At 41.0% G+C, this 115,923-nt stretch overlaps 1 protein-coding gene and 1 long non-coding RNA gene across 3 annotated transcripts; both read right to left on the bottom strand.

Annotated features, from left to right (window-relative positions):
- Nucleotides 1-12,413: 12,413 nt before the first annotated feature.
- On the bottom strand, nucleotides 12,414-12,767 carry LOC128744087 (uncharacterized). Its single transcript, XR_008412355.1, has 3 exons — nucleotides 12,742-12,767; nucleotides 12,598-12,680; nucleotides 12,414-12,522 (listed from the first exon to the last, which is right to left on the bottom strand). It is a non-coding gene; the product is annotated as an uncharacterized LOC128744087 (long non-coding RNA).
- A 10,422-nt stretch (nucleotides 12,768-23,189) lies between these two features.
- LOC128742416 (anaphase-promoting complex subunit 7) lies at nucleotides 23,190-114,807 on the bottom strand. Of its 2 annotated transcripts, XM_053838771.1 has the most exons (5): nucleotides 114,699-114,807; nucleotides 114,609-114,645; nucleotides 113,491-114,527; nucleotides 25,645-25,919; nucleotides 23,190-25,580 (listed from the first exon to the last, which is right to left on the bottom strand). In XM_053838771.1, exons 1-5 carry the CDS (start codon nucleotides 114,765-114,767, stop codon nucleotides 25,343-25,345), a joined length of 1,656 nt encoding a protein of 551 aa, XP_053694746.1. In that variant the 5' UTR covers nucleotides 114,768-114,807; the 3' UTR covers nucleotides 23,190-25,342. The 2 variants fall into 2 exon arrangements, with proteins under 2 accessions (XP_053694746.1, XP_053694745.1); XM_053838770.1 differs by having other exon boundaries at nucleotides 113,491-114,645.
- Between the last annotated feature and the right edge of the window lie 1,116 nt (nucleotides 114,808-115,923).

The raw sequence follows: 115,923 nt of genomic DNA on the forward strand, positions 1-115,923 counted from the left end.
AAAATTCCTTTCAATTTCGGGGTCATATATTGTCATTGCCAAACTTAATTGGCTCAGTCTCTATTTACAGCACTCTGTTCATTACAAACCGAGCCTGCCACTGACCCTCAACGACCAAAGTCTCCGGTCTCCAGCGAAAATTTACTCGAGATTATTTTAAGAATTGACTGTGAACCCAACGTTTCTGTCTAAATTGCCCGGAAAATCAAATAATCCTACAAAAGCGTTCAAAACAGTTGACTGTTAACGTCTGAAGAACCTCTTTCATTCATCCAGGCATTCATTCCATTCATACTAACATTCAGCATGTACAATAACTGAGCTTCCACTCAAAGCTGTCGACAAGCTTCGAGCAAGCTCAAAAAAAAACATTAGACTGAAGACTATCTTCTACACCTGGACGAACCGATAAATGAAGACAGTCTCACTAAATAATCGCCTACGCGAAAACATACTAGCAGGTCCAGCATACAATCCTTCCCCAGCACGAAGCGAGATTGCAGGATGCAGCTCTCCCCACCAAAAGCCACTGTTCCTATTCGTAATTCGCTACCGCAGAGAAAAATTCCTACGATTTAGGCTTATTACGAACTCGGAACGAAAATGCTCCTAAAGAGAATTTTTAAACACCAGAAAAAACTGATAACAAAACTCTCTTAGAAAAATAGTTACATAAAAAAAACAACACGTTCAAACACCCTTTCGTGAGTATCAGAATCCCACTCCAGAAATGTACACGGAAAACCAAAAGTACCCAACAACTATGTTTAAGTAACCTAAAATTGGGTACTATTGATTCATCTTCAGTGTTGGGTAGTTTTCAAATATATACATTGAGTCATATTTACTTAATAAAACGGTAATGTGCGCATATGCAATGTTGGGTACTATTCTCCAACTTAACGTTGAGTAGTTTGTACCTAACGTTGGATGAAAATAATTGAACCCTATAGCGAGCTTTGTTGATGGTGGTTTTGCTCGTTTTATTTACTTCGTGATTAGTTTTTTCCGCGGTGGCATTTCGTTCGCGGTTTCGTTTATGAACCGTTCGATGTCGAATGTTCGAAATTGGTAAGTAAGTAATTTGTGTCTAAAGCAGTCGATTTTGAAATTTTATTTTTGAAGGACTGCAGTGTTACGTATAAACAGCAGAAAATGGAACAACAGCATCAATCTTTCTATGACTTAGATGGATCATCGAGACTACCAGACATTTTCGTACCGACCCGTGATAGCTAATCAGGAAGCTCAATAGTATGCCAAACTGTGGGACTACTGCGGATCGAATCCCGAGGTAAGCTATAGTTTCAAAATACTGTAGTTTAATTAGGCTATTTTTATGGAAATAAGCGTGAGTTCTTAAAAACAAAGCATTTTCGGATAAATGTTTATAATAGTAACACGAAGTACACCCAACAAACATTTTTGTTTAAGAGTAGCTTGTCTAACAATTGTGTAACTAAAACCAATGAAACAAGCCCTTGATAAGCTACTATACAACAAAAATGTTCCTTGGGCATAAAGTAGTTATGTTGGAAATTCTTTTAAAACAAAACATGTCTCTTTATATGATTTTACCGCTTCCCAGGCTGGAATGCAGCCGCAGCCGGGTTCGAATCTAATGGCATCCGCATCCACTATATTTTTGATATAGGACTACGTGCTAGTTTACTACACTGGGTTTCACGCCAACTCAACCAGAAGATAGCTTTTTTGACGTAGGACTACGTCTTTGTTTACTATACTGGGACTGGGTAGCACTTTGTTAAAACGAAAATAGAAGTGTAACGTTTGAATAAAAGGTTTCAAATGGTAATAGGGATCACTCAATAATAACGTCCACTGTGGGGGAAAGTGTCAATTTTGGGACAGGTTGTGACAAAGGAGGGGAGGCAAATGGACTTTCATCAAAAGGCTGCAAAAATATGTTTCTCAGTCATTCATCACTCAGCGATTTATTTTGATTTTCGAATTTATCTTACTTCAGAAGATCGCTGCAGAGCCCGACATCGTCAAAACAAATAAATAAAACTGATTCTCTGCTACCTTTGCTTCACTCTAGAATCGACTTGTTTCATCTGCAGAATCTTTCAAGCAAGCACTTGGTTGAGTTTTGCGACGCAATCGGACAGAGGAGGGAGAGGAGCAGAAATTTGGTGGACGTCATAATTCAATCGTCCCATAACTACTCAACTACTGAACGAAATTGAACAATTTGTATGTCGTTGGATAGATAACATGACCAGTAATTTTATGGAGGGGATAAGAGAGCAATTTTAAGGAGGGCGTAAGAGGGAGGGCTCCTATACAAATGAAACACAAATTTTCTCAAAACTCGAGAACTAATCACAGAGAACAGATTAACAGGCTCGAAGGAAGTAATCTATTTTTTGTGAGTAAAATCTGTCGGTAGCGCCCTCCAGAAATAGTTTGCTAAACGCATCAAAAAATATCCATGTACCTTTATCAATATTTCTTTGTGTTGGAGTTACATAGCAGCGACGGCAGCGACATCAAGATTTAGTTTGCCACTTACTGCTCGAGGGGTGCTCTATTGAAGGATTTCTCGTAGATCACATAAAAACCTTTTACACACTTTTTGTCAATTACCTGGTAGTCTGTTCTCTGTGAACTAATCATGCAAATGGAACCAAATTTGCCATGATGGGGGTATAGAAGACAGAATTGTTTTCTATGGTGTACTGAGACCCCTTCCACTTCTAAGAGAGGGGGCTCCCATACAAAAGAAATACAAATTTCCAAACTCTACTGTTTTACCTGACTCACTGCGAATATGCGTGTTATTGAAATAAAACGTCACCATGCGTTTTATTCGTTTATAACGCATATGCAGCTAATATCGATAACAACCGATTTTTTATAAGTTGTGCTTTTGTTATTGCATTTAACTTGTAAAAAGTTGCATAAATAACAATTCAGTTTCACAATACAATTATTGCGTACTACTAGCACTTGCAATATAACGTTTAAGTACGTTATTTTTAGTGATCAAAATCAACGATATTTTCGATACAAGGGCGATATTTTTCGAAACCTTTCGAACCAACACGATACCGCGAATACAACGCTATCCAGCTTTCCACGAGCGATAATGGCGGATATTGAGCACAATTGGGCACAATCTTTTGACATGCATTGGAGGAGCGTCGAGTTCGCCCAGACGGAGTTACTATGGATACATTCATGATTGTTTGTTGTTCGAATGTAAAAATGTAAACATTGTTCAATTTTGCAGATCAGCTAAAGAGGAACATAATTGAACGGACCAGAAGTTTTATGAATTGTGGCTTTGCAGTTTTCGCAAATTTCAGGGAGAATGTCCAAATACGCAACGGAAAGTTTCTTATCAAGTCGAGATGCTGTTCGAGAGCAAACTTGATAACGGCTCGACCAACATGAAGTTAATGTTTGCGTTAATGTGTAATGTTCCGAATGTTTAATTCGCACGATTGTGAAAAAGTATTCTGAGCCAGTACCTTCAGCAAATTATGGCCGCAAAACATTATAAAAGTTTGAATCCGTTTAGTTATGTTTAGTCAGCTGATCTGCAAAATTAAACAATGTTTACATTTTTACATTCGAACAACAAACAATCATGAATGTATCCATAGTAACTCCGTTAGGGCGAACTCGACGCTCCTCCAATGCATGTCAAAAGATTGTGCCCATTTGTGCTCAATATCCGCCATTATCGCTCGTGGAAAGCTGGATACGCAGTGAGTCAGGTAACACAGTAGTGCTCATCAAGCAAATGGAACCAAATTTGGCATGTGGGGGTTTTTGGAGGCATGAATTTATTTTATAATGGTTTGAGACCCCTCACCCTTATGGTAAGAGAATAAGGACTATTATACAAATAAAAGAGAATTTTTTGCGTATATACCATATTTTCTGTTTATATTTATGTTTATGTAACATTTATGTAACATTTATGTAACAAGCGGTAAGCTGTGAAAGTAAACTAGTAAAACCTTCTCGCGGCAAGAGACAGTGAATCGACGTCGCTTACGTGCCTGTTGCCAATCATGTCAAAAGAAGACATTCGAATAACGTCATATTTGCGATGAACGTGCTTTGGCTTTCATGTTATTTGTAACCTATGGCTCTTTTAAAGGCCACAAGCGAGTTAAAGTAAGATTATTGAAACATGGCAAGCTACGCTACGCTAATTTCAACCTTTATGATGCACACAAGGTAAAAGAAATCTCTATGTCTTAATGGCCACCTTGAGAAAACTTTGAGCTCAAAGAAGTACTATTTTTCACCGAAAAAGCTCAACAACAGAAAATTTAGAAAATAACGTATATAACAATGTTCCACTAAAACGTGGATTATAGTAAGATAAATAGCTTTCTAGAATACTATGAACACGTAAAAATTGACCAGAATAAGGCCATTGCAAAACTATACCTATAAAAATGGATTTCTGTCTGTCTGTCGGGATGTTCCTTATAGAATCGAAAACTACTGATCCAATCGGGGTGAAAATTTGCAGGTAGAGGTTTTTGGGCCAGGGAAGTTTCTTATGATGGTTAGAGACCCCTCCCCCCAGTAAGAGGGGCCAAATTTGGCATGTGAACATTTTTGGAGGCAAGATTTTTTTCTATGGTGAATTAGGACCCCTCCCCACTTTAGGAGGGGGCGCTCCTATATAAATGAAACACAAAGTTCCTCTTAGTTCGAGAACTAATCAATCAAATGGAACCATATTTGGCATGTGGGTGTTTTTGGAGGAAAGAATTTGCTCTATGCTGAATTAGGACCCCTTAGCTTTTTAGGAGGGGGGGCTCCCATACAAATGAAATATAAATTTCCTCATAACTCCAGAACTAATCAAGCGAATGGAACCAAATTTAGCATGTGGGAACCAAATTTAGCACCTTCCCCTTCAATAGTGGGGTGGGGGCTCTTATACAAATGAAATACAAATATCCTCATAACTAGAGAACTAATCAAGCAAATGGAACCAAATATGGCATGTGGCGAGTTTTAGAGGCAGGAATTTTTTTTATGATGGTTCAAGACCCCTCACCCCTATGGTAGGGGGACACCCCATCGACATCTCTATATCGAGCTGCAGTGAACTTCAGCAACAGCATGTCCTGGGCTCAAAATTTGACAGCGGGCCCAAATCAGACTGCTGGCAGTTGAGCGAAACCCAGTGCTGACATGCTATCTCATTTTCGCACACACGAGATTTTGGCGTCGAAAACATAGTTGCCTGCCGATGGCGTGTAGGGGGATAAGGACTCTCATGCAAATAAAACAGAAATTTTTGCGTAACCCAAAAACTAATTAAACTCGAGAAATTTTAGACTTTTATAAAACATTAGTCAATAATAAGACCACCAAAAACTCCGGGGGTCAGCCCGGAGCCATACTGTAGTAGAACGGTTGAATGTTAGATATTGGGGAACCATACTGTAGTAGAATTTAATTGGAATAGTTTTCTTTTTATTTAATTTCAGATGCTAGATCAGTAAAAACAAATCAGGTTTATGTGCATTGTTTTCATAAGCAAATAATGTCATGTTCATTATGACATTTGAACCATTTTCAATTTGCACGTCGTGTAAACTAACGGGATTCAAATTAAAGTGTTCAGAATAAGAGTGGGGATCCACGGCACGTATTTCTCTAGGGAACGAGCCAAGTTTGATGAATCAGCGTCAAATAAATCTAATAAAACTGAATTATTTACTTGAGTGTAACAGAAAACACTTGCATAAGAAGAATATCCCAAGTAACCAGTAAGCACTAAACATTAGTCCTCTGACAACATTGTATAAGCATGCAGAACCATGATTTAAAGTTTATTATTCTTTATATACTTCTATAGAACTCTGATAATGCCAAAAAGGCGAAATAGCGGGTTAATTGAATGATTCTGGCGTAGCGAGATCGTAGGCGCGAACCTGCATTTTGCCCAACACTAGGAAGCCCTTTCTTAGCTCGTTGGTCGCTCCACCGCTCTGGAAAAATTGGGCTTTATCGCCACGGATCCTCCACACTATCTCGCCTGTGCGACAGATCTCCTGCAGTGCCACGATGCCAAAGTTTCGGGGCTCTAACTGATAGAGCAGCACCCTATCGCCACCAGCGAAATTTAGCGATCTGCAGTTCCAGGTACCAAGTTTCCATTCTATGTCTTTATTTCATCGCCTTAGTCCATGCCAAGGCCCATGCTGAATGTTCCGAGTAAGATTTCCTTGATTCTTTTTACCTTTAGGGTTTAGATAGGTAGCCGTACCAAGGCCTACGCTACCGAGTCTCGGGATGGGGCTATCATCTTGTACTGTCGAGACACACTGTGTCTCCTTCCCTGTTGGTATACGATCTTAGTTTCCATCGGGGTTGGTTACCCGATCTCCGCTAAGGTTGCTCATTTTCCGATTGGTACCACGAGGAGGTAGGGGTAGGAGTTGCTGGATAAGAGGCTAAGCACCACTATGGGGTCTGTTTTACGCATTACTCAACCATTTACCAACCACCATCTCTTGCAATTTAGCTTCCGTTATTACTTGGGATACAAAATTAATTCGCTTAGAACACTCTTATTCATGCAATTTTTTTCAGTGTGCCTTATTGTGCCGATAAAGTGCTAATCACGTCAAACTTGTAATGCTTATCTGTTCAGTTTGACAAGTTTGAAAGTGCGACTGCTCAGAACCGCGATCAAACTGCGATATGCTGAAATCACTGTGGTAAGAAAGAAAAAGGGCAACAACGACAATGTTGCTGTTTCGTTCTGTTATATACATGAGCATTAGGAACAATAATCCATATTTAACTACCACGCATTAAAAAGATTTTGATAACTGTTTGAAAAATCAGTTAACTGAATTCTAGATATTCATATAGGGATACCTCGATATAAGACAACCTCGTCATAAAACAACTTCGATATATTGCGGAGTTTCCACCTGTTTAGAGTCCTACTCGAAAATTATTAGCGTGGTTATTTTCTGCGTTTACCACACATGTTTGCAATTTAGCAATTTGAACCATCAATGTTTCGTTATTGCCTCCTCACTGCACCCCTCCTTGCTAGACAAGCATATTTTCAATGTATTTAGTAAGTACAAGATAGTTATTATTAAAAAACGAATTTGCGTAGGACTCGTAAAATTGCTGCCAGGTGCAATAAGACAATTCGATATAAGATAATTGTCACATTGATATAAGACAAAACTCTTTAATATAGCTGGTAACGCAACCAGAGCTAATTTTCCATTCCAAAATCGGCGCCATGATGTTCATTATTTCAAAATAACCCTAAAAGTTGTAAAAAACTAATAGCTCCAGCAATAATAAATAGTTCAAAAAACGTAAACACACAAGACAGAGCAAAATTGGAGACCGCTAATGCATTTTTTTTTTGAAAAAATCATATTTCGATATAAGATAATTTCGATATAAGAAAACTTTTTGAAATTATAAATTGTCTTATATCGAGGTATTCCTGTATACTGGGAAATTATAAAACAATTATTGTAATACAAAGGCCAGGTAACACCGCTGGGTGGATTAATTTAGGTTTTATCAGTAGAATCTAAAAGGAAAAAAATACATGACGACTAATCTACTGATTTTTCTTTTCACTTCCAGAAGTCCGATGCCTTCCAGCATCACTTGCTTGTGTACAACGCTTCCGATCGTCACTAGGTCACTCCCTGTTTGCTAGATCAGCTGGACGATCGATAACATGATAGATACCCAACAAACATTTTTGTTTAAGAATAGCTTATACATTTATTTTACAGCTAATACCCATGGAACAAGTGCTTGATAGGCTATTATACAACAGAAATATTCCTTGGGTATTCAGAACAGAACTATTCCGATGCAATCAAGCTTGTCACAGCCGGTTGCATCTGTTTCGGGTTTACAACCACTCCAATGTAGTGCAGGTGATGGTGAACAATGTTTAATAGCATCTTAGATCAGATTACCTTGGATTAACTCGAACATAAACGATTCGCTTGTACAGCGTTGATCAGCATCAAATTTCACTGTCGAAATTTATCGTTCAAAAGATCACTCGTTACTCAAAACTATATATACCGTGGACCCCCGTTCGTTTGACCATTTTTAATCTGAACACTTTTTAATTTGAACCCCGTTGGTTTGCACGACGTGCAAATTAAAAATGGTTCAAATGTCATTCTCAACATGACATCATTTGTTTATGCAGACAATGCACATAAACACGATTCGTTTGTACTGATCTAGCGTGTTTAAACGGTTTCACATTTCGTTTTCCTAACGATTAAGAGAGAAATCCGATCGGAAAATGCAATATTCGCACTTGCAACTGCCAACTAAAACAATAACAAAGAGCAGGGCGGCCAGTTTACACAGGTTTCAGCATATTTCGGGTTACCAGTTGTTCAAATTAAAAAGTAACCTCGTTAGTTTGCATGAGGAATCGTTCAAACGAACGGGGGTCCACTGTAGTCACATTTACAAAATAAATTTAACTATCTTACGATTGTTGCTTTTCGGATAAGTTCGACCTTTTTGTTATCTTTATCATCAGTTCTTCAACATTGGTTCATTCCATCTACTCAAACATGAGTTCTTGCGTATCAGTATAATTAAAAATAATGTAATAGCGAATAACCAGAATTCATCCTATTTTATCTAATAGAAGAAAATGAACAAAAAAACGTTTAAATACGGCTTAAAGTTTAAACACGAGTAATTGATTTCTGAGATTTTTAATGCAGTTATTATGCTTAAAACAAAAGACATCCACGAAAAAAAAAATTTTTTTGTTAGATTATAGTCACTTTAACAGCTTATGTCATTCGTGACTTCTGCGGGGTTGGGATTTGAACCCGGGTCTTCGGCGTGAGAGGCGTGAATGCTGACCACTCCGCCGAGACTGACCCCTTCATGAAAATTTATCATTGTGCTCTGACAGACGTAAAGAACACAATGATAAATTTTCGTGAACTTATCTTTTGTTTTAAGTATAAAAACTGCTTTTAAAATCGCAGAAATCAATAAGACCTTAAATAGACGAAATCGGGCCCATTTTACGTATTTTTGAGTAATTTTTTACTCATTATATAGTTTTAAGCATAAACTTAATGTTGGGTACTTTTAATCGAGCATTAAGTAGATTTTACGCAATGGCGGGTTCAAAAGCATTACATTATTTTGGGTAATTTTAACCGGACAGTAAGTAAATTTAACCTAATGAATGGTTTATAAGCATTAACTCAATGGTAAGTATTTTTAACCTAACATGAAGTAAATTTTACTCAATAGATAGTTCAGATGAACAAACTCAACATTAAGTAATTTTAACCGAAAATTGTGTTTAATACCTTTTACCTAATATTAGGTTTATTGAAAATACTCAAAATTGGCTTCCTGCACGCATGTTACGGATTGGGTAGAAGGAACTTAATACTGGGTACTTTCAGTTTTCCGTGTACCACTTGCTATAGTCTATTTCACAATCGCTCTTCAGTACGTTCAACAACTGTCAACCAAATGTAAACAACCTTGAACTTGACCGCGTATGCAACGGTAAAAGTGAAATCGGGAAGTGTTTTGAATTTCTGGGGGTTTTATCCGGAAAATACCCGGTATTTCCCCAAAAACAAAGTGAAGAATTGTTCCAGTAAAGTGATCGAGAAGTCCGAAATAGTGATCAAGGAGAGTATAAGTGCAGTTATCGTAATCTATCGGGTGTAAGTTGTACTTTTTTTTAGGTGCGACGATTGCAACAAGTGCAACGGTCGGCTGCTGGTGTATGGTGCCGTGGCTCGTAAAGCTGCTTCTCTAACGGTATGGGACCAAAAAGAGGATTAATTAAAACAAAATCTACTTATACCGGTAAGCAAAATTTAACTGCACGAAATATTGAACTAATTTTTGACTGTTTATCAGCGAAATTATGGAAACCTACAAACTAGGGAGCCGATCAACCCAAAAAAATTAATATCGACGATCTACTATAACTATAGAAAGACTACATTTCTAAAACGGTAAGCAAATTATATTTAACAAAACCAAAAAAAAACTAATTATTCCTTAATTATGATTCTAGAAACAACCACGGAAACTAAAGAAAGAAGTAGGGGAAAATGGACCTAAAGCTAATATATGTGCAAAGGCAAAAAATTCCTTCACCAGGGAGGAAGTATGCTGAATAAACTCGACCACCGAGGGAGAAATTGTGAGACACTATTAAGAAGATTTAAGACTAAACTAATATAGAATAACTACTAATCCTAGTTTAAGATTTAGGGACGTAGGCCCTTAACAAATTAACCTAATATTTACAGTGATATACAAGATCCGTTGCGAGTGGATCAAAATATCGCACTTTGGTGGTCTTTTCCGTTCTTTGCCGTTCTCCTTCCGAATTTCCGGTCTTAGTCACTTCCGCGAAGTATCTTCATAGCCAGTTGAGCTATACGTAGCTATTTGGCCAACTTTGGTACCCTCAGTGCCAGTAATTTTCACCACTGACACGAGTCCGTCAAAGCGGCAAGATGCTTGAACCCTTTCGGTATTTTCTCATCGTAATCTGTGGTCACTCCTTACGGAGGTTCATAGCTAAAAAAGCTTATTGTTGGCTTAGATGAGAATGCATCTTTTTTTTAGTTTGTTCGCGAAGTAGACCCCTAATCTTTTCCCTGCATCGTCTGCTCTGAACAAACTTCTTAGAACTCTTTGCTTTCCGACCAAGTCCAACAAGAATGTTTCCTGAGGTTGATTCCGAATCATCAATTCATAATCAACCTCCTCTTGATTCAGGTCCTCCGCTCGCGGAAATAAACGATTCATGTTGTGGATCGTAATTGTTACTTTAAGCAAGAAATGATATAATGCAACAAAAATTATTCACACCCAACAGGCCCAGAATATATATTGAGCACCAATAATTAAAATAAAATGATTATATAAGAAACTATGTAAATGAAATACTGTATATTATAAGTAAATATTATATATTGGTTCATGCAAATATACAAATTCAGAGTATAATGTACTTAGTAAGAGAAAAATATACTAGAGAAGCAAAAAAATGAGTTCCCAAGGGAAAAAAAATTATGAAAGAAGAATTAACGTCGCTTACAGAGAAAAATTACTTGGAGAAAATTTTTATATACAATTACCACTAGTCTTAATCTAATTAAAAAAAGAAAAAAGAACTAACGGCTGGCGATTTTGCAAATAGATGTAATTATTATTTACAAAACCAAAAAAATGTAGAAAAGAAAAATTAACGCCAAAAGATTGAAGAGAAAAAAAAATTAAACTAAGCCCTTTTGTATATCACCAGGCCAAATCTGCAAAAGCCTTGTTTTGTTGGGCGCCAAATGTAACAGGTCCGCCTTTTCGCTACCCGATTAATAAGCGGGTGGCTTAAGCGCCACTCTCCGAAGGAGAGACCACCCACCGAGATTAACGGTTGCCCAGCCTGAGACCCTCGCAGGGAGAGGTTCACTTTTATCCCGAGTTCGGGAAGGGAAGCGGGTTGGCAGACTTAAACACGTGACGCTATACTCCGTATCGCCACACGTCAGAAAACTCTACCTACAATACAGACCTACCACTTAAGAACAGCAGCTTAGGAACTTACGACAGCAGACAAAAGTGACGGGTGATTTCATCACTGGCCGAGTCCAGTCTCCACCTAAAAATGACCGCAAAATGATTCGAGAGTGTCCTTGGCTGATTTCGGAGTCAGCCGCCCCAGTAGAAAAATACTCAAAAAACTAACAAGAAACGCAAACCGAACACATGAAAAAATCCCTTTCAACCCGACTGCATGGAGGTTTGTTTCATTGACTTAAAACGCTTCTATCTTCCTACTGCAAAATAGCATTTTTTTCAACAATTCGCATTGACACTGTGCAGTTTATTCATTCGAGATTTACAATACGTTTTCCCTAGGCCTATTCCAATCTATCCTTTCCCATCTTTCTTCTGTTCTAGCTAGCGGTGTGTGCAAGATAACGTACGTTCACTGTGCGGTGCGGTGGGTTGCTACCAACCGGCTGCTGTTGGTTTGGTTAGGGTCACGGCCCGTATAATAGTCACATGCGCATGGACAACAACTCAAAAAAAAATGTACTCACTCAATACCCGGGGTTTACTTGAGGTTTACCGTCGCTGCTTGGTGGTCCATGTGGTTTTAACAAAATGGCGGGGTCGCCATCGCTATCCTGGGCAATACGCGATCTATCTGATCCGCGCCACGCGGATCCCGAAATTCACTCCTGCTGCTAACGACGCACGGCGTGCGAAATTGGCTGCTTTTTACTCGACGCTAGTAGTCTCACTCGATGCTAGCTGCTTGCTGTTGTTGGATGCTGCCGATTGCTGTTCGGCCAGCCTATCCCGTACAGGGCGCAAATTGACGACGCTACCCTCGTCCGGCGTTGTAGCGGGCCGGGAAACCTTGAAGCTGACGGTGGGGTCAGAAGAAGTCGCTGACAATGTAGCAGGATGTCGATGACGTGTTCCGTGGCGAATCTATCATCCAAAATTTAAAAGAAAACCACACGCAATTTTACGCACACCGCCTTTTGGCAAAAATAGGTGCCCTACCTCTCGCAGCACACTTGCAGGCACGAACTGCGGTCGCACACGGGTAGCACTTTCAAAAAGCGAAATGTTCTATCACTGCCTATCTATGGGAAAGGGGAAAACTGCTTAGCTGGCTAGAAAAAGAATCTTCATGTGTTTCACTACCTTTACTTCCAATCACGTCGCGAGTCAAAATTACGGACAACTCCTGCCTCTTCCACGGGTCAGATTAAAGTGAAAGATCAGGACAAGGTGATCCTCAGATAACCGTCCTTGATCGAAACCTGCCTAACGAAATTCTTTATCGCTGTGTTCGAAAGTACGAAGTTGCATTTTCGGTTAAAGCAATCTTCTTCCAGCGCACGGCTTGCATCTTGTCAACCCGACCAACCCCCCAAGGTTAGAGAGCAAAGTGAAACACTCTCCCGATTGCGGGCGGGTCATCAGCCTTTATCGACAGGTCAACCTCCTCGATCGAGTTAGCGATGATAGGCAAAATTAGGCAACGTAAGCGAGCGTCTGGGATATCATTCTGATAGCAGCACGTATGCCAATTTGATTTGATTTTGTGAGTCGGCGCGCGGTATTGCCGACCACAGATTTTTATTGAAAATCTATTTGGAGTAGCGATTTGAAAATGAAGATGAACTAATATTTAAATTTACCAATTATGCTGATAATATTGATAATGGAATCTTGGCCAATATTAAATTAATTCTACTACTATCTACATGTGAGTTCGTTACAGCGTTCAAATGCGATGACTTCCTCACACAAGCAGAGTTAGATCTGCTTTACAAAGGGCTAAATTACGCTGTTTCCCCCCAGTGCGCGCCGTTACCTGAGATAGTGATCAACATCGAAAATCATATCCAGTATAAAGACGTACCACTAAAAGCGGCGGTGCGTCATGATGTGAAAAAATGTCTCCTACACACTGCTAACAAACGAAGCAATCAAAAACAAGCAGCGTTCGATGAGTAGTATGCGATTCGGCAATTGAAAACGCGCGACGTTACATACGTTCGGGCAGACAAAGGTAATGCTGTGGTAGTCATGGATAAGGAAGAATACGATTCACAAGTCCGTGAAATGATTAACTCAGGCCCGTATGCAGAATGCGCTTATAAAAACGGAAATCCTAAAGACCCTCTCAATGCGATGATTAATGGGGCAAATAGTACCCGTCAAAAAGTTGCTCACTTAATGGGAGAAGTAAAGTTGGAAAAACGGTTACTTATATCTAATTCAAAAGTTGCATCGCTATATTGTCTTCCCAAGATACATAAAACCCCTATGGCAATGAGACCGATCTCGTCCAATGTTTCTACCCCTACAGAAAAAATGGCTGCATGGTTGGTAGAAGAAATGAAAAATTATCCTGTTACGCATGGGGCAAACGTGAAAAACTCAATAGAATTAGCTGAGCAGCTCAAAAATACAGTGATACGGAGGGGAGAAATTATGGTTTCGTTCGATGTCAGTGCTTTATTTCCGAGCGTGCCAGTCCCAGAAGATGTACGAAGCCTTCGTGACCACTTGGAAAGAAGCCGAGCTCCACCGTTCCACATTGAAGCGTATATATCAATAGTAGAACAGTGTATGAGCCAAAAAATTTTCACTTTCAGGGTAAAATCTCACCACTCCTGGCAGAAGTCTTCATGAGTGACTTCGAAGTTGCACTACAAAAAGAAAAGTTTTTTCCCAGAGTATGGAAACGCTATGTGGACGATGTTTTTGCCATTGTAAAAGAAAGACACCTCCCAAAAACACTCGATTTATTAAACTCTAGACATCCCACTATAAAGTTCACTGTCGAACGAGAAGTGGATGGAAAAATACCCTTCTTAGACTTGATGATTTCTAAGAAAAATGATAATACTCTTAAACTTGGTATCTACCGTAAACCAACATCCACTGATCGCTACATTACATCGGACTCTAATCATTACGGTGCTCAGAAACAAGCAGCGTTCCATTCAATGGTACATCGTCTTATCTCTATACCTATGGAAAAAGAAGAATTCTTAGAGGAGAGGGAAAAAATCTATGAATCTGCCCGAATCAATGGATATGACAAAAAGTTCGTTGACAAAATAGTTAGTATCCATAAGCGTAAAAAACATAAAGAGAATGTTACCACCCTACAACCCCAGAAAGACGACATTGAAAGGATCAGTATGCCATTCTATCCTAAAGCCACAAACCCGATAAAGAAATGTCTTAGGAAACACGGATAGCACGTTGTCTTTAAAAGCAACAACACGCTGCGTGATATGCTCTGCAATGTAAAAGACAGGATTCCAGCCGAAGATAAGTCGGGAATCTATCAAATCGATTGTAATGGTTGCCCGGCAATTTACATCGGACAAACCCGCCGCAAATTTAAACAACGTGTGAAAGAGCATAAGGATGCAACTGAGAACGAACGAGTGAACGAATCTAGTGTCGCGATGCATGCTGCCAATCACCAGCATAAAATAAACTGGAACAGTGCTAAACTAATAAAACCAGTGAAGAAGTCATCGCATTTGAACGCTTGGGAGTCGCTGCATATCACCACAGCTGAGCAATGTTTGATGAATGAAGACGATGCTCCGATAGTATCGCCGCTCTTTCATCTAACAAAGCTTAAGTTGTAACTACTCGCTTATCAAAATCAGTTGGACCTAGCCCCGATGATGGGTAACATCTACCCGAAACCGGTTGGCGAATAAGGTAAATGCTTATTTTATTTTGTAAGAACAATAAGTGATAGTGTCCAGTATATACGTTACATTATTAGTTCAATAGTTCTTACGTTGTACGAAGATACGAAAGTGAAAGTTGATGACTTTAAATATCTGGGTATTTACCTTGACTCAACGTTATCTCGGGATCGGCAAATCAAACATCTACCTCGTTCCAAGAAAAACACTGTTATTGTTTTACTACGGTTGCATTCATTCCCAAATCCAATATCTAGCATTAGCATGGATTCACGCCAGCAAATCACAACTTAAAAAAAAATACAAGTCGTGCAAAATAGATACTTGAAACCCACATTTCAAATGCCGATGCTTTACTCAACTATTCAACTGTACTCGAATGATAACCATACCATCTTACCTGTCCTAGCCTTACGTGACATGCAGACGGTTATTCATATCCACAAGGTCCTACACCAATCAAATTACCATCATAATATGTCTCTAAATGTTGGCAACATACTGCAAAATACCCGACAAGCAAATTTTATACAGCGTAATAGAGCAACCATGAATCTTGGCCAGACGTGCATTTCGTTTTTTGGCCCTTCAATTTATAACACTCTACCTGATGAAATCTAACAGATCACCAACATCGATCTTTTCAAATACAAATTAAAGCAATTATTCAAGTTAAATATAAGCAACTAGTTGAGCCCGAATCTTACGGTCCGGAAAATATAAATGTCTGTTCAGAATTCCGAAGACTGCGAATACATTCCATTGGCCAGTGTTTGCGAAGATGTTTAATCTTTGTATTAGTTCTTTGAGTTCTTATATTGCATATTGCGGCGCTCATAATAAATCCTTCTGCTGCGGCGGTGGTAACGCGCTCAGGAGATAACCGCGAGACAACCGCAAAATTAAAATTTAGGTTTTCTGGTTTGTGGTTCGACAAAATATCAGTTTTGTAACGTGTTTGTGGTGGAAAATAATTGATTTGGTAAATTTTCAAATACTTAATTACTACAATAAATCATTCGGTTATCTTTTGGTGGTTTGGTTCAGCTGAGGAGTCAAGATTGTCGTGTCCGTCGGTTATTTTCAACCGAGTCCTCCGAAACACGGAACAACGTCCGTCAAAGTCTACGTTCGTCCAAAAACTGACTCTTGTTTAGAGCATGCTATATCATGCTACAGTATGCGTAAGTCTCATATTGAACGATTCATTTCTCTCCTTGTCTCTTATCGTTCGTATGACGGTATTCTTCCTATGCAAGGGGTTTCAGTTACACTCAAGTAAATAATTCAGTTTCATTAGATTTATTTTACGCTGATTCATCTAACTCGGCTCGTTCCCTACAAAGATAACCGCAATGTGAGGATTTTTCTTGCAATCTGCAATAATATAGCTCAAGAAGTTGTACCTAAAAGAGTCATAGCCGGAAACTGAAACAAATAGTTTTTATGGTCGTATTGGATTTTATTTAACTGAATAAAAACTTCTGGCTGTTTGCAACATTTATGTAGTCTGATTAGAGTAAAATGCTGCTTAGAAAATTCTTGATCCTTTGCTATCATTAAGGCCATTGCAAATCATATTTAAAGTTTTTGTCACCCCCCCCCCCTTGGAAATTGGCTTGAAAACTCGGGGGGCAAAAAAATAATATGTGGGATATGAGTCAAATTTCTTTTTATGAAATCAATTGTCTGTGGGCTCTACAGTCTGAAAAATGAGTCTCCGAGTTGAATTAACGCTTCTAGCACGAAACAGAAATGGAAATTCGAACAATGGAATTTCCGAAAATGGTCCAAAAAAATTTTCCTTCGTTTTTGTCTTTTTTCGTATATTTTTGCATAGAAAATAACATATATATTATAAGCAAGAATAGATTCGGTTTTCACGTTTAAACCTTAAATAAAAATTCTTAAAATCCAGGTTTTTTTTGGTCGATTAAAAAATTTACTTTGTTTTTTTTTCGCCCCCCCCTTCAGTGGCCGAACACCACAAGGGCAAAAACTTTATAAAATATTTGTAATGGCCTAACTCATTTTTTAAAATTTTGCGACTTGGTTCGGTCTGATTTAACACCGACCATATGATATCGAGTCAAGCAGTCGGGACGAGCAGTTGAGTCGAGTTGTCGAGTCATGCAGTCAAGTCGAGCAGTTAAATCGAGCAGTTCAGTCGAGCAGTTTAATCGAGCAATTAAGTCGAGTAGTCCAGTCGAAGAGTTGAAACGAGTAGTCTAGTCGAGCAGTAGAATCGAATGGTTTAGTCAAGCAGTCGGGTAAAGCGGTTATGTTTAACAGTTGAGTCAAGCAGTTCTTTCGAGCAGTTCATTCGAGTAGTCGAGTCGAGCAGTTCATTCGAGCAGTCGAGTCGAGTAGTCCAGTCGAACGGTTTATTCGAGCAGTTGAGTCGAGTAGTCCAGTTGAGCAGCTGAGTCGAGCAGTCGAGCGCAGTCGAGTCGAGTAGTCCAGTCGATCAGTTGAGTTGAGTAGTCCAGTCGAGCAGTTGTATCGAACATTTGAATCAAGCAGTTGAATCGAGCAGTTAAGATGAGCTGTCAAATCAAACAAGTCAAGCAGTTGAGTCGAGCAGTCAAATCAAGCTGTTCAGTCAAGCAGTTCAGCCGAGCAGTTGAGTTGAGCAGTCGAGATGGCCAGTTGAACCGAGCAGTCAAGTCGAGCAGTTTAATCGAGCAGTCCAGTCAAGCAGTTTAATCGGTGGGCCAATCAGATTGCAAGGCAGTTTGACAGTCGGTCATAGACGTTCGTTAAGAGTCACGACAGCTGTCAGCTGAAGCCGCCTCCGATAGTGGTGGTAATTTTCAAACAAAATTTATACGAGACAACGCATGTATCTAATGCTGCGCAGTATGACGAATGCAGCGTGGTGTTTCCCCTCTTTTGTTTATCGTAAAAAATAAGACTATCAAAAGTCAGAATTTTCCCTTTCTTACGTTGCCGATAACAGAAAAAACCAACATGTTTCATTATCTACATCCCACATGCAACAAATTTTCTGAAGCATAAAACCGTATGATTGCGTAATTCTTACAGCTGCTGTCAAGCCTGGCCAGCAAGCCTGGCTCAAACGGCTTCAAGAAAAATGTATGGGAATGACGTTCGTGCCAGGGATGTGGACAGAACATGTCTATGCTGGAGCCATCTGTGAAATCTTTTAGCTTTTTCAATGATCCATTGAGAGCAAATTGAAGGTACGCTATGTAACGCTAACGCTATGTAACTCTATGAGGTGCAACTACATTACTTTTGCTCGTCTTGAATGTAATTTGGTTTGAGTCTGCTTAATGTGGGCGATTATTACCACGAAAATACATATCGCACCCCTCGTTTTGGCGACAGACATAACATCTTATATAAATAGACTAGTTGAGCCCGAATCTTACGATCCGGAAAATATAAATGTCTGTTCAGAATTCCGAAGACTGCGGATACATTCCATTGGTCAGTGTTTGCGAAGATGTTTAATCTTTGTATTAGTTCTTTGAGTTCTTATTTTACATAATATAGCTCTAAGAAGTTGTACCTAAAAGAGTCATAGCCGGAAACTGAAACAAACAGTTTTTATGGTCGTATTGGATTTTATTTAACTGAATAAAAACTTCTGGCTGTTTGCAACATTAATGTAGTCTGCTACTTAGAAAATTCGTGATCGTTGGCTATCATTAACTCATTTTTTAAAATTTTGCGACTTGGTTCGGTCTAATTTAACACCGACCATATGATATCGCGACAAGCAATCGAGTCAAGCAATTGAGTCAATCAGTTGGGCCGAGCAATCGAGTCGAACAGTCAAGTCGAGTAGTCAAATCGAGTAGTCTAGTCGAGCAGTTGAATCAAGCTATTCAATCAAGCAGTCCGGACGAGCAGTTGAATCGAGTGGTCGAGTCGAGCAGTCAAGTCGAGCAGTTAAATAGAGCAGTTCAGTCGAGCAGTTTAATCGAGCAATTAAGTCGAGTAGTCCAGTCGAGCAGTTGAAACAAGTAGTCTAGTCGAGCACTTGAGTCGAGCAGTCGAATCGAATGGTTTAGTCAAGCAGTCGAGTCAAGCGGTTAAGTTGAACAGTTGAGACGAGCAGTTCATTCGAGCAGTCGAGTCGAGCAGTTCATCAGAGTAGTCGAGTTGAGCGGTTCATTCGAGCAGTCTAATCGAGTCATTCGAGCAGTGAAGTCGAGCAGTTGATTCGAGCAGTCGAGTCGAGAGTCCAGTGCATTTGAATCGAGCAGTTCAATCGAGCTGTCGAATCAAACAGAAGTCAAGCAGTTGAGTCGAGCAGTCGAGTCGAGCAGTTTAATCGAGCAGTCCAGTCAAGCAGTTTAATCGAGCAGTCAAGTCGAGTAGTCCCGTCGAGCAGTTGAATCGAGTAGTCTAGTCGAGCAGTTGAGTTGAGCAGTTGAGTCGAGCAGTTCGGTCAACCTATTCAGTCGAGCAGTTAAGTTGAACAGTCAAGTCGAAGTCAAGTAGTTGAGTCAAGCAGTCGGGTTGAGTGGCTAAGTCGAGCAGTCTAGTCGAACTGTAGAATCAAGCTGTCAGTTGAGTTGAGCAATCAAATCGTGTAGTCTAGTCGAGCAGTTTAATTGAGCAATCAGGTTGAGTAGTTGAGTCGAGCAGCCGATTCGAGTAGTCCAATCGAGTAGTTGAGTCAGGCAGCTCATTCGAGCAGTTGAGTCGAGTAGTCCAGTCGAGCAGTGGAATCAAGCAGTTGAATCGAGCAGTTGAGTCGAGCGTCGAATCGAACAGTTGAATCGAGCAGTCTAGTCGAGCAGATAAATCATGCTGTCCAGTCAAGTAGTCCCGTCGAGCAGTCGACTCGAATAGTCCAGTCGAGCAGTTCAATCGTGCAGTTAAGTAGAGCAGTCAACTCGAGTAGTAAGTCTAGCATATGTGACAAGCAGCCGAGTCGAGTAGTCCACTCGAGCAGTTAAATCGAGCTGTTCAGTCAAGCAGTCAAGTCGATCTATCCAATCAAGCAGTTGAGTCGAGAAGTTGAATCGAACAGTTCAGTCGAGCAGTTCAGTTGAGCAGTCCAGTCGAGCAATCAAATCGAGCAGTCTAATCGACCAGTCCAGTCGAGCAGTCTAGTCAACCAGTTGAGCAATCGAGCAGTCCAACGGTCGACTGAGAACACAACCCATTGCTACAAAAGCATGACGTCCTGTCAGGGACCTTGTTTTAGTTACCGATAAGCCTCTTATGACGTCCTGTCAGAGACCTGGTTTTCGGTACAGACATAAGCCTCTTATACAAATAGATAGATTATATATTGTCAATTGCAAGGAAAATTGTACCATCCAAAGTGCGATATCGCTCATAAAAGTGCTATTTTGCATTAAATCGTTTCGGTATCTTCGGCGTACTTATTGCTTGGAAGGTAACGAATAAGTGCGCCGAAGATACCGAAACGATTTAATGCAAAATAGCACTTTTATGAGCGATATCGCAATTTGGATGGTACAATTTTCCTTGCAATTGACAATAAATAAATAGATAGTTGTAACCCGCGCACGTCGCCTCGCGTCCAATGGATCATTGTAGGTAGCTTTTGCTCATGCTTTCCGCTAGATGAACACTAAAGCCCCACGTGGCATATTTAGTAAACTTTAAGGCTGATACAGATTACACGTCATAATTTCTTGCCGTTCCGTTATTGTTGACGGTTGATAACGGTTAATCTGAACCGGTCTTTTTAGTTGGGCCAATCAGATTGCAAGGCAGTTTGACAGTCGGTCATAGACGTTCGTCGAGAGTGTTTGACAGAACATGTCTATGCTGGAGCCATCTGTGAATTTTTTTAGCTTTCTCAATGATCCATTGAGGGCAAATAGGAGGTACGCTATGTAACGCTAACGCTATGTAACTCTATGAGGTGCAACTACACTACTTTTGCTCGTCTTGTATGTAATCTGGTATGATTGGTTTGAGTCTTTGCTTAATGGGGGCGATTATTACCACGAAAATACATATCACGCCCCTCGTTTTGGCGACAGACATAAGCTTCTTATATAAATAGATTATATAAATAGATTATATAATTTAAGCGCATTTAAGCGCATAGAGTAGAATTAATATCAAGATAACCGGATATAAATTTTTGTTTTTTGTTGAACCAGTAGCTTAGTTGTTTTCTGTAATTTAGAGCCCCTTAAGGGGACATAAACGACCAAAAATTGTGAAAAAATCATTATTTTTTTATTTCAGATTTTGATTCTGCAGTCTTTTCCGCTTATTTTGATACTAAATTTGTAATGATCTGACCACGGGAAGAGGCCGAAAAACGATCATACACATAAGCATTCCAGTGCGGCGTGGAACAACTTCGGCGGAATAAAACGCCGCTCCTGGAAAACCACGAAACCACGACCACGAGAAAAAGAAGACAAAATTTTATTTTTTCAGGCATCTATTTTTCTTCTTTTTCGTTTTTCTTAAGCTGAGTTTTGTTTACGAAACTCAAAAGTTATAAAAGTCTTTCCCAAGCTACTACCAACAACAATAAAAAAAGTTTGTTCCAATACGTTGTGTAGCTTCTGAGAAAAAGGTACATAAAGTTTGAAAATCGTGGTTTTCCAGGAGCGGCGTTTTATTCCGCCGAAGTTGTTCCACGTCGCACTGGAATGCTTATGGGTATGATCGTTTTTCAGCCTCTTCCCATGGTCGGATCATTACAAATTTAGTATCAAAATAAACGAAAAAGATTGCACAATCAAAGTCTGAAATAAAAAACCCGATTTAATCCACCTAGTGGTGAAAGGAACCTTTGTTATACGGTCTTACTTGCTATTTGAGATAGAAATCGACACGTCTTCGGAACATAATTCATCTATTGGTTAACGTTGCGTGGTGCGTTGGTTTTAATTAAATTTTTGGAAATTAAATAAGTTTACAAAATTTGAACAAAATAGCAGCACCTATAAATTTTGATAGATCCTTTTTTCATGAAATTACTGAGTAAAGGTAAGCTGGTTGGTAATTTGAGTAAGTGCAAGTAAAAGCTAGTTATAAGAGGAAATATTATTCTTTAACATATACATTGCGTAGTAAAAGTCTAGTTTATAGGTTTTTGAACTACGCATAAATTTCTGTAACGCCATTATTTTTGATTGACATCAATAAAGTTTTCTTGAATAAATTTCATCAATTTCTATTAACCTTCGATTACTCACGTTGTTGCATTTTGTACAACACGTGTAGGTTTTTGAATGCCATATTGTTATAAAGTTACAAATCTCTGTTTAACTTACGTATGTTCTTCAATTACCTTGTTATGAGCAAAATGTCATAATTATTCAATGCATTAATACTTTAAATTGTTGGGCAAATAGATCAGCATAAACTGACATCACAGAAACGAAGCAATCAGCATGTGAGTTGTACCGCGATTGGCCCTTGAAGTTTGTCTCGTTTCTTCATTTGTAAAAATGGTGTCTGTATGCAGCAACACAATCAGCAAATATAAAATGTTTAAAATGTATCTGTTGGTAGTCGAGTCATTCGGGGTCAAAATTAAGGCATTTTTTTAATCAAAGTTCTACAGTACCTAAACAAACAAACATAAGGTATACTATATTCATCAAAGTTGTGTATTTTTACTATTTATATAATTTTGTAATACATGAAAAAGGAATACAACAATTACAAAAAGAGCTAAAATAGAAAAAACTGATCTTACAAATTCATATACAATGAATAAGATTTTTCTCTCTTCGCTTAATAGATAGAAGGTTACTGTATTCAACAAAATTTCTTGTAATAATATGTTCTAAAATTTTGCAGAACACATCAATGTGTTATATTGAAACTGAAGAAAAATATTTTTTTTATTTCACTTTTAGGGGGATTAATCAAAATTTAAATTGCACCAGACGATAGAACTTTCAATTTCAAGAAATTCTTCCGAAGGTTCCATAAACCTAAAACCAAGTTTTCCCAGTCAAAATTCTAATGCGCATGTCTTTTTGGCTTTGGGCCATTGTGCGCGCGAGTTACCGAATTACAAAAGTCGGCGCGAGTGTTGGAGGGTTAATATCTTTTGATCGGCAAAACCGATTCTTCTGAAATTTTGCAGATATATTTGTAGCGTTAAAATCTCTAATTTGATGCCAAAATAATTCAAACTAGATAAATCATGTTTGATGAAATCGTTATAACTTATTGTAAATTTTAATGTGTTGTATTCAATTGATCATAACTTTCAAATTAAACGTCCAATCAAAAAACAAATCAATAGTGATCTATTAGGTTATGTTACCTGTCAAATGAGACTAATGGCGTCTAAATCGGTTTAGTCATTTCTAAGAAACAGGCGATAATTATTACCTTGTCAAAACAGGTTTTTTAAGCATAACTTTTAAACTGATTGTTTGTTTTCAAAAAAATTTATCCGAAAAATTTAGTGTTAACAAGAGCTTTCATTCGATACCAAGATTGTTGAAATCGGTCATTTGGGTCCGGAGAAAATCGTGTCACTTAATTTTTACTTTTTTACTTATAACTTTTAAACGAAATGTCGGACCTCGAAACAATTCAATAGTGATATACTAGGCAATAATACCTTTCAAACAAAAGTAATAGCGAACAAATCGGTTCAGCCATCTCCGAGAAACAGGCGATAGAAAAGTTGCGCCCCGCACATACATACACACATACACACACACACACACATTGCTCAGTTCGTCGAACCCTGTCGATTGGTATATGTGACTCGGCCCTCCGGGCCTCGGATCAATTTCGTGTTTTTCGACCAATTCCTAAACCTTTGTTATAGTATAACAAAGGTAAAAAAAATAATGATTTTTTCAAAAATTTTAGTTTTTCATGTCCCCTTAAAAGGAAATTAAATTCCACTGGGTGCTCATTGAGTGTTAGAATTAGTTGACTGCTCCCAACGCCCTCAGCGATTTCGAAATAGATATAAATTAAACTGTCGAGTGTTTGATAAAAGGAATTCGTTTTTTTATACGATTTACACTATTCCGCAAACACCGACACCGAACAGCTGTTTTTAGTAAACGTAGACGTAAACATCTCGTGGGCACTCTCAAGCCCCTCCAAGATGCGGCAAAGGTTAAGAGAAGGTGACGGCTTATCTTGTGTGCTTTATAACATCACTCTTAATGGTGTGATCCGAAGAGCGGGCATTGAAACGAGTGGCACGATTTTCAGCAAAGGTAGCCCACTCATTGCCTTCGCAGATAACTTTGATGACACATCCAGGAACTTTTCGACGGCGGAGACAATCTACGCCAGACTGTCAGCGGAGTTTAAAAGGATTGGGCTTAAATTAAATGCACCGAATGATGAAGGACGACAGAGCGAAGAAAAAAGTTTTCTACAACAACCCCACCGGCACCAGTAACAGAGGGACTTGCGACTTGCGACGGTAAGACTAGGTAACGAGTGACCCAGAATCGAATCGAATAAAGACGACTGCTTGAAATATCACGAACCACTTCGGGATATTGCGGACGATGACGATGACGACATTTGTTTACGGTTTTTAAAGAAGGAATTTCTATTCTATTTGGTCCTATTTTCGTCAATCTTTTCCAACAAAATGTTACACATAAATACACATTTTGTTTGCAGGGGGTACATTTTTTGTGAAATATCGCCAGGGAGTTCGCGGACAAAAAAAAGGTTGGGAACCACTGGTGTAGGGTTATAAGGATTACTGATACGCAATGGTGAACAAATCAAGGTGATGTCATCTGGCAGATACTGGCGTCCTTGTTTACAAACAGACCGCAGAATCCCAAAAAGTTTCAGCTGTTTAAACGGCAAGGTTTTTGTTTAAACCGAGTTTAAACAGCATTAGGACTAAATTTAAAGGCCATTATGCCTGTAAAATGTTAAAAAACACGCTACATTCGCTATAAACGGAAAGGAAAATTTTACAAAATGTAAACAAGGGCGCCAGTATCTGTCAATTGACGGTATGATGATTTGTTCTATTGGTAGTTTGTTGGCATCGGGAAACGATTTTCGATGAATACAAATCGTGTCTTCACGTATAGGTGGCAAAGTGTGCGTAAGATAAATGTCAGCAATCTCTATTGATTAATATCAATCTCTACATCAGACCACATAATATCGCTTTCTGATTCAACTTCGTTCTGCATGCTCTGTTGGTTTTCCATTGTTTCCAAGTGATTATCTGCAACATCGCTGCAATCGTCAATCAAAGATGAATTCAGGTAAGACGTGCTTAAGCTTCCACTAGTTCCCGCAGTGCAAGGTTGTCCCATTGCAAGCAGTCCTGTCATAGCACATCGATTTGTGGGATCCAAACTAAAATGTTTTAAATCCATTATATTAATTTGCATAAACAACTAATGTGCACATCAACATTTACTTTAGTGCAGTAGTATAATGCTCCAGCGCCGCAGAATGGTCTTTATTGTTACTGAGCAGATCGCCTAACATAACATTTAGTTTGCAGCTTTGTGTTAATATTGCATGTTTCTTTAATAATTGAACACAGCTCACAACGTCATTTTCCTGTCGATAAATCTCAGCTAAAAGATATATTGCAGGAAGATAAAGTTCGTTCAGATTTAGTGCTTTCTGTAGCAGCGGTTTGACTTTTGGTTTTGTTGCATCATCTTGTAAATAAGCACGGCAAAGAAGCTGAAATGCAAAAAAGACATATAATCTTGGATATAATGCATGTTTCCAAAAACTAAAGTAAAATACTCTTTTGAATATAAAAAAAACTACAATATATACAGCCCTAAGCGTTGTACGAAAGGGTGACGTAGGACTACATCAGATAATTGGATCAAAGACTAATGTAAACTGCATTTCTTGCATATGTATGTTTATAAGAATCTGTGAGTGCCATTGTTTAAGTGAATGTTTAAAAGAGAAGAGCGAAATACTTTGGTGCGAACCAACTACCGGTTGAAAGCCCCATTAAAAAGTAAAAATAAACCGAAATATTAAGATTCATTTCTTCATTGAATGCAAGGGAGGGATTCCACGCCAAGTGACGAAAAAATAACATATTTTTTAATTTATCATTTTTGATTTAGCTGAAACTTTGCATAGCTGTTCTCCTTAAAAAATGGTGTCATTTTATCATATCAGGTATTTGTTTAAGATGTCGACTGCAGGCCCTTTTGACCTAACCAAAAATGGTGCTAATCCATTAAATATTTTATATTGGAAAAATGGTTTATTTGATCGAAATAGCGTCTTCAGAAAAGTTGTAGATAATAAAATTACCTTTCTAAAAAAATATGTGGACTGTAAAAATTTTTTTTTGTTGAAAAAAAAAAAATAAAACTAAAAAGTTAAATATCTAAAAAAGTGCATTTTTAAAATTTTAATTTTTTGACATGATAAAGGTAACAATATGCACTAATTTTTCTGAAAGTTTCATTGCTGGCGAATGAAGGGCAAACAAGTTATAATATTTTAAAAATTTCATGTTTTTTTAATTTCACCAAAAATAATTTTTTATAGTGTATAACTTTCTCTAAAGATGAGAATTATAATACTTATTATAAGATGCATCACGCCCTTGATCTTTGCCATTACGACCCTGTAGGTATCACCCCACGGGTTCGCATTGGCACTAGCACAGAACCTTTCAAAGCAGGCTCGTTTACTAGCTTTTATCTCACTCTTAAGCGCTGCGCGTACAGCAACAAGTGCTACTCGACATTCAGCCCTGCCTTCGTCCGAACGCATTATGCAACCTCTTTGCATAATTCTCCTCGTACGAAAGCACGCTTCGCGGAGTTCCGCAATTTCAGCTGGTCACCAGTAAGCCGGTGACCTCCCATACCTAGGTCGGCTTTTCCTAGACATGGTAGCGTCACACGCTCGTGACAGTACCTCAATCAAATGATCAGCGTTTGGATCGGGCATACCGCTATCACCGCACTCTCTTCGGATCGCTTCCACAAATATTTCCGGATCGAAGTATGTCTTGCATCCACGGGTGGTTGGAGTGTCGACTCTACTCGCCGCCTGCCACCTCGTTATCTGACCGACACCATAGCAGTGTACCTGATGGTCACTGTGAGTGTAGCCATTGTCTACCCACCAGTCTCCTATCAGACCAGGACTGCCGAAAGTCACGTCGATGATAGACTCCGCACCGTTCCTACTGAAGGTACTTGTGGCACAGAGAACAGACATCCAAGCGAAAGGTCTCCACTTGGATAAAACTTATGTCAAATTAGTTGGGAAACTATAGTGTTGATGTCGCTAAAGGCGCATAAAATTCTACACTAAACTTACAACAGCTAGCTTCTGGCGCTAGCATAACGCTTATAGTCCATATATACTAGCGTCAGAGGAGCCAAAGGTTGTCAGTGTGCAAATCAAAAGAATCATTTAGTTGGGAAACTATAGTGGTGGTGACGCTAGCATATTAGGTGATTTTAATTTGAAATTTTATCCGTTAAAGTCGCCCGCCACAACCACCGACCTTAAACCAGTCAGCACAATTGATACTAAGTCTACCATCCGCGTAAACTGCTCGATAGACCAACTCGGTGGAGCATAACAGCTGCAGTAGAACACTCCACCCACTTTGGCAACCGCAAATCCTTCGTCTGCAGTTGACACAACCTCATGAACTGGGAACCTGCCGCCGTCCCGAACCTTTCCGAGACCCAGTTGCCGTTTCCGGCAGGGACGCGATATGGATCCGAGATTATGGCAATGTCCATTGCTGACTCAGAAACTGCTTGGTGTAACAGTTGCTGAGCCGTTCTGCGAGCATTTGTTCGTTTTATTTCCTGCTATGATTATGAGAATTAAAAATGTGCATTAGATTTCTAACAATCCTATAATATTCTTATTGCGGTCACTCATATCATACAGGAAATAACACACTCGTAATACAAGGCAAGAGTAACGTATTAGAGCCAAATGAAAAAAGCAAGCTGTAAACAAATGGGCATCAAGAGAATGAATTTCAGTCGTGTTGTCGCGTTAGCAAAACAAATAGTTTTGCTTTTATCATCACGCACGCGTTTAAAATTGCAAGCATCAAAGTTGCCATTAAGCCTGCCCGCCCAGTTAGCTCCGGGGTGCGATGCTGGCCTAACAAGCCTGTCGTATGTTCGAGCCTCGACTGGGCGGTACCGCTACAGAGTTGATAGGATCTTTACACTAGCCCCGTGATTTTCATGTACTCTAATAACCGGCAGTGAAGTCTATCGATAAAGAAGGGTCAAGTTCTGAAAGACGTTTTGTCTTTCTACTATATAAATATCTTATATATAAAAGAGCAGCAAAAAAGCTCGACCGCGCATTACTTGAGAACGGAGGGTCCGATTTGAATCGTCTTTCTTTATTGTGTTCGTTTCCACCACGGCTATGTTTTTACGGCGAGATAAATCGGAAAATTTACTGGAAAAAACTCGAAAACTCGAGAAATTAGTTTTCCATATAAAACCCGCAACGCATTGTATGCGCAATATCAGTGGTTACTACGATCATCAACCGATACCACGTTCGATTTACAGCACCGTTGTCGTCAAAAACAAACACGTGTTACCTTCATTGAAATTGCCACATGTAACAATGAGGGATATTCTTGCTATTAATCATTTTTGTGGTCTAGCAAGATCATAAAATAATCAAGATTATGTAATGTGTTGTAGGTATAACACAGAGAACAGACTACCAGGTAATTGACGAAAAGTGTGTAAAAGGTTTTTATGTAATCAACGAGTAATCCCACAGAGAACAGACATCCATTCAGGAACATATTTTTCGAGAATTCCCGAGAATTTTTCGAGAAGTTTCCCAACTAATTTGACATAAGTTTTATCCAAGTGGGGACCTTTCGCTTGGATGTCTGTTCTCTGTGATATAAATACTTTTAGAATAGATTTGTTAATGGATTGCTGAAAACTATGTTTATCCACAGACAACAGATTAACAGGCTCGAAGAAAGTAATCGATTTTTTGTGTGTATCTGTGGTGTGTGTAAATCTGCCGGTGGCGCCCTCCAGAAATAGTTTGCCAAACGCATACAAAAATATGCATGCACCTTTACCAACATTACTTTGTGCTGGAGTTACATAGTAGCGATGGCAGCGACATCAAGTTTTAGTTTGCCGCTTACAGCTCGCGGGGTGCTCCATTGTAGGATTACCACAGAGAACAGACATCCAAGGATCCAAGCGAAAGGTCCCCACTTGGATAAAACTTATCTCAAATTAGTTGGGAAACTATAGTGATGGTGTCGCTAAAGGCGCATAAAATTCTACACTAAACTCACAACAGCTAGCTTCTGGCGCTAGCATAACGCTTTTAGTACATATATACTAGCGCCAGTGGAGCCAAAGGTTGTCAGTGTGCAAATCAACCAAATCATTTAGTCGCTAGCATATTAGGTGATTTTAATTTGAAATTTTATCCAAGAATTCTCAAAAAATATGTTTCTGAATGGATGTCTGTTCTCTGTCACCCCCCCCCCCCTCCCCCCCCCCTTGGAAATTGGCTTGAAAAATCGGGGGACAAAAAAATAATTTGTAGGATATGAGTCAAATTTCTTTTTATAAAATCAATTGTCTGTGGACTCTACAGTCTGAAAAACTCGAAAAATGAGTCTCCGAGTTGAATTAACCGAGTTGAAATTCGAACAATGGAATTTCCGAAAATCGTCCAAAAAAATTTTCCTTCGTTTTTGTCTTTTTTCGTATATTTTTAGTAGAATCAATATATATAGAATGCCAGTGTCGCTGTTTTTCTACAGGACTCATTGTGGTAAACATGATGCTGACAATCTGTATCAAGTCTGTGCATCGGGAACTTCATTGTCAAAGTTTCTCATTGTTATTTATCTGTTCTTTATCTGTGCGCTGGTTGGTGCTGTCATCAGTGCGCTCTCCGCTGTGTTTTTATGCCAGTGAAATGGTGTTAAACGTTCTTTTTCTTTTCGTCCGGATGAATAGAATCCCAGAACTGCGCCCTTTAGCACCGATTTTTTTTTCAGAAATTTGAAGCAAGCGAAGTTTCCAATCACATTATTTGGCAGCCATAGTTGAAATTTCAAACTGGTTGTCAAAGTTTGACAATGAGATTCCCCTTTTGATGAATCTCAGGCACACACACATTTGCATATATAATGTAAATACATTATCTGAACATGTGTGATGTTTACCACGCGCACTGCAGCGACACTGGCATTCTATATATATTGATTATACTATATTTTTGCATAGAAAATAATAACGTATATATTATAAGCAAGAATAGATTTGGTTTTCACGTTTAAACCTTAAATAAAAATTCTTAAAATCCATGTTTTTTTTTGCTCGATTAAAAAATTCACTTTGTTTTTTTCGCCCCCCCCCCCCTTCAGTGGCCGAACACCGGAAGGTCAAAAACTTTATAAAATATTTGTAATGGCCTAATCATTATTTAATTTCTCAGGAACATCTAAAAGGCCATTGCAAATCATATTTAAAGTTTTTGTCTACCGACCTCCCCCCCCTTGGAAATTGCCTTGAAAAATCGGGGGACAAAAAAATAATTTGTAGGATATGAGTCACATTCTTTTAATAAAATCAATTGTCTGTGGGCTCTACAGTCTGAAAAACTCGAAAAATGAGTCTCCGAGTTGAATTAACGCTTCTAGCACGAAACAGAAATGGAAATTCGAACAATGGAATTTCCAAAAAATCATCCAAAAAAATTTTCCCTCGTTTTTGTCTTTTTTCGTATATTTTTGCAAAGACAATAATAACGTATATATTATAAGCAAAAATAGATTCGGTTTTCAAGTTTAAACCTTAAATAAAAATTCTTAGAATCCATGTTTTTTTGCTCGATTAAAAAATTCACTTTGTTTTTTTTTCGCCCTCCCCTTCAGTGGCCGAACACCGGAAGGACAAAAACTTTATAAAATATTTGTAATGGCCTAATTAACTTGACTAACTATTTTTAAATATCCGTTCCGTAATCCTCAAAATCCTTATTCGCCAGTAAAATTCACAGCGTATTGCGCAGAATAATTATATTTTCTTTCCTTGGACGCGTAAATACTTGTAAGCGTCATACTTGATGAACACCTTATTCAGTTTTATAATATTTACGTGATTTATCGAAACATAATGTAAACACAAAAGATAATTTTTACAGGCTTGAATGAATATACATACAGAAAATTAGAAATTAACCCTCTAACGGGTCTACAGACGGCCTTAACTTTCGGGCTTCAGAGCCATATACGAAACTTGTTTTGAATTGACAATATGAAATATGCGTTCATAGCAGATTTTTTGACATTTTGATATTAATACCATGCGTTCAAAAGTTTGAAAAACAACTGTACAGAAAAATTATTATTATACTTCGCTTTTGAAGAAAAAGGATATCTACAACAAAATGATTATTCTCAAAATTTTACTATTAGTTTGCTTGGCTTGCATTTTGCAATATATCCGAATTAGAAAAAATAACTGAATAGAGCATTAGATATGAAAAAGACGAATGGAACATTTTCTTAGCTGGCGCTCCTTCAGATAATTTTTTTGCATGGAAATCAAAACTTAGGCTTCTTTTGAATGTACTTTCATGAATAGATAGTCATTAGCTTAATCGCCTCGATTTTACAATGTTAGAGGGTTAGGAAAACAAGATGAGGGCGAAAAATAGTGCAAAAGCTGCGCCATAAACATGCTTGAGAATGGAAAATATGATCGATATGATGATAAAACATGATACATGACATAAGACATCGGTCCTTTAAAATGTCACTAACGAAAATAAATCTTACAAAATTACTACAGTGCAACGTTTACTTCCTATTTTTCATATAACATTTCTAAGCTCTAGTATCTATTGATTGAAAAGAGCATCTATTGATGCGCAAAATTTGTTTGAAATTTGTATAAATTTATTTGGAAAAATCAACTCACTAGTATTTTTAATCCTATGCACCACTATACCTACATGCTTAAATTAACTGCTATTCTTCGCTTTTTGCTTTTCTTGTACAATTGTGAGTAACAGCAAGTGAAGGAAATGACAATTGAATTCTGAAATCAAAGAAAAAAAAAACTTTTCGATTGAATCCCACTATTTAATATTTATTTGCAACAGATACGTAGTTCGCCTACGACGTGTAGCCTTCATCAGTGTCTTATTTCAAAGCGTATACGTATCTGTCGCGAATAAATATTAAATAGTGGAATTTAGTCGGTAAAAGTTTTTCCTTTTCTTTAATTTCAGAGCTCGTAGTCCACTAAGAGGCTTCAAAAACTTCAGACAATCGACACGTTTCTCACTTTTCTTGAATTTCAATGCAAATTTAAAAATTACAGATTGTCAACACATACACACATACATACACACATACATACATACATACATACATACATACATACATACATACATACATACATACATACATACATACATACATACATACATACATACATACATACATACATTGGATGGTAAATGGTTGAATAATGCGCTCCAGAACTATCACGAAGTTCCACAGCCTCTTATTTAGCAACTCCTATCTCTACCTCCTCGTGGTACCATCCGGGATACGCTCCTTAGTGGAAATCGGACAACCGGTGGAAACTAGGGTCGTATGCGGCAGAGAAGGGGGCACTCATGCGAAGGCTGAGTGTAAACTCTCCGCCTGCAAATGACGGATCTCGGTAGAAGCATGTTCGATGAACCTGAAAATACCGAGAACCTGAGCAGAGGGTCCAAAGCCCCCAAAGGAGGATGGTTTTAATAGCTATTATCCATGGCTAAAAGTAAAAACATGAATGGATAAACCCCTAATCCAAGGTGCCATGCGACCCGTGCCGAGGGATGAATGGTGGGGGGGGGGGGGGGTTCTATAAATACTCAGCCTCAAACGGAGCCTGTGGAGTACCAAAGCGCCCTCCACAGTAATCAGCCCTTACCGCATCATGAGGGACTCTGATGTGGCGGACTTTTCTTTCCCCTCAACTCGTGGGATTCTTATGGAAGACAAAATCAAAAATACAACAAGTGTGGATACGGTGGAAAACCCGTTCGCTAGAGGAGGCATCCAGCGTTCTCCACCAAGGGTGGAGAAGGATGCAACTAGGAGCGCTAGTGTGGGTGGCAAAGGCAGCGGTATGCCTACCACGCCGGACACAGCGATGAACGGCCCAGCGCTTATCAGGGCGATGGAGAAAAATAGACGCTGTACCTAAAGTGGTAGCAGCGTCACAGCAGCTCGAGGTAATAATAATCGAGTTTACGTCAGGTCGCGGCAATTTCTCCAAGGACCTGAAGCAGAGCTTGCTCATGCTTCGGAGAACCTTGAATGCAGCGACCAAAACGCACAACGACCTCGTGGCGCGTGCAGGAGAGGCTAAGAAGGTGACCGTGAAGGCGTCGAAGGCAGTACAAACGGACGCTTGCCCGTTGACGGAGTGTCGTAACGCGGCCCAGGAGGCTACGGAAAGCGCTACCAGCAGCGGTAAGGCATCCGCCAAGCGCCCGAGACAGTCCCCGGGGGATAGCACCCCTGGCGGACCGAAAAAACGCCTGATCGGTAAAAGCCCTCAGGCTAGCGGGTTGGCAGAGCTAACCGATGAACCAGCGGGAAGCTCCAAGACAGGTGGCCCGTGGACCGAGGTTAGGGCCAAGAGAAAAGGCGGAGGAGGCTCCAGTAAAAAAAACTGCTCCACCTAAACCGGCAAGAAAGCGAGCGAAGAAGGGCGACGCTCTTATCCTGAAAACCGACGGGTCGAAATACTCGGAGGTTCTGAAGGCCATGAGAGGAGACGCCCTACTCAAGGATCTGGGCGCGGACGTACGGAGGATCCGCCGCTCACGCACGGGCGATATGATCCTCGAGTTAAAGAAGGACGCCACAAAGAAGAGTTCCGCATACAAGCCCATAGCGGAAGGAGTGCTCGGGGACGGAGTGAAGGTACGTGCTCTCACACCAGAAGTGACTCTCCAGCTTAAGAACCTGGACGAGATCACCGAAATGCGTGAGGTCGTACAAGCTCTCAAAGAGCAAAGTGGAGTGGTGGTGGCAACCGAGGCGGTTCGCCTACGCAAGGGTCCGGCCGGGACCCAGGTAGCCACCATACGACTTCCGCTGATTGACGGAAACAAAGCCCTGAAAGCTGCTAGGCTAAAAGTGGGGTGGTCGGTATGCCCACTGAGCGTGACCAAGCAGTCGGAAGCTTGCTTCCGGTGTTTCGAGCACGGACATAAAGCCTGGAACTGCAAGGGGCCAGATAGGAGCCAGTTGTGCAGGAGATGTGGCAGTGCTGGCCATAAAGCAAAGGACTGCGCGGAGCCTCCTAAGTGCCTGATCTGTACCGGTAAACGGGACGCAAAGCACGTAACGGGAGGTCCAAGGTGCCCGGCCGGTGTGCCGGCGACTAAGCCACGTTCATAGTGCAAGTGACACAACTCAACCTGAACCACTGCAGCACAGCTCAGCAGCTGTTACACCAAGCAGTTTCTGAGTCAGCAATGGACATTGCCATAGTATCGGATCCATATCGCGTCCCTGCCGGAAACGGCAACTGGGTCTCGGATAGGTCTGCGACGGCGGCTATATGGACAACAAGGAGGTTCCCGGTTCAGGAGGTTGTGTCAACTGCAGACGAGGGATTTGCGGTTGCCAAAGTGGGTGGAGTGTTCTACTGCAGTTGTTATGCTCCGCCGAGTTGGTCTATCGAGCAGTTTACGCGGATGGTAGACCGAGTATCAGTTGTGCTGACTGGTTTAAGGCCGGTGGTTGTGGCGGACGACTTTAACGCTTGGGCGGTAGAGTGGGGAAGTCGTCGCACGAACCATAGGGGTCGGATTCTGCTTGAAGCTCTGGCAAAGCTCAACGTAGATCTGGCCAACGTCGGCAACACAAGTACCTTCAGTAGGAACGGTGCGGAGTCTATCATCGATGTGACTTTCGGCAGTCCTGGTCTGATAGGAGACTGGCGGGTAGATAATGGCTACACTCACAGTGACCACCAGGCGGTCCGCTATGGTGTCGGTCAGATAACGAGGCGGCAGGCGGCGTGTAGGGCCAACACTCCAACCACCCGTGGATGGAAGACATCATACTTCGATCCCGAAGTATTTGTGGAAGCGATCCGGAGAGAGTGCGGTGATCGCGGTATGCCCGATCCGAACGCTGATCATTTGGTTGAGGTACTGTCGCGAGCATGTGACGCTACCATGCCTAGGAAAGGTCGTCCTAGGTATGGCAGGTCACCGGCTTACTGGTGGACAGATGAAATTGCGGAACTCCGCGAAGCGTGCTTTCGTGCAAGGAGAATTATGCAAAGAGCTCGTTCGGATGAAAGCAGGGCTGAATGTCGAGTAGCACTTGTTGCTGCACGCGCAGCGCTTAAGAGCGGGATAAAAGCTAGTAAACGAGACTGCTTTGAAAGGTTATGTGCTAGTGCCAATGCGAACCCGTGGGGTGATGCCTACAGAGTCGTAATGGCAAAGACCAAGGGTGTGATGGCGCCCGCTGAGCAATCGCCAGAGATGCTGGAGCGGATCATCGAGGGCCTCTATCCGCGCCACGAGCCAAGGCCGTGGCCCCAGGCCGCTGAGTCGTCCCACGGCCGACGTTCCAGTATCTCAGACCATAGCGTAGGATGGTCGGCCTCCCAGCCGAACATACAAAGTAACGTGGGCGACGGCGGTTTGGAGGTCGGGGAGGAAGTGACGGTTACGAACGAGGAACTCATTGATATCGCTAAATCCCTAAAGGTGAGCAAGGCACCGGGGCCAGACGGTATCCCGAATATGGCCATTAAAGCGGCTATTTTAGAGGCTCCCGAATTATTCGGGGCAGTAATGAATAGATGCCTGGAAGCTGGCCACTTCCCGGACAGATGGAAGCGACAGAACCTGGTCCTATTGCCGAAGCCGGGAAAACCTCCGGGTGTCCCCTCGTCATATAGGCCGATCTGTCTACTCGATACTGCCGGCAAGGTGCTGGAGAGGGTTATCCTTAACAGACTCGTACAGTACACGGAGGGTACAAACGGTCTGTCAAGGAACCAATTCGGCTTCCGAAAAGGCAAATCTACGGTGGATGCCATCTTGTCTGTCACTAAGACAGCCGAGGTGGCAATCCAGCCCAAGAGGACAGGTATTCGTTATTGCGCAGTTGTCACGCTCGACGTGAGAAATGCGTTTAATAGCGCTAGCTGGGACTCCATAGCCAGCTCGCTTCGGAACGTCCAAGTGCCGGTGTCGCTGTACAGAATTCTGGGAAATTATTTCCAGAATCGTGTGCTATGCTACAACACGGAGGAGGGTCAGAAATGCGTTCCAATCACCTCAGGGGTTCCGCAAGGTTCCATACTGGGCCCGGTGTTGTGGAACGTCATGTATGACGAGGTGTTGAAGCTAAAGTTTCCGGTAGGGGTGGCGATTGTCGGCTTTGCGGACGATATCACCTTGGAAGTCTACGGAGAGGTTGAGTTGACGGCTGCCCACTCTATAAGCATTGTTGAAGATTGGGTGCGATCCAGGAAACTGGACCTAGCGCATCATAAAACGGAGGTTATCGTGGTTAACAACCGCAAGTCGGTGCAGCAAGCAAATATCAGTGTCGGGGACTGCACTATTTCGTCAACGCGGTTCTTAAAACTCCTTGGAGTCATGGTCGACGACAAGCTCAAATTCGGGAGCCACGTCGACTATGCCTGCAAGAAGGCTTCCACAGCTATTTCGGCATTGTCTCGTATGATGTCTAATAGCTCTGCGGTATATGGCAGCAAGCGAAGGCTTTTAGCCAACGTGGTCCAGTCCATACTCAGGTATGGCGGGCCGGTGTGGTCATCGGCGTTAGGTACCAAAAGCTATCTAGCCAAGCTGGAAAGCACCTATCGTCTCATGTGCGTACCGCACAGTTTCACATGACGCAATCTGCGTCTTAGCGGGTATGATGCCTATTGGTATCATCATCAGCGAGGACGTAGAGTGCTTCAACCAACGTGGAACTAGAGGCATACGGAGTACCACAAGATCGGCCTCGATGATCACATGGCAGCGGGCATGGTCTGATTCCACAAAAGGCCGGTGGACACATAGACTTATCCCGGAACTATCCGGATGGGTCAACAGGCGTCATGGCGAAGTCAACTTCCACCTGACACAGATTCTGTCAGGGCATGGTTGTTTTAGACAGTATCTGCACAAATTTGGGCATGCGGAGTCCCCCGAGTGTCCCGAATGCGCGGACGTTGAGGAAACTGCAGAACATGCTATCTTCATATGCCCTCGTTTCGAGGGCGTGAGAAGCAACATGATGGCAGTTAGCGGACAGGACACTACTCCGGATAACTTAGTCCAAAGGATGTGTTCTAGCTCGGACGTCTGGGGTGCGGTCAATGCGGCTGCTACCCAGATCGTACTTGAGCAACAAAACCGCTGGAGAGCCGATCAACGGCGAATAAACAGCCTAACTACCATAGTCCAGTAGTTATCTAAGAGCGTGCGTTAAGCACAATAGCCCCTCCCTGAAGTAATACCGATAAGGTGGTTCCAGGGGGGATTGAGGCTGGAGACTCGAGTAGGGTTTTAGTGGGTCTGGATCTTCACGATCTTCACGGGATACCAAACCCCACTCCCTGAGCTGTCTTCTCAGGTGTCTGATAGCAGATTTCCCTACTCGTTAAAAAAAAAAACATACATACATACATACACACACACACACACACACACACACACACACACACACACACACACACACACACACACACACACACACACACACACACACACACACACACACACACACACACACACACACACACACACACACACACACACACACACACACACACACACACACACACACACACACACACACACACACACACACACACACACACACACACACACACACACACACACACACACACACACACACACACACACACACACACACACACACACACACACACACACACACACACACACACACACACACATTCTTGATGAGGACGATACGCAAACATCACCACGGACCCCGAATCCAAGATGTGACGCGACCCGTGTCGAGGGATGCATGGTGAGGGGGGTCAAAATCAAAATTACCTCACCGCGAACGGAGCCTGGCGGACACCGGGGCGCATCCGACCAGTTCGAAGCCCTTACTGCGTTAAGGCAGGGCACTGGCGCAGCGGACTACATATTTCCCTAGCTACTCGTGGGATTCAAAATGAGTTTTCAAGAATTAAATACAAAATCAAATACAGGAGAAGATAGCGATTGCGCGATGGACACGCAGATCAGCGATGCCAACGTGTTCGATAGGAAGGAGAAGCTGTGTAGATCGCCAATATTGAAGGAGGTAGTCGCACAAATGTTTAGCGGCAACACACAGCAGCAGATAACCCCAAAAGGGCAAGGCTCGATGCTAAACTTCACTACGCCCATCCCGAAGTCAAAGGAGGACAGCCAACAGACGAACAAGCTGCGAGCTGCCAAAGAAAAACTCCTGAAGCTGATTGAGTTCATGAAGGAGAGAAGTAACATCCATGGTGAGATCAAGAAGCAAGCAGCACGGACCTTAACGGCGGTGATAGAGGCAGAAATGGAGCAGGAGGCCTTGATTAAGAGGGTTGTAGTCGCCGAGGAGGCCCTGGCAGAGAAGGAAGTGGTGCATGCGGCGTTAATAAGGAGGGCTGTAATTGCGGAGGAGGCCCTGGCAGCGACGACCCTGGATCAGGCGGTGTCCAGAGCCCCGCGCACAGAAAAGCGGGATCGGGAATCGCCAGGAGATAAGGTAAGCTCAAAAAAGCGGAAGGATGAGCTGAACGGCGACCACGAAGAGCAAAATGAAAACAGAGCGGAGGAGCAGTGCGACACGGAGCAGGGTGAGGCTAGCGGCTGGCGAACCATTCCTAAGCAGAAGGAAGAGAGTGAGAACAAGAAAAAAATGAAAGAAGATCGGCAGAAGCAGTTGCAGAGGGACATGCCGGCAGAACGCGAAGAAGCGGAAAAAAAGGCGAAGAATAGGGCGAGACCCCAACCTCGCCGGATCCGGAGCAGAGGCGATGCTCTGATTGTTGGAGTGAAGGGCGAGAAGACGACGTATGCCGATCTCCTCAAGAGAATGAGGGACGACCCGAAGCTGAAAGAGTTAGGGGAAAAGGTCGTGAAAACCCGGAGAACTCAGAGCGGCGAGTTGCTCTTCGAGCTCAAGAGAGACCCGGAGGTGAAGAGCGCGGCTTTCAAGGCGCTAGTCGAGACAGCGCTCGGTAGCGAAGCTCAAGTAAAAGCTTTGTCTCAGGAGACGATCGTTGAAGCGAAAAACCTGGACGAGGTCACAACAGAGAGTGAGGTGAAAGCCGTGCTAACAAGAGCGGAATACCTGGGCGACGTTCCAATGTCTATTCGGCTGCGGAAGGCATACGGCAGTACGCAGACGGCGTCGATTCGTCTATCTATCGAGGCGGCAAACCGGCTTCTGAAGGTGGACAGAGTCAAAATTGGATGGGCGGTGGTTAGCTTTAGAGCCATCCCACGTGAACCCAAAGAAATGGCGAGATGCTTTAAATGCACTTTGGTCACCAGGCGAGGAATTGTCCGGGACCTGACAGATCGAAGCTGTGCCGGAAATGCGGCAATGAGGGACACGTTGCGAAGGACTGCAATAAGCAACCGAGGTGTATGTTGTGCAAGGAAGACAACGACCACGTGACGGGAGGCATTAAATGCCCGGTGTACCAGAAGGCAAAGGCAGCCCTACAATAATGGAGGTGATTCAAATCAACCTCAATCACTGCGACACTGCACAGCAACTGTTATGGCAGTCGACAACAGAAACGAAGTGCGACGTTGCAATCATAGCGGAGCCGTATCGAATTTCCTCCGATAACGGTAACTGGATAGCAGACAGAGCAGGAATGGCCGCGATATTGGTGACGGGCAGATATCCCATCCAGTAGGTGGTTACAAACCGATACGAGGGTTTCGTGGTCGCCAAAATTAACGGAGTCTTCGTATGCAGCTGCTATGCTCCCCCAAGGTGGACGCTGGAACAGTTCTGCCGCATGCTGGACGAACTAACTGGTGAGCTCATTGGACGGAGACCGATCGTCATAGGAGGTGACTTCAACGCCTGGGCAACCGAATGGGGAAGTAGATGTACGAACGCCAGAGGAGCCAGCCTACTTGAAGCACTGGCAACGCTCGAAGTAGAGCTGAGCAACGTTGGAACCACCAGCACTTTCCGCTGAGATGGCCGAGAATCGATCATCGACGTCACCTTCTGCAGCCCGTCGCTGAGAACCGACATTAACTGGAGAGTGTGCGAAGAGTTCACGTACAGTGATCACCAAGCTATACGGTACACTATTGGCCAACGGAACCCCGTGGCAGCACAAACAGGAAGAATTCGAGAGCGGCAGTGGAAAATGGAGGCATTCGACAAGGACCTCTTTGTTGAAGCCCGGAATCGAAGCCCAGAATGGTGATGCTGACGAGCTGACCGAGGCGCTAACCAGAGCATGCGACACAACCATGTCAAGGAAGGTGGAGCCTAGAAACCGACGGCGTCCGGTCTACTGGTGGAACGAGCCACTCAATGCATTACGAGCTAACTGCAACAGAGCTAGAAGGTGCTTCCAGAGAGCAAGAAGTACCGAGACTAGAGAGGAAAGAAGAAGTGACCTCCGCGTTGCCAAGGCCGCACTGAAATACGCGATCAAGCAGAGCAAAACAAACGCCTTTAAGGAGCTTTGTAGAGCAGTCGATTCCAACCCCTGGGGCGATGCATACCGAATAGTGATGGCAAGGATCAGGGGCCCAGCAATGCCAGCCGAAGGATGCCCAGATAAGCTAAAAATAATAGTTAAAGGACTCTTCCCGGAACACGAGCCAACGTCCTGGCCCCCTACCCCTTACCGGGTGCTAGAGGATGAGAACGCTGACGAGAGAAGAGTCTCCAATGACGAACTTGTTTCAATCGCGAAAGACCTGCAGATGAAGAAGGCGCCGGGCCCGGATGGGATCCCCAATGCAGCTCTTAAGGACGCAATCAATGCATTTCCAGACATGTTCCGCACGGTGATGCAAAACTGCCTAAACGAGGGACACTTTCCAGACAAGTGGAAAATCCAGAAGTTGGTACTGTTGCCAAAACCAGGAAAACCGCCGGGGGATCCAGCATCATATCGACCAATTTGCCTGCTGGACACACTGGGAAAGCTGCTAGAAAGGATTATCCTGAACAGGCTATCCATATATACGGAGGGTGACTACGGACTGACACAAAGGCAGTTTGGGTTCCGGAAGGGAAGGTCCACACTAGATGCGATCCGGACTGTCGTCGAGACAGCACAGAAGGCGTCCAAGCAGAAACGTAGAGGAAACCGCTACTGTGCAGTGGTCACTATCGACGTTAAGAATGCATTCAACAGCGCCAGCTGGGAAGCCATCGCAGCAGCGCTCCATAGAATGAGAGTCCCCGACTATCTGTGTCGCGTTTTGAAGAGCTACTTCACGAATCGGGTGCTAGTATACCGGACGAACCTCGGAAAGGAAACGACCGTGATCACGGCGGGCGTTCCACAAGGGTCAATACTCGGCCCATCTATCTGGAACAGTATGTACGACGGCGTGCTAACCCTAAAGCTACCAACGGGAGTGGAAATCGTCGGCTTCGCGGACGACATCGTGATGACGGTTACATGCGAATCACTAGAGGAAGTGGAGGCGTTGGCGGCTGAGTCAATCTGCAGGGTGGAGAGTTGGATGCAGAACGCGAAACTGCAAATAGCGCACCATAAAACGGAGATACTACTGGTGAGTAATCGGAGAGCAGTCCAACACGTGGGGATTACCGTAGGCGAACATAACATAACCTCAAAACGCGAGGTGAAGCACCTGGGCGTGATGATCGACAATCGGTTAAAATTCAACAGTCATGTTGACTACGCATGCGAAAAGGCAGCGAAAGCCATCAGTGCACTGTCTAGGATTATGCCGAATAACTTTGGACCAAGCAGTAGCAAGAGGCGCCTCTTAGCCAGTGTATCATCGTCGATACTGCGGTATAGCGGACCAGCCTGGATTACAGCGCTCCAAACCCAGCGCAACAGAGCGAAGCTGAGAAGTACGGCCCGACTAATGGCCATTCGCGTTGTGAGCGCGTATAGGACTATCTCATCAGAAGCTGAGTGCGTAATCGCTGGGATGATTCCTATCGACATCACCCTGATGGAGGACTACGAGTGCTATAGGCAAAAGGAGGTCAGAGGAATCAGAAAGCTGATGAGAGCAGAATCATTGGCTAAGTGGCAACAGGAGTGGAATACGGCACAGAAAGGTAGATGGACCCACAGGCTCATATCGACTCTCGGTTTGGGTGAATAGGAAGCACGGGGAGGTAAACTTTTACCTAACGCAATTCCTGTCTGGTCATGGTTGCTTCAGGCAATACCTTTACCGGTTCGGGCACGCCAGGTCACCCTTATGCCCGGAATGTGGGAACGTGGAAGAAACAGCAGAGCACGTGGTTTTTGACTGCCTTCCGGTCTTAAGGTCGAAAATATGGTGGAGGAAATGTGTCGCAACGAGAGCATCTGGAATGCTGTCAATAGCGCAATCGCATGCATCATGTCTGATCTGCAGCGTAAGTGGAGAGCGGAGCAGCGAGCTAGCATCGTCAGTTAAGTTATTTTGGATGAAAAGTGGCCTAGGGAACAAACCTCTCTGAGCCGCATATGACGCCCCAAAGTAACGCGATTCGGGGCGCGGTTAAACCCTAGACTGGATTCATATGTGTGGGGATGGGATTTATCCCGAAATAGTCCCAATACTCAGATCGGTGCTTGTTGAAATAGGCATAGCAAAGAAACCCTGCGAGGGTGGCTGTGACGGAGTGCGCGTCATGTTGGAGGGCACTTTCTAATCGGTACACGTCTCGTCAGGTCAAGAAATCCCGCGAGGGTGGCTGTGACGGGGTGCACGTTATGACTGTCGGCACCTTCTAATCGGTACACGTCTCGATGGGTACTGCGAGCTAGCTGCGCAAATGACCAGCAACGTTAGCCTGCGTTGATAACTGCAAAGTGCATGAGCACGGCATCCCCTTGATATGCCTGTAGGAGAATCGCTAGAAAGCGTGATAATTGGAAAAGTGCAAGAGCACAGCCTCCCCCTGATGTAATACTTCATTGTGGTACCGGGGGGATGTAGGCAGAGGGCAAGGATGAGGTTTTGGTGGGTGAGAGTCCCACACAACGTCCGGGTTGGCTCCGGATAAGAACATTAGTTTTCCGAAACCTTGTAAAAAAAAAAACACACACACACACACACACATACATCACACACATTGAATACAATAAACATTTGATTGATATGTTTTGATTTCACACGTTTTAACGGTTTAATATACGGTGCTTAAGTGTTAAAGTTTGAATAACTTTTGAATGAACAGTCCGTTTTTAAATAACTTGGTTTCGTTTGATAGATCTCAGTAGTAATTTTCAAATAATAATAAAATGTGTGATGTTTTGCCTTTCTACTATAGGTATAGAAATCACTCGGAAAACCGAAAATAAAGAAGGTCCTGCGGGCCGAATGTCATATACCATTCGACTCAGTTTCGAAAACTGAGCATTTTCTGTGTGTGTGTGTGTGTGTGTGTGTGTGTGTGTGTGTGTGTGTGTGTGTGTGTGTGTGTGTGTGTGTGTGTGTGTGTGTGTGTGTGTGTGTGTGTGTGTGTGTGTGTGTGTGTGTGTGTGTGTGTGTGTGTGTGTGTGTGTGTGTGTGTGTGTGTGTGTGTGTGTGTGTGTGTGTGTGTGTGTGTGTGTGTGTGTGTGTGTGTGTGTGTGTGTATATATGTAACGCTTTTAATCTCACTCACTTTTCTCAGAGATGGCTGGACCAATTTTGTTGGTCTTAGTGTCAAATGAAAGGTCTAGTTGCCCCATAAGTCGCTATTGAATTTCATATTGATCGGACTTTTAGCTCAAAAGTTATATATAAAAATACGAGAAATTTGAGACATCATTTTCTCATAGGTCCCTTAACCGATTTGAAAAAAATTAATTGCATATGAAAGACGAGCCTTTCAAACCCTTCACTTCCAAATTTCGTGATGATTGGGCATGTGGTTTGAAAGTTACATAAAGAAATGTGGAAAAAAAAGTATTTAAAACATATTTTTGTAGCATATAATTATTGATTCAATGAGGTATATCCTATAATTTATTATTATTCGAAAATTACTGTTGAGATCTATCAAACGAAACCAAGTTATTGAAAATCGGACGATCCATTCAAAAGTTATTCAAACTTTAACACTTAAGCACCGTATATTAAACCGTTGAAACGTGTAAAATCAAAATATATCAATCAAATGTTCGATTGTATTAATGTATGTATGTATGTATGCATGTGTGTGCATGTGTGTATATATCAAGTTATGTATGTGTATGTAATTACGATTTGCAATTTTGAAATTTGCATTGAAATATAAGAAAAGTGATAAACATGTCAATTGTCTGAAGTTTTTGGAGCGTCTTAGTAGAATACAGAACATGAAATTAAACAAAAAAAACTTTTTCCGATTCAATTCCACTATTAATATTTATTGTCGACAGATACGTATTTCGCCTACGACTCGAAAATAGACACTGAATCAATAGATACTAGAGCTTAGAAATTTTATATGAAAAATAGAAAGAAAAGGTTGCTAGATTTTTTACGAATCATATCGATCATATTTTCCATTCTCAAGCATGTTTATGGCGCTTCTTTTGCACTATTTTTTTTATCTCATACCATTTTCTAAACCCTCTAACGGGCTACATCGTAAAAACGATGCGACTATTTTTTCATGAAAGTGCATTCAAAAGAAGTTCAGGTTTTGAGTTTCATGCAAAAATAATTATCTGAAGGAGCGCCAGCTAAGAAAAAGTTCAATTTCTCTTTTTCGTTTTTCATAACTAATGCTCTTGGTTATTTTTTCAAATTCAGATAAAGGGTCTAGCCGGTTTTCCATACAAAAAATGCCCCCGAACCTAATTAAATTATGCAATGGTTGGTAAACGGCTAGATAATGCGGAATATAGACCCCATAGTGGTCGTTAGCCTCTTATCCAGCAACTCCGATCCCGACCTCCTCGTGGTACCAGCCGGAATACGAGCAACCTTAGCGGAGATCGGGTAACCAACCCCGGTGGAAACTAAGGTCGTATACTAACCGGGAAGGAGGTAGTGAGTCTCGGCACTATAAGATGGCAGCCCCATCACGAGACTCGGTTGTGTTGCCCCAGTACGGCTACACACCTAAACAACACAAACTAACAACATTCAAGCATATTCGGAGCGGAATATTCGGCATCGACCTAGGCGACGAAATAAGGACGACGAATGGAGACTCGGGACTTGGAACTGCAGATCGCTAAATTTCGCAGGTTGCGAGCGGGTGCTGATTGAACAGCTGGAACCCCGCAAACTCGGCATCGTAGCTCTGCAGGAAATCTGTCGCAAAGGAGAGAAGGTATGGAAGATACGTGGCGGAAAGGCCCAGTTTTACCAGAGCGGTGGCGCTACCAACGAACTGGGAACGGGCTTTGTAGTGCTGGGCGGAATGCAGGATCGCGTGATAGATTGGAAGGCGATCAACGAGAGAATGTGTGTATTGAGGATAAAGGGCCGTTTCTTCAATTATAGCATCATTAACGTGCACTGCCCGCACGAAGGTAGACCCGACGATGAGAAAGAAGCGTTCTACGCGAGGCTGGAGGCTACGTACGACAGCTGCTCGTCACGGGACATCAAGATCGTCATCGGGGATATGAACGCCCAGGTCGGTAGGGAAGAAATGTATAGACCGGTGGTAGGACCCCATAGCCTGCACACCGACACAAACGATAACGGCCAACGATGTATAAACTTCGCAGCTTCCCGAGGCCTGGTGATCCGAAGTACCTTTTTCCCGCGCAAGGATATCCACAAAGCCACCTGGAGATCACCTGACCAACGTACAATGAACCAAATTGACCACGTTCTCATAGAGGGCCGGTTCTTCTCTAACATCACGAACGTACGCTCCCGTCGGGGTGCGGATATTGATTCTGACCATTACCTAGTAGCAGTACATGTGCGCTCAAAGCTGTCCACCGTATACCGGACACGTCAAAGCCGCCCTCCTCGGCTGAACATCAGGCAGCTAGATAACCCACAAGCTGCCGAGAACTACGCGCGAGTACTGAATGAGGCACTGCCTTCTTCCGAGGAGTTAGGTGCTTCAAACCTCGAAGACGGTTGGGGCAGAATACGCTCGGCCATCGGAGAGGCCGCTACCGCGGCACTAGGTATTGAGCCTCGGAGTACACAAAATGATTGGTTTGATGGGGAATGCCAACAAGCGGTGGAGGAGAAAAAAAACGCTTGGAAAAATTATCTAAGTATTGCCACTAGAGAGAACCTGGCCAAGTACCGACGAGCTAGGAACCAGTTGACCACGATCCTGAGGAGAAAAAAGCGCCAAAAGGAGGACAGAGATCGTGAAGAATTAGAACAACTATTCCGAGCTAATGACACGCGCAAGTTTTATGAGAAGGTGAACCAAACTCGGAAGGGCTACACACCGAAACCTGACATGTGTAGGGACGAGGGAGGGAATCTAATTACAAACGAGCGCGAGGTGGTCGACAGGTGGAAGCAGTTCTTCGATGAACACCTCAATGGCGAAGTCGCAGAAGGAGGCGGAACGGAAATTAACCTAGGAGCGCCCATGGAAGATAGTGATATCCTAGCACCTGATCTCCAAGAAGTCAAACGAGAAATCAGGTTGCTGAAGACCAATAAAGCCGCTGGGAAGGACCGCCTACCGGCAGAGCTTTATAAACATGGCGGGGAAACGCTAGCAAAGGCTCTACACTGGGTTATTTCGAGGATTTGGGAGGAGGAAAAGCTACCGGAGGAATGGATGGAAGGAGTGGTTTGTCCCATCTTCAAAAAGGGTGATCGGCTAGACTGCTGCAACTATCGTGGTATTACGTTGGTAAACGCCGCCTACAAGGTACTCTCCCAGATCCTGTTACGCCGGCTGTCACCGATAGCACAAGGTTTCGTAGGGAATTATCAGGCGGGTTTCATGGGGGCTCGCGCAACTACGGACCAAATGTTTACTATCCGACAGATCTTGCAGAAATGTCGGGAGTATAACGTGCCCACGCATCACATCTTTATCGATTTCAAAGCAGCATACGATACAGTCGATCGAGACAAGCTATGGCAGATAATGCACGAATACGGTTTTCCGGACAAACTGACGCGACTGATCAGAGCTACATTGGATCGAGTGATGTGTTTCGTACGCATCTCTGGGACACTCTCGAGTCCCTTCGAGACGCGACGAGGGTTGAGACAAGGTGACGGTCTATCCTGCATGCTGTTCAACATCGCTCTTGAGGGGGTGATCCGACGAGCGGGCATTGAAACGAGAGGCACGATTTTTACCAAGAGTAGCCAACTTCTAGGCTTTGCAGATGACTTCGATATCATAGCCAGGAACTTTGCGACGGCGGAGGCAATCTACGCCAGACTGAAAGCGGAGTCTAGGAGAATTGGGCTAAAAATAAATGCGTCGAAGACCAAATACATGAAAGGAAGAGGCTCAAAGGAAACAAATGCGCGCCTCCCACGGACGGTAACCGTTGACGGCGACGAACTAGAAGTGGTAGAAGAGTTCGTGTATTTGGGATCGCTGGTGACCGCGGACAACAACACTAGTAAGGAGATCCAGCGGCGCATCCAAGCGGGAAATCGGGCCTACTTTGCCCTTCGTAAAACGCTACGATCAGGAAGCATACGCCGCCGCACGAAGCTAACAATGTACAAAACCATTATTAGACCAGTAGTTCTTTATGGACTTGAAGCCGTGACGCTGCTTACGGAGGACATACGCGCCCTTGCCGTGTTTGAGCGGAAAGTGCTGCGGACGATATTTGGCGGAGTACAAACTGAAAGCGGAGAGTGGCGGAGGCGTATGAATCACGAGCTACAGGCACTGCTTGGGGAGACTCCCATCGTACATCTAGCGAAAGTTAGCAGGCTACGGTGGGCCGGACACGTCGTAAGGATGCCGGACGACAGTGCGACGAAAACGGTCCTCTTCAACAACCCCACCGGCACCAGGAACAGGGGGGCCCAACGTGCACGATGGCTCGACCAGGTCGAAAGCGATTTGCGACTTCTGAGACGACTAGGAAATTGGCGACGAGTGGCCCAAGACCGAGTTGAATGGAGACGAGTGCTTGAAACAGCACGAGCCACCCCGGCTCTATGCTGCTGAAGAAGAAGAAATGATTCAAACAAAGTACTTGACCTGAGGAGCATTTTGGCAAATTTTCAGATCATTAGACGCCATCTTGAATCAGTAATGGCGGCTAGAGTGAATTTCATTTTTCGCAGTTTACTTCGAAACAAATTATCATAAAAATTTGAAAAAAATCACAGATGTTATACTCACTGCAGGACACATTTCCATTGCTTTTTGGAAATTTTCCGATGCGAATATCACAGTAAAAAATCGAAAAAGTTTTCAAGAGCATTTTTTTCAGTGTTCCAAAGATGGCGCCGCTTACTTTTTTCTATCAAAAAATTGCTCAATCAAATGTATAAATAATAGGCTTTTTTTAGATTTTTAGAAAATGTGGATGGCGGTCAAATTTTCTTTTGAAAAGTTTAATATTAAAATTGCTCTTATATGTAGTTCAGGAATACGTCAATAGGTTACTATACCAACACACTGCTTACACTATTGGTAATTTATGATGGCTGGCAATGTTTTTAAAATAAGAATTGTGTTTGTATTTGAAATTTCATGTAATTTTTACAATTTCACAGTAAAAAAAATTGAAAAAATACAAATATATTAATGAACATTTCTTTGAGTGTTTCAAACATGGCGCAGCAGATTTTTCATCAATAGATTACGAAGTCGATTGTGAGAATTATATATTTTTCGATTTTTATTGTAAAATAAGGCCATTACAAATATTTTAAAAAGTTTTTGTCCTTCCGCTGTTGGACCACTGAAGGGGGGGGGGCGAAAAAAAAACAAAGTGAATGTTTTAATCGAGCAAAAAAAAAAATGGATTTTAGGCATTTTTATTTTAAGTTTAAACGTGAAAACCAAATCTATTCTTGCTTTTAATATATACGTTGTTAATTTCCATGCAAAAATCTACGAAAAAAAGACAAAAACGAAAGAAAATTTTTTGGTCGATTTTCGGAAATTCCGCTGTTCGAATTTCCATTTCTATTTCATGCTAGAAGTGTTAACTCAACTCGTATACTCATTTTTCAAGTTTTTCAGGTTGTAGAGCCCACAGACAATTGATTTTATAAAAAAAATTTAACTCATATCCTACAAATTATTTTTTTGCCCCTCGATTTTTCAAGCCAATTTTCAAGGGGGGGGTGGGGGTTGACAAAAACTTTTAAATTGATTTGCAATGGCCTAAATAATAACTTGAAAGATTACATATTCTAAACTTTTAGCGAGCATGCGAGTACTGTAGTACATCAGTGTCCATTTGCAAATTCGCAATGTTTCTTAATGCTCTAATAATCATTTGAATGTAGTGCGAATTATTTAAAATCGGACGGTTCATTCAACAGTTATTTAAACTTTAACATTTAAGCCCCGTATATTAAACCGTTAAAACGTGTGAAATCAAAACATATCAATCAAATGTTGATTGTATTCAATGTGTGTAATGTATGTATGTATGTATGTATGTATGTATGTATGTATGTATGTATGTATGTATGTATGTATGTATGTATGTATGTATGTATGTATGTATGTATGTATGTATGTATGTATGTATGTATGTATGTATGTATGTATGTATGTATGTATGTATGTATGTATGTATGTATGTATGTATGTATGTATGTATGTATGTATGTATGTATGCATGTATGTATGTATGTATGTATGTATGTATGTATGTATGTATCAGGGTGGCCACTCAGTCGGGAAAATCGGGAAAACCGGGAAAAAGTCGGGAATCACTAACAGTCGGGAAAAAACCGGGAAAAAGCCGGGAATTTCACAAATAAACCGGGAAATACCCGCACGAGAAGTTTTTTTTTCAATAGCTGCATTTTTTCAATCAAAATCTTCAGGGAGCCTTTCAGGTTTTTTTCATCTCGCCACTTCAGTTTGAGTTCAGCTCAGTTCATTCGGCTCACTTCTTCGGAATTGTGATTTGAACCCGAACCCCGCTCCACTATCCTCTTGGTTCGATTAACAGCGTCCAATTGACCGAAGTGTGTTAGTTCGGCTGGTCAATACGTACTTCGTTTACTTACGAGTTAGATCGACACCACACTAGCAAATGGCACCTTCACTAGTCGTTCACCGAGCGGAAAACAAAATATTCCAAAATCTTATGGAGACTTGTGAGGCATTATTAGGGGCAAGTCACCCATAACCGGACACTTAAGGATTTTGACATATATAAAAGCAACACTGCCTAACTTCAGTTTTTTTCACTGGAAGAGTAATATAGAAAACTATTTTCCAATAAAAAAGGATACACGTACTTGAATCACTAATGAACCATTTTAGAAGCGAAATGAGAAATCGATAAAAATCATTACTTAAAAATTGTGTCTCCCAATACCAGACACTTATCAGAAATCATAATGTAAACCAATTAAGGACTTATATTTCTGAATAAAACATGCCGAAATGTTTAAAATCTCTTATTGCTTGCATACTTGCATACTTGAATGAAACAGGCTGCTTTGCTTTTCCCGTGTAAATCTTATGGGAGAGTTTGCTCTAACTCTTTTATTCATACGGCCTAATGGCACGTGTCCCATCCCAGTGTGGGATGGAACCTTGACACCCCAGTAATTAACCTTCTAACGGGCAACATAGAAAAAATAATGTGAACAAGCTAATGAATATTTTTTCATGAAATTTAACTCAAAATTTGATATTCATGCAAAAATGCATGCATATCATACATTTTTTCACGAACTTATCCGCTAAAACAAACTTGCATCCGTTATGAACCATCCCGCGAGTAGGAGCTTTGAAAAACTTGATCCCCGATAATTGGTTGTAATCGACTTTCGCATAAATTTCTCCTCCATGATCCATTGCGCTTCCTTAGCACCTAGTCGTACAACTTACATGCCCGAATTCTGGCCTGCTCGGCACCACCTGTAGCCTTTCAAATTCGCCGTACAGTGTAGCAGCCATCTTCAGTTTTTTCACCAAATCAATCTGAGATATTGGGATTAACCTTAACTTTCCGAAAAAAAAAACTTTCCGAATGATCTTTACCCGCAGTTGACGATCAAGGGTTTCACTCCCACGTTTGGTTTGCACTTTGCGGGCAGTCGTGAGAATTTTCTAACATATTTTGTTAAAAAGTTTTTGATAACTCACGCCTCTATAACTTTGGGATAATCCAGCAGTTTTGCCTGCACCTGAGTTGACGCTGATGGATTTTGGGGTTGACTGTGCCAATCATTTTTATTTTCTCCTCTTGCATGATAAATATTTCGGAATCACATTAGTTTTAGACTACAAAAAATATAAATCAAGCAGAACTGTTTACAAGCAACATAACGCAGTCAAAAACTTGCATATCCGACTGAGAGCACCGCTATCGCCAAAATAAATTGCCCCATTTCTAAACGATCTAAGCTTAATTTATTTAAATTGAACAATTATCTTTATCAAGACTTCAAAACGGTTTCTCAAACGGTCAAACAATTTTAAAGTAATCCGACCAGTTGAAAAATTTTTCGGTTGGGAAAATCATACATAAACCGGGAAAAAGTCGGGAAAAAATCGGGAATTTGAAATTTGAAATTGAGTGGCCACCCTGATGTATGTATGTATGTATGCATGTATGTATGTACGTATGTATGTATGTATGTATGTATATGTGTATGTACGTGTGTATGTGATGACAATTTGCAATTTTTAAATTTGCTTTGAAGTTCAAGAAAAGTGAGAATTATGTCAATTACTTGAAGTTTTAACTTTTACCGACTAAATTCCACTATTTAATATCTATTCGCGACAGATACGTATACGCTTTGAAATAAGACACTGATGAAGTCTGCGCGTCGTAGGTGAACTACGTATCTGTTGCAAATAAATATTAAATAGTGGGATTCAATCGAAAAGTTTTTTCTTTTCTTTGATTTCAGATTTCAATTTTCATTTTCTTCACTTGCTGTTGCTCACAATTGTACAAGAAAAGCAAAAAGCGAAGAATAGCAGTTAATTTATGCATGTAGGTATAGTGGTGTATAGGATTAAAAATACTAGTGAGTTGATTTTTCCAAATAAATTTATACAAATTTCAAACAATTTTTCCGCATCAATAGATGCTCTTTTCAATCAATAGATACTAGAGCTTAGAAATGTTATATGAAAAATAGGAAGTAAACGTTGCACTGTAGTAATTTTGTAAGATTTATTTTCGTTAGTGACATTTTAAAGGACAGATGTCTTATGTCATGAATCATGTTTTAATAAATAAATCAAAAATGACAAGCACTGGAAATCATATCGATCATATTTTCCATTCTCAAGCATGTCTATGGTGCAGCTTTTGCACTATTTTTCGACCTCATCTTGTTTTCCTAACCCTCTAACATTGGAAAAACGATGCGATCACGCTAATGACTATCTTTTCATGAATGTACATTCAAGAGAAGCTTAAGTTTTGATTTTCATGCAAAAATAATTATCTGAAGGAGCACCAGCTAAGAAAAAGTTCATTTTCTCTTTTTCATATCTAATGCTTTATTCAGTTATTTTTTCTAATTCAGATATATTGCAAAATTCAAGCCAAGCAAACTAATAGTAAAATTTTGAGATTAATCATTTTGTTGTAGATTTCCTTTTTCTTCAAAAGCGAAGCATAGTAATAATTTTTCTGAACTCTTGTTTTTTAAAAATGCTAACTTTTGAACCAATGGTATTAATATCAAAATATCAAAAAATCTGCTATAAACACCAATTTCATATTGTCAATTCAAAACAAGTTTCGTATGTGGCTCTGAAGCCCGAAAGTTAAGGCTGTCTGTAGACCCGTTGAAGGGTTAATTTCTAATTTTCTATATATATATTCATTGAAGTCCAAAAATTATCTTTTGTGTCTACATTATTTTTCTATAAATCACGTAAATATTATAAAACTAAATAAGGTGTTCATCAAGTAACATAAATGACGCTTACAAGTATTTACGCACCCAAGGAAAGAAAATATAATTATTCTACGCAATACGTTGTGAATTTTACTATCAAATGAGGATTTTGAGAAATACGGAACGGATATTTAAAAATATAGTCAAGTTAATTATAGATGTGCCTGGGAAATTAAATAATGATTATTGCGGCAGTAGAAAGGCTAGGTCACGCCGCTAGGTGGATTAATTCGGGTTCCTAGTTTAGAGATAATGCGACGAACCTTCATGCGAAGGTTTTCACTTTTCATGTCTTTGGTTGGTGGAGTTCTAATAGTTTGAGTCCTTTTCCTACCAGAGAGGCTGACTCCGGAATCAGCTAGAGACACTCTAATTGTTCACAATTATTTTCATGTGGAAGCTGGACTTAGCCACCGATGAAAATCCCGCGTCATTTTTTCTGCAGTAGCAAGATCAAATGCTACTTTTTTCAATTAATAGGTCTGTGCGTAGGTATGGTCATCCGACGTTTCAAGCCGAGCGCATGATGTTCTAAATCTGCCAACTTGCTTCCCTTCCTGAACTCGGGATAAAAAGAAGCTCTCTCTACGAGGGTCTCATGCCGGGCAACCGAAAATGTTAGTGGGTGGTCGTTTCTCGAATTGTGGCGCTTAAGCCACCAGTTTACACGGTTTGTCTAAATCAGCCTTACGTCAGGTTAGAAAAAACAAACGATACCTATAAGTATCGCTTGAAAAGTATCGATACCACTACTCATTGGTATCCGGAGGTATCGATGCCAAAATACTCGATACTTTAGGCCCTAAGTTTAGGGTAAGACATCGAAACCGAGTGTATCGATTACTAGTATCGCCCATGCCTATATGGAGGTAAAATAAACATTTTATTAAGGTTGTTACAAATGAGCAAGAAGCTCAAAGAATTGGCCAGTCTAATTAACAAAGAATATCATAATTTAAATAAAAATAAGAATAGGCCAAGATCCCTAGATAATATAATAGAAAAAAGGGTACTGCTTTCCGGCCAAATTAACAGTTATAAAAAACTATTATTATCTTACCAATATAGACTTCCAGAATTATCAATGTGACCTGTATGAGGCCGTTAAACTAAAATATAAAAATTGTATCCAACTATTAGATACAAACCCAATACTGGTCCCTAAACGACCAGTTATAAAATTTAAAACATTAGGAAAAACGACAATTTTATTGCAAAGATTATCTGCTTCTTTCAACAATAGCATCAGAAAGAAGCCGATAATAAAGTTTAAAAGTTTAGCAAAATTAATAATAAACATCAGAAGGCAAACCAAAAAAATGCCCAAAGTAGACATCAAACTCGTGACAAGCCTCATAAACCCTTATGACGGTAACCCGGATAACTTAAACTCTTTTCTCGATGCGGTGACATTGTTCAACAACACCTTCGACGAATAATATGCCGACCCAAGCGAGGCACAGAAGGAAGCGGGAAAACAAACCGTTTTGAAATTCGTTAGAACCAGATTGACGGGCACCGCCCGCCAAGCCATATCAGGGGCGCATACCCTGGAACAAATACTGGCGCAACCAAAGGCTCAATGCGCCTCGAAGTTGAACTCAGATAACATCAAGGCCAAGCTAGGGCCCATAAAGAATAATGGTACGACTGATGATTTTTGCGAGCAAGTAGAGAAAATAACTCTACAACTTGCTGCAACGTATATATGCACGAAGATATACCAAGAGAAAGAGCAAATTTGATGGCAGCAAAAGCTGGAGTTGATACTCTCATTGACGGTATCAACGACGGCGGCACAAAATTAATTTTAAAGGAGGGTAATTTCGAAAGAATTACCCAAAACACACAGAAAGTAAGAGAAAACTACAAAAGGGGCAACCAAACACAGGCATATGTGTTTGTTGCACGAGGAACCCATCCATAAAGGGCTCGTGGACAGGGCAATAGAGGCAACTGCAACAATCCGCCACATAACCGCGGATACAGTAATCCGCCAAATCACGGATACAATAGCCACATTAATAACCGTGGATACAATAATCCACCAGCCGGACCATACATTATCAACGCCAAAGATCATCATACTTTTTAGGAATCAACCAACCAATCCCACCATTGGAAAACCAACAACAGCCGTTCCTGCAGCCACAGCACAGCATGCAACAAATAAACCAAAACGCAAACTATGACACTAATTTTTGAGCACCACAAGGTGGACCGCCTATACAATAAATGCGTCCACCTCAAACTTCGTATACTTGGATGTGGACGTGTCAGACTCGAGATGTTCTTTTATAGTAGACTAGCTGACCCGACAAACTTGCCACAAATTAACCTGTGTTGTACATAAATCATGAATCTCGGATGATCTTTGTCACAATCTCGAGTTTTGCAAGCCCCCCAGTGGGCGGCGCTTCCGACGGCGGGTCACCGGCAACACTCGCGACCGTCTCGTCCTGAATGATCTAGTGTTACTATAGATAGTTTTTGTGGTCTTGTATTGACTAATGTTCTACGGAAGAGTCTCGAATTTCTCGAGTTCGATTAGTTTTTGAGTTTCGCAAAAATTTCTGTTTTATTTGTATGAGAGTCCATATTCCCCTACCACAGGGGTGAGAGGTCTCTAACTATCGTAAAATAAATTCAAGACTCCAAAATCTCCCACATGCCAAATTTGGTTCCATTTGCTTGATTAGTTCTCAAGTTATAAGGAAATTTGAATTTCATTTGTATGGGAGCTCCCCTCTTAAAAGGGGAAGGGGTCGTAATTCACAATAGAAAAAATTTCTGCCATCTAAAACTCCCACATGCCAAATTTGGTTCCATTTGATTGATTAGTTCTCGAGATAAGAGGAAATTTGCATTTCATTTGTATGGAAGCCCACCCTCTTAAAGGGGAAATGGGCGCTTTCTAAAGAAGAGAGGCGTCTCAATTCACCATAGAAAAAAATCTTGCGTCCAAAACCACTTACATGTCAAATTTGGTTCCATTTGCTTGATTAGTTCTCGAGTTATGAGAAAATTTGTTTTTCATTTGTATAGGAGCCCCTCCCCTCTTAAAGTGGGGAAATCCATAGAAAATATACCATAAAAAATATTCTTGCCTACAAAAACACCCACATGATAAATTTGGTTCCATTTGCTTGATTAGTTCTAGAGTTATGAGGAAATTTGTATTTCGTTTGTATGAGAGCCCCCCCTCTTAAAAAGGTAAGGGGTCCTAATTCATCATAGAAAAAATGGTTGCCTCCAAAAACACCCACATGCCAAATATGGTTCCATTTGCTTGATTAGTTCTCGAATTATGAAGAAATTCGTATTTCATTTGTGTAGAAGCACCCCCTCTTAAAGTTGGGAGGGGTTCCAATCCACCATAGAAAATATTTGCCTCCAGAAACCTCCACATGCCAAATTTGGTTCTATTTGCTTGACTACTTCTCGAGTTATGAGGAAATTTGAATTTCATTTGTATAGGAGCCCCCCTCCTAAAGTGAGTAGCGGTCCCAATTCATCATAGAAAAAATTCTTGTCTCCAAAAACACCCACGTGCAAAATTTGGTTCCATTTGCTTGATTAGTTCTCGAGTTATGAGGAAATTTGTATTTCGTTTGTATAGGACCCCCCCTTCTTTTAAGGTTGGAGGGGTCCTAATTCACCATAGAAAATATTCTAGCCCTCGAAAACTTTCACATGCCAAATTTGGTTTCATTTGCTTGATTAGCTTTCGAGTTATGAGGAAATTTGTATAGGAGCCCCCCCTCCTAAAGTGAGGAGGGGTCCCAGTTCATCATAGAAAAAAATTTTGTCTCCAAAAACACCCACGTGTCAAATTTTGTTCCATTTGCTTGATTAGTTCTCGATTTATGAGGAAATTTGTATTTCATTCGTATGGGAGCCCCACCTCTTAAAGTGGGGAGGGGTTCTAATTCACCATAGAAAATATTCATGCCCTAGAAAACTATCACATGCCAAATTTGGTTCCATTTGCTTGATTAATTCTCGAGTTATGAGGAAATTTGCATTTCATTTGTATAGGAGCCCCCCTTCCTAAAGTGGAGAGGGGTCCCAATTCACCATAGAGAAAAAATTTGTCTCCAAAAACACCCACGTGCCAAATTTTGTTCCATTTTCTTGATTAGTTCTCGAGTTATGAGGAAATGTGTATTTCGTTTGTATAGGAGCCCCCCCTCTTAAAGTGGGGAGGGGTCCTTATTTACCATAGTGAATATTCTTGCCCTCGAAAACTTTTACATGCCAAATTTTGTTACATTTGCTTGATTAGTTCTTCAGTTATGAGGAAATTTATATTTCATGTGTATAGGATTCCCCCCTCCTAAAACGGGGAGGGGTCCCAATTCATCATAAAAAAAATTTTTGTCTCCAAAAACACCCACATGCCAAATTTGGTTTCATTTGCTTAATTACTTCTCGAGTTATGAGGAAAATTGTGTTTCTTTAGTACAGGAGCCCCCCCTCTTAAAATGGGGAGGGGTCCTAATTTACTATAGAAAATATTCTTGCCCTCGAAAACCTTCATATGCCAAATTTGGTTCCGTTTGCTTGATTAGTTCTCGAGTTATGAGGAAATTTGTATGGAAGCCCCCCCTTTTAAAGAGGAGAGGAGTTATAATTCCCCTTATAAAGAGGGGAGGGGTCTCAATTTACCATAGAATAAGTTCTTGTCACCGAAAATACCCACATGCCAAATTTTGTTCTATTTGCTTGATTAGTTGTCGAGTTATGCAGAAATTTGTGTTTCATTTGTATGGGAGCCCCCCCTCTTAGTGGGGGGAGGGGTTTCTAACCATCACTAAAACCTTTCCTGGCCCCAAAAAACCTTTACATGCATATTTTCATGCCGCTTGGTTCAGTAGTTTTCGATTCTATAAGGAACATACGGACAGACAGACAGAAATCCTTCTTTATAGGTATAGACTAGCTGACCCGACAAACTTCGTATTGCCACAAATTAACCTGTGTTGTACATAAATCATGAATCTCGGATGATCTTTGTCACTTCTCGAGTTTTGCAAGCCCCCCAGTGGGCGGCGCCTCCGACGGCGGGTCACCGGCAACACTCGCGACCGTCTCGTCCTGAATGATCTAGTGTTACTATAGATAGTTTTTGTGGTCTTGTTATTGATTAATGTTTTATGGAAGAGTCTCGAATTTCTCAACTTGGATTAGTTTTTGAGTTTCGCAAAATTTCTGTTTTATTTGTATGAGAGTCCATATCCCCCTACCACAGGGGTGAGAGGTCTCTAACTATCATAAAATAAATTCAAGACTCAAAAATCTCCTACATGCTAAATTTGGTTCCATTTGCTTGATTAGTACTCAAATTATAAGGAAATTTGTATTTCATTTGTATGGGAGCCCACCCTCTTAAAAGGGAAAGGGGTCGTAATACACCACAGAAAAAAAATTCTGCCATCTAAAACTCTCACATGCCAAATTTGGTTCCATTTGTTTGATTAGTTCTAAAGTTATGAGCAAATTTGTATTTTGTTTGAATGGGAGCCCCCCCCCCTCCTAAAAAGGTAAGAAGTCCTAATTCATCATGGGAAAAATGGTTGCCTCCAAAAACACCCACATGCCAAATATGGTTCCATTTGCTTGATTAGTTCTCGAATTATGAGGAAATTTGTATTTTATTTGTGTAGAAGCCCCCCCTCTTGAAGTGTGGAAGGATCCTAATTCACCGTAGAAAATATTTTTGCCTCCAAAAACCTCCACATGCCGAATTTGGTTCTATTTGCTTGATTAGTTCTCGAGTTATGAGGAAATTTGTATTTCATTTGTATTGGAGCCCCCCCTCCTAATGTGGGAAGAGGTCCTAATTCATCACAGAAAAAATTCTTGCCTCCAAAAACACCTACACGCCAAATTTGGTTCCATTTGCTAGATTAGTTCTCGAGTTATGAGGAAATTTGTATTTCGTTTGTATAGGACCCACCCCTCCTAAAGTGGGGAGGGGTCCCAATTCATCATTGAAAAAAAAATTGTCTCCAAAAACACACACATGCCAAATTTGGTTCAATTCGCTTGATTAGTTCTCGAGTTATGAGGAAATTTGTATTTCATTTGTACAGGAGCCCCTCCTCTTAAAGTGGGGAGGGGTCCTAATTCACCATAGAAAATTTTCTTGCTCTTGAAAACCTTCACGTGCCAAATTTGGTTGCATTTGCTTGATTAGTTCTCGAGTTATGAAGAAATTTGTATGGAAGTCCCCCCTCTTAAAGGGGAGAGGAGTTATAATTCCTCTTATAAAGAGGGGAGGGGTCTCAATTCACCATAGAATAAATTCTTGTCACCGAAAGAAACACCCACATGCCAAATGTTGTTCTATTTGCTTGATTAGTTCTCGAGTTAGGAGGAAATTTGTATTTCATTTGTACAGGAGCCCCCCCTCTTAGAGTGGGGAGGGGTCCTAATTCACCGTAGAAAATTTTCTTGCCCTCGAAAACCTTCACATGCCAAATTTGGTTCCATTTGCTTGATTAGTTCTCGAGTTATGAGGAAATTTGTATGGAAGCCCCCCCTCTTAAAGGGGAGAGGAGTTACAATTCCCCTTATAAAGAGGGAGGGGTCTCAATTTACCATAGAATAAATTCTTGTCACCGAAAACACCCACATGCCAAATTTGGTTCTATTTGCTTGATTAGTTCTCGAGTTATGAGGAAATTTGTATTTCATTTGTATAGGAGCCCCCCCTCCTAAAGTGGGGAGAGGTTCTTATTCATCATAGAAAACATTCTTGCCTCCAAAAACACCTACATGCCAAATTTGGTTCCATTTGCTGGATTAGCTCTCGAGTTATAAGGAAATTTGTATTTCGTTTGTATAGGAGCCCCCCCCCCTCTTAAAGTGGGGAGGGGTCCCAATTCATCATAGAAAAAAATTTTGTCTTCAAAAACACACCATGCCAAATTTGGTTCCATTTGCTTGATTAGTTCTCGAGTTATGAGGAAATTGGTATTTCATTTGTACAGGAGCCCCCCCCTCTTAAAGTGAGGAGAGGTCCTAATTCAACGTAGAAAATTTTCTTGCCCTCGAAAACCTTCACATGCCAAATTTGGTTCCATTTGCTTGATTAGTTCTCGAGTTATGAGGAAATTTGTATGGAAATCCCCCCTCTTAAAGGGGCGAGGAGTTATAATTCCCCTTATAAAGAGGGGAGGGGTCTCAAATTACCCTAGAATAAATTCTTGTCACCGAAAACACCCACATGCCAAATTTGGTTCTATTTGCTTGATTAGTTCTCGAGTTATGCAAAAATTTGTGTTTCATTTGTATGGGAGCCCCCCCTCTTAGTGGGGGGAGGGGTCTCTAACCATCACTAAAACCTTTCCTGGCCCCAAAAACCGCTACATGCAAATTTTCACGCCGATTGGTTCAGTAGTTTTTGATTCTATAAGGAACACAGGACAGATAGACAGACAGACAGACAGACAGACAGACAGACAGACAGACAGACAGACAGACAGACAGACAGACAGACAGACAGACAGACAGACAGACAGACAGACAGACAGACAGACAGACAGACAGACAGACAGACAGACAGACAGACAGACAGACAGACAGACAGACAGACAGACAGACAGACAGACAGACAGACAGACAGACAGACAGACAGACAGACAGACAGACAGACAGACAGACAGACAGACAGACAGACAGACAGACAGACAGACAGACAGACAGACAGACAGACAGACAGACAGACAGACAGACAGACAGACAGACAGACAGACAGACAGACAGACAGACAGACAGACAGACAGACAGACAGACAGACAGACAGACAGACAGACAGACAGACAGACAGACAGACAGACAGACAGACAGACAGACAGACAGACAGACAGACAGACAGACAGACAGACAGACAGACAGACAGACAGACAGACAGACAGACAGACAGACAGACAGACAGACAGACAGACAGACAGACAGACAGACAGACAGACAGACAGACAGACAGACAGACAGACAGACAGACAGACAGACAGACAGACAGACAGACAGACAGACAGACAGACAGACAGACAGACAGACAGACAGACAGACAGACAGACAGACAGACAGACAGACAGACAGACAGACAGACAGACAGACAGACAGACAGACAGACAGACAGACAGACAGACAGACAGACAGACAGACAGACAGACAGACAGACAGACAGACAGACAGACAGACAGACAGACAGACAGACAGACAGACAGACAGACAGACAGACAGACAGACAGACAGACAGACAGACAGACAGACAGACAGACAGACAGACAGACAGACAGACAGACAGACAGACAGACAGACAGACAGACAGACAGACAGACAGACAGACAGACAGACAGACAGACAGACAGACAGACAGACAGACAGACAGACAGACAGACAGACAGACAGACAGACAGACAGACAGACAGACAGACAGACAGACAGACAGACAGACAGACAGACAGACAGACAGACAGACAGACAGACAGACAGACAGACAGACAGACAGACAGACAGACAGACAGACAGACAGACAGACAGACAGACAGACAGACAGACAGACAGACAGACAGACAGACAGACAGACAGACAGACAGACAGACAGACAGACAGACAGACAGACAGACAGACAGACAGACAGACAGACAGACAGACAGACAGACAGACAGACAGACAGACAGACAGACAGACAGACAGACAGACAGACAGACAGACAGACAGACAGACAGACAGACAGACAGACAGACAGACAGACAGACAGACAGACAGACAGACAGACAGACAGACAGACAGACAGACAGACAGACAGACAGACAGACAGACAGACAGACAGACAGACAGACAGACAGACAGACAGACAGACAGACAGACAGACAGACAGACAGACAGACAGACAGACAGACAGACAGACAGACAGACAGACAGACAGACAGACAGACAGACAGACAGACAGACAGACAGACAGACAGACAGACAGACAGACAGACAGACAGACAGACAGACAGACAGACAGACAGACAGACAGACAGACAGACAGACAGACAGACAGACAGACAGACAGACAGACAGACAGACAGACAGACAGACAGACAGACAGACAGACAGACAGACAGACAGACAGACAGACAGACAGACAGACAGACAGACAGACAGACAGACAGACAGACAGACAGACAGACAGACAGACAGACAGACAGACAGACAGACAGACAGACAGACAGACAGACAGACAGACAGACAGACAGACAGACAGACAGACAGACAGACAGACAGACAGACAGACAGACAGACAGACAGACAGACAGACAGACAGACAGACAGACAGACAGACAGACAGACAGACAGACAGACAGACAGACAGACAGACAGACAGACAGACAGACAGACAGACAGACAGACAGACAGACAGACAGACAGACAGACAGACAGACAGACAGACAGACAGACAGACAGACAGACAGACAGACAGACAGACAGACAGACAGACAGACAGACAGACAGACAGACAGACAGACAGACAGACAGACAGACAGACAGACAGACAGACAGACAGACAGACAGACAGACAGACAGACAGACAGACAGACAGACAGACAGACAGACAGACAGACAGACAGACAGACAGACAGACAGACAGACAGACAGACAGACAGACAGACAGACAGACAGACAGACAGACAGACAGACAGACAGACAGACAGACAGACAGACAGACAGACAGACAGACAGACAGACAGACAGACAGACAGACAGACAGACAGACAGACAGACAGACAGACAGACAGACAGACAGACAGACAGACAGACAGACAGACAGACAGACAGACAGACAGACAGACAGACAGACAGACAGACAGACAGACAGACAGACAGACAGACAGACAGACAGACAGACAGACAGACAGACAGACAGACAGACAGACAGACAGACAGACAGACAGACAGACAGACAGACAGACAGACAGACAGACAGACAGACAGACAGACAGACAGACAGACAGACAGACAGACAGACAGACAGACAGACAGACAGACAGACAGACAGACAGACAGACAGACAGACAGACAGACAGACAGACAGACAGACAGACAGACAGACAGACAGACAGACAGACAGACAGACAGACAGACAGACAGACAGACAGACAGACAGACAGACAGACAGACAGACAGACAGACAGACAGACAGACAGACAGACAGACAGACAGACAGACAGACAGACAGACAGACAGACAGACAGACAGACAGACAGACAGACAGACAGACAGACAGACAGACAGACAGACAGACAGACAGACAGACAGACAGACAGACAGACAGACAGACAGACAGACAGACAGACAGACAGACAGACAGACAGACAGACAGACAGACAGACAGACAGACAGACAGACAGACAGACAGACAGACAGACAGACAGACAGACAGACAGACAGACAGACAGACAGACAGACAGACAGACAGACAGACAGACAGACAGACAGACAGACAGACAGACAGACAGACAGACAGACAGACAGACAGACAGACAGACAGACAGACAGACAGACAGACAGACAGACAGACAGACAGACAGACAGACAGACAGACAGACAGACAGACAGACAGACAGACAGACAGACAGACAGACAGACAGACAGACAGACAGACAGACAGACAGACAGACAGACAGACAGACAGACAGACAGACAGACAGACAGACAGACAGACAGACAGACAGACAGACAGACAGACAGACAGACAGACAGACAGACAGACAGACAGACAGACAGACAGACAGACAGACAGACAGACAGACAGACAGACAGACAGACAGACAGACAGACAGACAGACAGACAGACAGACAGACAGACAGACAGACAGACAGACAGACAGACAGACAGACAGACAGACAGACAGACAGACAGACAGACAGACAGACAGACAGACAGACAGACAGACAGACAGACAGACAGACAGACAGACAGACAGACAGACAGACAGACAGACAGACAGACAGACAGACAGACAGACAGACAGACAGACAGACAGACAGACAGACAGACAGACAGACAGACAGACAGACAGACAGACAGACAGACAGACAGACAGACAGACAGACAGACAGACAGACAGACAGACAGACAGACAGACAGACAGACAGACAGACAGACAGACAGACAGACAGACAGACAGACAGACAGACAGACAGACAGACAGACAGACAGACAGACAGACAGACAGACAGACAGACAGACAGACAGACAGACAGACAGACAGACAGACAGACAGACAGACAGACAGACAGACAGACAGACAGACAGACAGACAGACAGACAGACAGACAGACAGACAGACAGACAGACAGACAGACAGACAGACAGACAGACAGACAGACAGACAGACAGACAGACAGACAGACAGACAGACAGACAGACAGACAGACAGACAGACAGACAGACAGACAGACAGACAGACAGACAGACAGACAGACAGACAGACAGACAGACAGACAGACAGACAGACAGACAGACAGACAGACAGACAGACAGACAGACAGACAGACAGACAGACAGACAGAAATCCTTCTTTATAGGTATAGATATAGTAGGATCTGACATAACCATCATCAAAGGCAATAAAGTGAAACCATACTATATTTATCACCCAGACGATAGGGTAGAGGATCCATATTCCCCCAGGAACCATATTTCGCCAGTTGATGAATCCAAAGCCTTTTTGCATATTTTTGAGGACATACATTTTACAAATTCGTCAAATAATTTCTTTTAAGTCTACCAAAAATATGCAAAAAGGCTTTGGATTCATCAACTGGCGAAATATGGATCCTCTACCCTAAATGTATAATTTCAGGTGTAGGCCAAAATGGAATAGAATCGCATGGAAGCACGTTCACCATAATAAACGCGGGAACTGCAAAACTTAGGCATAAAATACATATTGTTACGAGCGATTTTCCTATACCTACTGACGGCATTCTAGGAAGAGATTTCCTTGCAAAATATAATTGCCAAATTAATTATGAACCGTGGTTAATTATGTTCACAATTGATCAAAATGAAATAACAATCCCAATAGAAGATAATTTTCAATACAGTATATACTTACAACCTCGGCACGAAGTGGTACGTTATATACCAGGTTTAGGACTAACAGAAAATATGGTAGTACATTCGCAGGAAATTCTACCCGGAGTCTTCTGCGGAAATACAATCACTTCAGCTAGTCAAACCATGTTGAAGTTTGTAAATACAACTAGTAAACCTGTATTAATAGCATATTCCTTATTCAAGCCTAAGTTAGAACCATTTAAAAATTATGACATAATTCCAAGTAAAGGCAATGTTAGAAGTAGTAAAACTAGAATTAAAAAACTACAAGGTATACAGCCCTTCGGGATGTTCGAAAGGGTGACGTAGGACTATGTCAGATCATTAGATCAAAGACTAATGTTAACTGCATTTCTGGCATATGTACGTTTATAAGAATCTGTGAGTGCCATTGTTTAAGTGAATGTTTAAAAGAGAAGAGCGAAATATTCAGATTAAATTCTTTATTGAATGCAATGGTGGCTTTGAAAATACGTGAATGGGGATTCATAAGTACAACGCCTGCAACCATCGAGACATAGACATTTCTTTTAAAAATCACTTGAGTGCATCATAACGGTTGAAATAGTAATGAATGACCAGCCGACAGATTATTGTATTAAAAATGATTATGCGTAGCCTGACATGTTTCAATAATCTTACTTTACCTCGCTTGTGGCCTTTAAAAGGGCCATTGGTTACAAATAACATTAAAGCCAAAGCACGTTCATCGCAAATATGACGTGCCATTTGAATGGGCTTCTCTTTTGACATGAATGGCAACAGGCACGTAGCACGTAGGTTAGCGGCGTCGTTTTACTGTCTTTTGCTACGAGAAGGTTTTACTAGTTTACTTTCACATTTTAGCGCTTGTTACATAGCAGAAAATATGGCACATACGCAAAAGTTTCTGTTTTATTTGTACGAGAGTCCTTATCTTCTTACCACAGGGGTGGGAGGTCTCAAATCATCATAAAATAAATTCATGTCTCCAAAAACCCCCTTGAGGAAATTTGTATTTCATTTGTATGGGATCTCCCCTTCAAAAAAAAAAAGGCAAATGTCCTAATTCATTATAGAAAATGCTTACCTCCAAAAACCCCCACATGCCAAATTTGGTTTCTTTTGCTTGATTAGCTTCCGAACTATGAGGAAATTTGAATATTATTTGTATGAGAGCCCCCCTTCTTAAAGAGGGGTGTGGGGCACACGTATGGCAGTCTGTTGTGAACATACCTTAGTTGTTATCGAATACAACTGAATAAGCTACCTTTGTCTCACATACAATGTACGCATGCTGTTAATTGACAGTTAGTGAGATTGCACTCACACCAATGCACTCGTACGGTCGGAGACGAACGAGAATCCTATCCTTCGTGCATCATCCTCTTTCTTTCGCAGACCATCGCCGAGGTAAGTCGTGGTTCGATCAGCTCTGGTGTGTCGGGTGATTTCCCGGCGGCATGTGGACCGAACTCCACATTTGGCGACCGTGACAGTTAAATTTACCCATTTTACCACCCGGAGGTAGGTTAGCTGCAAAAAAAATCACTTTGATCATCGGAAAATACCTAAATTAACGAGCACATTTAGCGCCAGCGGAGCAAAATGGCGTATTTTTTCGCCTTTTTGTCAACTGAGCACCAGGAGCATCATTTCAAAGGAAAGTTTTTTTTTCTTTGTTTCCCGTTACAAGTAGTGCATCGCGTGTTGGGATAACCGCGTAGAGAATGTAGCAGTGTCTGTATGTGTTGTTGGGATGACCACATTCTGTGATTGTGTAGCATGGAAAATACTGCACGATGCGTGTTGGGATAACCGCGTAGAGAAAGTAGCAGTGTGTTTGTGTTGTCGGGATGACCACAATCTGTGCTTGCGTAGTATGCAAAACTACTGCACGATGCGTGTTGGGATAACCGCTAAGAAGAAAACAGCTGAGTGTGTTGTCGGGATGACCACAATCTGTGTTTGTGCAGCGTGAGAAAATTACTGCACGATGCGCGTTGGGATAACCGCTCCAAAATAGATCTCTGCATAGCAACGAGCAGTGCAACGCGCGTTGGAATAACCACGTCCGAAAAGCCAAATGGTGTGTAAAATAACACCAAAAGAGACACTGTATGAACCATTGTGCGCCTTGGGATAACCGTGCATAAAAAATTGAAGGTGTAGAGCAAGGTTACTTAGAATTATGCGTGTTGGGATAACCGCTATTTGATAATAGTTTTTCTGCCGTTTCTAATAATCGCTTTTGCAAGCGGGTTTTGTTTTGAATTTACAAGTACAGTAAGAAGTACAGCTATCTATAAGCGGTTGTGTCTTGAAAGCAACCTTCTACTTTTTTACATTATAAGTTTCAGACTACAAACGTTTTTTTTTTAGAAAATGGCAAACAAGGGAAAACAGCCAACGGGAACCTCGCGTAATAAACTTGGCTTCGAAAGCGTTAACTTCTACTGAGAAGCGACAGGCACAGAACAAACGAAAAGCATTAGGTGCCGTATGGGGAGTCGAGCACTTCTACTTTCTATTAGGACGTCATTTTGTGTTACATACGGATGCTCAGGGGGTTGCGTTTATTCTTAATCGTGCCCATGAAATCTCAAAAATTGGGCCCTAAGATTGAGTCCAAATAATTATGATATAGAATACGTCCGAGGACGCGATAATGTTGCGGACCCATCCTCCCGTTTATACAAACAAGAACATGACGATTCGTTTGACGAAACCTGAAGTCCTTGGGAAGTTGCAATCGTTGAAGCTAAAACCATTGGAAAATTAACAGAAACTGAAATACAAGTCGCTACTGCTAAGGATGAAACCTTACAGCAGGTAGTCATAGCTCTTAAATCGGAAGTTTGGTCCAAATTCTGAGCAAATTCAAATGTATAGCAGAGGATTTATCAGTTCGTAACGGAATTGTCATGAAAAGAGTTTGCGCTGTAATTCCAGAATCTCTACGGAAAAGAACACTAGACATAGCTCATACTGGACACTTCATGGCTGCAAAACTAAAAAATATCCTGCGTGAACGGGTTTGGTGGCCAGGTATGACAGTTGATGCTGAGCAGTGGGTAGAAGGCGGCCAGGCATGCGCTACAACTGGGAAACCGGAGAAGCCTACGCCGATGAGACGTTCGTTTGCTCCAAAGACAGCCTGGGAAACAATTGCACTAGACTTCAATGGCCCGTACGCAAAGTTGGGTGGTGTTTTGATTCTAGTGATTGTAGATTATAGATCTCCCTATTTGATTGCGAAACCAATCCGCTCCACAGGGTTTGAACACGTTAAAAATTATTTGGAGCGAATATTTGAGAGAGACGGATACCCTCAAAATATTAAAACGACCCCCCATTCAATAGTGAAGACTACCAAATATTATAGAGAACGAGCTATAAATGCCATTCTCAGTACTCCCGTTTTTCGCCCAACAGAATGGCTTGGTCGAGGGTTACATGAAGCTTGTCAATAAGACTATGGCAACGGCCATTTTCACTGGTACTAATTATGTCAAGGAATTGCAAGCGGCAGTGGAAGCAAGCAATACAGCAGCCCACAGCGTGACCAAAGTGCCTCCTGAGGAAATGATAATGAGTCGAAAGATTCGATGTCGAGTACCATTACTACTCAGTGCGAGGGATCGTCGGATCAAATTACTAGGTAAAAAAATATGAGGATGCCCGCCAGGGTGCAAGAAAATGTGGTAATCCAGAAGATCTCGTAATAATCGAAAGCACAACTCGGGTAAAAGTAGATACGAGGTTTGACTCGAAGAAGTTTACCGTAACAGAGGAAGATAATGACATTCTTACTCTGTGTGACGATGATTATGACGATGAAATTCAAAGACGCATTAGATCAAAGACGCTCGAGATTAATTAAATATTAACAAGTTGTTTTGCCCTTTTGTTTATTCCCTAAATATATTAGTTTATGGTGCATAATAAATAAATATCTTTTTTTGAGAAGAGGGAAGATGTGGGGCACACGTATGGCAGTCTGTTGTGAACATACCTTAGTTGTTATCGAATACAACTGAATAAGCTACCTTTGTCTCGCATACAATGTACGCATGGTGTCATTTGACAGTTAGTGAGATTGCACTCACACCAATGCACTCGTACGGTCGGAGACGAACGAGAATCCTATCCTTCGTGCATCATCCTCTTTCTTTCGCAGACCATCGCCGAGGTAAGTCGTGGTTCGATCAGCTCTGGTGTGTCGGGTGATTTCCCGGCGGCATGTGGACCGAACTCCACAAGGGGAGGGGTCTCAATTCACCATAGAAAATTTTTTTGCCTTCTATTTTCGTTTTCACAAAATGCTACCCAGTCCCGGATAGTAAACAAAGACGTAGTCCTACGTTAAAAAATATTAAGCAGGATAAATATGGAAAGCGATACTACATACGCAAAAACCGAAATGATAAAACTCATAACAAAATATGAGGATATTTTAAATTTAGAAAACGATAAAATAGGCACATAATAAGGACATAAGCAAATAATTTCTATACACAGGGCATTAATTTAAATGATAACACACCCGTGTATATACCTAATTATAAAACTATCCACGCTCAATGCGAGGAAATAGAGAAACATAAGTGCAGCAAATGTTATCAGATGAGATAATTGAACCTTCAATTTCATCATACAATTCACCGACTTTACTTGTACCAAAGAAATCGGCGAATGAAGATAAAAAACGGCGATTAGTAATAGACTTTAGGCATAAAGATTATGCCAGACCGTTTTCCCCTACCGAGGATCGAAAGTATACTAGATCAACTTGGTAGAGCAAGGTATTTCAGCACGCTAGATTTGATGTCTGGATTTCATCAAATTCCTTTAGATGAACACTCCAGAAACTTCACCACTTTTTCGACAAATTCTGGTCACTATCAATTCAAAAGATTGCCTTTCGGATTGAATATCAGTCCGAATAGCTTTCAGAGAATGATGGCGATTGCAATGGCTGGTTTAACACTAGAGCGTGCATTTATTTATATTGACGATATAGTGGTCATAGGATGTTCTTTGAGGCATCATTTGGGAAATTTAGAGAAAGTTTTTGAGCGTTTAAGAAAATACAACCTTGAACTGGATATTGAAAAGTACAAATTCCTGAAGACCGAAGTGACTTATCTCGGTCATAAGATTACCGACAAGGGAATACTACCTGATGAGTCTAAATTTGAGGCCATTAAGAATTACCCTGTACCCAAAAATGCAGACGATGTACGACGATTTGTAGCTCTTTGTAACTACTATCGTAAATTCGTCGAAAATTTTGCAAACATAGCGTATCCTTTAAATCAACTATTAAAGAAGAGCGCTACTTTCAGATGGACAAACGAATGTCACAATGCTTTCAACCATTTGAGACATAAGTTAATGTCTCCTAAATTACTCCAATACCCGGATTTCTCCAAAAAATTTATTCTTACGACAGACGCTTCAGAAATTGGATGTGGAGCAGTGTTGTCACAAATCACAGAGGCAGGCGACTAACCTATTGCTTTTGCAAGCAAGACGTTCACGCCTGCTGAGAAGAATAAACCAACAATTTTGAAAGAATTAACGGCCATTCATTGGGCTATAAAGCATTTTGAGTCTTACAATAAGAACGGATCATAGGCCGCTTGTCTATCTATTTAATATTAAAAACCCTACAGTATTTGTATTTGTTCTGGCTTTTGTAGGCTTTTTGCCCTTAAGCAATAATTGAATTACAGTTATAAATTAAACATTGACTTAAATAATTATAAATACATGAAATCTAAACAGTAGATAATTGACCTCTGTACAGACTACATCTTAGTCTTAAGGGGGGACCCTACTCTGGAAAGTCGGAAAAATCGAAATTTATTTTTTTGCATTTTCAGGACGTTTGAGACCTTCAGAAATGTCATACCAAAAGGATTTTTTAATATCTGATCTCGTTGAAAACTTACGGCAAATATTATGGAGTCACCTCAAGGGAAGTCCATTGCTGTAAGAAACTTTGAACGCGTTTTCCCCAAAACCATGTTTCTTTAGCTGGCGGTACGTGTATCTCAGAATCTAGTGGACTGATTTTGCTGAAATTTTTTTCAGTGTGTAAAAATGAGTTATCTAAATTGTTACGTAGCCGTTTTTAGATATCTCAATTTTTCAATTTTTTATGAGCTTTTAAATGAGCGATTTTTGATGAAAAAACACCTTTCTTTTGGAAAAATTGCCGCCATTTTGGTAATTTTTCGAATTTTCAAAATCCGCTACGTAACAATTTAGGTATTGACCTAAAGCTTCAAAATCATCCTTGAAATCCGTTCTACTATACTCCGTTGGTTTCCGGCACGTACCGCCAGCAAGGAACGATTTTCTAGAGGGCATTTACGCGCTCACCTGCCACCAGCATAATAATCACTATTCTGGTACCCAAGAAATACAAAATATATCTTCAAATATACCTTAACCAATAACCAAAATACCCCAACACTTAACTATAATTCTAGCATCTGAAATTTTTTTACGAAAATCTATTATTTTTCGGGCTTCCAGAGTAGGGTCCCCCCTTAACATATTCGGTGTCATATCCAAAATTATAATATTCTGAAGTCCGTTAAACTCGTGCATGAACCTGCATGTCGCTTCATGCTGCGTATAGTTTCTGCTTCGCAGAGGAGGCTCGAATGTTCTGCGCTGACGAAGTACAGCGGCACTCCTATTTAATTTGTCGCCTAACACTTGGCTTCTTACTCGACATCCGCTATTTTATGTCTGGCGGTCACGGTATCCAGATCGACAAGCATACAAAGTTGCTCATAGGGAGGGAGGTGGTCGTTGTTCCGTACTAAGTCCCTTAGGGCAAATCTCACGAATTTTTTCTGAATGCCTTCCAAACGGTTTATTTGATAAGAGTACTGCGGCCTCCAGACGGTACTCACAAAATCCAGCTTGGATCGGGCTAAGCCAATAAATATAGCTAGCAAAGCATTCGGATCGGTAAATTCGCGACCAAATCGGCACACTAGAGTAAACATCTGCAAACATTCTTTAACCAAATTATTTAGATGGCAGTTGAACGAGAGCTTTTCATCGAATATAATTCCTAAGTCTCATATCACTGTCGCTCGCGGGATATCTGTTTCTTCGTAGCTATTGTACCCTGCAGCAATTTTACGAGTCCTACGCAAATTCGTTTTTTAATAATATTTATCCTGTACTTACTAAATACACTGAAACTATGCTTGCCATGCAAGGAGGGATGAAGGGGGGAGGCAATAACAAAAAACTGACGGTTTAAATTGCTAAATTGCAAACATGTGTGGTAAACGCAGAAAATAACCACGCTAATAATTTTCGCGTGGAACTCGAAATAGGTGCAAACTCCGCAATATAATCAAAGACAATTGGCGCTGATCTTCTTGTAAACGTCAAAACAGAACATTTCCTGGGATTTACTGACAACCCACAGGCAGCACAGAATCTGTCAAAGTTAACTAGATCTTGTAGCAGGATAAAACATTCTTTGGTGGTCTTTACTGGTGAGAATAGTTTGACATCATCGGCGTATACCAGAATATTTGCTTCTACGATGAAAGTGGAAAGATTGTTCATCACTAGTACGAAGAGTAACGGACCTAGGTGGCTTCCTTGCGGCACACCTGAGTTTACGATAAACGGCTGTGAAACCTCGCCGTGAATTTTCACATACTGCGTTCTGCATGTTAAATATGAGTTTAACCAGTTCAGCAGTGAGCTTCTAATGCCTAATGCCTATCTAATGTATTTGCTAAAGTTAACAAGAATGCGTATCGATCTTGAAAATTTCGATTACGACATTGTATATATTAAAGGTAAAGAAAACGTAGCAGCGGACGCGCTGTCACGTATTATAATAACATCCGAGAAATTTAAAGAGAATAAGATACTAATGGTAAATACAAGGTCTATGACCCGAAAAAACAACAAAGTGGAAAATAATAAGAAAAATGAAAATATAAACGAATCCGATGAGATTGATCACCTCCCAGTATATGAAACAGAAAGCCTTACGGAAACTAAAAATTTAATAAAACTGTCGACAGTCGTGGCAGGCAATACACATTAACATTCGTGTTATTGAAGAAAGATTATAAAACACTTGTGGCACAAGTGCATCAAGACGTTAGGACGTTAGGCACTAGAGTCTGCTCTTCCAGAAATTGAAAAATATGCAAAGAGATATAATGCAAAGAAATTAGCGCTCTCAAGAGAAGATTTTATCTTCCAACTGGTACCAGTAGAATACTTTAAAATGATTGCAAACAAATCCTTAAAAAACCGGCAGGTAATAATATTTAAGGAACCTAAATTTATTTATAATGAAAATGAAATCCAAAGCATTTTACATAATCACCACAATACCCCAACAGGAGGTATTCGATTGTACCTACGTATCCGAGAAAAGTACAGGTGGTGAGATATGAAAAATTCCATTGCCCAATTTATTCACCGGTGCGAATTGTGCAAGAGGAATAAGATTATCTTTAAGATTTTTGTTTATTTACGTAACATTTTTCTCAAAATCTTGAGGTTTTTTGTAATAGTTTTTCCTCTATTGATTCTTAAAAGTATTGTACAATCAGATATCTTGCTCCGACATAATAAATATTAATTACTTTGTTGTAAAGCTTGCTGGTCACAAAATAAAATGTAAATATGTACACTATGTAACTTAAATCACCGATTAATAAATTGTTATTGTTGTTGTTGTTGAATAAGATTGTCAAGCATACCAAACAACCCATGATAGTTACAACAACCCCTTCAAAAGCTTGTAACCTTTGCGGTTTAATAATAACAATTATACGCAGAGTTACAAATAATAATTTGGCAAGTTGAACTATAGGGAAATTTACAGATTTTTTATAGCACCAGAACACTTCTCAACATTACAACATTTACAAATAGCCCCCAATTCTTCCTATGCATACAACATTCAGCGTGGTCAGCACGGTCAACATCTCTCTTGGCTTAATTTGAAATGGCACGTAACGGATTCAAAAATTCAAACTCACAGACGTGGCTTTAGAGCTGACTGAGAGACGTCCTCATATCGTGCTCATTTTGTCTGAAGTCGCCGTGAAGACGTTACAAAATTCCGGCAAGTTAAAGTATACTCTTAGTGAAAAGAGAAAGTCTGTGAAGTAAAATCTTAATATTCAGCAAAGTGGTAAAATTTATTTAAGGCAAATTGTTAAGGTGAGGTCCATATCAAAGATTCATATTGTTTCTCAGAGTGAAGGGAGAGGAAACCCGTCAAGAATTGACTTGGGCTCGCCCACAAGGGTTATGTTACTTACTGTTTATCAATTTGAACATGAAACTTACACTGATAATAAAACTTGGTTTATAGTACGAAAACGAGCGTTTGCTTTACGAATTCTTTCATTGTTTTCTACCACGAAGTAGATTCGTAAAATCAGCCCTGAATGTTTTGTACATATTAACAAAGCAATATTCGTACGAATTATTGCATTTTACAAAATAGTTCGTAGATTTTACGAATGCACGAAAAGGCTGTCGATAAAAATAATACTAGATTTCACTATTTTCCGATAGGTGTCAGTATGCTATATTACCGACACCTATCGAAAAATAGCGGAATCTTTTTATCTCCGAAAAAAGCAGATTTCAACGGAAATTGAACTGAGCTCGTTCGTCATACTTCTTTACGAACAGCCGACGACGCCGCAAACCACAGAACCACAGCTACTGCATACCAAGAAGGTAATAATTGCACATGTCTATTTTCTCTTCATACAATCATCGCATCCCGTTTTCGTCGATAACGATGCCAGACAACAACCGTGCATCAAATGGGTATTGATGCAAGATAGCTACGAATGTGCTCTCGTAGAAAATACGAACCATTCGTAATAACAACATTTGCGGTAGGCAATAAGCCTACGAAAGTTTTTAAATGGTATGAAATTATTTGTATCAGCTACGAATATAATTTTACGAATGTTTTTTCAAAAAAATACGAAATTATATTCTCAGTGTAGGGAAAACTGCCTATTTAAGGGAAAAGATGACTGTCAAGCTACTGTTTTACCTGACTCACTGCGAATATTCGTGTTATTGAAATAAAACGTAACCATACCATTTTATTCGTTTATAACGCATTCGCAGCTAATATCGATAACAAACGATTTTTTATAATTTGTGCTTTTGTTATTGCATTTAACTTGTAAAAAGTTGCATAAATAACAATTCAGTTTCACAATACAATTATTGCGTACTGCTGGCACTTGCAATATAACGTTTAGGTACGTTATTTTTAGTGAATAAAATTAACGATATTTTCGACACGATCCCGCGAAAACCGCATATTCGCAGTGAGTCAGGTAACACAGTAGACGTGTGAAAAATCTTTATGCATTTTATCACATTACATTACTGCACATGCATTAATCACGATGTGAAAAAAATTATGGGCCACTCGCCTCTTTCACAGGTCACATCAAAGTAAAAGATCAAGGCAAGATGATCCTTATGTCGTTTTCGTTTTTGCGGTGTAGCTACACCGGTGTAGCACTTTTGCACCAAAACTGTTCGTTTTCGATTTTTGTGCTACACCTTTGCTACACTTTTTCTGCACCAGCTACACCAGAAAAAAAGAGAGTGTAGCTGGTGCAGATAGCAAAACACCAACACACCCACACCAATATCAAAATCATATGTTGTCAAAAATGGTTTGTTTTGATCACAGTTTACAGATCGACTACTTGTGAAGATTTTATTTTATGTAAAATTTTTCGAAATGGAGGAAGTTTTCAAGCTTCTTGAATCATCGTCAGATTCGGAAGATGAATATTTGTTTATGTTCGAGAATATCAAGAAAAAACGAAAGGTCACGGCACGAGTGGAAGGATTTTTAACTGGCGTAGTGGACAATTACTCGGATGAAGAAGCAGGTTTCAATGAATAAGTTTTTGATCATTTAATCATGTTTGCTTTTCTAACTGTTATAGTTTAGAAAAAACTTCAGATTGAAAAGGAGGGTCGCAAGCAAGTTTGAAAAAGTATTTGATTAATAAAAAATCAATAAACCTAAAAATTAAACAGCTAATAATTACAGATTTCGAATTTTCCAAATGTCCTTGGTTGTATCGATGGAAGCTACATATGTATTAGGAAACCAGTGCACAAAATTCGATCAACATATACAAATAGGCATGACCTGCTATCCATAACGTTACAAGGTGTATGTGATTCGGATAAGAAGTTCACAGATGTATATATTGGATCGCCGAGTAAAATACATGATGCCAGAATATTTGCAATATCCAGCATAAGTGTAAGATTTCCAGATATCTGTGGTCAAACGTACCATTTGCTGGGTGATGCAGCATATCCAATGCGGGAGTATTTGCTAACTCCGTATAGAGACTTTTGAAATCTATCGGCAAAGCAACGAAACTACAACCTGAAGCATGCCCAGACTAGAGTAAAAATCGAAAACTGTTTTGGATTGCTAAAACAGCGTTTTCGCCAATTATTTAGATTGGATTTTTTTACTGTTTTGAAAATGTGTAAATTTATTATGGCTTGTTGTGTCTTGCATAATATTTGCATCGAACTTGATGATTCGTTCGTTGAAAGCAATGAGGATGGTGATGAAGTATTACTTGACCGTGAGTATACGTTTGTTAAGAAAAAAGCTCTAATATTGACCAAAATTCAAAAATTTTTAGAAGATCGTGAACGATCTCCCTTGAACACGGCAACCTCTGACAGCGACAATCGTAGAAATAATGCCCTTCGCCGGCTTGGAGAAATGAAACGAGATACCCTTGCTAACAGTTTCATGTAAATTTGTGTGTGCGTATGTATTTGTGAGTAGATGCGTATCTTCGTACGTGCTGAAGTCACATTACAATAAAGAAATATCGAAACACTGCTTCTTCAATTCTTTAATGAAACAAGATCTGAAAATCCGCCAAATTAAAAGCGAGCAAATTATATTTCGAGCGACACTATTCCTGGAATATATATTTGTTTCCCTCACATCTTCTCCGCAATTTTATTGAGTGCATCTGTGAGTGCATCTAGTTTCTTCATTCGCTCCTCGTGTCTACGATCCTTGGCTCTTTGACTATCCTGAAAGGCTTCAAGCATTGCTTTTTGCAGGTCTTGTTTGCCTTTGACGGAAGAGGGGCCGGCTTCAGCTTCTGACTCTAATGGCCTTCCATGCGTAGGATCTCTTGGATTGCTATTACTTTTCATCTGAACAGATGTTGTGTCCATACGTATCTCGGGCTCAATTGAGTCATCAATCGATGCGATATCGCGAAATTCACTATCGAAAGTAGGAGGTACATACGACGAACCACTTGTACGATTATTATCAACGGTTCGTTTGTGTCGCCTCGAAACAGTTTTAAATCTATTTTGGATTTGCTGCTCGCTAAAGTTTGTATTTAATTTTGAATTCAACTTTTTCCCTATCAACTGCCACAATGCCTTTTTATTTTTTAATTTTTTCATAGGACCAACTTGTTCGAAATATTCCTTGTACAAGGAGAGCATTAACTTTGTCTCGCCATCACTCCAAACACCTACTGTGGCTCGCGGGGGTATCAAGCTTTCGTCTTCCGTCGTATTGTATTTGGAAAACAGTTCAATATTGTCATTACCAGAGGTGTTATCGTCAGACGGTATTGACATTATGGCATCGTTGACTCTATCGTGAATAGATGACGACGCTACTGGTACTCCATAATATTCTGCCACGGAAGCAAAATCCACTTTTACTGTTTCTTCAGCTGAAACAATATACATAATACATCTATATTTCAAAATATTACGTATACTCACTAATCTTATGCTTAAGGAATAAATATTCCGGTTGCTCTTGATAGGGGCTACCATCGTTATTAACTACTAATGAGTAATCTTCAACATTTATCTCAAACTCGGACATTTTTTCGTAAAATACTTGTAAGATCGAAACGACCAATATAAAAGCAGCTAACCGCGCAGACAAAACAAACTGTTGACAGCTGTTCTCGTTTACTACACACACCACTGCTACTGCACCACGAGCGTTCGTTTATCGAGCAAAAAGTGTAGCACAAAACGGTGTAGCTACACCACAAAAACGAAAACGACATTAGATAGACCATCTTTAGTAACCGGAAAACTGTCTCACGACGTTCTTTTGTGCAGTATTTGAAATTGTACTTGCACTTAAAGTTGTCTTCTAGCGAACAGTTTATATATCAACATCTCCCGACGTGGGGCTCTGTAGCCGCAAGGTTACCAAGTCTGCTTTGACAAGCGAATGGTCATGGGTTCGAATCTTAGTAGAATCAGGCCATTCGATGTCAAAGTGACTTTAGCATGGGTTTATTCTCAGGCTCCTCATCATTCTTCCTTCATGCTGAATTCTATATTATCCCGATATGGCCTATTGGCAGTGCAAAAATGAGACCCTTATAGTAAAATGTACTGGTTTTGCCACGCCAGGGATGGCTATAATTGGGGACTGCGCGCTGTCATGTGGAACGAGGTGGGTAATGTAATAATTGCAGTGATACACAATGCTTGTGTACAGGTCAACTATTTATTACGAAGTAAATTTTACATTATTGTATGTGCTAAATGTATATATTTATAACAGCCCTATGGTTATGACAGTGCTAGTTCTAACTTTATTATTACACGCTTCCCTTTCGTAAGAAGTTCTTGCATTTCCCCACACTAAGCAATCCATTCTCCATAAAGTTGCGGAGGCTTTACCAGACGACCACTTCGCGTTCATTTCGGTTCCTCTGTTGAAATTACACGGTTCTCCTGAGGCTCAAATCCTTCGAAAGGATCTGAGTCGTATCCTTCAAAGGGACCCGAACCATCAGAGGCAATGTCATAGAAGGAAGCCGAATTCGACATCAACTTGGTTATTCTCTTGTACATTGTCACCTTTAGTTGAGTCATCCCTATCTGTCTCGCAAGGAGAAACATGAGCGTTATTATTTGGTAAATTTGAATGGTTAAGGAGATGTTCTTCAAGAAGCAGCTCACTAGGATCAATCTCATTATTCTGAGTTTTAGATATGAAACGGCGATTTCTACGGTAGAAATTAATAAAATTATCTTCAAAGATGTATGATTTATCATTCACTTTTCTGACGACACTGCCATAATGCCACTCTTTTCCGTTCTTTTTAAACAATATTCGATCTCCTTCATCTAGAACTGGCAACGGCTTCGCATGCTGATCATAATACTTCCTCTGATATTGTCGTTTCTGATCAATGCGGTCCTGAACAACTGATTCTTCCATGTTATTACGATGTAGGAGTTTTGCATCAATCGGTAACGCTGCCTTGATTACGCGACCCAAGAAAAGTTGTGCTGGTGAAAGCTTCATCCTAGCGACTGGAGTTGCATTACATTCGAGCAGCCTGAGCTGATACATATCCGTGGCACCCTCCTCAAGGCACCGTTTCAGGAGATTCTTCGCAATAGCTACACCTTTTTTCGCCAGATCGTTACTTTGGAAATATCTTGGACTAGAGAAAATAAAACGAAGGTTGTAATCGTTTGCAAACTTATCACACACTTCTGAGTTGAACGGTACGTTATCACATCGTATCTCAGTGGATAACCATAGCGACAGAAAATAGCATTCAATATTTTAACGACCGATGGGGCGGACTTGTCAGACAGCACTTCTGGACACAGGAAACCAGAGTATGAGTCCATCAATGTCAACAGATACTTTTTGGAAAGGATACTCAGGTTTGTCGTTTTGAACAAGAGGCTCTTTTTGATTGTTGCGCTTAAATTTTTCACATACCACGCAATCTTTAACGATCTCGGAGATATCCTTAGTCATACCAGGCCAATACACATGTAGTCGAGTTCGAGTCAATGTCTTTTCAACCCCCATATGAGACGCATGCAACCACTTGCAAATAGTATACTGCAATTCTGTAGGAATAACCAGCCTATGGTCCTTGAAAAGCAATTCCTGTTCGTAGTGCAGTTCATCTTTGACCTTATGGAACAACTGCGCCAGATCATCAAGCTGATGAAACGATGGCCAGCCTTCATGTACATATTTGCAAATGCACTGATATTTCTCATCGCTCTTCGCAAATCCGACGAGTCACTGAATGAATCAATCCCTCCAAGTGCAAATTATTGGTCACTGGATCACCGAGTGGGGCTCTTGAGAGACAGTCTGCCATCAACATATCTTTACCAGGGGTATAAATAATAGACATACCAGCATACTTAAGCAAGAACATGAACATTCGTTGCAGGCGAGGAGAGACGGCGTCAATGTCACGAGTGATCAACGTAGACAACGGTTTATGGTCGGACTGCACAATAAACTCCCGACCATACAAGAAATAGTGAAAACGCTCACATGCAAACACAATAGCTAACAGTTCTTTCTCTATTTGAGCCCACTTTTGCTCACTTTTAGTCAAACAGCGAGACGCGTATGCCACAGGCCGTCCATTCTGCAACAATACACTGCCGATTCCATCTTTCGAACTATCAGTCTGAATAACAACTTCCTTCTCCGGATCATAAATAGTCAACACCGGAGAAGTCGATATAATGTCTAATAACTGTTCAAGCTCATCGGCATGTGCTTTAGTCCACTCCCACGACTTATCTTTTCTCGTCGGATCACGTAAAAGAGCAGTCCTCTTAGACAGATTTGGTATGAACTTCGCCAAATATTTGAATAATCCAAGCAACCGCATCAGCTTCGTCTTAGTTGTGGGAATGGGAAACTCAGTAATAGCACGAATGTATTTATTGTCCGGTCTGATGGTACGATCTGCAATTATGTGCCCCATAAACTTGATCTCACTGCATCGGTACTGGATCTTATCAACATTGAAACGAATGTTATTTTCAATGGCTCGTTCAATTACGACTTTTAACACGCGATCATGCTCCTTATAATCCTCACCCGCAATAGCGATGGCATCAAAATATACTTCCACGCCAGGAATGTCGCCGAAAATCTGAACTATTTTCTTTTGGAACATTTCCGGTGCACTATTGAGACCAAACGGGACACGGTTCCAACGGAATCTCCCAAACGGGGTCATGAATGTCGTCAAATCTGAACTCTGGCGGTCAAGTTCCAACTGCCAAAATGCACTCCTAAGATCAAGAACAGTGAACACCTTTTTATTAGACAACCTGCTCATGATGTTTTCAACTGTTGGTATGAGAAAATGTTCCCGCTTTATGCATGCATTTAGCGGTTTGGGGTCAAGGCAAATTCTTAAACTACCGTTTGGTTTTTCCACTATTTGAATATTATTGACCCAATCCGTAGGATAATCAACCGGTGCAATGATATCTTGATCAACCATTTCCCCTAGTTGATCCTTCAGTCTGTCGAGCAAACTAAACGAGATTCTCTTACGGTAGTGTAATGATGGGACTGAGCCTTCCTTGAGAACAATTTAACACGTATCAGGACATTTGCCTAGGCCTTCAAAAACCTCCTTGCACACTTTTACAAATTCTACAACTAGAGGGTAATATACTTCCCATCTGAATAGCGTAAGTACGTTTAATCAGTCCCAGGGCCACACATGGTATCCTAATAAGGGTTCAAACTTATTATCAACGACCATGAACATGGCAACGTGAGATTCACCTTTATATTTATCTAATTGAGTCACAGTCACTTGACCGTGGATCTTGATTTCATTGCAACTATAATCAAGAATTCTGAACCGATTGAAGTTCGTTATTTTACCATTTATTTTTTTGACAAGATCATAAAAAGCAAAGCCATGGGTTTATACCGTCTTTAGACATTACCCTTCTTTATCGACAGACTTCGCAGCCGGCTGTTAGAGTACAGGAAAATTACGGGGCCAGTGCAACAATCCTACTGACTAACTAGCAAGCACCGCCTAGCCGAGATTCGAACATAAGACGACTGGCTTGTTAGACCAGCGTCGTACCTCGAAGCTAACTGGGCGGCAATTAATATCTGAGCCTGTGTCAAGTTTAAGTGCTACTGAAAAGTCCTGAACGAAGAATGTTTTTATCCATCTGACCCGATTAACGACTCGCTCCTTCACTCCTTTGTAATGTCACCTCAGCCGACTCGGCTTTTGGCGCTTCCTCCAGCAGTGCTTTAACCTCAGCTTGACCTAGACACTTTCGATCCAATAGCTGTTTATTTGCCGCAGCAGTTTAGAATACCTTGCAGATTTCCACAACCTTCGGTAACGGATCGTCTCTACCATCCAACAGCTTGAGTTGCAGCTTTTTGTCCTGAATTCCTATTAGGATGCGATCTCTAAGCATTCTGTCAGCATAAGAGGTACGGCAATTCGTACACTCGAACTCACAATACTGCAGCTGTTTTCGCAATTCGGTTTCAAAACTTCCGAATGACTGTTTCTCCTTTTGGCTAATCATATTAAATTTGAATGCTTCCATTGCCACGTTTTTTCTCGGCAAACAATAATTATCAAATGCCTTGATAACGATAGTAAGCGTCCTACGACCAGCAACATTCGCTCCAATACCACCGACCCGCGCAGCTACATTTTCATTTTCATCATCAGCGACCGCTTGTTCAATAACCGCACCTCCATCGATATTGCCAACTCGACCAACAGCAGCCACACCAACACCAGCAACAGCATCCACAGCAGCAACATCAGCCTCACCACCGAGCATATCATCGAAGCTTTTGTCATTCGGGAATAATGTATTAAATATTTCAACTCCACTTTGACCAATCAACCACAGGAATGTGGCTATCTTACTCTGCTCGCTATCGTTTTGCTTGTTGTGAGCGATCATGTAAATGAGAAAAGTTTGCTTCCAATTCGGCCACTCTGCTGTTAAATTTGTACAATCAAGAGGCTGTGGAAGTCTCAGCTCCAGAGACGACGCCATTTTCCTTTCTTGAAAATTCTAAATTGTTTCACTCCCACTTACTGATTTTTCACCGGGTTCACTAACTGTGACAGTTATTCCGTTTGGGGAACCGAAAAACGCCTGGAAAAACTATTTTCCGATGACAAATGTCCGAATTTCCACTTCTGATACAATGTAATAATTGCAGTGATACACAATGCTTGTGTACAGGTCAACTATTTATTACGAAGTAAATTTTACATTATTGTATGTGTGTTTGACTGGACGGACGCGCCTGTCTAACTAAATGTATATATTTATAACAGCCCTATGGTTATGACAGTGCTAATTCTAACTTTATACAGGTAAAGTAGAGAAAAGCATTGAAGGAAGGGTACCCAATTACACACAAGCACGCATAAAAAATTCAATAAGCATATCGCTACAGCAAACACCCGGGCGTTATCACAATAGATCAAACGTTACTGGTCGCAATGATGGGTCCATACAGGAAAAAAACTACAAGGTATACAGCCCTAAGGGTTGTACGAAAGGGTGACGTGTCATATAATACTCATTACATTGATAACATGTTTTAATCGATGAAGTATAACTTTATGTCTGATCACTAGATCAAAGACTAATGCAAACTGCATTTATGGCATATGCATATTTGAGTATCTGTGAGTATCATTGTTTGAGTGTTTATTTGTAAAAGAAGAGTGAAATATTCTGTTTTAATTCTTCATTGAATCAATGGTGGTTTTGGAAAAAAAAAAACCGTTTGAAATTGTTTGGTGGCCCTGAAAAGAACTATGTTTGAGCTGATAGCACTTCTTAAAAAACAGTACTATAATTACTGTTACCAATATATAGATGGATGTCGCTATTCGGTCCTTTAGACTCTAGGATGATGGCTGCCCGCTAATACAGGAGTGATAGGAAATACCAAATCACTGCAAAGTAGAAATGGATTAGTTTTATCAAAATACTGACCGTCCGTCAGTGCGATCGTGCGATAAATGAGCAGACGGCGAACCTAGTGTGCTATTTTATAGTCACTGGCATTGCCGTTGCTACTTGTAAGCTAGTGTAGGTGTGGGAGAAACCATAATTATCCGAATGGAACGTTAACCATTTAGAAAGTGTAGAAAAATCTTTCCATTCTTCAATTACTATAGCTCTTATAAGAACTGTTTAAGACCACAACGGCCTGCTGCTGAATTTACTGCCAGTCAGTCGTTCCGTTTCCGTTTGCCATCAGTGTTGGTTTACGATAATTGCGATCGAAGTTGCCGCCAAAATGCCATCGTTTTTACCTCTAATTGCTGTCGGTGTTGCCGCCAAATGCCGTTGGTTTCGCCACCAATAGCCGTCGATGATAAATACTGACCGTCCGTTAGTGCGATCGTGCGATAAATGAGCAGGCGGCGAACCAAGTGTACCATTTTATAGTCACTAGCACTGCCGCTGCTACTTGTAAGCTAGTGTAGGTGGTGGATGAAACCATATTGGCTGCTGCTGCTTAAATGATTGTCCGACACTGATTGAGCAAGCTATCGAACAATTTCGCATGTCTGCGATGGGGATAATGCAAAATGTAACGTAAAGTGCATCGTGTGGGATTCACGTTGGCCATTGCCCGCTGATTCTGCTTGTCTTCGGGGTCGGTGTTGCCGTCAATAGCCATCGATGTTGCCAATTGGATTGGAAAAGGGGTGTGGCTTACAAAGTGGTCTCAAAGGTTATCATTTGGATCCAAATCCTCTGGTGTATCTAATTGTCATCCGTGCCTGTGAAGCTAGACGATCTCAAGGGAAATGTATGGGAAAATTCGACCTTAAAACTTTACACACATTTTCACTATTTAACGTATAAAAAATTATTATTAATATGTTACTATAAAATTACTGGACATTTTATCTATCCAACGACATATTATCTGTTATGTTTCGTTCAGTAGTATAGTAGCTATTAGCGTTTGAAATATTTCATTCAAACGTTACACTTCTATTTTTCGTTTTTACAAAATGCTACCCAGTCCCAGTATAGTAAACAAAGACGCAGTCCTACGTCAAAAAAACAAAAAAGAACCCTCTCCCGACTGTACACGGGTTATTAGCCTTTTTCGGCAGGTCAAACTCCTCGGTATCGTTAGCGATACAGGCAAATCAAGCAACGTAAGCGAGTCCCTGGAATCGCATTCTAATCGTAGAAGTTATGCAACTTTGATTTACAAACTGTTGTCGGCGTACACTAATGCCGTCAGCACATTTTCGCTGAAACAGAAACCGTTTAATTAATTTTAACCTTCCCGTTATAAAAATGTTACACATTTTGCATTTGGGTCAAAAATGACCAGTTTTGAGCGTGCTCTCAATCATCCATTTTCAATCCGAAATTCGTTTTCTTCGCTTCATTTGAAAGATACGACCCCAAACTTCCACTCAAAGTAAATTAGGGAATATTTTGTTGACTAATGGCCACTTCAGCGTCGGTTTCGGAACATCCACTACCTGGTACCGGGAGAGTTTTGCATTTTTGGATTTTGAGATAATTTGTCTTGCGGCATATCAAATCACATCAGCTTGATAAAATTAGACTTATGGAACAATGGGGACATTTTGGAACCAAATGGCCACTTCACCATTGGTTCCGGAATGTGCGGTAGCCGCAAGATAAGCTATGCTAAAATTCAAAAATGTCCCCAAAAACCAGGTACCGCATGTTCCGGAACCGACAGTGAAGTTTGGTTCCAAATGTCCCAATTTTATTTCCAATAGTCTTATTTTATCAAACTGATGTGATTTAATGCGTCGCAAGATGAATTATCTCAACAATGCAACATTCCCCCAATAACAGGCAGTGGATGTTCCGGAATCGACGCTGAAGTGGTCATTAGTCAACAAAATATTCCCTAATTTACTTTGGGTGGAAGCTTGGGGTCGTACCTTTCAAATGAAGCAAGGAAAACGAATTTTTTTTATTGAAAATGGATGATTGAGAGTAAGCTCAAAATTGGTCGTTTTTGGACCCCAATGCAAATGTATAACTTTTTTTGCTGCGCTTCGTCTATATGTCGCTGAAACTCCCCCACAATGCTAGTTTTACAAAGTTGGAAAAAGTTAAAAACATTCAAGTCTCTAGCTCGTTCCGTTATTGAATAGAAACTTTGTAAGTATGTCGATTGGTTAAAAATGACCCCAATGCACTAGGAAGGTTAGGTAAAGAAAAGAAGCATGAACTAATATCTATATTTACGAATAGTAATAATGAAATCGCGACAAATATTGAATTAATTCTAAAGCTTTATACACGCAACAGCCATCAACATCCTTCCACAAGTATTTTAATACCGGCATCCACACTAGTTCGTTGGCGTTCCGTGATGTGATGTTACCTATTCGTTTGTTTGTCTATCGCGCAATTTGAAAACTCTCAAAATCCAAATTTATCTGACATAATGGCAATTGTCGATTTGGAAAAAATATTCCCCGTACAACGCGCTGCACAATTTTTTGGCAGCTTGAAATCGTCGCAGGCAAAAAACGCTTGGCTGAATAAATGAATTTTGCACTCGCGACCTGAGATCAGCTCGCGATGAACTTGACAACGGTTTCGTCCGCGACAGTTACAATTTATTGCGTTCGATAATATGTACAATTTACAATAACATTTTCATCTTTTTTCTTGCATTTTGGAAAAAAGGTTCGATACCGGTTGTATCGATAGTATCGATACTTTATCGCCGATACTTCGATACCTGGTATCGAATATTGGTAAGTATCGCCGATACCAAGGTATTCGATACTTTGCTTAGTATCGCCCATCCCTAGTTACTGCGTTACAATCCAGTGCGATCTGACAAAATACATTGTAATAATACCCATCCCGAACAAAGAAGCTAACACTATAGCGGAAGCATTAGTGGAAAACTTCATTTTATTATACGGAAACTTCATCGAAATGCGCTCCGATCAAGGAACCGAGTATAAAAATGAAATAAGGCTTGTTCGCGACAAAATTTGGACACCCCTAAACACACACAGTTAAGAAAACTTGCCAAAAAGCTTGGACAAATATTACGAAGGAGATCAGATCTTTCTGTACGTACCATTGCTCGTAAAATAAATATGTCGCCAACATTCGTGCACACTTCTAAGCAACGACAAGGCATGAAGTCTTTCAAGGTGAGGACTGTGCCAAACCGTAATGATAAGCAAAATACGACGGCCAAGACACGCGCTTGTAAGCTTTATCGCGAATATTTAACGAAGTTTCCATGCGTTAAAATGGACGATGAAATGTTTTTAGACTTTAAACAGCTTCCTGGTATGTCTTTTTACACTGCCATGAAACGGAATGGCGTTGCAGAGCATTCTAGGATAAAGAAGAAAGCCAAGTTCCCCAAAAATAATTAGTATGGTAGGCCATATGCAGCTGTGGTCGAGCAAGCAAAAGTTATATCACTGCAGGAACGGTTAACAAGGAAATATACTGTGAAGAATGCCTGCAGAAACGATTGTTACCGTTCCTACACAGTCATGATGTACCCTCGCTGTTTTGGCCTTATTTGACATCCTGTCATTACGCCAAAGATGTTTTGAAATGGTATGATGCTAATGGAGTCCATATTGTACCGAAGGAGGCGAATCCACCTAACTGTCCAGAGTTACGCCCCATCGAGCGGTATTGGGCTTTGGTGAAGAGAGAGCTCTGTTATTGTAAAGATACTGGGACAGCTTTTTAACTTTAACTTCTAGCTTTATTTTTGTTAATAATTTGGTTTCACTATCATTATTCAAAAAAGGGGGGAGGTATTCTATACGTACGTCACTCTCATTTAGCATCAGTAAAACAAAACAACATATGAATCATCACAATAAAATAACTAAACCCTTCCGCTCGCCGTAGCACAAACTGACACCAGCGACCACCGCCGTCAGAAGCGCGCACTCCGAAGTGACATTTCTTGCCTACGCAGCAGCGGGTGGCTTGGCCCCCAGCGACGATCGGAAAGGATTCAAATTACATTGAAAGCAATTGAGCCAGAAGTACATAGTTAATAACTCCGCCAGTGAGGGACCACGCTGATGAACTAGCACGTGTGACTCCATGAAAAGAGTGAACAAGTGATGGGGAAATTGGATCGGGACCCGAACTGTCTGTCACAAGCCAGGATAAAGGAGGAGTGTTGAGATTTGTCTTTCGGTGTGCAGCGCTGGATGGCTCCATGACAAACACGCGATGGATCCATCTAGATCTGTACACCGAGTCTCTTCCGCGGCAAATCTTGTAACAAAACGTTTGCTCCCAATGTAGCAAGCAACATTGGAGCATGCTGCATTCTGCCTGCCTAAGGATGAATGCTTGGGGGAGTCTAATTAAGTCTCCCAAGGTCGAACGGAGCCTGCATGGTACCAGGGCACCCCGTGCAGTAATTTGCGCCCTCTGTTTTAAGCTGGTAACGGACAGCTGATTCTTTCTCCCAGCAAATTAAGACCATTGAGATGGAAACAATTAATGAAACTTTTAATATAAATATAAATAACAAATCAAGTGGGGGATCAGCACTCAGGAGGGACCCTGACATCGATAAGACCCAAGAGGAAACTGGCGATGCTGATATAATCAGTCAAATCCCAGGACCCAGTTGTGTCAACGGTGCAGGACTAAACCCAAAACAGCCCGGTCGTACCACAAATCATATAAAATTACAAAGAAAAAATGTTAAATTTGTCCAGGTGAATCTTCACCATGCAAAGGGAGCAACTGCTGTATTTTATAGAAGATTCACAGAAAGCAACCTGGATGTAGCACTGATCCAGGAGCCCTGGACCTATAAAGGTAGGATACAAGGAATTCCTACAAAGTCGTGTAAATTGATTTACGCCGAAGGTGAGCTCACGCCAAGAGCTGCTATTTTAGTAAGTGAAAACATAAATAACAGAATTGATTACAAAAGATCTCACAGCAATAATGATGGAGGTTCCAACGACCCATGGCACGACTGAAATTTGCGCAGCATCTGCATATTTTCCAGAAGGAGGTGAAGTACCTCCACCAGAAGTGGTAAATTTGGTTTCTTACTGCAAGAAACAAAACAAACCACTTGTAATTGGATGTGATGCAAACGCCCATCACACTGTTTGGGCCAGCACAGATACCAATAACAGAGGTGAACTCCTTTTAGACTATATATCATCAAATGATATAGATATATGCAATAAAGGGGAAGAGCCAACTTTTGTGAACGCAATAAGGCAAGAAGTACTTGGCTTAACACTATGCAGTCCAACGATGACTGATAAAATAAAAAATTGGCACGTATCGGATGAAGAATCTTTGTCCGATCACAAGCAAATCATATTTGATTACGAAGCTAATCAGCAACTTAAGGAAATTATAAGAGATCCCAGGAAAACAAACTGGGATCAGTATAATTTGAAACTGAAGGTTGGAGTCAAGAACTTGAAAGGCTGCTCAAGGACATGTAAAGAACTTGAGGACAACTCAAAACAACTTTCAAACCTGATCCAACAAGCGAAAGCTGTCCTGCAAAGGAACGCTCTGCGAATAGAGATGTACCTTGGTGGAACAAAACCTGGGAGAAATTTAGAAAGAAAACTCGGAAATTATTTAACCGGGCAAAAAGAACACAACAGTGGACTATAAACAAACTCTCACTGCCTATAATAGGGAAATACGGAGATCAAAGAGGATTCACTGGAGGCACACATGTGAAAACATTGAAAATACTCCAGCAACTGCTAGATTGCAGAAAATCCTCGCTAAAGATCATTCTAATGGGTTAGGTACTTTGAAAAAAGAGGATGGCTCTTTTACTAACTCAACTAAGGAAACATTAGAGTTAATGATGAGAACACATTTTCCCTGTTCAATCATTAATACATGCGGAGACCAAAGTGCACCGGCATTGAGAACTGTAAATCTTGAAACCAGGACAGACATTCACGAAATAGCGAGTGAAATGACTGGGTTAGATAGAAACAGGAATGATGCTTGTACTTTGGCCAAAAAAATTTTTACAAGAAACAAGGTTGAATGGGCGATTGACACTTTTGAACCCTTCAAATCACCGGGTAGGGATGGAATTTTTCCTGTACTACTACAGACCGGTAAGGCGTTTTTAACACCTATTCTAACAAACCTTTTTCAATCAAGCCTGATACTAGGTCATATACCAGCAGTATGGCGACAAGTACGGGTCACGTTCATTCCGAAGGCTAATAAGAAGGATAAGACCCCAGATAACACAAAATCGTAATAGAAAGTTCACATTAAATCGTTTTCATGTCAATTTCACATTGGAATTGTATAATGACTGAAGTTTTTGGAGCGTCTTAGTAGAATACGAAACCTAAAAATAAAAAATAAAAAATAAGAAAAGGATAAGTTTTTCTTATTTTTTATTTTTAGGATTGTATAATGATTAGAGTATGTCAAATCGAAGTGAACAATAAGTTGCTTTGCAGTCGTGCGTGTCTTCATATACAATTCATGACTGTGAATTATAAAGCAGGATAGACAATTGCAATATTTGATTATATCTTAATCATATATTTAGGAGTATTTAGTTGCGTGTTATAAAAACTGCGCAAAATAGAATTACAAATAGTTGTCAAAATTTTCGCACGTATGTCGCCTCCACTTTGGTACATATATGTTCTTATATGGCGTGAAATATAACTTTTTCGTTCAGATATGATTTCGTATACCTCAGTTGCAATCGAGATATACAAACCAAATGGTTTACTGGGACTTCACCAAAATCCTTCAGGCCGATAAGCTTATCGTCCGTTGTGTTAAAGACAATGGAAAAAATAATTGATGAGCATATAAAATTATCATATTTAGCCAAAGATCCTTTGAGCGAATATCAATTCGCATATCAAGAAGGCAAATCTTCAATAACAGCAGTACAAACTGTTGTAAAAAAACTAGAAAAGTCTTTTGAAGCGAAATTTCACTAGGTACCTTCCTTGACATAGAAGGCGCATTTGATAATTCATCTCATAATTCAATGATTACGGCTATGACGAAACGTGGTTTCGATATATCCATTATCGACTGGATTAGCGAAATGTTATCAAAAAGGGAAATATCAGCAAGCCTTGGAAGGTCATCTAGCATTAGAGCAGTAAAAGGTTGCCCACAAGGAGGCGTAATATCACCTCTACTGTGGTCTTTAATAGTTGATCTTCTTCAAAAGTTGACGGCGATAGGCTTTGAAATAATTGGCTTCGCAGATGATATAGTCATAATTGTTCGAGGAAAATTTGATTCTATTATCGCTGACCGAATGCAAATGGCTTTAAATTTGATTTCATCATGGTGTGATAGGCAGGGTCTCATCATAAATGCCAATAAAACTACTATCATACCATTTACGTGAAGGAAAAAATTTACATTAAATAAAATCAGATTGAAAGGAACACTTTTAAAACTTTCAGACACTGTTAAATATCTTGGAATATTTCTTGACAGAAAACTCAATTGGAACACACATCTAGAGCAAGCAGTAAACAAAGCAACAAATGCTCTATGGATATGTAAAAGAACGTTTGGTAAGCAATGGGGACTGAAACCGAAGATGATCCATTAGATCTATTCGGCCATTGTCAGACCCAGGATTACCTATGCTTCGTTGGTCTGGTGGCCAAAAACGAAAGAGAAAACTACCCAAATAAAGCTGGAAAAACTTCAAAGGCTAGCCACTCTCTCAATAACAGGTGCAATGAGAAGTACACCTTCGAAGGCATTGGATGCTTTACTCTATGTACTTCCATTGCATCAGTTTATACAATTAGAAGCTGGAAAAAGTGCTCTGAGAATCAAAAGATCAAAGAACCTTTTTGAAGGGGACTTAACAGGTCATCTCAGTATTCTAAAAACTATTAGCATTAGTCCTCTTGTTGTCTTGTCCTCTTGAGCTAAAAGCATGGGAAAGTACGAAAGTGGAATCAAATTAGAATAACGCTTTCAATGCTAGGCAGTCGAAACGTTTCATCTCTCCAAACGTTCCAATTACTCGCAAAATACTGGAGCTTTCGAAGAAAGATCTAAGCATTTATACTGGTCTTATAACAGGACATTGTCCGAGCCGCTATCATCTGAAGCTAATGGGAAAACTTCATGATGATATATGTCGCTTCTGCGGCACAGAAAAAGAAGACTCGGAACACCTGTTATGCCGATGTCCGGCAATTCTCAATAAAAGGTTAAGGTTCTTCGAAAGAGGGCTTTTACAACTCTCTGATATTTGGAGAACAAGTCCCAGCGCAGTAGTGCACTTCATCCGAAGTGCATCACCGGGCTGGACAAATGCTATTAGTCAAACAATAACAATCACTTCTGATAGTGGTGCGTCATCTTGACAACATAGCTATAATAAAACGGGGAATATATCACAATAGATCAAACAAATGGTCGCAGTGATAAAAATACCCAACATGGAAAAAAAAAAGTTTTTAGCAACAGTGCTGCCAAATATTGTTATTTTCGATTTGAAAACTAAATTTGCATTTTTCTTTCAATGAAGACAATTTGATCTCGAAAATTTCAACACCATCGTGTTCCTCGGATTTTTTACTTAATGAACAATCATCACCCCGAGGTATTTTTAGCCGATCTCGAGATATAGCGTTTTGAAACAAGCAATTCCCAGTTTCTCGTGCCTTTAACCATGCGAGATGACCAGCAGCAGAGGTGACACAATGTCAATGGTGCAACAATACCATTCGCTTGCGTAATGCAAAATACTGATCACTCGTGTTTTAAAGCAGAAGCGTTTAGTTTTGGTGAATCTGAAGGAAATATATGCCCTGTATAAAGAAAAGTTCACGAACGAAAAACTTGGATTTTCAAAGTTTGCAGAATCTCGGCCACTAGAGTGCGTGTTGGCAGGAACAAGTACACACGCGGTGTGCGTGTGTGCAATTCATGAAAATTTCAGACCGAAATTCGTAGGAGCCCGCTTGGATCAAATGCAGATTGATGAGATTAAAGTGTTTGAAACCTTACAGAGATATGCTGAAACGATGCCTGTGCAATCCACCAACAGAGACATGTTTCCTAAATTCGTGCAAAAAGTCCGCATGTGGTGATCTAAGCACTTTGAAAGATCTTGTTTGGTCATATTTTGCTGATACCGATATCAAGCAAATCCAATACAAATATTGGTCTCAGCAAGAGAGATTTTGCGTGGACTGTCATGTTTCGGAGGTCGAACTTTTTTGTGGAAACCAGGGCTTGAAAAGGGATCGCAAGTTGAATGTGACTGCCGTGAATGCGAACTTTCCGCATTCAAACTCCGCTTTTTGAACGATCATTTGACTGTTTTTCTTATCCAGTCAATCTGCCGCTTGCGCTGCTGCCGTCTTACAATTCATGCGGCATCTCAGCGAAAGCAAACAGTCAATCTCCCGTTTTGCTTTGCGCTTTGAGAATATAAACTGCAAACTGACTGGAAGCATACGGTGACGTATTTTTTCGTTTCTCTTTTTGTCTCCAAATCGGCTGCTCACAGTAATAGTTTGTCACCCGGACGTCGGTCCGACGCAAGCAAAATATTCGTTTGTATTGGTCGGAGTCCGACCGACTTCTTCCATGCACATGTAGTGGTTGTTTTTTTGTAGTATTGAATCATACGATTGTGCGGTTGCTTTTCGTTAGCGTGGTGATTTCCAGTCATTTGACTGTTTTGCAGTCATTCGCTGCTCCAAACGGTAAAGGCAACTTGATCGAAACGAAAATGTCAAAAAGCTTTAGAACGCGTTCATTCTGTTGCGTGCATTCAGCGTTTGACTGAGCAAACTGCCAGTTGTGTTATGCATAGCGTTCGTATTCCACCTCTAAACGGACGGTGTGAACTTGAATGCGCGTTGGTGTGACTGCGGTAGAAAAAAAGGATCGGTCGAAGCCCTGGTGGAAACGTTGTTTGATACAATCCCTGATGTACTTGCGTACATGACTAAGTTTCAAAAAAACAAGCGGAGTTCTTTAAGGTGAAGCGGTACTGAATCCAACAGAGTCGGACATCCTATATCCTCACAAGGACGCCATTTTTACGCCCATGTTGGGGTTCAGTACCGTATCACCTTGAAAGTGTACGTAATAATCTTCGTGAGGGTAAGGTATTAGTGGTTGCCGATTTCTCCGAAAATTTCTCATTCGTGTTCCAAGATAGCGTACAGTCGGGTCACTATAATAATAGTCAGGCTACGATTCATCCGTTTGCGGCATATATCGGACAGGAAGGAGTTGTTTTGCCTCTGAATTGTACCATAATTTCAGACACTTTAGAGCACAATACAACTACCTTCCACGTTTTTCAGCGATTTTTTTGGTTGAAAAACTACTCAAAATCTGAGTTTGTACACTTCAAGGGCATTTTGAGTAGTTTCAACCTAGCTTTAGCTAAATCCGACTTATTTACGGGTAGAATCATTCAAGAGTGTACAGACACCCAAACAACTTCACAACTAGGCGCTAAATAATTGTAAACTTAATGTGAAATTCGTGTCGGTCGCAGAATGCTACGAAGAAAAACAAATTTCGAAGGATCGATTCAAGTCAGCAGCATCTATTCCTGGTATCCGATCTATGCATGCTGCAATTCCTTCTGGTACCAACACTGTTATAATGAGAACTATTTCCGAATCAAAATCAGAGACAACATTGATAGTGTCATAGTGTCATAGAAAGATAGTGTGTTAATATTGATATAAAATATTAATATGGATTGATAGTGTCCTAATAATAGTTGGTATCACTGTTAGGGAAGACTATGTTACATACTGTTTATGTGTTTCCACAACAGTGCAAAGTGCCTTTGCTCATGTTTCAAAAAGTTTTATTTTGCTTGTAATTTTACATGATAAATTGGGTGTTGTTTATTTCAAAACCCTGTATCTCGGAATCGGCTAAGAATACCTCGAGGTGATGAGTGTTTATTAAGTAATAAAGTCCGAGGAATACGATGGTGTTAAAATTTTCGAGATCAAATTGTCTTCATTGAAAGAAAAATGCATATTTAGTTTTCAAATCGAAAATAACAATATTTGGCAGCACTGTTGCTAAAAACTGATACCTTTTTCAGATTCCTTGGATAATTTTCCTTGAAAATGCAGAAGAAAGTTTGTTTCTGAACTTGATATCTACGGAGATATAAGCAAAAGAATTTAGCAAAAATAGGGCTATTCATTAATCCAGGGGGGTCCAATTGGCACCAAACTTGGGATTTGTGCTTTTTCGCCCAAAACGAACAATCTGACCAAATTTGGTTGAAATCCGTGAAGGTCGATTACAGGTGACTCGTACACTTCGCGTGGAATGACCCATATAGAACCTTCTTATGACTCCCGCTGTTTCGGTAGTCTATCTCGTTTTAACATTAGGAAAACATTGTAAAACAACAAATATTGATTCCAAAATATCGATTTGTGACGATGTTACCATCGTCACAATTCGAGTATAAATAGGACAATTTTTGAATAAAGAAATTAATTGATTCTTATCCATCTTTAAGCTCGGAAGTTTTTACTGCGCCCCCTTGGCCATCCGGATCTAAGGGCTGCGCGAATAGATGACTTTCCGCTTCTGGTGACCCCCTAGGCCTTCCGGACCCGTGGGCTGTCACTAGAGAGCTTAGGCCCTGCTGGTAGGAATCTGTCGTGGCACAGTCCGCCTCGCGAATAGTGACGAGCAGGCAATAAGTCCGCCTCGCGAATAAGTGTCGAGAAGTCCGTCTCTCGAATAGTGCCGAGCAGGTAATACTAGGTTTTAATTCTAAATGAAAGTCGATAAAAAACTATAACAGATAGAAAGTAGGAAGTCTCAAAAATGAATATATTGTTGTTGCAGTTGAAAACCGTAATAATCGACGTGCTACATTCGGTTTTATTCTTGTTCTGCGTGTCGCAACTACGTCGCACGTGGTGCGCTGTGTTCGCACATTGATGAGCTATACAGCGCACCACCTGCAACGTAGTTGCGATACACAGAACAAGAATAAAACCGAATGTCGCACGTCGATTATTACGGTTTTCAACTACAACAGTAATATTAGATATCAGGGGTCACTCAATCTAGGTGGAGAGCGGGGTATTAAATTTGTCACAAGTTATGGCAGAGGGGAGATGCTTAAGGAAAATATTACATCCCTCAAGAAAAGAATTAGAGGGGTTGTTCAAGATACGACTATGTATGACGTAGTCCGGTTGTATGATTTTGAATATTTCAGTAACTTGATTTTTAATATTGCAGGTTGCAGTAAAACTACTAAATGCACAGCAACTGCAGTGAAACAGCCAAAGATCTTGCAATCAGTGTTGCTATCTAAATGAAACCGTTGCAGTCAAGGGTAAGTCGCTTAGAACATTGTGGCCGGCTCAATTTAGATAACAGCTTATCTCATTGGTTGCCTAGACTACTGCTTTCAACCTGGCATAGGTTGCCTCCACCATCGCAAGGTTCCTAGCTATATCAGTCATCTTTTAACCTTGTCTCAGCCCTCGCCGCGTATCGAAGGGTGTCCAATCCAATACCTCTGATCAGTAGCGTCAGTTTATCTGGGAAGCCGTGTTCAACCAATAAGTGCAATTGCTGGTCATGATCGACTGGTTCTTGTCATCCGTAGGCACGATGTGCTCCCAACATATCTGCTGGGTGGTAAAAATTTGGTCCGTAATTGCGCGAGCCTCCATAAAGCCCGCTTGGTAAATTACAAAGTAAACTTACAATGAAGAACGCAATTATAATATCACAATTTCCTATTTTTTACTTCAATGCCCTGATGAGTAAAATTACTGATATTTACTGATAGTTATCAGTAACGTACTGAAATTACTGATAGTTATCAGTAACGATTTTTAATGATAGTTCCCATCCCTACTAAAAACGGTCAAACGAACGGGGGACCACGGTATTACGCTAAGCATACTTTCGAATTTCTCACAAAAGTACTCATAACGTGGCATTTTACATGCAATAAACTATGCGCTTCCGATTTATCGCATGTTGCATACAGTATTTTTGCAAAAGCTGATGTCCCATAGACCAACTAGCACCAAAAAATGTCATTGCAAGACACGCACATTTTACGTCCAATGTAGAGTTTACGTACGCGCTTGAACAGTCAGCCCCAAAAAGAATACAAACATAAAAAGAAGAATAAGAACTGTCAAAGAATGAGAAAAAGAAAACCGTTTTCGCGACTCTCCCTCAACATTTTACGAACTAACAACATTGCTGCTATTGCTTTCCCGTGGGGTCATTTGTGGATTGTCAAAGTGCCAGCACGGGAATGCGCAATATCAATATCAGCAGGTTACCTTGTCGCTTGTCACATAAAATGGTCTATTGTTAAAACGGTCAAAGCATCTGGCTGGGTTTGAGCGAGTTTGACAGGTTTCACACGATCAGCACCTCGGCGGCACAGTAAGACACAGACTGAACAAAATTTCTATGAAAGAGGTGAACGGAATGTTCTCAGCGACTTACCCTTGGTTCCAAAAGTTCCATAACCCTAAAACCAAGTTTTCTCACTCAAAACTCTAATGCGCACGTTTTTGCCATGGGTGCCATCGATCCGACTATGTTGGATTCAGTATCGTTTCACCTTAATGGTGGTGTTTTGTTGGACGACAAATTTTGTTGAGACGAGGAAACTTTGTCACTTGTTTTGGCTTACTTCCCAAGCACAGATATCAAATTGGTATAGGTTTCGTCGTAAAAAATCTTTGACCTGTTGGGATGGAGATATTTTGTCACTTTTATCACAGACAAACAGACGAGACACTCGCGTTAATTCCATCGTCCGATCAAAAACCACTCATTTTTCAAAAAAGCATGTTTCGCAATATGACCACACCGCGGCGCGCGAGTGTTACTTCGAGTTTTCAGTATAAAACCATACAAATATAAAAGCCCTACAGCATAAAACCCTGCAAATGCAGGCTACTCCGCGACATGCGTAACAGAGGGTGCTAGTGTGCAACCAAAATGTGTAGGGCGATGGTTTTTAAAGGATTTTCTTCTATGTGTCATGTCAGTTCGTCAGTGCTTTTATTTTCTAAAATCACGTTAAAACTATGATGGCGTTTTTTTCGACCAATCACGAAGCTGGGATTTCCAATTTTTCAATAAAGCGTACTTTGAAATCGATGGGTTTCATTAAAAAACATCAGGGGGGTTGTGTACAAGACACGACCGCATAGGTGACGCAGGACTACACAAGTCTCTTTGTAGCGACAGTAGCATATGCTATTCATTTTACATATGTATCCATGCATTTAATAATTCGATACATGCAGCATATATAGGGCTTGTTGATACTGCAGGTTGAGAAAATTCGATTATTTTTAACACAATGTTAATAGCTCCTTAAATCTCTCGTCAATATCAAACACTATTTACATATATGTGTATTTTGATGATATTAAAAAGTTGTTATTTTAAAATGGCTTGACTGTGCTGCAGGTTGAGAAATCCAAATTTTTGCAAGTCGATAATTTTTTTAGATCGTTTTATTCATTTTCATGATTGAAGGTTACTAAGTGAGTTACAGTTACAGCTGCCTTATACTCAGTGTTGGGCACAATTTCGCTAATTCGCTAAATCGCTAGTTAGCGACGCTAAATTCTGGTTAGCGAGATAGCGTTTTCGCTAAATTTGGAGTACGTTAGCGAAATCGTTAGCTTCGCTAAAAATAAACCCTTGAAATCGCTAACCGCTAAATCCCTAAAGCTGCATGAAAATTGTGAAATTATTCAAACTTTACCTTGCTTTTTATATTGCATTGGTCAGAAATCTATACCTATAAAAAATGGATTTCTGTCTGCTTTATGTTCCTTATAGAATCGAAAACTACTGAACCGATCGGCGTGAAAATTTGCATGTAGGGGTTTCTGGGGTTACGGAAGGTTCTCTCGATGGCAAAAGTCCCCTCCCCCACTAAGAGGGGGGCTACCCTACAAATCTATGCCTAAAAACTGGATTTCTGTCTGCTTTATGTTTCTTATAGAATCGAAAACTACTGAACCCCATACAAATCTATGCCTAAAAAAATGGATTCCTGTCTGCTTTATGTTCCTTATAGAATCTAAAACTACTGAACCGATCAGCGTGAAATTTGCATGTAGGGGTTTTTGGAGCTACGTAAGGTTCTCTCGATGGCAAAAGTCCCCTCCCTCCACTAAGAGGGGGGGCTCCCATACAAATCTATGCCTTAAAAAATGGATTTCTGTCTGATTTATGTTCCTTATAGAGTCGAAAACCATTGAACCGATCGGAGTAAAAATTTGCATGTAGGGGTTTTTGGTGCCAGGGAAGGTTCTTATGATGGTTAGAGATCCCTCCCCCCACCAAGAGGGGGGGCTTCCATACAAATCTATACCTATAAAAATGGATTTCTGTCTGTCTGCCGGAATGTTCCTTTTAGAAACGAAAACTACTGAACCAATCGGCGTGAAAATTTGTATATAGGGGTTTTTGGGGCCAGGGAAGGTTCTTATGATGGTTAGAGACCCCTCCTCTCACTAAGAGGGGGGGCTCCCATACAAATGAAATACAAATTTCTGCATAACTCGAGAATTAATCAAGCAAATGGAACAAAATTTTACATGTGGGTGTTTTGGAGACAAGAATTTTTTCTATGGTGAATTAAGACCCCTTCTCACTTTAGGAGGTGGGGCTCCTATATAAATGAAATACAAATTTCCTCATAACTCGAAAATTAATTAATCAAATGGAACCATATTTGGCATGTGGGTGTTTTTGGAGGCAACATTTTTTTCTATGATGAATTAGGACCCCTTACCTTTTTAGAAGGGGGGCTCCCATGCAAATGAAATACAAATTTTCTCATAACTCGAGAACTAATCAAGCAAATGGAACCAAATATGACACGTGGGTGTTTTTGGAGACAAGAATGTTGTCTATGGTGGATTGAAACCTCTCCGCGCTTCAGGAGGGGGGCTCCTATACAAATGAAATACAAATTTCCTCATAACTTTAGTTCTCGAGGCATGAATTTTTTCTATGATGAATTAGGACCCCTCTTTCTTTTTAAGTGGGGGCTCCTATACAAATGAAATACAAATTTCCTCATACCTCGAAAAGTAATCAAGCAAATGGAATCAAATTTGGCATGTGGGGGGTTTGGAGGCAGGAATGATTTTAATAATGGTTTGAGACCCCTCACCCCTGTGGTAGGGGGATAAGGACTATCATATAAATAAAACAGAATTTTTTTCGTAGCTCAAAAACTAATCGAACTCGAGAAATTTTAGACTTTTTCATAAAACATTAATCAATAACAAGACCACCAAAAACTATCAATAGTAACATTAGATAATTCAGCGCGAGACGGCCACAGGCCGCGAGTGTTGCCGGCGACCAACCGTCGGAATCGCCGGCCACTGCGGGGAGACAGCCCGCCGTAGAGATCGCCTCTATCTAGATTTATTTATTTTCCTAGATATACTGACCTCTATTACTTTCCTCCAGTTGGGTCACTCCTGCGAAATAGTACTTTTTACGAAAAGATTTTCCATGAAATGGTACATCCCGCGTAAGGTTTTTCGCGAAATGGTATTCTGCGAAATTCTATATTCCGCGTTACGGTCAACCGGGAATTGGTGTTCCGCAAAATGGTATTCGGCGAAATGGTTTGTAATGATAGCGAATATTTAAATGCTATCCGCTTTATTTTATCAGGCTAAGCAATGGGGGGAGTTGTTTTCTACTTTACTGTGAGGAAAATTTGTAAATTAAAACACCCATGAACTCCCCAAAAACTTGCAAAACTCAAGATTGTGATAAAGGTCATCCGAGATTCACGATTTATGACCAACACAGTTTAATTTGTTGGAGTACGAAGTTTGTCGGGTCAGCTAGTAATGTCATAAATGAACAAGTATATATGCGGTTTAATCACCAAAATAATAGTGTTACTGGTGAATGACAGAGGGATTATCATGATATACCGAGAGTTCCATTCATCTTTTCGATACAAGTCGAACATGAATATTTCTGAGTAATAGAAACTAAGTTTCTAAGTTTCTTTCTTTAAGGATAGCAATAACGTATGCATTACAAAAATAAACAGTTCGGACGGCGATGAAAAGAACTTTTGTCGTTTCCTTAAATGCTACTTCTATTAAGCCTTTTACAACAAATGTTAGCCGGAACCTTAATCATGGATGAAACGATGAAAAAGGTTGTATTGCTTGCAGCTGGGGGGCACTGGAAGGGTTGGCGGTATTTAGTACAATGATTATCTTTAGCCGGTACATCTCCTCTAATGATCTTTTGGCATATTGGGCCGAGGCCAGAGCGGCCAAAAGACCACGTCCTACATGCGGTAACTTTTAGCAAGCACTTCAAACTGCATATATCCCCGTTCACCACAATTCCCGAAGGAAAGAACAGTAGCTTGGACATTCCCTTCTCGCTGATCGTCAGTTACATAAGGAGTAAGGACCTTCTTTGGGAACTTTGTGTGGGAGATATACTTGACGCCATCGCTTACCTTCTCGGTGCCGTTGCCGTCTAACATCGAGTAGGTCTCGTCACCCTTCGCCGGAAAGATGTTTTTTACCAGCACCTTCAGCCTTCAGCCAACCTTGATTGCACATAAAAATGTCCATTTTGGGGAGATACTTCTTTACTGTTTAGTTTCAACCTCCCCAAGGCACAGAAGGCTGAGGGCACCTTGCTCTCGGTGTCCCTTTTCAGCTTCTACTGCACTTAACCATTCTCTAGAGGAGAATGAATTCTCTAGAGGAGAGGATGTGGTATGTACCGAATCGGCTATATCCGGCAAACACGAAATGCCTCACGATGTCCAACTTCTTCACTCCGGGCTGCATCTGGCAGTACGAACAAAACATCGAGTGTAGTTGCTTGTCTGTTTTCGTCACAACTGCTAAAAATCAATTGATAACGCTGTCAAATTAATCATGTATCATGTAAAATCAATTCCTACGATTGGCGGTACATAGGTGGGTTCATCACAAGTTGGTTGGATAATCGCATGAAAAATTGCTAAAATCAGAATTTGTTATACATATCAGAGGGGTGGCGTGGCTGTCAAACTACATACATTGTCCATGTCCTACTCAGTGGTTTTGGTACTTTTGGTTCTGGTACCTGCTTAAAGGTTGATTCATTTTAAAACAACTGATACTAATTAGAAAGCGGTTAAACACAGACTTTTGGTTATAGTTTAACTATTATTAGCTGTTATTTTCGATATGCTGGCTGGTTCTTAATTGTTGCCTTCCATGGATGTTTAGTCCGCAAAATTTTGACAATTTCACACCCCTGATAGATATATAATGTCCAAAAATTATGAATTGTCGACAGTTATTTGCACTATATATAGTATGTGCCATGGGCGTAGCGACGTTCAACTTCCAACCCCCCCAGAAGAAAATTTGATTTACACTTTCAAGCTTGAAATTTTATAGCTAGGTGCGAAGCACAGGCAAATTTACGAAGCTGGTTGTATGATCCTCGTCATCGTTGTCAGTGCTGTTTTAAGCTCCATTCAATTCGATCTTCCCGCCCAGTAAGCTTCGAGGTACGATACTGGTCTAACAAGCCAGTCGTCGTATGTTCGAATCTCGCCTAGGCACTAAGTAATAATTTAAGGCGATACACTCATATAGGTTTTTCAATACGATAAGATCCGATTAAGCACGACCAGCATCATACAGCTATACAACTTTGTGCTGAAAATCGTAGGTATGTAGCTGTACTCTCTGCCAAATGTCGTCCGCAAAGGCGCGTGTGTCCTCCATGAGCATTGTCAAATCCATAAAAACTATTTGTCTAATCCAGCTTTTTACGAGCCATAATGGCGGACGTGTTCGTAATATTTGAACAGCATTTTTGACATTTCTCTAATACATCGCACGTTTTCTTTCCGCGCGTTCACGGTAAAGCTCAAGGAATGTACGGAAAGAAAACGTGCGATGTATTAGAGAAATGTCAAAAATGCTGTTCAAATACAGTCGCATTTCGCTGGTTGGGCCACCACCACGGCCCAACTAGTGAAAGTGATTCGTTAGTTGGGCCAACTGACAGAAGGGCAAGATTTCATGAGGGGTGCATGCATCGTTTTTTGTTGGTGTTACAATTTTGAAAAACGTTGAATCGATATTGAGCTAATCTCGGATTTTTGTTTGTTTGAAGCATAACATGAGGTGTTTGTTTTGAGAACAGGTGTAAAATGCACAACAATATACATATATATTGAGTTGAATATATTGCTACATATCTGACGTATCTGACGTAAGTAAGGAATGCACTAAGAAGCACCGCAATAGTCATGTGCTCTCGCTGCGAAGTCTACCGTATAAAAAAGCTACTTTTTCGAAAAGACCTAAGTAAGCTGATGTATTAAAGTGCATTTGCTAGACTTAGTCTTAGTCTTAGCTAAATTTAATCGTTCAATACGCTGAGAACAATAATGTATGTATCGGAAGCTACGCGACTTGAATTCTTTGAACTAATCGAAGTTTCGTGAGGCGAAACGGGTAATATGCTGATATTTTTCTTTTTTAAATAAACTGTGAAAAATTCAAAAAATTAGGCTTATAAAAATTTGAAAAAAAGTTTATGCCCTGGTCTCAAAATATTGTTGAAGGGGGGAGGGGGGCAAGAAAAAAATAATAATATCAAACCTTCAATAGCTAAACAAAAGAGTAGAAACCAGTGTTTATTTTTGCATATTATTGAATATTTAAAACCAGAATTTTGTACAGTACTTAAAGTTTAGTTTAAACCGAACCAACCTTCAAAATTTTTCGACCCAAGCACATAAAATAAGCATCCTGGTTAAGTTGAACCGGTTTGATAATAGTGGAGTGCCACAGGATCACCTTAGAAAGCCACAAACGTATAACTTGACGTTCATTTGAATAATCATAATCATGGTGGAAAATAGCTGTTTGGGTCACTACAACTTTTTTGCTTGGAACGCATATGCTGTGCTACCGACACATTTCAAGAAAACAAATCTCTATTCACGTTTGAAACCGCTTGTTTTTTGGTCAACCTTTTAGTCTTGAATATCAGGCCGAATGTCCGAACTCTCCATGAACCGGCACGGGTTGGCTTGCTTGCTCGAGAGCTGCATCAACTCGGAGTGGAGATCGCTGCTATTCAGGAAGTTCGGTGGCCAAATTCCGGAGAAAGGGAGTTCCGTGCAGTAGACCCTATTGCAGGCACTTCTTTTAAGTACCACATCTACTACAGTGGCGGTAAGAAAGCTGAACATGGAGTCGGTTTCGTAGTGTTGGGAAAACAAAAGCAACGAGTTATCCGGTGGAGGCCCGTAGATGACCGTATATGCGTGTTGAGGATTAAGGGCAAATTCTTCAACTATAGCCTAATCAACCTATACGCACCGACAAATGATAAATCCGATGATGCTAAAGACGAGTTTTACGACAAGCTTGAGAGGACCTATGGAGAGTGCCCAAAACACGACGTGAAAATCATCATCGGAGATGCAAACGCGCAGATCGGGAGGGAGGAATTCTTCCGTCCAGTTATTGGAAGACATAGCCTGCATCTGTCGACCAATGATAACGGTCTGAGGCTCATAAATTTTGCCGCGGCCAGAGGGATGGCCATCTGTAGCACCTACTTTCCACGTTTGAATATTCGGAAACAAACCTGGAGGCATCCAAATGGAGACTCTAGCTCTCAGATCGATCATGTCTTGATTGACGGTCGACACTTTTCGGATGTTATCGATGTACGGTCTTTTCGTGGACCAAATATCGACTCTGACCACTATCTCGTAGTGAGTAAGATTCGCGCAAGGCTGTCGAACACGGTAAAAGCTCGCACTGAAAGGACGCTGCGTTTCAACATCCAGCGGTTAACGTCAGACGGCGTTGCAGTGGAGTACGCCAGGAAGCTTCACCAGCGAATCGCAGAACAGCAGGTAGAAGAAGAAGATATAAATGGGCTGTGGAGGAACATCCATGGTGCCATCCAAACAACAGCGAGAGAGGTGGTAGGCACGACGCGTGGAAGACAGCGTAACAGCTGGTTTGATGCCGAATGCCAGAGAGTGACAGACGAAAAGAACCAGGCAAGGAGTCGCATGCTCACTGCGGCAACGCGTCAAAACAGAGAGAGATACAGAGAGACTAGAGCTGCGGAAAAAAGAATCCATCGTCTAAAGAAACGCGAGTACGAGGAGCACGTGCTTGCCGGCGCAGAGGAGCGATACGCCAGCAACGACACACGGAGTTTCTATAAAACGGTGAGAAGCAGGAATTTTGCCATGCCTGTGATGTGCAATGATAGTGCTGGCAACCTGCTTACCGACAAAACGGCGGTAGCAGCCAGGTGGAAGGAGCACTTCCAGACACTATTGAATGGAGAGGTAAATGAGGAGATCAGCAGGGACAGGATGGAAATTGTAAGCGATGGTCAAGCTGTGGAGCCACCAACACAGGAGGAGGTTAAGAAGGCAATCAGTGAGCTGAAAAACGGTAAGGCTGCTGGGAAGGACGGTATCCCGGCTGAACTTCTAAAAGCGGGGAGCGAGCGGCTGTACGAAGCAATCCACCGGATCATTGTCAGGATCCGGGAGGAAGAACAAATGCCGGAGGAGTGGTTGGATGGCCTCATTTGCCCAATTTTCAAAAAGGGACATCGAATGGAGTGTAAAAACTATCGAGGAATTACATTGCTCCATTCTGCCTACAAGGTGCTTTCCCGTATCCTGTTCTGCAGACTGAGACCGTTAGCGGAGTCCTTCGTCGGCGAGTACCAAGCTGGTTTTCGTGAGGGTCGCTCCACGACGGATCAGATGTTTACCCTGCGCCAGTTGCTAGACAAGTTCCGGGAGTACAACTTGCAGACACACCATCTGTTTGTGGACTTTAAAGCGGCGTACGATTCAGTTAAACGAAATGAGCTGTGGCAGATAATGCTAGAACATGGTTTTCCGACGAAACTAGTTACGCTGATTCGTGCGACGCTGGATGGATCCAAATCATGCGTTAGAATAGCGGGTGAGACCTCAGCTGCTTTCGTGACGTTGGATGGACTGAAGCAAGGGGACGCACTCTCTAACCTGCTATTCAACATTGCCTTGGAAGGTGCATTACGAAGAGCAAACGTGGAAAGGAATGGAACTATCATCACGAAATCTCACATGCTTCTTGGTTTTGCGGATGACGTCGATATCATCGGAATCAACCGTAGAGCAGTAGAAGAGGCCTTTAGGCCCTTTAAAAGGGAAGCTGCGAGATTGGGACTTACCATTAATACCGCCAAAACGAAGTACATGGTTGCTGGTAGGGAACGTGGGAGCTCAAGTGGTGTTGGTGCCGAGGTGGAGTTAGATGGGGAACGATATGAAGTAGTGGAGGAATTTATATACCTTGGTACACTCGTGACATGTGACAACGATGTAAGCCGCGAAGTGAAACGACGAGTTGCAGCCGCGAATCGGGCTTTCTACGGATTACGTAGCCAGCTGAAGTCCCGTAGCTTGCAAATTCGCACAAAACTGGCGCTCTACAGAACACTAATCCTCCCGGTGGCCCTTTACGGACACGAATCATGGACGCTAAAGGAAGCTGATCGGTGAGTGCTTGGGGTTTTTGAGCGTAAAATTCTGCGATCTATACTTGGTGGCAAAATGGAAAATGGAGTGTGGCGCAGACGCATGAATCACGAGCTGTACCAAGTCTACAAATATGCTGATATAGTGACGGTAGTGCAATGTGGCAGGCTGCGGTGGGCTGGACACGTGGCCAGAATGCCCGATGAAAGAGTAGCCAAAACTATTTTCAGCAGAGAACCAGGAAGAGGCCGTAGACTCCGAGGCAGACCCCGCACCCGGTGGGTGTGTGCTGTCGAAGACGATGCACGTTCAGCTGGTGTTCGTGGGGATTGGAGAACGGCAGCCCAGGACCGACGGTACTGGAGAACTATAATTCGTTCGGCGCAGGATCGGTAACGGACCGTTGCCACTAAAGTAAAGTAAGTATAAGGCCGTTCCTGAGCTGATGCTTGTTCTCCAACAATAACGTGTTTTCCTTTGTATATTAAGGATGCAAACCGTTTCGATAACAACTATTTGACGATCGGAAAAGCTCCCAACTCTTTGGCATCTTAAGTTCCTTCTGGCAGTGAAGGTTCGATCACCTTGACTTATTTTTCATTTATTTCTGGCATTAGTTTTCGAAAGGTCTCATAATGCATGCAAAAGGGTTGATTATGCGACGTTCTGAAAACTAAAGCCAGATTTGACAATACCGTCTCACAGCCAAGCAAAGTTTAAAAATTCGTTGTACCTCTCTCCACTTATTTTGGCTCAGAAAATTACTTTCCTTTTTTCTCATCATATCCCAAGATACTTTCCAGCAAGTAAAACACATAAAAGCTAAAGCAAAGCTTCGGGTTTATACCGTCTTTAGACATTACCCTTCTTTATCGACAGACTTCGCAGCCAGCTGTTAAAGTAAAGGAACATTACGGGGCCAGTGCAACGATCTTACTGACTCTATCTAGCAAGAACCGTCTAGCCGAGATTCGAACGTACGACGAATGGCTTATTAGACCAGCATCGTACCTCGAAGCTAACTAGGTGGCTTAGTAAAACACAGTGCTAAATTCGCAACACTCTCAAATCGTTCAGCAAGATTGATAACCAAACGATGAACTTACCGGAAAGTTCGGATGAGTACTCACTGTGCATAGAAAAACCTTAAAAGTAAAGCAAAGCCTAGATGTTACCTTCCGTTATCGAAACTTGACCTTTTGTTTTCATATGACAAAATTTGCAGCCAACTGTTAGAGTACAGGACAATTGCAAGGCCAATTGCTACGATCCTATTGACTCTAACTGTCTCTTCCAGTTGAGATTCGGAAATCCTTATTTATCTCCGGGAATTTTATGGTGCTGGTGCCGGGGCTGTTATGGTAGGGCCACCATTGATCCCAATAATAATCATAACATGCCAATAGTCAGAAAATTTCAAGTTACGAACAGTTCAGTGACATCCTTTCTGCATGCATCCAACGCATGGTAAAAACTGCATCTTTGAGTTTTACGCCCTTAACATCCAAAATTAGGGTAAGTACTTCGACACTATGGAATAAAATGATCAATTTAGAGCCCCGAAAGCACCGATAGTTGATATTCCGGAGTGTTTAATCTATCGTATTGCTATTTGTATATATGACGGGCAAAAATAATCTCACTGCAATTCGGAATATCTCCGTCAAAAGCGATACCGAGTTTCACTAATATATTGTTTGATTGATTTTTGACTCAATCTAATTCGGTTCTTTTGAAACAAGATGAATTGAAGTGGAACAAAATTTAAAGTAAGTAGAGCCAAAAGTCTTATTGCAAGCATCTCAATTTTCGACGTCGGACGACGACGACGTTAGGCTAAGTACAATATTGGCCTGTCACTTGCAGCAGGAATCACACAGCTTAGTTGGTGAAAAAACTTGATCAAGAATGCTTTAACTTTGCACATATTGGATAATTTAGAGTTGTAAACTCGCTGAACTGTAAAAAACCTGCTTATCACTAAAGAATGCAATATAATGATATAACACTTTATTTTTTTGCCCCTTCACATTTCGAAAATTTTTGAAGGAGGGGGGGTAACATAAACTTTTTTCAAATTTGTATAAGCCTTATTATTAAAAGTTAACGCGAATTACAAGTTGATACTCTTTTGCTTACCCCTTGAAAGAATTGACGACTGATTGTCAGTTTTAATTTGACAACCATTTTTGACACCCAGTTTCGTTTTAGTTGGGCCATAGCCAGAGGTGGCATAAACCGCAGCGCAGACCAAAAGACACACATTCTTAAACAACACAACACTCGCCATGCGGTGTGTGTTCGCCCACAAATTCCCTTCAGTGTCTCTTTTGCTAAACACGCTCTTTCGTGCTTTACGCGCACCAACAAAAGGCAGTCGCAAACGCAGAGTGATAAATTTGCTGCGTGCTTTACCACACCAAGAGCCGCACTCTGCGCGGCTGGATTGTACACCCTGCGCTGGGTCAGTTGAAGTGGTGTGATTGAAAAAAACATTTTTACTGTTGCGGTGCCTGATCCGTACTAACTTAACATAGGCCATATTAGTTGTTCAGTGCAGCGTGTATTTTCACTTTTAAAAGGGCAGAAAATTTGTAAATACAAAACAATTTTTTGCGCAATTCCGCACGGAGTGTGGCAAAGGGCAGCACCAAGTGCTGTTTGTCACTCACTGGGCGATTTTCACCGAGTGCTGTCGTTCGCTCCCACTCTGCTTTCGCTCGTACGCTGTGTGCATATTAGCTGCAGAGGTGTGTTGCCGAATCGCTCTGTGCGACAAGGCATAATATTGGAACATTGGGCGCATAGTGTGCGCGAATGACAGCCCTGGCCATAGCCCAACTAGCGAAGGTCCAACTAAAACGAAGCCCAAGTATTAGAGGCCCAACCAGCGAAATTCGACTGTATTACGAACACGTTCGCCATTATGGCTCGTAAAAAGCTGGATAGGTTTGTACATTGTCAGGTTAGTACGGCGGCTTATGCCCCTTGATCTTAGCGTTTTGCGAAGGGCAAAGTAGGTTTGAAGTCCTGCTTGAATATGCCGCCGGATCTCCTAGCCTCCGCTTCCATTTGCACTAAAATGGTCTCCGCCATAGCAATGTTTTTGGCTTTAACATCAAAGTCCCTTGCTTTGCTTAAAAGTTTGCTACCTATACAGAAAATCAAAACTCTCGTTTCTAAATCTGCTCGTCGGGTTACTTCAAGAGCGATGTTGAAAATCATGCAAGATAAGTTGTCAGCAGCACTCTCGCCGTGTCTCCAAAAAACTTGGTCCTATGGACTCTAACAGCCTCCCACGCCGAGATTCGAACATACAGTTTTAACAGAAAATAATTCCCCATTTCCTGAATACCTTACGGCTGGTCAAATTTTTTTTATAAACCCCCCCCCCAGGAAAAATTTCTGTCTACGCCCGTGGTATATGCTCAAACAAAAATGCAGTAATTTAGATTCAGCGATTAGTGATTAGCGAAATTTTTGCTAATCTGAATATATCGATTAACGTTTAGCGATTAGCGCGCTAACTTTTTCGGTTAGCGGATTAGCGATTAGCGACGCTTAATTTTCGGTTAGCGGTGCCCACCACTGCTTAACTGAGTTGACAGTCAACTAAACATTGGCTACAGATCCCTCATGCCATGACTTGTCCATCATTTTCGAAAGAAATTAATCTAAATATACCTAATGCTTGACTATTGAATATCAAAGAATTGCAGGCAATTAACTGACACAAAGCAGCAAATGAAACAAATTTTTGCAGTACCTATTCGCGACTGCGAAAGTTAAAGTGATTTTTAATCCTTTTCGCATTTACATGAAAACCCATGAAGAATTGTCAAAACTTGCGTGAAAACAAAAGCAATAATACCTTCTTCACTTTTTTTCTCACGCAAAAACCAAACAAATATCAGTAACTTCGTAGTCGCGAATAAGCATACAATCTGCCAAAAGGAAAGGATTACCGCTTCAAGACATCAATTTGGACTAGATTCAACATTTAAAGATAAACTGGGTTGAAAGAAAGGGGTGGTTTTATACTTTAACAAAATTGTTTACTTTCAGGACATCAAAATGGACTAGGTATGTCGCGGTCCTAAAAAATCTTGTTAGGACGAGAAAACTTTATCACTCTATCTGGCATATTTCCCAAGCACAGATATCAAAGTATAAGTCTGAACGTCGTAAGGAATCTTCGACCTGTTGGAACGAGGGGGTTTTGTTGCTTTTTTTCTAAATATAAAGTAATCGAAATAACAGTAAACAGGTGGTATATTTAACTGTCGTCCCTACCTGCAGGGATGGTTCGATCACTTAGACTCAATTTTGATTCATTTGACACTACCGTCTCAGCCGAGCAAAAATTGACAAAGTTATGTATGAGACATTTGTAGAACTCGTTATTATTTACAATTTTGCTGAATAAAGTGTTGCTGTAACTTTTGTAGTTACCGAGCTACAATGCTAGTACCTCTTTAGTAACTAAATGAACGTTCATTTAGTTACTTATGAGGTACTAGCATTGTAGCACTGTAACTATAAAAGATACAGCAACCTTTTATTCAGCAAAATTGTAGATCTAGTTATTATCTACAAATGTCCCATACATCAATTTGTCAAATTTTGCTCGGTTAGGACGCTACTGTCAATTGAATCAAAATTGAGTCAAAGTGATCGAATCATCCCTGCCTACCTGTAGTTGTAGAGCAAGGCGATCACAAAGAAAATGTATGGGGATATTTGACCTTGAAACTTTTCGTTAATTTTGACTAAGGCTGTGAACCATTTCGCGAAATTTTTAACTTTTTGGTAAACAGTTTAACAGTACGATGGTTTTCCGAAAATAACCCTGCTTGGGAGCATGGTTAGTTTTGACAGTTCGATGGTTCGCTTCTGAGAGCCAATGAGATATGCCACAGGTGAGGAGAGCTTCGATGTGTTTCACTGATTTTTTCTTGAATTTTTTTTCACCAATGTATGGAAGTTTAACATATAACAAATTTGTTTATTCAACCCGAAATGAAATGAGATAAATTTTATCTATCAAATAGGAGCAAATGAAGACCAAAAATTCATCCAATTCCAACCTGGACTCAAGGGGTCGATCACTCGGCACAGCCGTTTTTATGTTAGGCGACTTGAAACGAGCCGAACTGTGCCGATGCTGTACCGAAAGTTCCGAACTGCAAGATTTGTTTAATTTGTAACGTTCGTGTTGCACACAACGCACAGCAGCTTAAGCGCCACTCCGGTTTAGGAGGCTGCTGACGCTTTGGAAAGTCCGGCTATGAGACTCTGTAAAACGGGCGGGTTAAAAGTGGCTAAAGCACACCGTTCATCTGACTTTTCCTAACAGGGGTTAAACCAAGAATTATTCGTACAGACTGATCGATTAATATCTACAAAATCTCCAAACCAAATGAACTAAAAGAATCGAGACGATACGCGAATCTAAATGAGAAAAAATCTTACCATTCATTAATTCGAAAAACAAACCAAAGTTCGATATCTTTCAGGTGGTTTTCAAACTAACAGGCTGTTTATTGAACGCATCAGCCTACTGGTCCCGGGACAGGGTAAAGCTACTCAACTTAAGGCTAACAATGGCAAACAATCTTATTGGCTAGCACTTGCGTTTTTTTTGATTTGGTTCTTCCCCAACGTGGGACAACACGAACGTTACAAATTCGTTATAATCTGATAGATCTGGCAACCGTGCGATATGATTTTGACAACTGGCAATGCTCCCGTTTCATATGTAAAATTGAGCCGGAGGAGAGCCGCTTGATATCTATGGAGTGCTGCGGCACAATGTGCTGAGTGTCCGACCCCTTGCCTGGACTGAATAAATAAATTCGCTGTTATAGAAACATATTTTCATCCTCACCTTATATTTGTTCTCATTGAGTAAAATAACTATCAATCTGTCAAATATGAAATGGTTTGCATTCTGAACTGATTTTAACCACTCGAGGAGAAATAACCATCGAACTGTCAAATTAACTAAAAAGTTAAAAATTTCGCGAAATGGTTCACAGCCTAATTAGTGAATGAAAAAAAAAATGTTATAACAGAAATCACATAATTGCTACATCTTTTATGAGTCGATCGGTATCTAAACCATGAAAATCCATTCATAATTGGCAGAGCTATAGGCGTTCAAAATCTTTCATATTTTCATGACGCTCGCCCTTTATGATTTTTTGGAATGACACCCTATCCCAAACCTTGCCGTAAGGCGTAGTCCTACGTCAAAATATTTAACATAGATCTGGAAACCGCTAAGCTATTAGCAACATCTCATTTTTTCGTGACGCTCATATTTTTCGATTTTATGGAATGACACCTATCCCGAACCTTGCCGTAAAACGTAGTCCTACGTCAAAAAACTAGAATAAGTACAAAAAGAAAAAACTCACCACCAGCAACCTAGGGGTTTCTCCTATAGTTTTTAGAGCTTTCAACGCCTGTGCTTGAGCTTCTCGTGAACGATTCATGTTGATATATGTGTCTACTAACACCTTGTGCACCTCATAGCGATAAGGTGCAAATTGTTGTGCAAATCGTAAATGAGCTATTGCTTCTTGATGTTTCTTAAGGTGTAGTAAAACTTCTGCCTTTAGTATTAAAGCTTCCGCGTTTTTAGGATTCAAAAAACAAGCCTTTTGCACGAAGTAAACTGCTTTGTCATACTTTGCAGTGATGTATAGATATTGTGCCATCACAAACCACATTTCTGAACAATATTCATATGGAAAGGTAGAAGTTGGTGCTATCATCTTTTCCAATTCGTTCACCTTTTTCTTTTTTGCTATCAGAATGGCTAGAATCTGAATCCCATTTTTCATATACGGGTATTGATCATGAGCTCTTTTCAGATAGTTGTAAGCATTCTCGTATTCTCCATTATAATAGTAACATTCTCCTATAAGCACCAATAATTGATGGTAGTTTGCTAATGCAGTATTTGTTTCAATCCAGCGAAGCGTTTGAACTGCCTCAGAATACTTCCTATTATGAATATGAGCATGTGCCTTGATCCAATAGCTTAGCCAATCGTTACATTGTGGCGCGAGAGTCGTATTAAGTATCAACGTATTTAGTTCTATTCCATTAGTTCCAAGTGAAAGCAACCCTTCAATAGCTTCAAATGCTAGAGGACAATCTTTTAACACCTCTTTATATGTACCGATTGCTGATCTTTCGTGCCCATGATTATGACATAATCGGCTTAGAAGCATATTGACTTTAGGAGTACGCTGCTTAATAGAAAGCGATTGTAATGTAGCTATTGCATCTCGAAAACGCTTAATTTCTACCATACATTTTGCAGTCTTAAACTTGATTTCTACTTCTGAAAAAACATCTAAACAGGTTCCGCTGGATTTATTTCCAAGAAGTTTTGTTTTAGGTAATATACGCTTTGCTTGCAGCGCTTGTTTGTATAATCCCTCTGCTTCTCGGTATTGATGTTCGTAAAAGAGAGACTCGGCATAATATATCAGCACGTAAAAATATTCTTGTGGAGTTAGTATACCTCTATTATTGTCATACACTGCTAGTATCAAATTCGCCTGCAATCAAACAATAAATTATTTTTTACTAATGTTAAATTTAACTAGTTTACCAAAGTTTTCACGTTTGAAAACAGTTCATATTTAAATAGAGTTTTCAGATGCTCAAATAAATTTCCCATGATGGAAGGTTTTCACCTACATACGATAAATTATTTTATAGTAATACATATACATACGATACATACACGCAAAGAACACGGAACGTATTGAGCTGGAATCACCGGAATCGCTATGACGGCACCGCAGCACCTCTTTTCCACTTACAGAACTGCTCGTAGCTGAATGCGTGAAAATTATTTCCGACATATGTCTGTCTTTTGCACTCTTTAACAAATCGCTATTCTGCTTCATGCAAACTCGAAACTAATGTAGGTGTCTCCACTGCGGCGCCGTCATAGCGAGTTTCCAGTAAGGAGTATAAATGCGTAGAGTGACTATATACAGAGTGGCGACAATGTCAAAATTGGAATGATAATTATCTGTCAGTGTCATTCCAATCGAGCAGACGACCTATCCAACGCGTATGCAGGAAAGAGAAAGAAAAACCTTGGAAAACCCGCATTGCATACATTTGGGATGACTTGTCGCCACTCTGTATATAGTCACTCTAAATGCGTAGTAATCAGAGATTACTTTTGTAATCATTTACGAATTAATTAGGTAATCAATGGTAATCAGTATAGTAATCAATGATAATCTTAGATAATCATTGGTAATCATGATTAATTTATAGTAATCACAAGAGATTGATTACTGGCAATCAGAGGTAATCAGTAAAGTAATCAAAAGTAACTTCATCAAAGGTGCGTAGTAATCAATGCTGTTGGAAACCCCTTGAAATATTCGACTATAGACCAAATCAAGGTGACGTCATCTGGCAGATACTGGCGCCCTTGTTTACAAACAGACCGTAGAATCCAAAAAAGTTTCAGCTGTTTAAACGGCAAGTTTGTTGTTTAAGTCGAATTTAAATAGCATTGGGACTAAATTTAAAAGCCATTATGCCATTATTTAAACTCGACTTAAACAACAAACTTGCCGTTTAAACAGCTGAAACTTTTTTGGACTCTACGGTCTGTTTGTAAACAAGGGCGCCAGTATCTGCCAGATGACGTCACCTTGATTTGGTCTATTTTTAATCGAACACAACTGACACGTAGAGTGACTACACAGTAAAAAAAATTGTAATTAGAAATGGCGGAATTGTAACGATGTACGCATAAATTAGATGTAAATTGAAAAAAAGCATAATATTCCTCCTATTTTGTTACAATA

The sequence above is a fragment of the Sabethes cyaneus genome, chromosome 3, assembly GCF_943734655.1.
Source record: "Sabethes cyaneus chromosome 3, idSabCyanKW18_F2, whole genome shotgun sequence".
In the NCBI taxonomy this organism is placed as follows: Eukaryota; Metazoa; Arthropoda; class Insecta; order Diptera; family Culicidae; genus Sabethes; species Sabethes cyaneus.

Coding starts and splice junctions, on each gene's coding strand:
- LOC128742416 (XM_053838770.1), bottom strand. CDS start 114,767: ATGGGAAATTTATTTGAGCATCTGAAAACTCTATTTAAATATGAACTG. Junction 114,646..114,698: donor TTTCAAACGTGAAAACTTTG/GTAAACTAGTTA, acceptor GTTTGATTGCAG/GCGAATTTGATACTAGCAGT. Junction 25,920..113,490: donor AAACCCCTAGGTTGCTGGTG/GTGAGTTTTTTC, acceptor TTTGCATTTCAG/CTTCTTTGCCGTGCTTATTT.